Below are 144,179 nucleotides of genomic sequence, written 5' to 3' on the forward strand. Positions count from 1 at the left end.
ACTGTGTCACCCAGAGAGTGCTGTTTGTCATAGTGAAAGCTGTCAAGCACTACCGACCCTACTTCTCCGTATAGCAGTCATTCTGCATATAGCAGTTCACAATGAGCATGCTTCTCTCCAATGACTGCACAACACTAAATAACTCTCAAATCAGGTAGAGAGGTGGAAAAAGATCCTAATTGAGTTTCAGTACACTCTGAAGAACTGAGTTGGACTATGTAACTGGTCTGCCAATCGGCTCAGCTGACAGACCTCTGAGGATTGCCAGCAATGTGAGCTTATTGAGCTGAGAGACAGAAGACAGCCAGGCTTTGCCGAGTAGACTTGAGGAAAGCCAAACAGCCTTGTCAAAATTTGCCAAGACCACACATGAGCTGGTTGCTTATATGAACCAGTAATGTGAGCCACGATGAGAGGAAGGGTCAAGATTCATGAGGAGTTTGTCAAAAAGCGAAGAATGGAGGTACAAATATGACTGGCTGCAATCTTAACACGCCCTACCACCCTCAAAACAATGGTAAAGTCGAGAAAAAATCAGACAACTGGGAGGCTTCTTCCAGTCACTGCTGCTAACCTGAAGCTAAGAAAAGAGGGATACACTGCTCGCTCAACTGATGAGAGCGGATCAACCCACAGCTCACTATATGAAGTGGGAGAAAACCAACTTACTGATGTTCAGGAAAGAGTTGCTCTTGCTGAACCAGTTGCAGTTCTACCCACTGTCTATCGAGACTCAGCCAATACATGAGTACGTGGTCCCAACGCTGAAAAAACTGGAATAAATATATGCAGCTCTCAAGCAGTAACAAGTGGCCATCTAGCAGGAAGATAAATAAGGACCCACACTCTACACCCTGGGAGACTAGGTTTTGTTGCTGAACAAAAAACACGAATGAGAACGCAAAGCTCTATAGAAAGTTTGTTGGACTTCATCAGGTTATTCAAGCTTGCCCCAACTACACTGGTCTGATTAGGCTATTCCAAATTTGTTCGAAGGCGCTCGGAATAGCATCGGCCACGATAGAGCATCACAAAATCGCTAACAGGAGAAGGGCCATAGTTAGGAAACAAGCAAGTCAGGCCAAGATTATGCTGAGGAAGCTTATGCTTCCAAGGACCCATAGCTCAGCAAAGAGCTTAAAGCCCAGTTGAAGGAACTTTGGAGTCAATTGGATAACCAATGAGTTGGTACGTCAGGAGAGCCCGTCAGACCCCTGAAACCAGAGCCAGCAACACCTGTTGTCACTCAGAGCAACCTTTGGCCAGCTTGGAACAATATGAAAATGAGACGTGGTTATTAGCAGTAGCAAAAATATCCGGCGGCCCTTGCATAAGGATGCAAGGGCCAAGGAAAAGTGGCTTTCTCGGAAGCTTAGTAGGTCAAGGGCATTTGCTTTGGGCCATACAACAGGCAAGTAACTTCTTGCAGGGAATGCTGCTATTTATTCACTAAAGACTGTTCTACAGTATATTCTGATGAACCTTTCAACATGGTTCAAACAAGTGAGACTGTATATGCTATTACAGGTATTTTGAGCTTGTTAGAGCCATTAAAGATGTGGGGGAAGAATGCTTGGTGGGTCTGTTAGACTTGTTACAAGATCCAGCTTATGTGTGTAAAAACGTGAACACTTCAGAGTCGAGCAAGGTAATAAGCTCTCTATCGCAGGGGAAGGGATATGTCTTGACCAAGTTGCCTCAACGGACGATTCTGTTTTGGACCAAAAAACTTTTGTCAAGTCACACCAGGTTTGCATTCCGGTTTCAAACAATCTGCCCAAGCCAGCTCAGATTGTTTCTCTTAAGAAAATGCTGAGCAGTCAACCAAGTGAAGAACTTTTGAAATCAACAACCAGTTTGCTTGGGGAAAAGAAGACGAGCAAACTGTGTTCTCGGAGCCTGCCCGATCTCTCACTAGACTGAGTCAGACCGGCTGCTGAAATGATCCTGACGCAAACAATGACCTGTCCAAGGAATATGCGAGTAAAACTGAAAAAGTTGCCTGCCAAGCCAGCCAAGAGAGATATCTTCCAGACAGAGTGTTTTGTCAGTGGAGCTACAGAGTCACAAGTGACCGAGGCGATGCAAAAGCTAGACACTTGTGTGCTATGTGGTGTCACCACCAGCGCCTGAAAGAATCAGTAGCGTGTACTCTAGCACTTTGCCCTATACGTATGTACCTGCCTACGGCAACCCGTCTCTCAAGCCCAAGTGATGTCACACCAGAGGGCACACATGGGTTATGGGTGCAGTTGGACTATCTACTTGGTGAATGAAACCAAGTGCTCTGCTTTTTTGCAGGTGAGAGGATAGCTTGCCGACCTCACAAAAAAGCTCAAAATCTCTACACTGACCCAGCCATCCAAAGCTCTGAGGGGAGTCCTCGGACTCAAAGCCCACTTGGGGATGACGGGTTGTCTTTTCATGGCTGAGCCAACCTGCATTGACCAAGCTGTGAACCAGCAGCCACAAGAAAACAAAATGATGCAGATAGAAGAGCTGACCAGCAGTTCACCTTTTGCCCAGAAGATAAGCCGAGGATACCTCCACACAGACTTGTGCTGCACGACTAGGCCGACTACTAGGATGCCTTACAGCTGACAAGCCTCTTCAACACCGGCAAAAGGAAAGACCTTGCAAACTGTTAGATGACAGCTGCCTCCGACAAAACATGGTTCTTGGTACTGCCAGTCATATATTGTACCAAAGGCTCATGAAAGAAGACTGGATGTTTACTGAGACTGAAGTCTGGCGCCTGCAATATTTCTTACCACTGCATAAGCTCTGGTCTCAGTTGACCTCTTTTCCGATGCCGAGTAGACTGCTCCTAGGACATTTACCTTTTACTGAGGTAGAATAAGGCAAAAGATTGCCGAAGCAGACTGCCTAGCCGACTTAGCGGTGACTGATGCTATGACCAAGCCAAGCCCTGACTTAACAGAATATACGATTGTCGATTAGGTTTCCTGTCGGTCAAAGGTCTACTGGCGAGTCAGACACACTACTGATGAGGTGAGGCCAGAGAAAGATAGAAAAGGAGCAACTGAAACTACAATGAGGAGAGATTCCTGGCAGTCTTTTTCTTACTGTTTATTGTACTGTACGTGCACATTTTGACTTGCTTGTGTAATTGTATATATTGTCAAATGTATACCCCAAAGAACGCCAAATATCTTATTGCCTTGAACTCTGTGATTTTGATTTCTTTGTAGCAGTAAACTGAACACAGCAGTTTCCTTTGCATTAACTTAAAATGCAAATTGCTTGATAAAACGTCAATTGTCAGTCATTACTGTCTGTTACAGGTTTGCTTCACTAAACAATCTGAAAGAATTGGAAGTCAAAGACACCAAATTGGATAGCTGTGATGTTGAAGCTTTAGGAAGACTTACGTCACTCAAAAAGCTTGAGCTGCAAAAATGTGAATTTCAAGGAATCAGGTCGGTTTGTGACCATGAAACAATTGGCACATTTGGTTCATTGGTTCATTGGTTCATTGGTTCAATTGGTTCAATTGGTTCATTTGTTTGAGCACAAGATTTGAAAAAGCATTAGCCTAACTGTTTCTCCGTGGCTCGATAATTTTTTTTGCCAAATACAACAAAATACAATTTTTTTGTTAATTCGAACCACTAAAATTTTTTAATTCTCATCAAATAATTTTAAGTTGTAACTCTGGTTCACAGTTGCATAGTTTGATGCAATGTAATTGTAAGTACAAAATAGGGAATTGTATTGCATATCAGCGGCTAGTTTTAAAATCTGCACATTACAACAGATTTTTTAGCATTACCCACATAAGAAGGATGAAACTAACATAATTATGCATTACAGAAAAACTAGGAATATTTATTGTTTGTTGTCTGTGGTTGATTCAAAAACAAATTTCTTTGTTTGTGCATGCAATAGCATATTCCATATCACTAACCATCTCACATAACTGATTAAAAAAATAATGGACCAATAAGGTCTAATAAGAAGCGTTAGCTATTATAATAACCACAAATTTGATCCCCATTTAACTCCACTAAATTTAGTCGACAATTTGTTATAGATATATATATATATATTTCACATAGATATATGGGTACAGTGCAAGATGCAATACTACAAACTGCGCAACGTGAAACATTCAGGCGTCAGGCTTTCTATAGTTTCTTTCGGGTCCTATTTAAGTTTTTCCTATTTTAGTTTTCCCTGTTTTAGTTTTCGTCGCAGGTCGCAAGACCAACTCAGTAGCCAATCCTTGACTGGCTGGAAGCTCTATTGAGGGCTGTGTCATTAGCAGAGTGAGGGCTCTACACTGGCATGGCTTGCTATTTCTTCTTGCTTTCCCTCTCTTGGCCTGGGCCTGACAGCGGTGACCGCAATATGGCAAACATCTTATTAGGCTATCAGCCAAGATATATAAAAATGCTTAGTTTTTTTATTTTGTGGCCACCTCCTTTCAGATCAAAGATCCCTTCAGTTTATACCAATTGAAGTATGTACATTTCAAATCTGATGAGTGATTCTGAATTTTAAAAAAGAACAAAACTCCCTAGGCATGAGATTTGTTTCATCAATTTGACATAGACCTTGAAATTGTAGATTGACTCATTTATCGGAATCATAATCAGCACCCTCAAAATACCCTGTAAGAAAAGTTTCATCCATCTGAAAGAAGGTGGTCACAAAATTGCAAGATAAATTGGCTTGGCTGATAGCCTATATAATCGCCGTGTTTTACAAGCTGTCATTTACGTGAAACCATATACACTGAAACATGGATAACTCGCCCACGGATAGCTTGAACACATGGTTAATTCGAACGGATTCTTCGGTCTGTTCCCACGTAATAATAAATTGCTATAGATACATGTAACTCGAACTCAACACTGTTAACTCAAACTGTTTTTTTCCCAACGGCTACCGAGACGGTTGTTATCGCTTTGGAAAATCACTTTATTCCAAGCCATAGAGGTAAACCTCAACTTTTCATAATTCATAAGTGTCGTTATTACCACCATCGACACAAAATTTTCGTTCACGACTTTTCGAAAGGTTTGGTAAAATTTGATTTATACCAAACATCCGCTTATATTAGTGATATTATATTAGCGATCGCCCTTCGGAAGCAAGGTAAAGTGAGGTAATATTTGCATAAACTTCAAGAAAAATCGCAAAATTGATCGTGGGTAAAACGCTCAAAAGAAAAAGATGCTTTTTCTTTTGAGCATTTCAACATCGATCAAGTTTTGCCAATCAATCTAAAAAACGTCCTGGCAATAACATAACCTCAAACAACAAACCAATCTAAAGTGATAAAAAAATCTCTATACTTTTTGATAAAAACGTTTTAATCTTTACATTAGAAGCATTTAATTTGAAACAAGCCATTTGTGCTTTTGATTTGTATTTTAGTTTGTATATGTACATGTATCTACTAATAAATAAGTAAATACATGGACTTGTGACAGTGCTCTGATAACTTGAATGCTCTGATAATTCGAACACTTTCGCTCGGTCCCGTGAAGTTCGAGTTATCCGTGTTTGACTGTACATAGTGTGGGGAATTCTACACTCATATTACTTACTTAAGTAAGCACATATAAGCTTACTATTGATATTTATCATTAGCAATTAGTGGTTTTGTGCCTGCTGTGAGGCTGCCATATATTTTGTGACAGCCTATCTGAGAATATTCACTGTCACAGTAGTTACAACTAGACCCTGGTTCAAAGTCACTAAGGTTTAAATCCGATCAGGTGTCTTCAGTTGGGCCCATAATGTAGATTACAATCTGACTAATTCTGCAAGAATATTGTACAAAATGTAATAACAAATAGAGATGTATTAGCAGTCATTGATATTGTGTAACAAAGGCCATTTTCTAACTTGAAAGTTTGAGGCGTTTTCTTGGAAACTTTGAAAGTGACACCATCAGGACAATTAATAACTGTATCTTACCAAGTTTCTTCAAAGCAGTTCTTTGTTTAACTCAGTCTGATACGTCAACTTAAATGAAAAACAGTTAAGAAATAATGCTGAGGTCGATGGCATCGATGTCTCTTTGCATAAAGGAATGTACAAAATATAGGGAAAAAATAGCCTTGCTTGGCAAAAGGGCTAAACTTATTTCCCAAAATTCTGATGAGGCAGTTGATATATGCAGAACCACCCGCTATTTGAATGTCACTTCTAATAAAACTTCATTCTAGGGACGGGTTGAAAAGTACAGAGTCTACGTGTTCAAATAAATGCTTTATGGGAATTTTAAGCGGTAACACATGCGTTCAATCCAATGTTCAATATTTGACTAAGGTAGTCATAAAAAATGAACACAGCTAAACCTAGCTCAAAAGTAAACATTAAATTTAATTTAAATGATGGATGATTCGTTAGTTTTATGTATCACATATCTTATGAATTCGACAATGAGCTTGTTCATTTTGACAAGCAAAGTTTCACTAGGGAGGTTGTTTAAAACATAAACTCAGCTCCCAAACTTAAGCCACTCACAATTTATGAAGTTTGATGTTTTATACGGAAAACGAAAAGTTAGCTCTTTCGCTATCACAAGACATACAAAATACGGTTGGGAAAAGGGTTTGCACGCCGAAAGCGATAAAGTGTGGCTTGAGTAGGTTTCATACAATTACAATTATCTGTGTACTTTTAGCCAATATAAAATATGACTACAGCCCTTCCTTATTTTCTTATTTTATATATTCAGGTCATTTTTTCACAATATTTTATTTGCATTGACCAGTCATGTCAGATGGATTAATAACTACAAATGTTTCAATATTGTTAGATCAGGGAAATTTGGGTAATTTCTATTGACTATTAGGACCAGTAAAAAGTTATTATTTTGTTTTTAGCAGCAATAATTTCGAAGAATTATTGCTGTCGTGGTATTATATATTGTGAGTGTGTCTCGGACACGCTCACGGTTGTAGCAAAAGTGACCAGAAAACTGTCTAAACTCATTCTGTGTCATAATTGTGGGGTCGAAGTGACTAAGAAAGGCGTCGAACTTACTAATGAAAAGCTTCGTGATATGACAAATTATACATAATTTTTTGCAGGTATTAGATTTAGAAAAAATGTTAATTGATCCTGCTAAAAAAATTAATTTATAGCGGAAAAGTTAGAGAAATCGTTAGAAATCTTTATTACAGACCAGGTTGAAATAAAAAGTGAGCAACATCAACATATAAAATAAAGCTATAGGACATACTTGAATCTATCATGCTGAAAGTAATTTTTATTATGCATCTTGTGTAGTTTACAAAAACTTTGAAATTTTGGTAGTTGAGCTGAAAAAACTGAAAAATTACTAAAATTTTTTTAGACATTTCTAAAAAAACTGAAAAGTTACTAAAGTTTTTTTAGACATTTTTCATAGCTATCAAAGCTTTTTTACAACTGTGGACAAGTTCTGGTTGAAAAGCCAACCACTTCTGTGTTGATTTTCCATCGAACAATAGAAAGTCGGCAAAACCGAATTATCAGTTTCTGATTATACATAGTTTTTGTAAAATTAAGTTTTACGTCATCTTTTTGGCACAGCTTCTGCCCCTGCCAAATTTGCATTTACGGTACTCTGTCTCTATTGTAGTTTGGCAACAAAACTCATTTTTGATTTATTTTTGCCATTCAACTGTTCAGTTGTTTCATTCTGGATATACAACGCTCGTTATGATGTGATTATTTGTGTCCATTCAGTGATTGCTCTATGTACACCTGGTTGAATGGTTGATATGTTTAACCAGAAAACAGATACATTGTATTTTCATAGAAATGTTTGCTTCAATATGGAACAGATAATTCTTAATACAGAAGTTGAAGTCAATGAATAATTTGGAAACTTTTGTTACAGAATTGCTTCAATGCCCAGATTGAAAGAGTTGAACCTTTCTCGCAGTAAAATAGATTTCGCTGGTACGGTTGTCCTAGAAAATCTGGATTCCCTGGAGAAACTTGACATGGGCTTTTGCAGCCTTCCCAAATCGCCACTCAGGTAAGTGTGAAATACTATCACAAAAAACTTTTGCAAGACTTTGCCGTGTTTACGAACATTAATGTTGGATTTTCTGATGTAACCTCATTTTATGGTACTGAATGCCTAAATTCAAGACCTGTAAGTAGGAACTTAAGTTGCTGGATAGACAAATAGCCTGTACCACACTGTAACCCATTATATTATAGTAGGAGACTCTCCCAGCGTAACCAACCTATGTCAGCCCATGTGGATTCATTTTGTGATAGACATTTTTAAAAATCAGTTGATTGGTTTGTAAATTTGTGTTAAAACAACTAATTATTGACATCAGTAATTACAATAGATTATATACTAGTCTTTTAGTGTTAAAGTCTGCACTCAGCAGGCATCTGCAAGCTGTAGATGTGGCTAAAAGTTACTCTTTATTTACTCGAAAATTATGTATTCTCAATGGCTATGTGTAAAAGTTTCGCTAACCTGCAAAGTTGTTTGGATGCTAATATCAACTAGTTCTGCAGCACCAAATATAATTTGAAGTCAGAAAATATGGATTGAGTTCAAACAAAACCAACAATCAAAATGCAACTATCGAAGCAATTGATAAAATATTTTGTTAAAAAACAGGCAATTTCTGTTTCTTCATGTGTTATAAGTATTGTTTTTATGCCATTTCCTTTTCATAATATATTTGGACCACATGTTAGATTATTATTGTTTTTTTTTAACTTATAAAATACAGTTATCAATTAACTTAATTAAACGCAACAGCGTTCTTTTTTCAACCCTTTCTCTAAAGTGTTAAAAATTTAGGTGTTATATAGAAGTAATGAACTCATTGGCCACTTTATATAAGCTTTTTCACCATTGAAAAAAATTGAAGTTAGATGGCTTGTACTATTAAAAGTAAACACAAAACTATGTTATCCTAAAAGTTCATGTTAATATGATATGGAATCAAAAAATGCTCTACCTGTTTTGATCTATGTACCCCTGACAAAGTTGTTTGTTCGTTTCTGTTATGGAATAGAGTCACTTGCAGGTTGATGAAGAATATTTCACTCCAGATTTTTAATTACCGTAAAAGCATTATTTAAACGCCATCTCCATATGAACGCTGCCTCTATCATAATGTCACTTCTAATAGAACTTCTAATCCTTAAATCGAATGGCACTACTATTTGACTTATCTGTTCTTTATGAACCACAATAGAAAGTTGTCAAATAAAATGTGTCGACAAATTAGTACTAGAAATTACAAATAGTGTTATAAGGATTGCATAGTTATTTTCAATAATAATAAAAGTACTATTAATGTTTATCAACACCAATTAATTATTTTGTGATTGATGTGGTTGCTACCACAGTTTTTATGACCTGAGAATATTTATTGTCACAATAGTCAAAACTTGTATCTGGTTCGATTTCCCCAAGGTCAAAATTCGATCCATGGTCTTAAGTTTTGTCGATAATGTGGATTACAATCAGACTAAAATACTATAAAGCGTCTGATGAACAATGCATGACACGTAATTGCAGCCATTAGTATTGTATAACAAAGGTCATTTTCTAACTTGAAAGCATTACCTCTTTTCTTTGAAATTTTGAAAGTGACACCATCAAAGTATTTAATAATTGTATCTTACAGTGTTTTACTTAGAGCAGTTCCTTGTTTAACTCCATCTAATTTTTAGACTTGAATGAAAAAAAATCAGAGTGCAAATGCTGAGGTAGACGGCATTAATGTCTCTCCGCATGGAGGAAATTACAAAATATGGACAAGAATAGCATTGCTTTGCCAAAAAAGGCTAAGTTTATTTTCTTAAGATTCTGATAAGCTAATCGATATATACAACGCCCCTAACTATGGTATGGTCATCTCTAATAAAGCTTCACTCTAGAGAAGGGTAGAAAAATACAGATCCTTGGCATTCAAATTGCAGTTTTACAGTAAGTTCAAGCAGGATTACATATGTTTATCTAACAAGCAATTGTTCATTATGATAGTTATATTAAAGAGCATGAGCGCAGCTAAACCCAACCCATTATTAAACATTAAATTTAACTCAGGTGATGGATGTTTTATTATTTTTATGTATCACAAATCTCATAATTCGTCAATGTATGTACATGTACTTGTTTTTGTTCTTGTACTTGAAGTACAGCATATCTGACTAGTGAGTAGCTTATCAATGAGCCTATTGTATCTGTACTTTAACAAATAGAAACAATTACCTGTGTGAGTTGAGCCAATATAAAATATGCCTACAGCCAATCCTGTTTGTATTTATCTTACTTAGGTAGATTATTTCATGGCAACATCTTATCAGCTATGACCAGGTGGCTCAGTTGCATTACAACCACAAAAGTTTTAGTAATATTAAATCTATCAACTCTATGGAATATTATTGGTTAACAGGACTACTAAATGGTTTTTTATGTTATTTTTAGCTGTAATATCTTCGATAAATTTGTTGACTCAGACTTGCTCACAGTTGTGGCGACAACGACCGAAAAAATTTCTGAGCTCATCCTGCAACACAATTGCAGCATTTTTATGGCATCAGTTTTATGATATGACAATTTTACACAGTCTTTTCAAATATTAGATTTTATAAAGCAGGTTTTTATGTGGTGTCAAATAATTGATTTGGTAGTGAAAGAGTTAAGGCAATCTTTAGCAACCTGTAGTCTTGAGCAGCTTGTTGCATTTCATGATAAAAGTCACTGTTAATATGCGACTTGTGCAGTTTTTTAACATGTTGAAGTTTTTCAGTTTAGATGACAAAAGCTGCAAAAATGAACAATAGAAAACCGACGAAACATAATTATTCAGCCATAATAGTACGTAGCTTTTGTAAAATTAAATTTTGCATTATATTTTTGTTTCAGATTCCGTTTCCTGTGAAATCTCCATTTACGCTATCTTGTCTTTATTGCAATTTGGCAATGACACTGAATTTTCTCTGATGTTTGCCGCTTCATTCATTCAGTTTAGTCAATCGCGGTTAAAAACAATCAGTATTGATGGGACTATTGTTTTCAATGAGTGATTATTTATTGTGTTGGTGGTTAGACTGTTGACCTGTAGAACTAAATAACAAAAATGTATTCGTGTAGAAATTTGATTCTGGTAGAAATCTTCGCTTCAATGTACAACAGCTGACAATAAAATTGAAAGCTGGATTTAAAATCATTGGATTATTTTGAACCTTTTGCTACAGACTTGCTTCACTGCCCAGCTTGAAAGAACTGGACCTCTCCCACAGTAAAATGGATTCTGCTGCTCCTGTTGTTCTAGAAAATCTAGATTCCCTGAAAAAACTTGACATGCGGTATTGCAACTTCTCCAAATCGCCACTCAGGTAGGTGTGAAGTAGTATCAGTATATAAATAGTATCACGAAAATCCTTTGCAAGACTTTTGTTTCGTTTATGAATATTACTGTCTGAGTTTCTGATTTTAACATCCTTGAGCAGTTCTCAACGTTTAAATTCAAGACCTGTGGATTAGTTGCTGGATTAATAATTAGCCTGTACTGCACTGTAACCGACTCTATCATAGTAAAATACTTGTCCCAGCGTAACCAACCTATGCTCATGCGGATTCACTTTGTGATTTAACATCATTCTATCCTTTAACAAGATCATTGTCAAATTTATAAGATACGTGATACATAAAACTAATGAATCATCCATCACTTGAATTAAATTTATTGTTTACTTTTTGGCTAGGTTTAGCTGTGTTCATATTTTTATGACTACCTTAGTCAAATATTGCACGTTGCATTGAACGCGTGTATTTCCGCTTAACATTGCCATAAAGCATTTATTTGAACACGTAGACTCTGTATTTTTCAACCCGTCCCTAGAGTGAAGTTTTATTAGAAGTGACGTTCAAATAGCGGGTGGTGCTGCATATATCAGCTACCTCATCCGAATTTTGAGAAACAAATTTAGCTTCTTTGACAATCAAGGCTATTCTCCCTATATTTTGTACATTCCTTTATGCAAAGAGACATTGATGCCATCGACCTCAGCATTATTGCTTAACTGTTTTTCATTTAAGTTGACATATCAGAGTGAGTTAAACAAAGAACTGCTTTGAGGGAACTTCGTAACATACAGTTATTAATCGTCTTGAAGGTGTCCCTTTCAAAGTTTCCAAGAAAACACCTCAAGCTTTCAAGTTCGAAAATGGCCTTTGTTACACAATATCAATGAATGCTATTGATAATGACTGCCATTGATTAATGAATAGCTTATCAATGAGCCTATTGTACCTGTCCTTAAACGAATAGGAACAATTATCCATGTGAGTTGAGCCAATATAAAATACGTCTACAGCCAATCATGTTTGAATTTATTTTACATAGGTAGATAATTTCATGGCAATATCTTATTAGCTATGACCAGACGTGTCAGATGTATTACAGCCACAATAGTTTGAATAATGTTATATTTATGAACTCTATGGAATTTTATTGGTTAACAGGACTGCTTAAAGGTTAATATGTTAGTTTTAGCTTTACAACTTTAATAAATCTTCCAACTCGGACACGCTCAGTGCTCATGGTTGTAACAGATAATATCGAACAAATTTTTTAGGTCATTTTGCAACACAGTTGCAGCATTTTTATGGCATCAACATTATGATATGACAACTTGTACACACATTTTTCCAGCATTAAGTTTTACAGAATAAGTTTTTATCTGCCGCTAAAAGATTTATTTGGTAGTGAAAGAATTAAGGCGACGGTTAAAGACCTGTACTCCTGAGTAACCATTTTTTTCGGTTTGGTCGTCACTGCTACAACATTCCTTTGGTTGTGCTCCTGATTTCTGCATTCTCAATACCTAAATTGTTTAGCTGGAACGGTTTCTTGAAGCTATGTCGCCGTTTCTGCAACTGCTGAACTGCTTTGTCAGCTGTTGCACCAAGGATGCGAGCCCATCGATGATGTGGGTTTGTAATATTGCCATCGTTTTTGCAAGCCCTTTCTTTACGGACTGTGCAGAATAATGCTGACATTCTCCGGACCGCATCTTGAGAAAATCTGTCAACCTAAACCCCATCGGCCAGCGTAAGGGTCAGTCCACGCAATAACTATTTAATGTAATTTATTTTTAGACTCGTGTAAAAAACATACTCACGACCAGTTCAACAAAAAATTATTTTTATGATAAATAAGGTGGTGTTGATATTATCAACAGAACAGCAATAAATACCTAGTCATAACCAGGCAACCAATAAAAATATTAACATTATTAACTGATAACAAAAGAACAAAATGCTCAATTACTGTCAAGTTTACCTTGAAAAAAGATTTTTTCTTTTTTTTGGTCAAGACTTTTTCTTCTTGCATAACCTACGCTTGTACTTCAATGTCTTGTTGATAAATTGGCAATTAAAATACATTTTGATTTATTTTTGTTACTTACACTAATTAATTAATTATTAGTCATTGTATTTTTATGTTACTGCATAACATGTAATGTTGGACCTCTAATTGGTTTGACCATACTACCTAAAGTGTGTATCATTGGACTTTTAATTCATAAAATTAACTTACAGAAGACATTTGTTCGTTTAGAAATGTTTAGATCGGCGTGCTACAATCATTGTATATTCCATGTATATTCCAACTCTAAATGTGTTTAAAAGTTAGTTTTTATTTACACAAAAATTATGTATTTTCAATGGCTATGCGGCAAAGTTCCGCTAGCTTAAAGAATATTTGGATACTAATATCAACTAGTTCAGCGGCGCGAAATATAAATCTAGGTTCAAAGGTATAAAATGAGTTCAAGCGAAACCAACAATCAGACTTCAACTGTCCAAAAAATTGATTAAATATTTTGTTCAAAAGCTGTTTATTTCTGTTTCTTGATGTCATAATTTTTTCTTTCTTTATATATTTGGATCGCTTGTTAGGCTAGTATTATTTTATTCTTTGTAAAATGTGCTTATGAATTACCTTACCACAAAACTTTTATTGCGATGGCGTTCGGGTTTTCAACGCTTTTTCTATAGTGTTAAAAATATAGGCGTTATATAGTGGCAATGAAACTTTTACTAACTTTTATAAGTTTTTCAGCATTGGAAAAACTGAAATTAAATGGCTTGTACTAATAAATGTAAATAAGAAACTATGTTATTGTAAAAGTTCATGATAAAAAAGAAACATTAAAACCATACTCATGACTAGTTTACCAAAATGTCATTTTCCATAATAAATAAAGTTGTGTTATCGATAGAACAACAAACATACTAACTAAGTCGTAACCAGGCATTCATTATAAATAATAACGTAACCAATAAAAAACATTAAAACAAATCTTGTTATCTTGTTAATAAATTGGCAATTAAATTGTTTGAATTTGTTTTTGTTACTCCATTGATTAATATTTGGTCATTGTATTCTTACGTTACTATATAGCATGTAACAGTTGACTTGCAATTGGTTTGATTGTAAAACCTAAATTGTGTATCATAAAACTAAAACTAACTTAAAGAAGACATTGTTTTTTTTTGAAAAATACTTTGATCATCATGCTACAACCAACTTATATTAAAATATAACTGTTTATAGCCATATGTTATAGAATCACGCCACTGTCTACTTTTAAGTGCGCCGTTGTGGTAAAAAAGACTCCGCTAGTTGTGTTGTCATAAAAATTTGGGTTTAATTAAAAATCTTGACATGCCTAGTTACAACTTATTCAAATGATCACTCAGGTAGATGTAAAATTTTAGTCAAAATCCCTCGCTGTAAGATTTAGTTATATTTTAGAATTTCTTTGTACGAATTGCTTATTTAAACTTCCTTCCCCAGCTTTGAGTGTCAAAATTGTAGATATGCAAATAAGAAACCGAGCTGTTATATCAACTGTTGAAGGTACTGTCATTATGTTTATAAATTCCAAACTTGCAACAGCCTGGTTTAGTTCAGCTAAATGTAAAATTTATTGGAAGTTATTTTTCTCTGGCTTTAAATTAGTTTTACACTTTGACCTAATGAGACTTGATAAACTTGAATGGATTAATTTAACACATTCGTGGAATTGGTATGGCATCAGCTTAATGATGTGACAGATTATATACATCCTTTATAATTATTAGATTTTAATATATATGTAATTATGACCAATTAAAAAAATGACTTCGGTAAATAAATAGTTAAAGCAATCATTAAAAACCTCTACTTCTGTTCAGGTTGCTCTAACCCATACTGAAAGTCATTGTTAGCTCTTCTGCTACCGTGAGCGAATGTTTAGGCAATTGTGGTAATAGAAGTAAATACCGCCAGCCGATGACTCCGCTAATCAATGGTGTTACATTTTTTTCATCACAAAACTTACGCAGTAACTAAATCAATCAAATTTGTTCTCCAACAGAACCGCTAATGAAAAGAAATTTTTGTTAAGCAATTTCATTTGTAATATAAGAACGAGAAAACCAGATCGCGGCGTTAGTTCAATGAAAAAAAAGTTTCAGAAATGGTGCGAGAGTGGGAGTCACTAAACAGTTTTGTACTTATCTCGTAGAAAATTTTGTTTGGAATAAGATGCATTTTACAGTAAAACAATATCTGCATTGATTTTCGAGATATTGCATAAACACTAGCGGCATATCGAATTTTTAAAAATCTGTTCGAAATAATTTGGTTAGAATAGCGAATTTAGCGCCATAGTGAAAGAATTAATTTGTGACATGTGAAATTTTTAAAATTTTGAAGCTTTGTCATTTTACATAAAAAAGCTTTGAAAAAGAACAATAGAAAATCAGCAAATGGTAATCTTTAAGTTATAATTATACACAATCTTTGTCAAATTAAATTTCACCTCATATTTTTGTCAGTTTTTTCTCTCTGCAAACTGTGCATTTATGCTACCTTATTTATTGCCCTTTGGCAATAAAACTCATTTTCTTTGATTATTACTACTTTGTTTATTCACTTCAGTCATTCTAGATTTAAAATTCTCTCTATGACATCATTATTGATTTACACTGAGTGATTACTCTATATACACACGGTTAGACAGTTAACTTGTGGAACCAAATAACAGAATATGTTGCCTGCTTGAAGAATTATTTGCTTCAATGTGGAACAAGTAACTTTGAATGCAGAGGTTGAAGTCATTGAATAATTTTTAGACTTTTTGTTACAGATTTGCTTCACCGGTCATCTTAAAAAAGCTGAACGTCTCTCACGATGAATTCAATCCTGCTAGTCTTATTGTCATAGCAGCATTTTATTATGGTAATTATAAAGAGCATGAGCACAGCTAAACCTAGCCCATTATTAAACATTAAATTTAACTCAGTTGATAGATGTGTAATTATTTTTATCTACCACAAAACTCATAATTCCTCAATGTACACATACTTGTTCTTGTTCTTGTACATGAAGTATAGTATATATGATTAGTGAGTACTTAAACAAACAGAAACAATTACCTGTGTGAGTTGAGCCAATATAAAATACGTCTACAGCCGATCCTGCTTGTATTTATCGTATATACTTAGCTAGATTTCTTTCGTGGCGATATTTTATTAGCCATGACCTGGCCTGTCAGGTGAATTACAGCCACAAATGTTTCATTAATGTTAGATCTATTAGCTCAATAGAATATTATTTGTTAACGAGACTGCTAAAGGGTTTTTTTATGTTATTTTTAGCTGTAATATCTTTAATAAATATCTATGCATTATGATATGACAATTTTTACACACTCTTTTCAACTATCAGGTTTTATAGAATACATGTAAGTATGTGCTGTAAAAGAAATAATTTAGGGGCCAAAGTGTTAGGGAAATTTATTAGAAACGTCTACTCTTAAAGGTTGACTTGCAACAACATTCACATTACAGTTATTTTGTATCAAAAGATTCGCCAAGTCTTACTCTGTTGTGTAATAGGTGCCAAATATGTGGAAATGTAATTACAAGCTCTTAAAAGCTCAAAAACAAAAAGCCGCCGTAGACTGGAATCTCTTGATTTCGATGACATATCCACAGATTTTGGTTATTGTCTTGTCACGTGATGTTCTCGCGTGAATTGAATGGCCCATAAAAAGCTCAATATAAAACTTATCGTAGCGATAGTTTATGAAAAACACTTCGGGTTTTACCTAAGACCCCGTATCAGATATAGATGCTCGCTACTTTACAGTTTCAGCTTGGCAATTCCGTCCAACGATTCAACGTATGTGTACATGTCTGAGTTGCGATCATAAAAAATGTCAAATTCTGAATAGTCAAGACCCTGGCTTTTTGAGCCTAACGCTCTATCTGAAGAAGATCCTCAACAGAAGCAAACCTCCCAGCAAGTAAGCACCGCCACTAGCCAGCTCTTATGTGCCAAGCTAGCTAATAGTAATAGTTTTACCTAGAGAGTGCTAGAACGAATATTATTATATACATGATTTTAGTAATGATAATTATCGCTTCATATTGCGAAAAAATAATTACACATTTTTCTCGAATGACAGCATTAACAATTTTAACCTAGTGCTGCACTGCTATACTGTTGGATAACATTGACCTGATGTATTAGCTATGGTTGCCTAGACATAACTGTTCATTTCTTTAGGAGCTAATACCACCGGCTACAGAGTGGTGTATCTGCAAGCGCTGACAAGACATGCCATCTCTTCCTGAATGTTTGGGCTGCCATGATGCTGAGTTTGTGCATCGTCTCCATGACCGCGGGGAGCATGAATGCCTGTGTACGCATCCTGGTGTGGACGAGCTTGTAGCGTCTGCACCCCTTGATTTGGGGTGGAATAATTACCTGCGATATCATAGTGAGTTGGATTTTCATTTAATGCCAACAACACCAAAGCTATGCTAATGTGTCAAGCATTATCTACAATTCTTGTGTTACACATTTAATGCATCGGTTGAACACACATATTCTGAACTCGTGGAACACAAAGAGAACTGTTATATTTGGCTTGTACACTTACTACAGTAGAAAGTGTATTAGTTTTATGATTTTATTATATAAAGATCGAGACTATTTTGATGATCAGCAATTATTGTTTTTCAATAATTGTTTTGGTAGATAATCTATTCCCATTTGGAGAGCCATCGCCAAATGCTCGGAAAAGGTTGTGTGCATACCGCAATCTTGTGTTTTGGTTTATGCCGCAAATCTTGTTTGCAAGTCTGCAAACTCTTCTTCATCATTTTTTGATGGAAAAAGAGCCAGAATCTTAGACACCAAGCAGGCAGGTAAAGGCCGTCGCTCACCGCGACGAATTTGCGGCATAAGCCAAAACACAACCTTGCGGTATGCACACAACCTTTGTAACAACATCCGTTGTAATGGACCTCACTTTCAGGCCGTGGAAAATTATATCGGATTGGCATCGCTTGAAGCCTTCCAGCTCCATGGTATTAGAGCTGGTGGTCTCCGTTGACTGCAAAGTAAAGAAAGTGACGACCAACAATCACTTTCACATTATTTGAATGAATTATTTAGCTAGATCAGAAACTTCATGTTTATGTATTGATAACTACTAAAAAAATTGGGTTTTTGTCAGGCTGTGAAGTAAAAACTGTCAAAGTTTTACCTTGACAAGATGGCTGCTGACTATTAAACCGCAGCTCTGATCCATCATAGTGTAGGCCCTGTATAGTGCGCAATGCCCCGGACTATCGCATCTACCGTCGCCTGCCAAATCTAGCTCCCAGTTGATTGCTGCCGTCAATCCCTCGTTATGCAGGGTGTACTGCTCAGCAATACACTGTAAAATATTGTAAAACTTCATTATACAAGATTAATTTGTATCATTATCATTAATCTAAGAATGTAGAATCCTCTTCCCCCTTTTTGTGCTATATTATGATGAAGAGTCAGAGTTTTAAATTATAATAAATTTCACTTGAAGGATGACACATTTTCATTTCAAGAAAAAAATTGTTTCTAAATGTCGTTATTCAATTAGTGTGCAAAGCTTTTACTCACATTTTCCAAGTTTATGAGTAAATATTAACACTCACACCATGTAAGCATTCTTTTTGTTGGTAGAGGCAAACACTGTGGCTTGGTATCGCGATGTTCAGTAGCGACAGAAAACGGAGGTTCTGCGTAAAGCATCCGCCAGAAAAGAGTGATGCAGCTGCCAGCAGGGGGTTGATGACGTGAGCTCTGTTCAAACTGGCAGTTGTTTCCCAAGCGTTTGATTGGTGACAGGAGGCACATGAAACCTTGAACTCTACCCATCCGCCTTCTCGCACCATTGTGAATGAGCAGGGCAGGGCGCAGGCGTGACAGTGAAATAGTCGCTGGAGTGCTGTCACACTTACCATTAATTTCTCCTCTTTGAATGAGGATTTGGGTCTAAAATCACAACACAATAAAATACTTGCAATAAGATTTGTACAACATCATTTCCTGTTATTATATCATATTTGCTTGATCAGAAAAAAGAATAAATATATAGCCATGCAATCATGACACAGATTTTACAAAACCTTATCAGAATCCATGATATTGTAAACATAAAATGTGAGTAATAACTCTATAAATATTTTTTTATATTTTGACAAGTTTGGTTAAGTTCAGCTCTATCTTACATGTAATTGGAGAGCGTTTTACGCTGGCCAACATAGCGCTCAAACTCTTCCCAGTCTTCAGTGGTTGGCACAAACTCTTCATCTAATACTAATAATAATCATCTAATAATATTAATATGCTATTAACGATGATACCAGAAAATGACAATAACTATTTCATATAACATATTTATAAGTGAGTGGGGTTAAGAAATTTGGCGAAATTAATCGTGAAACAACATTATTTTATCAATTATAGATTAATATATTACGTTTTACAGATAGATATGCAGTATGAATTAGTTTTGTTATTATAATAAAAATAATACACATAATTAAAAAGATGAAATACTAATAATATCATATTACAATTAAATGACATTAATATTGTTATATTAAATATAGATTAATACAGTACTATTAGGAGGATACTAGAAAATAACCCGAGTTACAACTACTAATACAAGTAGTTCATAAAATAAATTACTCACATGCTTTAGTGGTATGTGGAGTATGCAAACAGGTTAGAAAACATGTCGTCTCTGAAATGGCAAAAACAAAGGTAAAAGTAAGCAGGCGAATAAATAAAGTTTGTCACATACAGCTTCACCCAGTTGCTCCATGCCCGTTGAAGGTCTTGTCTTTTTTCAGCTCTTGGCCAAAAAAGGTGCTTCTCAGCTTTGCAGCTGCACAAACACTAGGTGGCGTGTTAGACATTATGACGAATTGAAATTGACAAGTTTAATGTGAGAAAGCGTGTTTGCTATTTGCGATAGATCAAACTTTAACTTAAACTAACATTATCTGATCATGTGACTTACAATTCCCGCCATAAGGCGCGAACAATTTCTACAGCATTTTTCAACCATCATAGCGGACCAAAAGGCTCATCATTTTTATCAGAGGATGATATGTAATCGTTCAAGCAAAGTTTAAAAAATTAAACATAGCATAAAAATGTTTTTATGCTATGTTTTGAGATATCAGTGCTCAAAGTTGCAGCATTACGATGCCGATAAAATAGACGCGTAAGAACAATAGACATGGTTTTTATCGCAAGCGTGAAGTATATTTGTGAAAATAGTTTGACGAATAAGGATGCATAAAAGTGAAAACATTAACCATCTCCCACACATACATCACATTTTAGTCGTTTTGGAAAACGAATCCAAACTAAGGCGGTCTCGTGTCGCTGCGATTTTCTGTTCGTTATCGAACTTTTAAGAGCTTTTAATCACATTCCCACATATTTGGCGCCTACTACACAACAGAGAAAGACATGGCAAATCTTTTGATACCAAATAATTGTAATGTGAATTTTGTTGCAAGTCAAACTTTAAGCAGCTTGTTACACTCCATGCTGAAAGTCACTGCTAATATGTGACCTGTGAAATGATTTAACGTGTTGAAGTTTGTCAGTATAGCTGAAAAGGCTGCAAAAAATAAACAATAAAGAACCAAATAAACATAATTATTCAGCTCTAATTATACATAAGTTTTGTAAAATTAACTTTCACCTTATTTTTTGGCACAGGTTCTTTATCCTGCACAATTTGCATTTGCGGTACGATGTATCTAATATAATCTGGCAAGAAAACTCATTTTTATTTGATTTTTGCTACTTCGTTCACTCAGTTTTGTCAATCCTGATTTGAAAACGATCAGTATGATGAGATTATCGGTTTAAATGAGTGATTATTTATTATGTAGGTGGTTAGATTGTTGACCTGTAGAACAAAGTAACAAAAATGCATTTGTGTAGAAATTTCTTTCTGGTACAAATTTTTGCTTCAACGCGCAACAAGTAAATTTGAAGGCTTGATTTGAAATCATTGGATAACTTATAACCTTTTGTTACAGACTTGCTTCACTGCCTAGTTTGAAAGAGCTGTACCTCTTTCAAAGTAAAATAGATTCAGCTGGTCCTGTTGTCCTAGAAAATCTGAATTCCCTGGAGAAACTTGACATGAGTTATTGCAGCCTTCCCAAATCGCCACTCAGGTGTGTGTGAAATACTTTCACCAAAAATTTTTGCAAGACTTTGTCGTGTTTATGAACATCAATGTCGGATTTTTTGATCTTAACCTCATTTTATGGTACTGAATGCCTAAATTCAATACTTGTGCATGTACATAGGAACTTAAGTTGCTGGATAGACAAATAGTCCGCACTGCACTGTAACCCATTACACCATAGTAGGAGACTCTCCCAGCGTAACCAATTAATGTCAGCCCCTGAGGATTCATTTTGTGATAGACTTTTTAAAAAATCAGTTTATTGGTTTGCAAATTTGTTAAAACAACTAATTATTGACATCAGTAATTACAATAGATTATATACTAGTCTTTTAGTGTTAAAGTCTGCACTCAGCAGGCAACTGCAACGTGAAAGTGGCTGAAAGTTACTCTTTATTTCCTCGAAAATTATGTATTTTCAATGGCTATGTGTCCGAATTTTGCTAACCTGGAAAGTTGTCTGGATACTAATATTAACTAGTTTGTCAGCACCAAATATAATTTGATATCAGAAGATATGGATTGAGTTCAAACAAAATCAACAATCAGAATGCAACTATCGAAGCGATTGATAAGTTATTTTGTTAAAAGACAGGAAGTTTCTGTTTCTTCATGCGTTATTAGTATTGTTTTTATGCCATTTATTTTTCATAATATATTTGGATCACATTTTACGTTATTATTATTTTTAACTTATAAAATACACTGATAAATTAACTTAATTGAACGCCACAGCGTTCTTTTTCAACCCTTTCTCTATGGTGTTAAAATTTTAGATGTTATATAGGAGCAGTAAACTCATTGGCCACTTTCTATAAGCTTTTCAGCATTGGAAAAACAGAAATTCGATGGCTTGTACTACTAAAAGTAAACAAAAACTTATGCTATTCTAAAAGTTCGCGTTAATATAAGATGGAATCAAAACAATGCTCTACCTGTCTAGAGTTACGGACCACTGACAACATTTTTTTGTTCGCTTCTGTTATAAAATGGAGTTACTTGCAGGTTGATGAAGAATATTTCTCTCTAAATTTTTAATTACCATTAAACCTTTATTTGAATGCCATATTCATCTGAACGTTGCTTTTATCATAATGTCACTTCTAATAGAACGCTACTGAGATGAGTAAAAACTACAGTGCCATCCTTAAATCGAATGACACTACTATTTGATTTCTCTGTTTTTTATGAGCCGCTATAGAAAGTGGTCAATTGAAAAGAGTCGACAAATTAGTACATGAAATTACAAACATTGTTATCATGATTGCATAATTATTTTCAATTATAATAAAAGGTCTATTGAAGTCTATCAACACCAATTAATTATTTTGCGTTTGATGTGGTTGCAACCACAGTTTTTTATGACCACATACCTGAAAATAGTTATCGTCAAAATAGTCAAAACTTGACCCTTGTTCGATGTTACCAAGGTCAAAATTTGATCCATGGTCTTAAGTTCGGTCGATAATGTAGATTACAATCAGACTAAAATACTTTAAAGATCTGATGAAGGTGCTACTTCGTTCATTCAGTTTTTTCAACCCTGATTTAAAAACAATCAATATAGATTTGATTATTGTTTTTCAATCAGTGATTATTTATTGTGTGGGTGGTTAAACTGTTGACCTGTAGAACCAAATAACAAAAATGCATTCGTGTAAAAATTTCGTTCTGGTAGAAATTTTTGCTTCAAGGCGCAACAAGTAAATTTGAAGGCTTGATTTGAAATCATTAGATAAGTTTAAACCTTTTGTTACAGAATTGTTTCCCTGCCCAGTTTAAAAGAGCTGAACCTCTATCGCAGTAATATAGATTCTGCTGGTTCAGTTGTCCTAGAAAATCTGGATTCCCTGGAGAAACTTGACATAGGATGTTGCAAATTCTCTCAATTACCACTCAAGTAAGTGTGAAATATCATAAAAAACTTTTGCAAGACTTTGTCGTGTTTATGAACATGTTTATTAGCGTCTGACTTTTTTCTTTCAACCTCCTTGTACGTCTTCTTTAAATGAGAACTTAAGTTGCTTAAAGAATAAATACAGCAGTAAGTACTGCACTGTAACCCATTATATCATATCATGTCACTGGGAGACTCTCCCAGTGTAACAAACCCATTTAATCCAATGCGAATTTACTTGGTGATTAACGTTTAAAATCAGTTTATTGGTTTGTAAATTTATGTTAAAATTACCAATTACCATATACTAGCGTTTTAGGGTTAAAATCTACATGTATGTATGTATAATCATGTATTTATGCGGATGTATAATCTACATCCGCATGTATATTCCAACTCTAAATGTGTTTAAAAGTTATTTTTTATTTACACAAAAATTATGTAATTTCAATGGCTATGCGGCAAAGTTCCGCTAGCCTAAAGAATATTTGGATACTAATATCAACTAGTTCAGCGGCGCGAAATATAAATCGAGGTTCAAAGGTATAAAATGAGTTCAAGCGAAACCAACAATCAGACTTCAACTGTCCCAACAATTGATTAAATATTTTGTTCAAAAGCTGTTTATTTCTGTTTATTGATGTCATAATTTTTTTTTCTTTATATATTTGGAGCGCGTGTTAGGCTACTATTATTTTATTCTTTGTAAAATGTGCTTATGAATTACTTTACCGCAAAACCTTTATTGCCATGGCGTTCGGTTTGTCAACGCTTTTTCTATAGTGTTAAAAATATAGGTGTTTTATAGTGGCAATGAAACTTTTACTAACTTTTATAAGTTTTTCAGCATTGGAAAAACTGAAATTAAATGGCTTGTGCTAATAAATGTAAATAAGAAACTATGTTATTGTAAAAGTTCATAATAGTATAAGATCGAATCAAAACTATGTTCGAGCTGTCTAGCCCGACCACTGCAAAAAGTTGTTTGTTTCTGTAATGAAATGGAGTTACTTTCTCGGTGATTGAGAATATTTCACTCATTATTTCTAATTACATTTACATTACATTACATTAATTTCTAATTATCGTTTATTTGAAGGCCATCTTTATCTGAACGCCACATTTATTTCAATGCCACTTCTAATAAAATGCAACTGCAAAGGATTAAAAATACGATGCCATCCTTAAATTGAATGACACTACTATTTAGACTCGTGTAAAAACATACTCATGACCAGTTTACCAAAAAGTCATTTTCCATAATAAATAAAATTGTGTTATCAATAGAACAACAAACATACTAACTTACTAAGTCGTAACCAGGCATTCATTATAAATAATAACGTAACCAATAGAAAAATATTAAAACAAAATGGTAAATTACTGCCGAGTTTACTTTGAAAACTAGATTGTTCCACAACATTTCTTTATCAGGACTTTTTGTTATTGCATAACCGACGCTTGCACTTTAATATCTTGTTAATAAATTGGCAATTAAAGTGTTTCAATTTGTTTTTGTTACTCCATTGATTAATTTTTGGTCATTGTATTCTTACGTTACTATATAGCATGTAACAGTTGACTTGCAATTGGTTTGATCGTAAAACCTAAACTGTGTATCATAAAACTAAAACTAACTTAAAGAAGACATTGGTTTTTTTGAAAAATACTTTGATCATCATGCTACAACCAACTTAAATTAAAATATAACTGTTTATAGCCATATGTTATAGAATCACGACACTGTCCCCTTTTAAGTGCGCCATTGTGGTAAAGAAGACTCCGCTAGTTTTGTTGTCATTAAAAGATTGCGATCAATTAAAAATCTTGACATGCGTAGTTACAACTTATGCAAATGATCACTCGGGTACATGTAAAATTTTAGTCAAAATCTCTAATAAAATTTCGTAATATTCACAATTTCCATTGCATAGTTTTTTTCTTAAAACTCATTTGCTCAGCTTGGAGTTTCAATATTGTAGATACGTGAATAAGAAACCAGGCTGTTTAATCAAATATAGAAGACACTGCCATTATGTTTATAAAATAAAAACTTGCATCAGTCTCATTTAGTTCCGCTAAACGTAAAAGTTATTTGAAATTATCTCTCTCTGGCATTAAGTTAGTTTTACACTCTGTTTAATAGACCTGATGGCAATTGTTAGACTTGAATAAACAAGCTCAACACATTTCTGGCCTTTTCATAGCATCAACGTTATGATATGAAAACTTAAAAATGCCCATTATACATATTAGATTTTAACATATTGGTCACGATCTCAATAAGTGGGGTTCAGTCGCACGTATTGAATTTGTGTAATGACGATTGCAAGTTGGTAAACTCAATCCCACATGCATATGCTGTGTTTTAAAAATTACATTTATTTAGGCCAATCAAAAATGCTGTTTCAAAATCTGAACTTTGTTTAACAAGTAAAAACCTAAAACAGCTTAAATTATTGTCGCAAAACCATTTCTATGCAAACCGGAAATATTAAAACATGGTGTCGCAAGTCAAACGAGCGTTTTTTCATTGACCCGATTGATATCAAAGAAATAAACGGTACCTTTGAAGAATACTATGGCAATGTAGCTCATACAGAATCATTTGTTGAAGAGGAAAGTTTTGATGTGGATGATGTTCCTTGTTCGATTGATGCCGAAGATAATTATGAAAAGGTAATTGCATGGTTAAAAGAGCAAGAAGCCGTTACAGTTCAGACTGCGTTAGGAAATTTCCTTCACGAAAGTGAACTTCACGCTGGTCATTAAAACATTCGACCTTCCTAACAACTCCCTTTTTTGAAAATGTTCTTGTAAATTGGGTCCAGAAAGCTCCAAGTGTATACTTCAATTTGAGAACAAAGAAATCAGTCTCTGCAGATAAGCTTGCTCTGAACTATCCAGTTCTGAGTTGGATGTTGCTATTTTAGCAAATATGGAATGTGGATTTCATGCTAGTAAGCACACAGTTTTGACAAAAAGAGCTAGTAATCTGATTAGAAAAAAAGCTAGAACTGAGTATAAACACTATAATAAGCCAGTATGCAGACTTATGTTTGCATACATGCACAGTATATGTGTCAACACGCTGGACAAGATCATAAATCAATACTAGTCGGCCCAGTCAATCGTTCTAAGGAAGCTAAATCGCGGAAGCAAAACAAAGATCACATATGAACAGTTCGTATCCTTTCAACGATTCATAAAAAAATTCCAGCAATATCAAAGTTGATAGTGCTACCTGGTAGATTGAACGGAATATCCAGAGAAGCTACAAAAGTGTTGCCTTCACACATGACCAAAAATATGTCTACAGCAAATATTGTGAAGCAAGCGCTAATGCTGAATTTTTAAAAGTCTGCATCTCTAGTTTTAAACGACTGTGGAAGTTGCTGTTCCCTGGAGTACACTGCTGTAAACCGATGTCAGATCTGTGCAGGACTTGTCAGCGGAATAACACCTTTATTTACCAGTAAGTAAGCCATTGTTTGTTACTATAGTCTAAAGTTTGATGTAGCTAAATCTTGAGTTGGCTTTATTCAAAACTTTTTAGTGTGCTTTCATACAATAATTTAATTTTCAGTCTGTGCTATGATTTAATAATCAATTATTAACAACTCAATTTTTGTGGTGTTAAAGGTTTGATATTGTTTACTGTAGAAGTACCTCTAAATCTGATGAGGAAAAAGGAGCAGCCATGAGACAACAGAAAGTTCATCTGGCAGTGGCCTCCCAGGCTAGGTTATATTACATAGATACAATAGTTCAAACTAAATAAAAAATGCATGCACATTTCACTTGATATGGCACAGCAAGTACATTATCCAAAAAATCCATTACAACCAAGACCTGTATACTTTAAGACACCAAGAAAGTATGCAAGATTTCGAGTCACAGATGAATCCCTTCCTCGTCAGACAAACTACTTAGTTAAGGAGGCGATTAGCATAGGCAAAAGGTGAAACATTGTGATGTCCTACCTGCATCACTACTTGGAGACAAACCAGTCTGACAAAGCTAAAAGTTTCCTGATCATACATGCAGATAATTGCTCAGGACAAAATAAAAATAATTACATGCTGATGTACCCGACTTGGAGAGTGGCTAAAGGCTGTATATCAAAGAGTTAAGTTAAATTTTATGATAGCGGGACACACAAAGCTTAGGCCAGATCTCTTTTTTAGAATATTCAAATAAGATACCGGAAAAAGTTTGTTTTGTCGTTAGATGAAATAAAAGACTGTATTGAGCGATCTTCTACTCTTAATTTAGGAGTCCTTGTTGGCTCACAACATGGAGAAGTCGTTGTGCCTATATACAATTGGAGCTCATACCTGCAAACTTACTACAGAAAAATTCCAGGAATCAAAACAACACATCAGTTTGTATTTGATAGTAAACCAGAAAATGTAACAGAAAATTCAGCAATTCAACCATTGGTGCTACTCAGCCCTTCAATATAAAACCATTTGATAACTCCATGCCTGACCAGCTGTCACCACTTGAACTGCCAGTTGATCGACAGCATTACCTGTACAACAATATAAGATAATTTTGTAAGAATCATTCCCGAGACTTAGTTTGCCCCCCGGTGAAAATTCCAAAAACCCTTTCCAACACTTCATATGTGCCTAGTATGGACAAATGTCCATCTAAACGACGGAAAAAATATTAACAGTGAAGTAGCCAAATTCAGCAACATATTTTGCCCTTGAATTTTGACTCTTTATAGATTATTACTAATATGAATAATTAATAATGAAAAAATTTTAATTGAGCCATTAGGATTTAAAATTAACTTTTATTGTATTACCTATGAGGTGAAAGGCGTTTTTACGTTCCATGTTACTAGATTCTTGTGAATAGCAAATCAATTTTTCGCAATCCACAAAATTTGGTTATCAACTTGTAACTAATATTATCTATAGACATTAAATATTTACAACTTTCTAATCTGGATATTCAGATTCAGCATACAACTCTGTCTTAGAATCTATGTATTTGTGTAATTACGGCTAAATTTAGTAGTGGTTGCTATGGTGATTCTAACTGTAAACAACTAGTTACGTGACTCGAAACTTTGGATAAATTTTCTCGAATTTGCCTTTCAATTGTTTTAAAAAGAGGTATGTGCATGCAGACTTTTGACTATAAAATCAGTTCTAATCAACATCGAAACGAAAAAAGTTCTGCAATGAGTTGTGTATTTTTTCCTTTGTTAAGCTGAGCTACTATATAAATTTAGATAATTTTTAACTTAACCCGACTTTTTAGATTATGACCCATATATGTCCTATTGAAATAATAAATTTGGTAGAAAAAGAGTTGAGGCAACCATTGAAAACCTCTAATACTGTGCAGCTTGCGCTAACCCATGCTGAGAGTCATTTTTAACTCTTCTAATAATCAATTTTGTCTCCAACAGAGCAACTAATCGAAAGTTTTTTGCTAAGCAATTCCACTTTTATTATTTTTCAGAATGACAAAACCAGATCGCTATCATTATGGCAAATAAAATTTTGCTTCGTTTTTTCAATGAAAAATAAGCATCGTAGACTTTGCGAGAGTTGGAGTCACTAAACGATTCTGTACTTATCTTGTAATAAATTTTGTTTTGAATAAGATGCAATTTACATTAGAACAATATCCGTTTTGATTTTTAAGATATTTCATAAATACTAGCCGCATATTGAATTTTTAAAGATCTGCTTGAATTAATTTGGTCAGTATAGTGAATTTAGCACAGTTGTGAAAGAGTTAGTATGCAACAAGGGCAATTTTTTAAATGTTGTCATTGTCTTTGTCATTGTACATGAAAGAGGCTGTAAAAATAAACTGTAGAAAACCAACAAATTGTGATCATTAAGCTTTAATTATACAGTCTTTGTAAAATTAAATTCCACCTCATATTTTTGTCACAGTTTCTGCTTTCCGCAAACTCTGCATTTATGTTTCCATGTCTCTATTGCACTTTGGCAATAAAACTCATTTTCATTGATGATTACTACTTTGTTGATTCATTTCAGTCATTCTAGATATAAAATGCTCAATATGAAATGATCATTAATTGATTACTGATTATTGATTTACACTGAATGATTACTCAATATCCCCATGGTTAGGCTGCTGTCCTGTGGAACCAAATAACATAATGCGTTGTAGGATTGTAGAATTATCTCCTTCAATGTGAAAAGAGTAACTTTGAATGTAGATTTGAAGAAATTGTATATTTTTTAGACTTTTTGTTACAGAATTGCCTCACTGCCCAGCTTGAAAAAGCTGAACCTCTTTCGCAGTGAAATGGATCCTGCTAGTCCTGTTGTCATTGAAAGTTTAGATTCATTGGAGAAACTTGACATGGAGTCTTGCAAGTTTAATAAATTACAATTCAGGTAAGACTGAAAAAGTATCAAAAAAACTTATGCAAGACTTTGCCTTCTTGATGAACATTATTGTGTGAGTTTCTTCTATTAACCTCCTTGTACGGTTCAGATTGTTTAAATTTAGGACGTGTAAATAAGAAATTAGGTTGCTGGATAAATATTAAGCCTGCACTGTAATGTTGTAATACTGTAATACTGAACTGTAGCCGACATTATCGTAGTTGTCCACTAAAACAAACTATATGGCCGTGTGGTTTCACTTTTTGATGCACCTTTTTAAAATCGATTTTTCGGTTTATAAATTTGTGTTACAACATCGAATTATTGGCATTAGTAGTTATGATAAACTCTTCACTAATTGTTCAGGCCTAAAATCTGTGCTACGTTCGCATGTGCATAATGTATATGTAGCGGAAAGTTCATTTTCATTTACGCAAAAAAGTATATATTCTCAATGGCTTCGAGTAATTGTTTTGCTTGACTAAAAAGTGTTTGGATGCTAATAATGAACTAGTTCAGCAGTGCAAAAAATTTGATGTCAGAAGATATTGCGATGAAGATTATTGCATTAAAAAACAACAATCAGAATGCAACTGACCAAGTTATCGTCAATATATTTGATTCAAAAATAGTTAATTTTTCTTTGCATGTGTTATGAATATTGCTTTTTTTAAATATATATATTTGGCTCACAGGCTAGGTTATTCTTATTGTATATCTTACAAATTACACCTAAAATTTAACTTAAATATAAATCAGTTTTAATTGCATAAAGAAAGCAGTTTTGGCTCCAAACTATAGCAAAATATATATATGTAGGCAATGAGCTTTTACGCAGTATTATTAAATATACAGTCAAACATGGATAACTCGAACTTCACGGGACCGAGCAAAAGTGTTCGAATTATCAGACCGTTCAAGTTATCAGAGCACTGTCACAAGTCCATATATTTACTTATTTATTAGTAGATACATGTACATATACAAACTATAATATAAATCAAAAGCACAAATGGCTTGTTTCAAATTAAATGCTTCTAATGTAAAGTTTAAAACGTTCTTATCAAAAAGTATAGAGATTTTTCTATCACTTGAGATTGGTTTGTTGTTTGAGGTGATGTTATTGCCAGGACGTTTTTCAGATTGACATTGGCAAAACTTGATCGTTGTTGAAATGCTCAAAAGAAAAGACATTTTTTTCTTTTGGGATTTTACCCACAATCAATTTTGCCGTTTTTCTTGAAGTTTATGCAAAGATTAACTTACTTTACCTGGGATTCTTTAAGAGCAACACTCCGAGGCAGTTCAATTAGAAGTTTTACGAGGTTTTACGGTACATTCTATATCACTCACGCTTTTTTAATAGATACTTATTGAATGTACACACGTATTCTGTGTTTAGGTCAAACGATGAATAGTTTTTTGTAGCTAAGACAACGTATACGTTCAATTACAACAATTTTTAAGAAGTTTTAAACATTCAACATTCTGACGTTGATTCAACACGGAATCAACGTCGGAAAACTATTCATCACGGGCTAGTCGGGTCACGCACTCAAGGATTTTCGCCACGCACATACAAAACAAAAACAACATGCGATTTTTGTTTTGTATGTGCGTGGCGAAAATCCTTGCGCACGTGACCCGGCTAGCCCGTGCTATTCATCGTATAGCAGTATAAATCAAATTTCACCAAACCTTTAGAAAAGTCGTTGACAAAAATATTTTGCCGATGGTGGTAATAACGACGCTTATGAATTACGAAAAGATGAAGTTTACCTCTATGGCTTTGAATAAAGTGATTTTCTAAAGCGATAACAACCGTTTCGGTAGCCGTTGGGCAAAAAAAAACAGTTGGAATTAACAGTGTTGAGTTCGAGTTATCTATAGCAATTTATCATTACGGGGGAACGGACCAAAGAAACCATTCAAATTAACCATGTGTTCGAGCTATCCGTAGACGAGTTATCCATGTTTGACTGTATTTACAAATCAAAATTATGCATACAAATTTAGTATGATGAAGTGTTTTCCCAGTTTTGTTTTCTCTTGCTAAGAAATTTTTTGGATGTGCCACTCACCTTCACAAACCTGGCACTAGAAGCGTTATGGCCATGTTGTTTTTTTGCAACAGCTGACTGAACCAGTTTAATTAGCTGGGCAGCAGAGACACTAGCAAGTTAAAAAAATAATTTTGCAATATTGCCACTCTTTTGACAAGTTCTTTCTTTACGAACCGGACAAAGGTTTATGAGTGTTTTCTAGTCTGCATCTGAACAAAATATGTGTCAGCCTAAACTGCATAGGTCAGCGGAGGGGTCAGTACAATCAGGAACTATCTAATGTAACTTATATTTGGATTCTTGTGAAGACATTGGTTAAAGAACAGTCGCACAAAAAGTCATTTTTCATAATAATTGAGGTGGTGTTGATATTATCAACAAAATTGCAAAACGTAGTAACTAAGTCGCAACTAGTCATTCATTAAAAATCATAATGACCGCTATAAAAACACTAAAACAAAAATGCTAACTTACTGCTGAGTTTATTTGAAATAAATAGATTGTTACACAACGTCTCTTTATCAGGACTTTTCCTCTTGCATAACTTTTGCTTGCACTTTAATATTCTGTTGTTAAATTTGAAACCAAAATATAATTTCAATTATTTTTGTTTCTTCATTGATTAATTATTAATCATTGTACTTTTACATGTACATTACCGTATAACATGTAACAATGGTCTTCCAATTGGTTTGACCATACAGTGTAAAGTGTGTATAATTACAGAATACACCTCGAGATATGATGTTGATCCATTCCAAGGCTGGCATTGTATGGCGAAAAAATTGTATGTCAGGGTATAGAAACCATTCTAATTATACAATGAAAAACAAATGGTAAAAATCATCCAGAATTTTATAAAAGTGCTGTACATATTGAGATTTAGTGACAAAATAGAATGTTAACTTTAGTAACTATAGTTACCTACAGTAGTTGCATTGTATTAAGTTCACCTAGTGATTATAATCTGCAATACTTTAAAATTGTAATCCGTGTATCAAATGCAGATTGTATGGTAAGAAGTTTTTACCGTCAAAAGGTGCGCATAATATAAACTTTGAATTCATTTCAAATAAGTTTCGCTTGCCAAACTCATCCTTAACACTAATTTTTAGTATGTATTTTGAACTATTCTAATGAATTTCAACTTTTTATCACGAAAGTTTATCTATCATAAGTTTCTGTCTTCACTTTCATTATAAAACTTAACGCGTCTGGCTGAAACTTTTTTCAACCAGAATTCAATATTGCCGAGCGATGCAGTTATCGAAAGCGGCCTCTCACACACCTGACCATTTCATGGCTACTGAAAAAAAAATGAAATTTTATATACAGGGCGTACATACCTTTAGAGTAACGTGACTTTAGCTGGTACATGTAGCAATTAAAGCAGAGAGGAGGCAAAAACGTACCAATGATAAGTATGTTGCTGTACACTTGAAGATTAATTTAATACGTTTTGAAATGGAATTTTTAGCAGGCTAAAGAAAGTTGTTTAGACCTGTCCAAATTTTCTTCTGGTTTAATAGAAAAAATGCTGATGCAGTGCAGAAAACTGCTAGCTAGCGCTTGTAGAAGGATCCAGAGAAGATGCCACAGTAGTTTTTCTTTTATGAAATTTTCACAATAATCAAAGTAGCCATACATACAAAGTTTGTACGTATTTATACCCTAGATGACAGGGCGTCAACAAGTTTCAGAAAGTAATGTGAGTGCGTCAACTATCTTGAGTAGCTAGTTATATGAGTGACCTACATACGATGAATTGTATTCATGTAGGAGATAACAAGCCCACTCGCAAAGACATGGTTAAACAAGAAAAAAAACATAAAATCAAAAGGAAATAAATAAAATATGAAAAACATGCCACACAAAAGATAAATAGTGTATATTATACATGCATTGTTTTAATGTACCAGTCCACATCAGTAAATTAAACACTTGAAATATTTCTGCCAATGTGGGATTTTCCGTATCTTCTACTTCCTCGCCCTTACTATATGGTTGCTCCTTTTGAATGTTGATCGCGTGCATGGATTTCTAACTCTTTCAAATCTTTAGTCGTAAGCTCTTTCTTGTTCTTGCTTTAATGGAGTTCTTGTTTTAATAATAATTGCAAATGCTGATTGGTTGCGATCATAATCCTTGCCAATGTTAATAATACAGGTGTCTTCTTATTTACAACATCCAACTTTGCTGACATATAAATCATTTTCCTTCGTTTTGTAACGTTGGTATTGGTCTCAGTTTCCTAACTAACAAATTAAATGTTGATACTTCCAGTTATATACATGTGCTGACTTGAAAGTTTATAGTAAAATATATTATAACGCTACAAATGAATAGTTGCTTTCACTCGTGTAATTTACACACATTTTTCCATGTGGAATGCTGACATGAGAGAAGTCGATCATCGTGTCTCTTCTAAACTTTCTGAAAATGTTTTCGGCAAACTATATTTCGGTGTCTTTGTTATTGCGACGTGCGTTATGACCACACCGCCCGCTAAATTTTAACTCGGGCGAAACATTTATCAAAATCGTATAGTGAAATGAAATTCGTATAGCGAGGTTAGGATATCACAATGTTCGACACCGTAAGGTGAAAAAATCGTATATCAGGGTAATCGTACATGTATCTCGAGGCTGCAGTGTGCTTACAGAACACATTAGTTCTTTTAGAAATATTTGGATCATTGTGCTGCGATCAATTTTATCTTAAAATATAATGGTTTTTCACCGTCTGTGGTGGAATTACAACACTTTCCACCCCTTATGCTTGCCATTGTGGTAAAAAAGACTCTGCTACTTGTATTATCATTAAATATTCGTGTTCAATTAAAAACCTTGACATGCATAGCTACAACTTATTCAATTGATCAAACAGGTAAATACACATACCCTAGGACACTTATATTTCGCTAGTATTTAGTTTCGTGAGTAGCATACAGAGTAAAATTTCACTGGAACTTATTTTCGCTGCTCTGATGAGTGCGAAAATATAGTGATGTGAAAATAAATGCAACGGAACAAACATTAGATTCCTCAGGTCCAGTTCACTGGTACGAAATATTTTTCAATTTGGGACTACCGTACTGTTTGGACTATAAACCGCACCTCTATATAAGCTACATGTGCTTTATTTTCCAAAAACGATAATGAAACAATACATAAACCGCACCTTACTATAGGCCGCAGAACTAAAGACTGTGCTTTTTAACGTGGCAGCAACTTTGCCATTTAAAACAGAACAGTGCAGAACGGCACAGTTTCGTATTATCCGACGATTTTAAACTTAGTGCCTAACGGGACAGTACCGTGAGGCATTGTTTCGTATTTTCTTTCACAGCTAGAAGTGCACTAATTGGAGATTCCCGTTAGTGCGCCCTAGCGGTGAGAGAAAAAGCCACAGAATAAGCCACAGTGATTAGCCGCACCTTTGTAGGCCTACCTATAAAGCCGCATGGCTCAAATCATCAGAAAAAAGTAGCGGCTAATCGTCCGAAAAGTACGGTAGTTTGTATTTCTGAACCGCAGGTAGAAATGCGTAGGTGAGATCAATAATGCAATTTGATCGCTTGCTGCAGTTTGTCTCCTGGACTATCAATGACGTCAAGGTCCTTGCCGCAGTGACTGATGTTGTACCAATATTAGAATTCAAGTATTTATAGCGCACGGTGCCGCGGTGGCCATGGCCCCGGGTTGTTATTGCTTTTGGTTGGTAATAATATTCATCACCACAAAAATTATTATTCAATTTTATGACTTTCCCTACCAGACTGTCATCCTCATCAGTTACAAATTCAATGACTAAACTAATATCATCATCTTCTTCATTTGTCTAGGCTTTTCCAAAAAAAACTTATTATCTTAATTTGTTTTGCCAAGCTGCTCAGTCGGTGTGGGCCTACTAGCTATAATGAGTTTAGCAAAAATTGCCCAGTGAGCCAACCACACACGAAAATTGCCTGCATTTCTAATATGACGATTTTATTGTGAATATCAATGAAAAAAGCCATTTAATTTCGCGTTTTCGCTCGTTCGTTATGATAGTTTAGTCTCGCTCATGAAATTTTCGCGAGAGGCTGTTGCCGCGAAAACGCGAAAGTTAGATGCCGCGAATACATAAGTGCCCTAGGGTAAATATACATATACATGTACATGGCCATAAATTAGTTGAATGACTCTGCTATTTGACTTATCTCATCTTTATGCACTCACAATAAAAAGTGGTTAATGGAAACGTGTCCACAAATCGGTACTAAAAATGAGAAATAGTGTTATAGTGATTACATTGTTATTTCCCGCAATTGTAATCATTCCATTAATGTTTATCAATAACAATTAACTATTGGCCACCCGATGTGGAACAGTCAAATATTTCATGACCACACATCTGAGATTACTCATTGTCGCAGTAGTCACAACTAGACCCTGGTTCAAAGTCGTTAAGGTCTAAATCCTATCCATTGGTTTACGTTTTGTCCATGATGTGGATACAGTCTGACTAAAAAACTTTAAAGCGTCTGATGAACATTGAGAAAACTCTTCAAGAACAGCGTATTACATTTAATAGCAGTCATTGGTATTGTGTAACAAAGGCCATTTGCCCACAACCAAACAAGAGAGAAGCGATTGGTTGGGAGATTTATGATAAATGCACATGTTCACACAACTCCCGAAAATTATTCATCAAGAATAAGACGAACCCTTGTAAAAAAATTTCATCAACAAAGTTAACCATTGTTGTGTAGTGTCGTTAAAGTATAATAATGATACAAAACACATACAAACCTATTTAAATATGTTACCAAGTATTGATAAACCGTCGGCAATATCTTAAAACTTACCCATCTGATCACACAAGATTATACACAAATAGACAGATTTATTTGGACAAAACTCGTTATTAAAACTTGCTAAGCCTCACTTTTGACCCGGAAGACCCGGAATTGAAACGGCGAGCGACAGGGAATAGAACGATTAAGTCGTGCGCATTTCACAAAAAAATGTGCACATTTCACCAGTCTATAGCAATGTCGAACTGCCGAAGGTTTCTGTAATTAACGTAGGAGTACTGAAATCGTTTCATTGTTGCCGATTTCAAAGTATCTGACATTTTAGAAACATTTTAGTACTTTGGTATCTAACTGATGTCCAACGCAGAATAAGTAAAGGAAATGGCGATGTTTTTTTTCTCAAACGATTCTTAAGAGATTATGATATTTAATTATAAGTTTGGATATTCTTTTTGATACTTCTTGATATTTTTAGCTATGACGTTTTGAAATGTAAACTAAATTGAGCATTGATTTTCTATTATTACTGTATTACTATTACTAAGTTTGAATATTATTTTTAATACTTCTTGATATTGTTAGCTATGAAGTTTTTAAATGTAAACAAAATTATTCATTGGTTTTCTATTATTACTGTATTACTATATTAATAATATTAGTTATTCTAATAGTATCCGTGTATTTTACTTCTAATATGGCATTTTTCCTATTGCAGGGAGAAAGATATAAACATATAATCCTTTCTTTTCATTATTGCTGTTTGTCATGACCAAACACTTTTTTAAATATATTTTCTAAAAATCTATATAAATATCACTTCTTGATATTGCAAGCTATGACGTTTTGAGATGTAAAAAAGATTGTGCATTGGTTTTATATTATTACTATACTAATAATACCAGCTGCATTACCCGTCTACAGGAATAGATTCACGCGCAGCATAAGGTTTATTGAGAGTTGTCTTTCATACTGTAAAAAAACTCCAAATATGCAGTTACATCTCCCTCTCTTCATCTCTCCCTCTTTCCTCCCTCTCCCTCTCTCCCCTCTCTCTCTCTCCCTCTTTTTCTCCCTCTCTCTCTCCCCCCTTTCCTCCTCGCTCTCCCTCTCTCTCTCCTTCTCTCCCTCTTTCCCCTCTCTCCGTCTCTCCCCTCTCTCTCCCTCCCTCCCTCTTCCCCCTCTCCCGCTCTCTCCCTCTCTCCGTCTCTCCTCTCTCTCTCCCTCTCTCTTTCTCCCCTCTCTCTCTCCCCCTCTCCTCCTCGTTCTCTCTCTCTCCTTCTCTCCCTCTCTCCGTCTCTCTCCCTCTCTTTCCTCTCTCTCTCCCTCCCTCTTCTCCCTCTTTCTCTCCCTCTCTCTCTCTCCCCCCTCTCCTCCTCGCTCTCCCTCTCTCTCCTTCTCTCCCTCTCTCCATCTCTCCCCTCTCTCTCTCCCTCCCTCTTCCCCCTCTCCCTCTCTCTCCCTCTTTCTCTCCCTCTCTCTCTCCCCCTCTCCTCCTCGCTCTCCCTCTCTCTCCCCTTCTCTCCCTCCCCCCCCTCTCTCTCTCCCCCCTCTCCTCCTTGCTCTCCCTCTCTCTCGCTCCCTTTCTCTCCCTCTCTCTCTCCCTTAGTTCAACGCAACACATGCGGATAGACAACATTTTTGGTTTTTCTGTCGGGCGTATGAAGAAACAGTTTTCGGCGTGTGCCTACTTTTGAGCAGGCGACGTATAGCTGGTCATGGCTGATGCAGGGTGACAGTAAGTCGATAGCAGCTGCTCTCTTTCTTTTCACAATAGCGTATCACAACGCTCGGAGTACTCGTGAAAGTTCTGTAATAGTAAGTTACAGTAGGCCTACTCGTAGCTGGAAAAAAAATTAGTAACTTGGCTGCTGAAAGAGATGAACATGACCCACTATCACGAACAGCGGCAAATCCAACGTTATTAAGTAGTGGAGATGTGGCAATTCATAGACAATACAACATCGTATAAGAAACACTTACCTTTTTGATGTGGAAATTTTAGTAGGTGAGAAATGCGTTTTTCCAGTGGCTCCAAGAAACAAACGTTTACGTGACCTTCTCGGTACACGTTGGCAGTAAATATTAATTGCATGTAAATAACTACTCGTTAATTTATTTTATTTAATGAATAGTACATTTGTATAGCTGTATAGACACCTTTGTATAGGCCGCAGAACTCAGGAAAGGTGCTTTTAAACACGGCAGAAAATTTGCCGTTTAAAAAGCGTGCTAACCGGGAATTTCGGTTAATGCGCTCGAGCAGTGAAAGAAAAACAACAGAATTGCCACACCTTTATATAAGCCGCTTGGCTCAAATCATCAGAGAAAAGTAGCGGCTAATAGTCCATATTACGAAATTACGATAATTAGTACTCATATTAATTCGGTTGGTTTCGTTCGACCGAATGGAAAAAGAAAGACAGCTCTATAATTTATTTACCGTTACTACACATATTACCTAATTCAGTTTGCTTCGTACGACCGAAATTCGTATGACGATAAAAGGAAAGACCGCTCTATAAGGCGGACAATCAATCAGATAGACAACGATTGCCGTTTATATAGTAGATAGAGAACAGTGTTTTTCTAGTGGTTGCAAGAAACAAATGTTCACATGACCTTCCCGGTACACGTTGGCAGTAAATATTAATTAGATGTAATTTACTACTCATTAATTTATTTAAAGAGTAGTAAATTTTATTTAATTCACTACTAATATTTACTACTAATTTAATTTTACTACTTACTCATATTAATTAGGTAAGTTTGCTTTGTACGATCGAATCGAAAAAAAAGACCGCCATATAATTTATTTATACAGCTCATATTTGGAAGTTATCGGTGACTCAATATATGGAGAAGACAACTCATACTATTAGCATATCAGTATTTATCGTCCATCCCTACGATGAATAGCAGGTTATGTATTATAATAGAGGCGTGTACTAACCGGAGATTCCTGTTAATGCGCCCTAGCGGTGAAAAAAACCACAGAATAGACACGCCCTTATATAAAAGTAGCTGCTAATAGTCCGAAAAGTACGGTACTCTATAAAGCGGACGGACAGATACACAGATAGACAGACAACGATTGCCGTTTATATAGTAGATTGGTTATTCCAATAATATCAGTGCATTTTACTTCTAATATTGGCCAATATTGCATTTATCCTATTGCAGGGAGAGATTTGACTGCTAATATTGCATATCTCAACCATCAGTACCTTTTATTTTTTCCAATATCACTTTGGTCGTGGGCTGTATGACAGTGGAATTTCTAGTCTAAATTGAAAGTTTTAGGTATTTTCTTTAGAACTTTGAAAGCGACATCCTAAATACAATTAATAACTATATCTTACTATGTTTTACTCAAAGCATTACTTGTTTAAATCAGTCTGATACTTCAACTTATATGAAAAACAGTTACGCAAAATGCTGAGGTCAATAGCATTAATGTCTCTTTGGATGAAGGCAGTTGAAGTCATTGGATAATTTTAACCTTCTGTTACAGACTTGCTTCACTGCCTAGCTTGAAAGAGCTGAACCTTCGTTTTATTGAAATGGTCTCTGCTGGTCCTGTTGTCATTGAAAGTCTAGATTCACTGGAGAAACTTAATATGGAGTTTGGCAAGTTTGATAAATCCTCACTCAGGTAAGACTGAAATATTATCCCAGAAAAGAATTATGCAAGACTTTGTCTTGCTGATGAACCTTATTGTGTGAGTTTCTGATTTTAACCTCCTTGTACAGTTCTAAATGTTTAAATTAATAACAGGTAAATAGGAAATTAGGTTGCTCTAAAATTAATTAGTTTGTACTGCACTGTAACTGACTTTGTCATATTAAGAGAATTGTCCCACTGTAACAAACCAATGTGAGGCCGTGTGGTTTCACTTGGTGATGCACCTTTTTAAACATTGCACATTTTTAACATGCACATGGTAGAAATGTGCACATCTGTGCACATTTCTAACATGTGCATGTGCACATGTTAATGTAATGCACATGTTAATGTTAATGTAATTCACATGTTAATGTTAATGCACATGTGCGCATGTGTGCACATGTGTAACATGTGCACACATACACATGTTTAAAATGTGCACATGTGTGCAAACATGTGCACACATACACATGTTTAAAATGTGCACATCTGTGCACATGTGTACACACATGTACACATATGTGCCCATGTTATATGTGTGCATCTGTGCACATTTATGCACACATGTGCACATATGTGCACATTTCAAACATGTGCATGTGTGCACATGTTACACATGTGCACACATGCACACCCCATACTCATGCGCTTTACCGAGCCCTACTCTTACACTCTTACTTTTACGCTGCTACATATGCTCATGTTACATTGTGCATATGTGGCATAGAATGGCTATAATAGGTTCATTACATAGTATTTCTGATTGGTGAGTTGCTAATTAATGAGCGTATTGTACATTTACATAAACACATGGAAACAATTAACTTCATGTGTCTAGCCAGTATAATATATGTCTATAGCCCATCCTGATTGTAATTAATCTATTTAGGTAGATTATTTTTTGCAATATCTTATTAGCAATGAACATGCATATCATATGCATTACAGCCATAAATGTTTTATTATTGTTTTATCTATGAACTCTATGAAGTTCAATTGCTTAACATGACTACTAAGAAGTAATTATGTTATTTGTAGCTCTGACAACGTTGATAAGTCTTCCGTCACAGAAATGCTCAAGAATGTAGCAAAAAAAAAAAATTTGTAAGCTTACTCCGCAACACAGCTGCTGAATTTTTATGGCATCAGCTCCATGATATGACAATTTGTACACATTCTTTTCAGATATTAGATTTTCCAAAATAAGTAATTTTGTGCTGCTAAAATAATTTTTGTCTGAAAAATTATCTATTTCTAAATAATTTTTGACGCTACGTCCATATCGAAAATGAGTAAATTAGCTCTTTCGCTACCACAAGCCACACAGTATGACTCGGCTCTCTCAAAATTGTGCCACTCACAATTTGTATGTATAATATTTATAATTCATATATTTTTATATAGAAGACATGTACGTTAGCTGTTTTGCTACCACAAGCCATATAATACGATTCGGCAAAGAGTTTGCACATCGAAAGCGACAATGTGCAACTCCAGTAGGCTTGATACATTTAAAATAATCGGTGTAACTTTAGCCAAAACTAAATATGTCAATAGCCTATCTTCATGTTTGCATTTTATTTGTTTCAGTCATTTCATCGCAATATCTTACTTGCCATGACCAATCATGTTAGATGCATTAAAAGCTACAAGTATTTCACTAATATTCAGTTGATGCATTTTGGGTAATTTGTATTGATAATTAGGACCACTAGGAAATGATTATTACGTTTTTAGCTGTAATAATTTTGCTGATTTCTTCGTCTCGGACACGCTCATGATTGTAACAAAAGTTACCAAAAAATTGTCTACGCTCAATCTGTGTAATAGCTGTGGGGTACACATGACATCAACTTTGAGATATGACAAATTAAACATACCTTTTGCAAGTATTATATTAAAAAAAATGAAATCATGTTCTACTAAAATAGTGAATTTGATAGCGGAAAAGTTAAGGCAATCATTAGAAACCTTCATTTCTGACCAGCTTGACATAACAAGTAGGCAACATATAAAGTGAAGCTATAGGACATATTTAAATCCATGCTAAAAGTAATTTTTAATATGCGCCTTGTGCAGTTTACTAAAATTTTGAAGTTTTGTTAGTTGAGCAGAAAAAAACTTGAAAAATTACTGAAGTTTCTCCAGATTTTCTTCATGGCTATCAAAGTTTTTTCACGGTGGTGAAGGTGTGAAAAACCAACAACCTTTGTGTTGATTTTCTAATTAACAATAAAAATTCAACAAAATATCATTATCAAGTTCTGATTATTTGTACTCTTTGCAAGTTTAACTTCGACCTCATCTTTTTGTCACAGTTTCTGCCCCTGCAATTTCTGCATTTACTGAACTGTGTCTTTATTGTAATTTGACAACAAAACTCATTTTTCTTCAATTTTTGCTGTTCAATTATTTAGTTTTTTATGCTAGATTTACAATGCTCAATATGATGTGATTATTGGTTTCCATGGAGCGATTACTCCATATACACCTGGTTTAATGGTTGGCCTGTAGAACAAAAGAGCAGAATACAGTGTATTCTCCTAGAAATGTTTGCTTCAAGATGCAACAAATACCTTTGAATGCAGAAGTTGAAGTCATTGAATAAGTTATAACCTTTTGTTACAGAGTTGCTTCACTGCCCAGCTTAAAAGAGCTGAACCTCTCTTACAGTAAAAGAGATTCTGCTAGTCCTGTGGTCATCGAAAATCTGGATTCCATTGAAAAAGTGAAAATGCATTTTTGCAACCTCTCGAAATTGCGACTCCGGTAGGTGTAAAGTAGTATCACAAAAACCTTTTTTGGTTTGGAAACATTAAGGCTTTAGTTTCTGCATTTAACCTCTTTTTCCTAAATGTTTAAATTACAGACCTGTAAATAGGAACTTAGATTGCTAGCTAAATAATTGGTCTTTACCACACCGAAACAGATTATATTGTAAAAAGAAACTTGTTCCGCCGTAACAAGGCCATATATATACATATATATATATATATATATATAACATATATATATATATATATACATATATATATATATATATATATATATATATATATATATATATATATATATATATATATATATATATATATATATATATATATATATATATATATGGCCTTGTTACGGTGGAACAAGTTTCTTTTTACAATGTAATCTGTTTCGGTGTGGTAAAGACCAATTATTTAGCTAGCAATCTATATAAATAAATTTGATATAGATAGATTATATATATAGCTTTGATAGCAAACTATATATATATATATATATATATATATATATATATATATATATATATATATATTAATTGGAAAGTCAAATAGTTTACTTATATTTCAGCTACTGTCAGTTTCCTGCTGGCGCATTCTTCAGGCTGTAAGCTTCAACACATATATATATATATATATATATATATGTATATATATATGTATATATATATATTTGGTCATTGGATAATCTATGAGAAGTAGAATCAAAGATACTTACATGTATTACACTGGCCTGATTGACTACTGCTACAGATATTTCTGAATTCCATTATGACTGGCTAATCTACGTTCAATTTTTATTATAACAGTTTGTCTAACAACTACATGTTGTTACGAAGAGTATAATAAATCTTTACATGAAGTAATCTGCTCTGATTGAATTGAATTAGTGATATTATAGCTTCCTATGCCTATTTTTTACAGCTTTGATTCACTGACCAATCTCAAAGAACTGGATATCAGCAGCAATAAATTGGATTCTGATTCGCTTGTCGGTATGTACAAGCTGGTGTCATTAGAAAAACTGGATTTGCATTCTTGTGATCTGACGAAACTTCCATTCAGGTCAGTTTCTATATCAAGTCCGTAGGCTGCCTTGTTAGGGTTTTGCTCTGACGGATGTTTGCTTCCTTATCGGTGAGATTTTTTATGAGAATTTACGCAAGGTTTAGCAAATTTTTCTAAGCTTTTTCATTACACTAAATTTGTACTATGTCATTATATATCATTTCATCTACATAAAACATAAAAACTTTAAAATGGGATATATTGGCACATGATATATTAACAATTTTTGACATATCATTGATATGTGTACTTTGGCTGCGAAATTACTGCATTATAGGTATAAGATAATAATGAACTACTTGTTATGAAGAGTAGAATAAATCTTCACATGAATTATTCTGCTCTGATTGAATAGAATTAGTGATATTATTGCTTCCTATGCCTATTTGTTACAGCTTTGATTCACTGAACAATCTCAAAGAACTGGATATCAGCTCGAATAAACTGGATTCTGATTCGCTTGTCGGTATGGAAAAACTGATGTCATTAGAAAAGCTAGATTTGCATTCTTGCGATCTGACGAAACTGCCATTCAGGTCAGTTTCTATATAAACTCTGTAGAATGACTTGCTAGGGTTTCATGCTGATGAACGTTTGCTTTTTTATTAGTGAGATTTTTTATGAGATTCTATGTAAAGCTCAGTAAATTTTTTCTAAACTTTTTCATTACTCTAATTTTTTAGTATGTCATTATATAATTTCATCTATATAAAACATAAAAAACTTTAAAATGTGATATATTGGCACATGATATATTTACAATTTTTTGACATATCATTGAGATGTGAACTTTTGCTGCAAAATTTCACCAAATAAAGAAGCAAATTGGTTCTACCGTTTTCTAGCTAAAACCTTAAAAATCTGTACCATTTAAAAAAAAAATTTTTTTAGTTGCATCATATTCCTTGAGAACATATTCATCATTGTTTTATTACTAAAATGATCCTGAAAATTATAGTTAATATCATTTAATTTGTCATTTGCATTGCAATCATTTATTACATGCCAACAAATGAGTCATATTAATTTTATCGTGACAACATTCCAGTAATTGTTTCTTTCATCATAGGAAATAGATAAAGATATTTGACGAAAATGCGTCTGAATGCAAGTAAAATTTTTGGCCTAATATAGTATGCAAGAATTAACTTGTTTGGTCTACACTGTTGCTTAGAAACAGCCTTTGGAAACAGTGCCATGTGGGTGCAGAAAATATGTCCATCAAGGTTTCTGACACACCTGACACTGTGCGAGAATACCAGCAATCAGGAGTCTAAGAGTAAAGTTGAAAGAAGTTTGACCCAAATAAAGTTGCATCAACATACATTTGCTGCAGTCAATAAATGTATCGATATTTATTGAATGATATTTAAATTTTATCCTTCAACAACTTGTTAATCAAAAATGTGTAACTTTTTTTGTGATTAGTGAAGTCGATCACTTTAAAACGTTGATAATATGTATTTGATAAAATGTGATAAATAAAGTTACTAACAACCGTTTTTATCCTAAACAAGGAAGTGATACCATGTTTTAAATTAAAAGTACACAATTCTTTATAATAAGATTATATCAATTATATCAAAATTGTATTTTTTATCAAAGTAATATCATCTATCGTTCTATCATCTCATTTCTCTGTCTCTTCAAAGCAATATTAGAAGCGTTAGAAAAAACATTGTAATGCATAAAAGTGGAACCCAGGGCATCAGGTTCTAAAGCAAGCGCAGTACAGTAATACTTCAACTTACGAGTGCTCCAACGTACGAGAAACTTGAGATATGAGTCAGCTTTCAAGCAAGTTTTAGCACTAACATACGAGCCATGTTTGAGATACGAGCACCTGAGTCAGTTGCCAAGTATGCCGGAGGTGTTTTATGAGAACAGCATCGCTCTGTATTTTTCAACTGCTCAGGTTATACTGTTGCACCGTGTTTTTTGTGCACGATTGTGCATGATTTTTTGTGCAGAATTATGTGAATTAAACGTACTGTGCGTATACCAAAAGTTTGCCAGTAAAATGAAAGATAATACAAAGAAAAAGCAAATGATAACAATTGATATTAAACGGAAAAATATTGAAAAATATGCGAAATGTGTATGCGTGATTGAGCTAGCTCGGCAATATGACAGAAATACATTCATAATTATCAAGCAGAAGGATTATATTCAGGGCCTTTAGTTCGCAAAAGGATTAACCATAGTTTCTAAACGGTGCAGCGATCTTCACGACCGCTGATGGCATTGGACAAACAATTGGCCGGTGACAGTGTAACTGAAACGATGCTATGTGAAAAGGCGGGCGCTATCCATCCAAACTGTTTAATAGACATTCAGACAAGCTGGCTAGTGGTCGTGCATTAACCATTTGTGATGACACCTGCGTTCGTCCTAATCGCAACATGTTGCAAGGGCGACAAAGGAAAACATCCTTAGATAGGTTTATCATAAAACGGCCGGCTAGTCGTGAAAGCGAAAAAAAAGGAAAACATTTCTCGCTAACCAGCGAGAAACTTCAAACTATGAACGCCGAAGAAATTTTAATTACGTTTAGTTGAAAATGAAAGTTTGCTTTTAGGTTTGCTTCTAAGTTTGTCTTTTAACACTTTGATAAAATCCAAATTTATCAAAGTCAACTGTTGTAACGAAGGATAACTTATATCTCCCTCCCTGGCAAATGCGAGTGTTACCTGCTATTGTATGTATTGAATTTTACATTTTAATTAATCACATTTCCTTGCATTATTTTTTATTTGTTGCTTTTTGAAAGCATGTAGTACGTAAGGACAATAACCAACATGTTCTTTCTGTTACAATATCTTGTTTTGAGTGTTTTATTTGCTTTTTTTAGAGTATGGAAACCAATCAATATATATTTAATGTTCTATATATAAATAAATTGCACCGACATGCGAGTAAATTGACATACGAGCTCTGTCTCGGAACGCATTAAACTCGTAAGTTGAAGTATGACTGTACCACTACATGTATATCATTGAATCACCTTGCTGCTTCATGAGGAAATTTTACACTTTTACAAATTGTTCATGACAATCTCTCACAGTGCACAGGGCTGACAAGTGTACTAGTTACTAGTGTACTAGTTACATGGTGTCATCTGTGATGATCATCCGTGTTCATACACATACTCATCAAGTTTGAATGACAAGCATCAAGCTGTATCACATTTGTTAATTAAGGTAAAATTGGTGTCTCTAGATTATGAACTATATTTAAACTCTAACAAGAACTGTTTACTTATTTGAAAGGGTTTTGGAATATATATTTTATCTTCATACAGAGAACAACGGTGATAAAAATAAAATATTCTTCCAAAAACATTACCAATGCAACCACAATGACCAAGAAAAGTCTTATTTCAACTTCATATTGGAGTTTGTGTTTATTATATGGTGCAGTTTAGAATTGAATAAACTGTGTGGATATTAAAAATATAGAACATTTTGCAAAATTACAGGTTTAACAATGTGGTCATTCTGACTTTAATAAGATCCAAAACCTGGTGAATTTAATCACAATTTAAATCTTACCCATATGTATAAACAAGTTGAAATAAACTGTATCCTTCTACACTTCTTAAATTATAAACAAAAACATAGAATACTTTTTTTCTTATTGAATAATGTCAGCAATATCGTTGTTCTTTATAATTGTTTGTTACGTATTCGATTTACTTACCAACCTAAGACAGTTGAATTTCAGATAGTTACATGTGTTATTCTGGCCTGATTAACTACTGTTACAGAGATCATGGTTTGCTTTGCTGTTTATTACAGATTTGATTCGCTGACAAATCTAAAAAATCTAGATATCAGCTCGAATAAATTGGATTCTGATTCACTTGTTGGCTTGGAAAAACTGATGTCATTAAAAAAACTGGGCTTGGGTTTTTGTGAATTGACGAAACATCAATTAAGGTCAGTCTCCATCTAAACTCTGTAGAATGACTTGGTAGGATTTCTAAATAATCATAACACGGCAGACTGTTTCTTTGCATTTTTTTGTTTCTTCAACTTTTACCCAAACACAATAACTTATGATTTGCAATATCATTTACCTTCAAAATTTGGGTGGTATTTTTTGTGCCTATATGCAATTGCATATGTTAGTAGGGCCGGTTTCGTATGATACCAGCCCTACTAACATGTATACCAGCCTACATATACATGTATATTGTAGTACTTCGTTCCTAAACCACTATGTGTAAAAGTCTTATTGTTCAGTTGATGTGCAGACACAATAACTGTCAGGAAGTTAAGAACTCACTATGATACATTCCGTCCACAGTACATTATAATGCTACATATTATTGCAAATAATAAACACTAAATATATTAAATTTACTACAGTTATCGTAGGTAAGCATAGTTACTAGGGTCAACATATATAATGAACGATGAGAATATGAGTCGAGAACAAAGTACAACATACAATAGTATTAATCGCTATAGGGTAACAAAAGCCATTTTTCTAACTTGAAAGCTTCATGTCATTTTTTTGAAACTTTGATTGCAACACAATCAAGATAATTAATACAGTGCCCCTTCAAAATACGACTACCCTGATATATGCTTTTTTCACCGTACGTAATGGAACATGATGATTTTTTTCACCTTCTCATACAAATCTTAACTCACCATTTGAATTCAACAGAGGTTTTGCCTGAGTTCAAATTTGGCAGTTGGTGTGCTTATTACCCACAAACAAAGAACAAAGACGCTGACATGCTATTCACAAAAAACTTTCTCACAACGCCTGAATGGGACACGATGACTGATTTCGACAAATTCCACCAATTTTATAAAATCTGTAAAACCATTCACAGTAGTATCATATCCATCGAGCAGATGTTCATCGTCAATTCATGACTCAAAATATACTAGTAAATTATAGGTAATATAATGAAATTTTTTACTTGCATCATAATCATTTATTATCTCTCAATGAATGAGCCTCATCGATTTTTTTGCGATGTCATCAAAATGAAGATTTGTTATTATAACAAAGAAAGTAGATAAATATATTTGAAAATGGTAGAAATGGATGTTAAAAGTCCCGGTCTTTTGCTCTATGAATAAAATTAAACAGATTGGCTTGCGCTGTTGCTTAGAAACCACAATTGCAAACAGAAACTGCCATTGCCAGTTTTGCGGCAACTAGGGTTTTCGACACACATTACGAAATGCCACAAAAGTGGCCGTTGGTGTTCAAAGGGTTAGCTCAACCTGATAATTTAACTTGAATAAAAAATAATTGAGCAAAAATGCTCAAATGATCAAAAATATAGGCAACATTAGCTTTGCTAAACGAGGCTAAATGTATTTTTCAAAAACTTTTATCAGTTAGTGAAAATATTGTGTTGGATTGAGCCACCAACACGTAGTGGCGTACAAAACGTCTTACACTACAACAAATCACTAACCTCGGGTAGCACTGCGTTGGGCCGAGTTACCAACACGCAGCGGCATATGGAATGTCTTATGCTACAGGTAACAAGTCGCCAACTCGGGCAACCTTACGTTAGATTGCATCACCAACACACAGCGGCGTACGAGACGTCTTACGCTATAGGCAACGCAATTGCTCGTCTCTAGACAGGGGTCGACCCCTGGTCGACAGGTCGACAGTCTACAGCAAGGTCGACAGGGTCGACAGCCAGTAGAGGTCGACAGGTCGAATTGTCCTGATATATCGAGCAGCGCTTAGAGGCAAAATGCCGAGATACTTGCGATAAATCAAGTAATTATCCTTATCAGAAAAACTGAAGAGAAAGATGGTTCATGGAACAACATGTATTTCAGAACAAAATAATAAGGCTGATGCCTTCCTTTATATACTATAAGATATGCAAATTAGTGGAACATAAGGCCAGCCCACGAGGTCGTAGCTACTCGGAAAAAGATAAAAATAAAATAGGGCACAACTCCCTATAAAAAAACGTTATTTACGTGGTGGCAAGTCCACCACAATATGCACCACCAACCTTTATAAGAAATTCACCTCTAATAAATCTTCATTTCAGGAGAGGGGTTAGAAAATACAAAACCAAGGAGTTCAAGTGATGGTTTTGCAGTACAGCGCAACCTCAGGCTACGATTACGCTGATATAAATTTTTTTTTACCTTACGAAGCTGTACATGGTAATTTTTTCACCTCACCATTCAAATTTTATTTCACCATATGACTTCAACAAAAGTTTCACCTGAGTTCAAATTTTGCAGTCTGTGTGATTATTATGTATGTCAAAATAACAAAGAGGTTGAAATGCTGTTCACTAAAAGCATTTTCGAGACGTTTAAATGAGACACGATGACCGATTTCCCTCAAATCAGCATTCAGCGTGGGAAATTTTGTGAAAAGTACATGGGTGAGAGCAAATATCAATTTTTTCACATTACAGTCATATTTACCATAAACTTTTATCCAGCATACATATATAAATACAAGTATTTATATTCAATTTTTTAACAATGAAATCTGAGATTGATACAAACGTTACAGGAGGCAGGAAAATATTATTTCCATGGCAAAAAAGTTTGAGATCATAAATAAATACGATAGAGGAACCCATATTTTTAACATTACTAAGGAATATGGTTGCTGCCAATCAATAATTGCAACTATTATAGGAAAAAGAAACTCTTTGAAGCGAGCAAAGCTTCTCAGTGCATGACTATTCTTGCCAGTAAAACGAGTTCAATCCACGATGAGATGGCTAGGTTGCTTCTAATATGGACTAAAAAGAAGGAAATATGTGGTGATACAAGCACGCAGTCAGCATTGTCGCACAAGGCGACAGCCATATTTGATGATCTCGTGGAAGCCCGAGGAAATGGTGAAGGTGAAAAAACATTGCAACCAACCCCTTCAGAGTTCAAGCTTTTCAATGGTTGTTTTAAACAGTTTAAGGAGAGAACTTGAGATTCACTCGATCATAGAAAATAGGTATAGAAAAGCGGCTAGTTCAGAGAAGAAAAAAGCTGACAAAGTATTGAACAAGTTTGAAGAATTAATTTATTTACTTATTTAGAAACTGGCCTTTTTTGGATGAAACTGCCTTGTCACCAAAACATCACCGCCAAATAAAAAAAGCTTTTTGGCCATAAACTAATGAGGGACAGACTTACTCTTGCAGTTTGTGCAAATGCCAGTGGAGACTTGAAAATTGAGCCGCTCCTAGTCAACTACTCAGGAAATCATTGTGCCTTCACGGCACACATTATCACAAAGGATAGGCTTGCGGTATTCCGAAAATCTAATGGCAAGGCCTGGGTTAAATGAGTCATATTTATTAGGTAGATAAATGTCTGCTTTGTTTCTGCTGTCAGGAAGTATTTGGATGAAAACAATCTTTTTGAAATTTCTCATAGTACATGACAACACCCCTGTTCACCCTCTTGGTCTCAAGGACAATATACATGCGGACTTCTTTTATCCAGGTTCTCTAACTGCTTCCGAACACCACCCCTCTTCTCCAGCTTATGGACCAGCAAGTGTTAGCTAATTTATAGAAAAGTTTGCACAAAAAATCTGTTCAGAATATGCTTTGAAATTACTGAAAGCTTTCAACTAACTCTGTGTGAGCTTTTGAAGATACATTTCGGTGTTGTTTAATGCCTGAAGATAATTGAGAAAGTTTGAAATGAGGTTTAGAAGCAAACCTTGAAAGTATTATGGAAAAAGCTGTGACTAGGTGTTGATGCAAACCTAGACGCAAAAGGTTTTGAAGGAGGACATTATAGATGCTACCTCCAAAGATCCTGTTATGGAAATAATTTCACTCGGGATATCCAAAAGGCTTGTTTTCAATGAAACTTATGTCTATAACCTTATTGAGGAGCCTAAGGAAGAACTTGCCACTGACGACTTAAAGAAGTTAGAGGCCCTTCATAGGATCAGCATTCAAGAGGAGCATAGATTTTATATATAAAATACTAGTAAAATAGCACTTTTACTACCATTAGCCATATAATACGTTTCAGCAAAGCATTTGTATGCTTAAAGTGGCATAGTTCGGGCCTAGTAAGCTTCCTAAAATTACAATTATCTGTGTACAATTATTCAATATAGAATATGCTTACAGCCCATCCTGTTGTTATTTTATTTATTTAGGTCATTTTATCACAATATCTTATTAGCAATTGTCGAATCAATCACAGTTAAAATTGTGTCACTCATTTTAGATCTGCGAACTATGAGTAAATTCTTTTTAATATTAGGACTACTAAAAAGTGATTATTTTGTCTTGGCAGTAATAATTTTGATAAATCATTTGCCTCGGAAACACTCACAGCTGTAGTGAAATGACCAAACAACTTAAAAAGCTCAATCTGTGTCATAGTTGTAGGGTTTTTATAGCATCAGATTTGTGATACAACAAATTATAAACACGTTATTCAAGTATCAAATTTTAGAAAATATGTAATTATGTCCTGCTAAAATAATTGATGTGGTAGCAAAAATTTAAGGCAGTTATTAAAAGCTTTATTCCTGACCCACTTGACACAAAAATTGAGCAAGACATGAAGTAAAGCGATAGGACATATTTGACTTCATGCAGAAAAGAATCTTTAATATGCACCTTGTACAGTTTAAAAAAACTTACAAAATTCTGATTCTGTATTGGCTATAATTATAAACATAAATTATTACCTGTTTTCTGGCTCCTGCGGTACTTAACAAAACTTGGACAAAATTTTTGTTTTTAAGTTGAAAATTCTCAACTAAAATTTGTTTTTTTTGTTTTTTTAGTCTGATTTTACAGAAAAATCTTCGGGCAACACTGTCAATAACATAAAGGTCTTAAAGTCTGTTGGTTGTGGTCAACGAATAATAAAATTAAGTTACAACGTAATTGCTGGGAAGTCACCAAAATGCTTTTTTGGCACTCGACCATTGAAAACGCATAAATGCATAAAAAAGGTGAAGTTCTGATTATACCTAGTCTTTGTAAAATTAAGTTTCTGCTCATCTTTTTGTCACGGCTTCTGCCCCCCTGCAAACTCTGCATTTACGATACTGTGTCTCTATTGTAATTTAGCAATAAAATTAATTTTACTTTGGTTTTTTCTGCCTCACTTGTTCCAATTGTTGGCAATTTGGATTTACAATGATCAACAAGATGCGATTATTGGTTTTTATTGAGGTGATTACTCAATATATGCCTAGTTGAACTGTTGACCTGTAAAACAAAGGAACATAATATGTTGTATTCCGTAGAAATGCTTGCTTCAACGTGCAACAAGTAACTTTGAATACAGAAGTTGAAGTCATTGGATAATTTTCAATCCTTTGTTACAGAATTGCCTCTCTGCCTAGCTTGAGAGAGCTGAACCTTGCTTACAGTAAAATGGATTCTGCTAGTGCTGTTGTCCTAGAAGATCTAGATTCACTGGAAAAACTTAACATGGAGTCTTGCAACTTTCTTAATTCACAACTCAGGTAGGACAGAAATAGTATAGGCAAAACAGCTTTTGCTACTCTTTGTCGTGTTATTGAAAATTTTTCTGTGAGTTTATGTTTTAACTTTTTTGCATGTTCCTGAATGTACAAGTTCAATAACTTTCAAAAGGAAATCAGATTGCTTGACGAATAATCCGCCTTTACTGCTCTGTACTGCACTGTAACCGACTGTACCGGATAACCATATGACCTGCATAGCAAACTATTGGCAACCCATGTGCTTTCATTTTGTGATAGACATTTTTAAAATGAGTTTTTTTGTTTAATAATATGTATTACAACAAATAATTATTGACTTCAGTAATGACAATAAACTCCATACCACAGTTGTAGGGTAAAATCTGCATTTAGCAAGAATGTGCAAGCTGTACATTTTACTAAAAGTTTCTCTTTTTTAAAAAGAGAAGTAAAATCTGCAAGGCATGTGTAAGATGTAAATTTGGCCAATTTTTTTTTGAATTTACACAAATAGTCTGTATTTTGAAAGGCTTCACAGAAAAATTTTGCTCAGCTAAAAAAATATTTTTTGAATATATACTTAGATCACAAGTTAGATTATTATTATAAAACATGTTAGTTTCACTTAGAAGTTAACTTACCGTAAAATGTTTTATTGTCATTGAAAAATTTGCTTCAACAGGAAACAAGTAACTTTGACTGCAGGATTTGGAGTCATTTAATAATCTTTTGATTATGTGTTACAGAATTGCTTCACTGCCAAGCTTGAAAGAGCTGAGTTTCACTCACAGTAAAATGGATTCTGCTAGTCCTGTTGTCATCGAAAATCTGGATTCCCTAGAAAAACTTAACATGCGTTATTGCAACCTCCGTAAATCGCCATTCAGGTAGGAGTGCAACTGCATTCGAAGAAATCTTTTGCAACTTGTTGTCATGTTTATGAACATTACTGTATGAACTTTTGCAAGACTTTGTCATGTTGATGAATATTTTTGCATAAGTTTTGGTGTTAAACTTCCTTGTACAATCTTGAATGTTCAAATTCAAGACCTGTGGGTAGGATATTAGGACGCTTCAGAAATGATTCGCTGGGACCACTAAAATGAACCTTAATGCTACATTTGTTTGAACCGTCACATTGAATGGCGGGTCATTTTGATTTTGTTATGGCTCTTTTGCATAATTAAACTTGGCGGCTGATGATGATTGATTACTGAGTCTTCTGTTTATGTTCACAGGTAGATTTTTCAGGTTGTTGTTAGGTTTTGTGTAAGGTTTGTATGAGTTGGCATTTAAAATTACCTCTAAAAGTTGATACGTTTCATGGTAGCTTCTATTAAGTTTGTTAGTTAAGTTAGTCAGCTTAGTTAAGTTGTTTTCATTGAAAATTTTGCAGATATGTTTTAAGCCGTTTTTTATGTTGTAGAGTTTTTTTTAGTGTTTTTAGGTTGTTATGGAATTTTTGCATACAGCTAGGCAGTCGTCTCTGCAAAATCAGTAGTGTTTCTAACGTGTTTAAGTTGTGAGGATAATAAGTGGGTGCTCACTAATTCATATGTCTCTTCTCCTTCAAAACTTCCCATTGTTACGTCAAACATGTTTGCTAAGTCTTTTTTTGTCCAAGCTTTGTGTCCATTTGTTGGGTGCACATCTTTTGTATAGATCATGATGATGTTTACTTGCTTTTAGTCAAGTCACTATGTTTGTAGCAAATTGTAGTGCATTTTTGAGTAGATCTAGTGTGATAGAATAGTGGAAATTGCGGACATCAAAGGAAATGAAGGATTTTTGGCTTTTTTTCATTTTTAGCCACAGACCAATTGATCTATATGCAAATATATATACATGTATATCGACCATTATGTATATATAAATATATATATATATATATATATATATACATTCATGTATATATATAGATATATATGTATATATACCAAGGATATATATATATATATATATATATATATATATATATATATATATATATATATATATATATATATATATATATATATATATATATATATATATATATATATATATATATATACATACATAAATGCAGGGCCACACCTAAGAAGCTGTTAGAAGACATTAACTTGGCACTGGAGTCGATCTCAACTGAATCAATCAGTGAGACTAATGCCTTAATCTACAGTGCAGCAACCGTCATCTTGGATGAGATGGATATTAGGCCACTGCCAACAAGGCTACAAGCCATTCCATCCTGGCAGCTGAGGCTACAAAACAAGATCAAGGACTTGCGCAAGATAGTTTATAGGCTCAGTGAGAGATCTAACTACAGTTTGGAGCGTCAAAAAAGGGAAGCCACAATAAAAGTTCTAGAATCTGCCAAACAGCAGCTAGTACCACTCTCGGCACGACTGAAGCGGTACACCAAAGAGTGGGATAACAAGAGAATGAACAAATTGTTAATCAATAATCTATCTAGAGTGTAATCCAAGTTCAAAGGTGAATGGCCGAGGCCAATGTCTGAGCCTCCCCAATCTAGCACTTCAAAGTTCTGGAAGGATATCTGGGAGAAAGAGACTACTCATAACACCACTGCTAACTGGCTGAAGAGGCTTAAAGAGAGCCATCAACACGTTGTGGCTCAGCAAGGACTCACCATCAGCAAAGAGGACATCAAGTGCAGAGTGCAGCGTATGAAGAATTGGGCAGCACCTGGCCATGACATGATTCAAGCCTTCTGGTTGAAGAAATTAACATCACTTCACACTAGAATGGCTAAGCAGATGGAATGCCTAATAGAACAAGGTGACCTTGTAAACTGCTCTCAGGAATAGTTGCAGACAAACTTGAAGAACACATGAGTCACTATATGACCAGTGCTCAAAAAGGAATTTGGCGCAACACCTGAGGAGCCAAACATCAGTTACTTGTGGATCAGATGGTCTGTCAAGACAGCAGGAAAAGGCAAACCAATCTTGCCATGGCTTGGATTGACTACAAAAAAGCCTATAACTCAATTCCCCATAGTTGGATACTTGAGTGCCTCAGTATGTACCATGTTCACCCTGCTCTTGTGGCATTCATCAAAATGTCAATGACCAAATAGAAGACGGAACTGGAGGCTAATGGCCAAAACCTGGCGAGTGTCAAAATTAAATGAGGCATCTATCAAGGTGACTCCTTATCGCCGCTGCTCTTTTGCATATGCCTAAACCCTATAAGCAATATGCTGGAGAAGACTCACTATGGGTACCAGTTTAAGAGTGGCACCAAGATAAACCACCTCTTTTACGTTGATGACATCAAGCTGTACGCTAACAAAGAAAGGGACATTGATTTGCTAATACAACTCACTCAGGTATACAGCAAGGACATCGAAATGACCTTCGGCATTGAGAAATATGGAAGGCTAATTCTTAAGAAAGGCCATTCTATGCTCACAGATAGCCTAAGAATGCCAACTGGTACCATCAAAAATATAGAAGAAGGGTACAAGTACTTGGGGATTATCCAAAGCAACATCAACCACGAAGCCGAGGTACGTCACAAAGCCATGACCAAATACAAAAAACGCCTTTGGCAGGTCTTATGGAGTCAGCTGAATGCCAGGAGTCAAGTCATGGCAATAAATACCTACGCACTGCAAGTAATAAGATATCCAGCAGGCATAGTAAAGTAGACTGAGGAAGCCATCAAAGAAACGGATATAACAATTCGTAAGCTGCTGACCATGCATGGAGCACTCCACCCAAAATCTGATACTACTAGATTGTATCTTGATATGAAAGATGGCGGTAAGGGACTCAAAAGTGTACAGCAGACAGTGAAAGAAAAGTAGCAAAGCATCAAAGCATATGCAGCCTCCATGGCCATTTCAGATAAGTTACTAGCTGAATTTCAATCGGCTGCTCTTACAACGGACCTATGCCCTGATGATGAAGAAATTGACTGGCACACAAAACCTCTTTATGGTGCTTACCACCAACAAATATCTAAGGTTGGCGATCTTCACCAGACATATATGTGGCTGAACAAAGGAAACCTAATGGCCAATACAGAGTCGCTAATCATGACAGCCCAGGAGCAAGTGCTCCCAACAAGGCAACTCCAAACGAAAATCTATCACACTAGAGACGATCCTAGATGCATACTGTGCAAAGATGCACCTGAGACCATCCAACACATCATCAGTGGATGCAAGCAGCTAGCAGGAAACGCATACACTGAGCGGCATAATCATGTTGCAGGTGTTGTGTATAGAAGTCTATGTGATGAGTATGGCCTTAATAAACCACAACACTGGCTGGAAGCTCCTGGTAAGGTCAATGAAATTGACCGCGCTACGATCCTCTGGGACTTCTACATCTGAACTGACAAGCATGTCCTAGCGAACCAACCAGATAGAGTGGTGGTAGACAAGGAAAACAAGAGGGCTACTATAATAGATATAGCAGTACCCAATGACTACAATATAGCCAGCAAAGAAAAAGAAAAGGTAGAGAAATATCTCCCTCTTGGAGAAGAGATTAAAAATGCTGGAATGTAAGAACAACTGTAATCCCAGTAGTCATTGGGGCACTGGGCGCAATAACCCCAGCACATAAAATGTGGCTTGCCCAAATACCAACAACAATCAACTCATGTGAGTTGCAAAAAAGTGCGCTATTGGGAACAGCTAAGATCTTGAGGCGAGTGCACAAACTCCCAGGTCTCTGGTAGGAGACCCAACTTAGAACAGAATTTATCACCCATACGAGGTATTCGGGGTGAGGAAACAATTTATATATATATATATATATATATATATATATATTTATTTTTTTTTATATATGTACATATACATATACACGTATAAATATCTATAAATTGTCATATGATTCCAAAAACCTCTAAAAGATTTTCCATTAGCATCATATTTGTTGAGCACATGCTCATAATTGTTCTTTATATAAAATAACCTGCAAATTTATTGTAAGTATCATTTAATTCCTTAATTGCATTGCAATCATCTATCGCTGACTAGCAAACAGGTCGTATTAATTTCTTCATGACAACCTTCAGTAAATTGTTCTTTTATCAAAGTAAATAGAATAAGATATTTGATTAAACCAATTTTTAACGGGAGTAGAATTTTCGGTCTAGCGTTGCCTGCAAGAATTAATTTGATCGGTCTATGCTGTTGCTTAGAAACAGCCTTTGGAAACAGGGCCTTTTGGATGCAGGTAAATTGTCCATCAGGTTTTTTGCCATACCCTACCCAATGCAAGAATACTGGCAATCAGGATTCTAAGGATAAAGTTGAAAGAAGTTCAATCGAAATAAAGTTGCATCAACATACTGCACAGTCATGCACAACATACAAGTTGCACAACATACATGCTGCAGTCAATAAATATATCGATATTTATTGAATGATATTTAACCTTTATTTTTCACCAATTCACTAGTCAAAAACTTTGAACTATTTTTTGCGACTAGCTAAGTCCATCACATCTAAAACGTTAATAATATGTATTTAGTATAATGTGATATATTATAAATTCTTATTAACAAAAGTGGTTATCATGAACTAGGAAGCAATATTTTAGTATAGCGTTGTACAATTTTTTAAGTAGAAGCATGTACTTCTCAATAATTGGATTGCATCCTATTTATAATATTTTCTATCATGAGAATATCATCCATAATTCTATCATCTTGTTTATCCATCTATCCAAAGCCATACTAAGAGAGTTAAGAAAAAATATTGCCATAATTAAGAGTGGAGCCAGCAGCATAAGGTTCCATACCAAGTGCGCTACCACTATGTCATTCAGTCACCTTGTTCTTCATGAGAAAAGTTAGCAGGTACTGGTTACTCGTGAATATCTCTTTTATTGCACCATTCTGGCTGGTGTACTAGTTAATGTAATAGTCCATATTTAGATAATAAATGTAAATAATCATTTAAATTTGATTAAACAGAGATTATAATATAGTACACAATATAATACACCTAAATGATAAAATGCTTGTTGTTCGATATATTAAAAACATACTATTCAAAATCAAGTAAGAATAAAAAAACTGCCATGAAGAAAGGAAATAATATTTCTAATTATATTGCCAAAAAATAAAATTAATTAATGTTTTTAAAGGTTGACTTGCAACAAAATTCACATTACAGTTATTTGATATCAAAATATTCACCATGTCTTACTCTGTTGTGTTGTAAGTGCAAAATATGTGGGAATGGGAATACAAGCTTTTAAAAAGCTCAAAAACGAACAGTTAATCGCATGAGACTGCCGTAGTTTGGGTTCTCTTTTCAAAATAGCACAAATGTGCCATAACTGTGTTATACGGTTTCTGTTTACACTTTCATGCAACCTTCTTCGTCGAAATATTTCACAAATATCCTTCACGCATTCGATAAAACCATGTCTATTGTTCTTACGGGTCTGTTTTATCGTCATTTTACTGCTGTCACTTTTAGCAGTGATATCTTATAACTTACAGTAAAAATTTGTTTAATTTTTTAGCCTTAGCTTGAAGGAGTACATGTCATTGTCTGATAATCATGACGAGCCTGTTGGTCATTTGTGATAATTGAAAAGTGCTGCAGAAATTATTTGCGAAGTATTGGGTTACATAATCAGATTACGACTTGCCGATTAGACCAAACCAAAACAAAACTGTAAAGTAGCGAGACTCTATATTTGATACAGGGTCTTCGGTAAAACCCAAAGTGTTTGTCATAAAATAGTGCTACGAAAAGTTTTATATTGAGCTTTTTATTGCCCTTTCAATCTACGAGAGAACATCACGTGACAAGACGATAATCAAATTTCATGACTATGTCAGAGAAATAAAGAGATTCCAATCTACAGCGGCGTTTAGTTTTTGAGCTTTTAGGAGCTTGCAATCACAATTCCACATATTTGGCACCTACAAAACAACAGAGTAAGACATGGTGAATATTCTCATACCAAAATACTGTAATGTGAATTTTGTTGCGAGTCAATCTTTAAGGTTTGTATGTTACTGATGCATTTGTGGATTCAGATTCAATGCGTATAACATAAGTACTTCCTAACCAGCCATGACAGCGCATTAACTGACTTATTAATGTTAGTCTAGCACATACCGAGTATAGTATATTGCAAATATATTTTGAAAGAAATTTTATCACCAACTTGAGTAATTTTTTCGTTGCATATCACTAACGGAATCATAGCTATACGGTAAAGAATACTGACTGTGAGGATAATCCGTGCTCATACATACCCTCATCAGTATTACTATATTAACAAAACTGCAAATACAGTTTATACTGTTGAAACCAGTAAGGAACAATTCAAAAGGATCACTAAAGCAATTATCTGTATATTATATTTTGCCAATAAAATAAGTGAATATTTTTTGTTGAAAAGTTTTTTTTGTTAGTGGACTAATTTTGAGTTAGAGCTGCCAGGCCAAAAATTATAGTTGAATAAGAGCTTGATGTTCCACAAATAAATATTTTGCAACGCCGTTCATGAACAATTATTATTATAAAAATCTGCAGGTAAAATAAGAAGTTTTTTTCTGAATGGCATAGTGAAGTGATTATTATTATACAATAAATGTACTTATCCTTTTACCAATTTCATTTGTAAAAACTACTATTTTTACTAATAACGCAAATTTTGGAAGACCAGCCATGGCAAGTGTTTATTGTAAGTGTAAATGATGGTAAACCTTGTTAATCTTAGAGATGCAAAGTTGAAATTCAACAAAATAGACAAAAGTACAAACTAATACTTAGCTTTAAGTGTACGTTTAGTAAGCTGAACTTATTTGAAGTTAATTCAAAGTTTATGGTATATGTTTGTATGTATGTATGTATGTTTGTATGTACGTTTGTATGTATGTACATACGTACGTGCGTACGTACATGCGCATGTAAGTGCCTACATGCGTACGTGTGTGCGTATGTGCGTGCGTACGTGCTGTACTTATGTGCGTGTGTATGTGCTGTATGTGCGTGCGTACGTACATGCGTACATACGTGTGTGCATGTGTATGTATGTGCGTAAATACGTGCGTATGTATGTGTGTATGTATGCGCGTACATACGTATGTGCATGCATACGTGCATATGTATGTGTGTACGCACGTGCGTACGTATGTACATGCGTATGTACGTGCATACGTACATGCGTACGTATGTACATACGTATGTGCATACATATGTGCGTATGTACATGCGTAGGTGCGTACGTACATGCGTACATACATGTGTGCGTACATACATACGTATGTACATGTATGTACATACATGTATGTACGTACATGTATTTATGTACATGTATGTACATACATACATGTACGTACATACATGTATGTACATACATGTATGTACATACATGTACGTACATATGTACGTACACATCTACGTACACATGTACGTACACATGTACATACACATGTACATACATATGTATGTATATATGTACGTATGTACGTATGTACAAGTTCTTACCTTCAAGACGTATGTACATACATATGTACACACATATGTATGTACGTACTTCTTGAAGGTAAGAACTCCTTACCATACATGCTGCATTTGGTACACACATTATAATCTGGGATTTTATTGCAGATCATAACCACTATATACACTAAATACAATACAGTTACTGTAGGTGACTATAATTACTAATGTTAACATACTGTTTTGTCACTAATACTCCATATGCCCAGTTTTTTTTTAAGTTTTGACGATTTTCCTAGGGGATGTTTGCATTGTATAATTACAATGGAATTTACACACAATTTTGTCACCATTCGGTGCCAAACTTGGAGAGGATCAAAATCGTATCCTGACAGTGCACTGTATTTTGAAGTTCATGTAGTGCCACGTGCGTTCATTCAAAAAAGCGGTATTTCACTAAGGTCACTACCTTAGTGAAATGAAGTGATAGAAAGTATGAATACAGCTAAACCTAGCCCAATAGTAAACATTAACTTTAACTCAGCTGATGGAGGTTTCATTAGTTTGATGAATGATATATCTTGTAATCCGACAATGTACTCATTTAATTCGAAAAGCAGTGTGAAAACAAACTCAACTCACCCAATTATAAAGTTTGATTTTATATATCAAATACTAGTAAGTTAGCACTTTTACTACCACAAGCCATAAAATACAGCTTGGCAAAGCATTTTTATGCCTAGAGCGGGATAGTCCGGCTCTAGTAAGATTTCTACAATTACAATTATCTGTGTAGGTTTAGCCAATATAAAATATGCCTACAGCCCATCCTGATTTTGTTATTTTCCTTTTTGGTCATTTTATTGTAATATCTTATTAGCAATGACTAGTCATGTCAGATTGGTTAAAGCTACAAGTGTTTCACTCATTTTAGCTATGTGAACTATGAGTAAATTCTTTTTAATGTTAGGACTACTAAAAAGTGATTATTTTTTTAGTAGTAATATTTATGATAAATCGTTTGTCTTGGATACGCTGGCAGTTGAAGTGAAAATGACTGAACAACTTACAAAGCTCTATCTGAATCACAGTTGTGGCGTTTTTATAGCATCAGATTTGTGATATGACAAATTATAAATATGTTTTTCAAATATTAAATTTTTGAAAGTATGCAATTATGTCCTGCTAAAATAATTGATTTGGTAGAAAAAATTAGGGCAGTCATTAAAAGCTTTATTTCTGACCAGCTTGCCATAAAAAGCAGTAAAATATGAAGTAAAGCGATAGGAGATACTTGAATCCATGCTAAAAGTAATAGTTAATATGCGCTTTGTGCAGTTTACTACAACTTTGAATTTTTGGTAGTTGTGATGAAAAAGCTCAAAAGTTACTAAAGGTTTTTTAGCTTTTTCATAGCTACCAAAGCTTTTCCATGACTGTGAAGCTGTTGAAAATCTTTCGGTGGAAAAAAATCAACCAATGCCGGGCTAATTTTTTATTGAACAGTAGAAAATCAACCAAGCATAATTATTAAGTTCTAATAATATGTAGTCATCTTTTTGTCACAGTATGTGCTCCCTACAAAATCTGCATTTACTGTAATATGCTTCTTTAGTAATTTGGCAATAAAACTCACTTTTCTTTGATTTTTGCTGCTACACATATTCCGTTTTGGCATTCTGGATTTACAATGCTCAATATGATGTGATGATTGGTTTCCATTAAGTGATTACTCCATATACGCTTAGTTAAACTGTTGAACTGTATAAGCAAAAAAACAGAATACGTTGTATCCTGTAGAAATGTTTTCTTCAACATGCAACATGTAACTTTGAATGTCAAAGTTGAAGTCTTTGGATACTTTTGAACCTTTTGTTGCAGACTTGCTTCACTGCCCAGCTTGAAAGAGCTGAACCTCTCTTACAGTGAAATGGATCCTGCTAGTCCTGTTGTCATAGAAAATCTAGAATCACTAGAGAAACTTGAAATGGATTCTTGCAAGGTCGATAAATCCCCACTCAGGTAAGACTGAAATAGGTTCCCGAAGAAAATTTAATTTATGCTGCTCAATAATTCTATATTTTCTACCTGGATATATATAATGCTCAATGTGATGTAATTATTGGTTTCTATGGTGTGATTGATTACTCCATATACACCTGGTTAAAAGGTTGACCTGTGGAACCAAAGAACATAGGGCATTGCATTTTGTGGAACATCTGCTTCAACATGAACCTTTTAACTCTAAATGTAAAAGTTTAAGGTCATTTGATACTGTTGAACTTTTTGTTACAGAATTGCTTCACTGCCCAGCTTGAAAGAGCTGAATCTCTCTTACAGTAAAATTGATTCTGCTAGTCCTATTGTCATCAAAAATCTGGATTCACTGAAGAGACTTAACATGCGTTCTTGCAACCTCTCTAAATTGCCACTCAGGTAGGAGTGCAACTGCGTTTGAAAAAATCTCTTTCAACTTTTTGTCATGTTTATGAACATTACAGTATGAGTTTTTGCAAGACGTTGTCATGTTGATGAATATTTTTGCATAGGTTTCGGATTTAAATTTCATTGTACATCCCTGAATTTTAAAATTCAAGACCTGTGTGTAGGAGATTAGGTTGCTTCACTAGTAATTGGATGGTACCGCTAAAAGGAACCTGTTTTCTACATTTCTTTGAACATTTGCATTGAATGGCAGGTTGTACCGGATAGTTTTGCGGGTATATTTTCAATCGGTGTTACCATTGATACTCGGTGGCATATATTCAGCTTGTAGTGATAGTTGCTATTTTTGAGTGCTGTTTCGTATGACTCTTTTGCATAATTAAACTTGGCGGCAGATGAACACCGATTGTTGAGTTGTCTGTTTATGTTCATGGGTAAGTTTTTAGTGATTGCCGATGAGTGGTTGCTCAGTTTGTGCACATTTTGGATGCTGTAATTAGGTTTTGTGTAAGGTGTATGAGTTGGTATTTAATTTTAGAGTTACATCTAAGAAGTTGATACATTAAACGTTAGCTTCTATTGTAATTTTATGTTGTTTTCATTAAAAAAATTGCAGATATGTGCTTTGTGGTTTTTATGTTGCGGGATGTGCCTTTGCATATGGCTAGGCCATCGTCTCTCTAAAGTCCAGTGGTGTTTCTGATGTACACATACCAACATACCAACACATACCAACAAATGAGTCGTATTAATTTTTAGTGACAACATACCAGTAAATTGTTCTTTCATCATAATAAGTAGATTAAGATAGTTGATGAAAAGGATTCTAAACGGGGAGCAAAATTTCTGGTCTAATATTGTGTGCAAGAATTGATCTGATTGGTCTACGCTGTTGCTTAGAAATAGCCTTTAGAAACAATGCAATTTAGATGCAGGTAAATTGGCCGTCAGGGTTTCTGACACACCCCATGCAATGCGAGAATACTGGAAATCGAGACTCTAAAAGTAAAGTTGAAAGAAGTTTAATCTAAATAAAATTGCATCAATATACTTTTGGTGCAGTCAATAAATGCCTCAATATTTATTGAATGATTTTCAAGTTCAATATTTTACCAATTCATTGATAAAAAGATTTGTCGCTCTTTTTATGACTAATTAAGTCCATCTCATTTGAAATATTTATAATATGTATTTGATAGAACATGACAAATACAGTTCTATTAACAACAGTTGTTATCCTTAACTAAAATATAATGATGTAATGTGGTGTTGTACCATTTTTAATTAAAAGCAAGCAACTCCTAATAATATGATGATATCTTATCGTTTCTATCATTAGAATATAGTCTATCATTCCATTATCTCATTTATCTGCCTGTCCAAAGCCATGCTGAGAGCATTAAGAAAAATGATTGCCATGCAAGGGAGTGAAAACAGAAGCTTCCGGTTCCAAAGCAAGTGCACTATCATTATGTCACCTTGCCACACATTTAGGTAATAAATTGGAATGGTGAATTAAATTTGATTAAACAGGGATTATAATGTAGTCAACAATATAATAAATTTAGGTTATGAAATGCTTGCTAGTCATTTTAATAAAAACATACTATTCAACATCAAGTAAGAATGAAAAACTATCCTATAAAAAGGAAATAATGATTTTATATTATATATATTTTATATTGCCAAAAATAAAATTAATTAGTTTTTTGCGGTTTGCTTTGCTATTAATGCATTTGTAGATTCCGATTAAATGTGTATAACATAACTTTTCCTAACCGGACATGAAATTAACCTGTTATTGTTAATCAAGCACATAATGAGTAGTATAGTATATAAAAACTATATTTTAAAGAAAAATTTATCTCCAGCTTTAATATTTTTTACATTGCCAATCATTAACGGAAGCGCACTTTACAGTAAAGAATATCAACTGTGACAATCTTCTGTGTTCATATTACATCCTTATATATATTATACCTTCAACAATATTATTATATCTAAATAAGTACTAATGACAGCTTATGCTATTGAAAACAACAGGCGCGCTACAATTGATCTATTTACATAAGTGCAAGCCAGTTTATGTTATTGAAACCAATAGGAAGCAATTCATACAGATAATCACTAAAGCGATTATCTGTATGTTCTCTTTTGCCAATGAATTATGTCAATCCTTTTTTGTTGAAGATGCTGAGTGGAAGAATTTTAATTAATGGCTGCCCGTCTAATAATTATCAGTTGAATAAGAGTTTGATGTTCAACAAAAAATATTTTGCAACGCGGTTTCATGACCATTTATTATTATAAAAACTGCATGTAAAATAAAGAGTTTGTCTGGAGGCATAGTCATGTAATTATTATTATTATTATTATTATTATTATTATTATGTATTAAATGTAATTATTTTTTCCCAGTGTCATTAGTTAAAATTCACATTACCTTTTACTAATGTGAAAAATTCTGAAGACCAGCCTGGACCAGACTGGTGCTTTATTGCAAGTGTTAATACTGGTAAAACTTTTGCTAGTAGACAAAAATGTTTGTGAATTATATTTAATTTATAACAAAAGCTGTTTCATCTAAATTTGGGAACTTTTTAGAATACTTTTTTTATCTTTTGACAGAGAACAACAATGATAAAACAGAAAGCTAGTTCTAGACAATAATTATACTATAATTGAGACCTTGACGGGCAACCCAAAATTATTTAATTTTCTTTTTTAAGCCTATGTTCATTGTACTGAACAATTTAGGACGCAATAAAATGTTGATATTCTGAAAATGAAGAGATTTTTGGTGAAATTATGTTCAAGAATATTTTCATAGATTTTTTAATAGTAGATTCAAAATTCTTGTGATTCTAATAATAAAAATATAACCCGTGCTTATACGCTGCTTGGGTTACATCATTTTTGATTCATGGCTGCTAATACCTTGTACTACATGCTTCTATGACAGACTAACAATCCTTTAATTTCTATGACTAATTTCATAAAAAACTATACTATGGAAAGTACAATACAATAACTTTTAATGAACCACTCCCTTCAAGTTGCCATAAGAAAACTGAGTTCTATTGGCTTCTCTCATGTTTTAAAAAACAAATGAGTCTATGTTATCACCTCGTCCAATTGTAAAGGTGATTGTTAACTTGCATTACTTCTAGAATACTTTAATATTAATCTTAATGGTAAAACTATGGCTAAGTTGAGAGCTGAAACACTAGATTATATTTACTTTGCAAAACTAGTTTTTAACTACATTGAGAATGATTTTGGAAATTCTAAAATCTTTTATCACCTTTGAAATAATAATTATTGTTCTAAATATTGGATCTGGACTTTTGAAGGCTATCTGTTGTATTTAACTGCTGAGTAGTTATGAACAAGCTTGGTACATTTCATGTTACTTGAAATTTCTAATTTACCTTATTTGTGATAAATTCTGATATGCGTGTATGCGGCATTTCTTAAAGGTTGACTTGAAAAAAAATATTGCATTACATTTATTTGGTGTCAAAAGTTTCACCATGTTTTACTCTGCTGCGTTGTAGGTTCAAAATATCTGGAAATGTGATTACAAGCTTTTAAAAACTCAAAAACGAGCAGTTACAAAAAACTGCCGAAGGCTGGAATCTCTTTCAAAACGTACAACATAATATTCCCTTACATCCAATATTGCTGGAGTCCATAATAGCATAATATAACAGCAAGCAGAAGATAGGTTTACATCAATATTGGCCCATAAAAATAAATTTACTCAGCACATTTTCTTCGCAAGGCTAGTATTTAAAAAAAAATTCTCGAAATTGCATTATCGTCAAACTTCTGCACTATAAACTAAACTACAAAATAGCTTTACCACACACTGTGCGTTTTTAATAACATCAGGCCTATAATTATTAAGTTAGTGAAACCGGTTTCATTTAATTTCTCAGCTTTACTTTAGCGGTATTTATGCAGTTGCATTTAGATTCATCATGTACCATATATTTTCAGGCACAACAAACTCTTGTGCATAATGCTTGCTATTGATTTTCCAATTTGGTACAAATTGGAAAATCAAATTGCTTGCTTTCAAAATTGGTACAAAAAGGTGTCAGTTTTTTCCTATAATTGGTCTAGCCTTTATTTGGACTGTACCATCAGGAAGAAATATTGTATTTAAAGGTTGACTTCCAACAAAATTCACATTACAGTTATTTGGTATCAAAAGATTCACCATGTCTTACTATGTTGTGTTGTAGGTATGTTGTTACAAGCTCCTCAAAGCTCAAAAACGAAAAGCCGCCATAGATTGGAATCTCTATATTTTTTTGACACATTCATTACAGTTTGGTTATCGTCTTGTCACGTGATGTTCTCACGTGAATTGACAGGCCAATAAAAAGCTCAATATAAAATTTATTGTAGCACTAGTTTATGACAAACACTTCGGATTTTACTGAAAACCACTGTATCAAATATAGATGCTCGCTGCTTTACTGTTTTATTTCGGCTTGGACTAATCGTCAACTCGTAATCTGATCATGTGACCCAATAAATCGAAAACAATTTTTGCAGCACTTTTTGATTATCGCAGGTAACCAACAGGCTCGTCATGATTATCAGACAATGATATGTACTCATTTGAGGTAAGGTTGAAAAGTTTAACGATTTTTTACGGTAAGTTATAAGATATCAGTGCTAAAAGTGACAGCATTACAATGATGATAAAACAGACGCGTAAGAACAATAGACATGGTTTTATTGACTGCGTGAAGTATATTTGTGAAAATATTTTGACGAATGAGGTTGCATGAAAGTGTAAACAGAAACCATCCTGTAACAACTACGCCCCATTTGAGCCGTTTTGGAAAGCGAATCCAAACTACGGGGGTTTCATGTGGCTGTGATTAACTGTTTGTTCTTTAGCTTTTAAGAGCTTGTAATCACATTCCCACATATTTTGCACCTACAACACAACAGAGTAAGACATGGCGAATCTTTTCATATCAAATAACTATAATGTGAATTTTAATGCAAGTCAACCTTTAAGTGTACATTGCAGAATATATCAAGAATATGTAAGTATAAGGGTCAATGAACCCTGTACAAGTCTCCTTGATCATGATTTCTGTTGCAACGATAAAACAATTCTGAACAAAAGATAATTTATTAGATAGAGTAATGCTCCATTTTAATGATCAATAAGTCATTTACAATTTTCGGGTTTTCCCAACTCCAAGCTTCCTACTTCATGTACATCTAATCATCATTGTTACATTACATGCCATAAAACTCTGAACATTAAAATTGTTAATAAAATCCCCAAACTTCAACAAACAAGCATTTCCATGGTTGAGAACTTTATGCTGTATCGTATAAACGGTGATTTCCTGCTACATGGTATTTCCTCAGTCATCAGTAGTGGAGACAAATTTCTAAAAGACATATGACAAAGGTCCAACGCATGATTAGCTGTTGCTGTTTTCAATTTAAGATATTTTTAAGATTTGAGTCAAAGCATACTTGAATATGTGATGAACAGTACTGTTTGGGTGATGAGATGTAAGAAGCAATTTCATATGGCAGCTGTATTAATAAATAGCTTGTGACTGTAAAATGCATTTTTAATCATATGGTTTGCTTGCTCTTCGATCTATAATATTTCAATTTTAAAACTATGTTGGGAGGCACCTTGAGTTTTTATTTGTGTGAAACAGATTGTTTATCTTATAGTAAAACCTGCTCTTTGATGTCTCAATCCAAAAGCATAGTATACTAATATTAATAAATAATTAATTGACCAAAGTGAAGCTAACTAAAACAAATGCAGACATTCCTACCATTTAGCACAAAACAAAAATGACTTTTCTCATAATAAATTTTCTTTCAAGTAAGTATCGTTACAACTAAAGAAAACATTCGCATTACAGCACCAGATTAAATTTCCATAATAATTTACAATATTGACTAACTTTTGATACATTTTTAAAGAAATAAAACTCTGTTATATCAGGATTCATTAACAATTTCTACTTGTTTGTTATGAACTATCTGACTTCATAGCTTATTGAGTAACTTGAATAAAGTACTTCTTCTAGGCGATGAAATCAGGTAATTGTGTTACGATCAGCTCATAGTTAGCTCATAAATCTAAAATGAATATAAAATAATAAAACAGCTCACAACTGCTGACCTTCGGTGTAAGAATAACATAACAACGGCATAGTAAGTCATGTTTAAACTAAGACAAGCATGACTTACTGACAGTTTTAGAAACTTCTAAAAGTGCTATAATCAGCAGATTTACTTTTATTTTTGTGACTGAAAATTTAAATGGTAGATATTGCCATATTTGATAAATATTTCATATTATGTTCCAGATTTGATTCACTGACCAATATATGAGAGTTGAACATCAGTTGCAATAAACTATATCCTTCTACACTTTACACACTGACAAGTTGGTGTCACCCAAAATTAAAAACAAACATAGAATACTTTCTTCTTATTGAATAATGCCAGGAATATTGTGTTTATTTATTACTGTTTATTGCGGACTCGATTCATTTACCAATCTAAGAGAGTTGAATGGCAGATAGTTACATGTATTACTCTGTCCTGATTGACTACTGTTACTGTTACATATGTTATAGTTACATATGACTGTTTGTTTTAGCTTTGATTCACTGACCAACCTGAAAAAACTGGATATCAGCTCGAACAAACTGGATTCCGATTCAATTATTGGTATGGAAAAGCTGGTGTCATTAGAGGAGCTCAGCTTGGGTTCTTGTGACCTGAAGAAACTCCCATTTAGGTCAGTATCTATATACAGTCATACTTCGACTTACAAGCTTAATGCGGTCCGAGACTGAGCTCGTATGTTAATTTACTCGCATGTTGGTGCAATTTATTTATATATAGAACCATTAAATATACATTGATTGGTTTCCGTACTCTAAAAAATGTAAATAAAACACTCAAAACAAGATATTGTAACAGAAAGAACATGTTGGTTATTGTCCTAATTTACCAAATGCTTTTTATAAACAACAATTAAAAATAATGCAAGGAAGTGTGATAAATTAAAATGTAAAATTAAATACATAAAATAGCAGCTAACGCTAGAATTTGCCAGAGAGGGAGATATAAGTTATCCTTCATTACAACAGTTGACTTTGATAAATTTGGATTTTATCAATGTTTTAAAAGACAAAAGTAGAAGCAAACCTAAAAGCAAACTTTCATTTTTAACTTAACGTAATTAAAATTTATTCGGCGTTTGTAGTTTGAAGTTTCTCGCTGGTTAGCTAATTTTTCCTTTGTTTCGCTTTCACGACTAGCCGGCCGTTTTAAAATAATCCTATCTAAAGACTTTTGCCTTTGTCGCCCTTTCAACGTGTTGCGATTAGGACAAAAGCAGGTGTCGTCACAAAAGGTTAATGCACGACCACTAGCCAACTTGTCCGAATGTCTATTTTTATAGTTTTGCTAGATAGCATCGGCCTTTTGATATATGTAGCATCGTTTCAGTTACACTGTCACCTGCCAATTGTTTATCCAATGCCTGAGCAGTCTCTGCATCAGCGGTCGTGAAGATCGCTGCACCATTTGGAAACTATGGCCAGTCCTTTTGCGAACTAAATGCCCTGAATATAATCCTTCGATTTGATAATTGTTGATGTGTTTCTGTCATATTGCTGAGCTAGCTCAATCATGCATACACATTTTGCATATTTTTCAATAATTTTCTATTTAATATCAACTGTTATCATTCGCTTTTTCTTTGCATTATCTTTCATTTTACTGGTAAACTTTCGGTCAACGCAGAGTACTTTTAATTCACATAATTCTGCACTGAAAATCGCACAAAAAACTTAGTACAAAAGTATAACCTGAGCAGTTAAAAAATACAGAGCGATGCTGTTCTCATAAAACACCTCCGGCATATTTGGCAACTGACTCAGGTGCTCGTATCTCAAACATGGCTCGTATGTTAGTGCTAAAACTTGTTTGAAAACTGGCTCGTATCTCAAGTTTCTCGTACGTTGGAGCACTCATAAGTTGAAGTATTACTGTACACTTAATCGGTCAACCTAGCAACGTTTTATGCTGATTATTTGAGCTTTGAGCTTATTTGAGTTTAATAAACATAAAATACAATTAGCAGAAAACTAAAGTTAACTATTTGTGGGCTATTTTTATATTACCCTAAAGATAATAGTTTGAATACAGTTCATTATATTATTACTTGATAAAATAATTTCTGATGCTCTGGTATCACAATAGATGTATATTGTAGATAGTGGTGAGTTTTTAGCATTGATAATTTGTGTTCTTGTAGATGTGGTTGCGTCAACTTTGAGTTGATTTAAAATGAAGTGTTTTTTGTTCATCAGTTGATACATGTACGTTTTTTGTTGTGTTAGACGATCTCATTGTCAAGATATTTGAAGATTAATATCGAAAAAACTTAATCGCGGTAAAAACAATTGGGCCAAAAAAAGCCCAGACTTGCCCAAAATGATGTAACACGTGATACAACTTGTCTCTATATCTTATATTCACATCGGCTATTGCGATGAAAGTCTAGTCCTACGCGACTCTACTGGCAAATATTTTATTTTGTATTTGCTCATGTTGGCTAGAATAAAATTTTAAATCCAGCTACAGATACATTATTACGAATGTCTTGAATAAGGTCAATTAAAAATTTGTCACATTAGCTTCCTCTAAATGCTGTGTAAACATCTGAGTACCAACTATAAATTCTATTGGTCTACGTTAATTAGGTCATCAAGTTAACTTATTTCATTGCGGCCTTTGTATCAGCGGAGTTCTCAGTACCTACCAACACCAGAAACTAATTACATGTATAGATAAAATAAGCAAGCCGACCGTATCTTTGAAAATAATATGTTTTAATATATGGTGAAACTAGTTGCCTTTCTTAAAAAGTCATGTATAGTCAACGTTATCTAGTCATTATTAGTATCAAATTGTAGAAAAATATTATTGGTCACATTAGATTAGTTGATGCGAGTACTAAACCAATGGTTTTATGAGTTAGTGAAAATAGTGTTACCGTGTTAAAATTATTGAGTTACCAAAATAGTGAACGTAACATGCCAATTTTTACAAAATCAATTAAACCACCAATTCTGGCAAAGGGTTAATAAAGCCGTTGTTACACCTGATTGGCAGTTTGTGAAATCATCTGTTTTTACTTAGCAGCGTAAAAATTGTTGATCATTTAATATTTGTTCCTTTGGAATTGAGTCGAGCTATGCAAAAGTGCCTGTCAATACAGCTCTGAGTACAATTCATAGATCCATCTTTCAAACAAGATTTCAGCACAGGTGGCAACGGGACTATTATGCATTCAATATGTTCTGCAAATCATGTTTTGCATCATCTTCAACAATATTGTTTTAGTATATAACTTTTACAAGACCAAATAATTTCATCTCAGTATAAAGATTTTATTAAAAACATTCATCCAAAAAGTTGTAGCCACTCATATTGTTTCAGCTCATATAATACGACAAATTGATCTACTGCAGCAAAATCAAACAAAACATATCATGGTTTGTGCAGCACACATTCATGTCCCTCTTGTCTGTGTATGAAAGTTTCCACACTGCCACAAATCCTCCACACTGGTGTAGCCACATAAACATTCTGTAATCAATAGCAGAAATTTAAAAAGTATATGTCATTCATAAATATGTTGTTCTTACGTTTATCTACTGAAAGCTTTCAAATTGGGAGTTAGATAGATAGCAAGAGTTATTTTAAAAAAAGAATCAATGTTTAACAAAAACATAATTACGCCAAGCAAACAATTCAAAGCTTTGTTTTTGAGAGTTAAAAATTGGCATTAATCAATTAAATATCTTCATTTTCTACAAGTGAAAAGTGAGCATAAATTTAATTCATAAGTCTAATTTACTAGCAAAAACTGCTAAAAAATTTCGAAGCAAATATTACAGCTTTGTGAAATCATAAAAAAACTATGAAACGATGGTTCGTGATAGCAAAAATCTATAATTTTATTAATTAGTAAATGCGTTTTTGAGTCCTAAAATCATTACCTTTGGTATATGTAACAGCTGTTCATCAATCTAAGCCATTATACTGCTAGATGCTGTAGATTAATTTAGAAGCCGTTAATTTCACAATCAACTTCATATCAAGCACCCGTTCAAAGGAAGTGACATTATAGTCTCAAACAAGCCAATAGAATCTGAATGCAAACACAATAGTAAGTACCTATATAGAAAACCCAAAGCCAAAGATAAATTTATCTCCATTCTCTTATCTTCCTCTGCAACACAACGCTGCTGACGCCTGTCATCTCTAACCATACGCTGTCTGCCTTAAACTTTAACCACCTGATGTTTTGAAAAAAATCTTTGCAAGAATCAGAGGCATTGTTACAATTTGGTTATTCATCAATAAAACGTGTCAATCCAGTAATTCATTAAATGAACAGTCAGTCAGTGAATATCGATGTTGATGTACTACTTTAGTGATTGAGCAAAATTCTTAACTTCATTATCACAGACAACGCGTTTTACTAGTGATAACATTTATTATGACCTACGTCAAAAACTTGTGCTGATCATTAGCTAAAGAAGATATCTTATATCTATTGCTTGTGAACTTTATTCACATGTATCACTCGCTACGTAACAAATGAAGCACCTGCTCAAATCTGAGCTTTTTAAAATATGACCTCATTCAAACGCATTTATCTCTGGACAGGGTTAGTCTACAAAAACAAAAATGACATCAAATTGTAACTGGCATTTTAGCCTTTTAGTGGTTTTAATTTCATGTTATGTACCTTTTTGGCGCAATCACATCTTTAAGTCACAAAAAGTGAAATTTAATAAGTAATCAGTCATTGAGAACATTATTTTTAAAATCAATCATACTACATTTACCAATAAATCAATGCGTAATATTAAGTTTCAAACAAGTAAAAGCTTTCTAAAACTCAACACTTTCTAATTTTAAATCATTCAATAAACTTCACATGATTTGATTATAATCAGGAATGCATTGAAGTCAACATAAACAATTAATAAATATTCAATGCTTTTCTAAACTTTGTTACACAAATATCTGTATTACTCACAAACTATTTATCTTTTTCTAACATTCACTTGAGCCAAAATAGTCAATTTGAGAAAATTTAATTTCTTGTGTCAGCCTATGGTTGTGTGGGCCTTTAGCGTGCATCCAGGTAAACATGCCTAAATTGTTAAAGTTAGCTATTTCAATTACAGTTCTTTTGAATTTTATAACAATAATTTTGCGATGTATTTTTTACCTTTGGTTTAAATGAGTTTATGCATGTAGCTCGAATTTACTGAATACGCTTCATTAAAAGTTTTACTACACTCTGCTGCTGTTATATGTGTTGCGATCACAAAAACCATTGTTAAGTCGCATATCACAAAGCTGAGTTATCCGACTTTGAAGTTGCACCAAATGAATTTATAATATCGGTAACGATTTTTGTAACATGTGCATCTAGACCAATCAAAGAGTGATCTTTCTGAATCTGAAGTCAGTTTAGCCAATACGAGTCTTTAACTCTAAAAAAACCTTAAAACCGTTGCTAAGCTAAACAGGAAGTACTGAAAAATGGCGTCCAATAAATATAATCATTTTTTTTGGCCGATTTTAAAAATAACTCTGACATTTTGGACACTTATAATGAGTACTTTGGTATTCTAACTAGTGTCAAAAGCAGTAAAAAGAAAAATGGATTGCAATGATCCTTTCCTAACGATTCTTAAAAGATTATTACAATAATTATTCATGAGAATAATTATTCGATTTTGTAGGATTATTATCAGATTTAATTACAAGAATAATTATTCGAATTTTCTAGATCAAAGTATGTAGTGACCGATGGTGTGCAATATGATACTGTTGTTATTTTTTTAAAGATTTTGTTGATGATTTGGATGTGCCCGATATCGCAGTACTGCCAAGCCGTTTTAATATCTGCAAAATTAAGTAATACATTTTCTTATAAATATACAGCTATTTCTATGACAACCATCTAAAATATGTTTAGATTTTAAAATTCAGCATAATTTTTTGGAAATAATCACAAAAATATAGATGAATATCACAACTTCTTACTATTGGTTGCTATGAGGTTTTGGAATGTAAACAAAATTGTGCATTGGTTTTCGTTTCTCAAACTTTAACACCAGTTTTCTCGGAACTATGTTTTCGCACTAGTGGTAAACGCGCATTCAGTTTATTGACCACAAAATCTGCTGTAATTAAGCTAGAATCGAAATATTTCTGCAAAATAACTGTGAGAATTTTCTCCTTCTGCTAATGTAGATAACTTTAAATCTTACAATCCTGACTTAACCATGGTTTCTTTGATCATGACCCATATGATTGACAGTAAGATTTTTCATAGATGCCTAATAAAAACCTTAGCAACATAGTGTTCCCAAGGTGTTCCTCTCACCTAAACATTTCTTCTTGGCTACATGGCTATTTATCAGCCTCTGATTTTTTGAAGCAGATTTTTGCAACAGATGAAAGACATAAAAAATCATTTTTACTAAATGCTCTGCTAATGAATATAGATACTACTTAAAATAAAAATAAAATTTAATGCGTTCAGCAACAACATTTTGTATCAGATTAGCATCACGCATCTATTTTCAGTAGAGTTGATGTCAATGAAAAATTATTACATTCTCAGGCTACAACAACAATATTCTAATATAATGTTCTTAGATGTAAAGTCTCGCATATATGGTTATATAGGTTAATTTATTGTTATACAAGTAAGTTGCTGCAGCTCTCTGTTACAGAATCTCATCATTGATCATGCTGAGAATCTTAAAACTATGGAGTAATCCTCTAGACCCTGATACTCTTGATGAAATAGTCAAGCTTGAGTCACTGGAGGAACTTAACTTGGATCACTGCAAGCTGACTAAATTACCAAGCAGGTTAGTCTAAAAACTTTTTTCATTGATATACATATTTAGTAAAAGTGTTTGGTTGCCTATTCATTAAAATCAATTTATAAAACCAAATCATTGCCAGTTCTGCATCCACAACGATTCTGTTTTTTTGATAAAGAATATTTTTTCATTGATGAACTAACAACTATAGTAGACATTGGACTGCTATCGGCCAAAATAGTTTTTGCATCATATTTCCAGAGTGTTTCGTTAGGATTCCCAATTGCTTTATAGATTTAACTTTAAATTAAAAGTAGTCAAAGCTTTGTTTATGTGTCGTTTTTCAATTTTCAAACAAGCATGTCTATGTTGGCAGAATGGACTAAGTTTTACATTCGTAAAATTAAATGTAACTGTCTAACAATTTATTTGCCTAAATTAATTGGGTGCCAAAATTGTTCAATTGTGGTTATGAAATCAAATATTTCTCAAGTTGTTGTCTATAACAGTATTTCGGTCATTCAAAAGACTCATTTTCAATAAGGAATAGCTTTGTTGAACTGGTTGCTGCTTGTGGCAAGAAGCAGGTATGAACTTGTTGATACCCATGGCTGTCAATTAATTACTTTTATTAACTGGTACAGACAGCTTCACAATTATTAAAATGATGCCGAAGCTTTCTCGTTTTAATCATAGCTAGGTAGCGTGAAGGTTCTTTTCTAATTAATGCTTCACAGCTTTATACTTATTAAATAAACATGTAAACACCATTATTTTTCATGTTTGTTTAAATTTGATGAGTCATTGTGACTGAAATACCTTTGAAACTTTGTACATTTTAGCCACTAGAATTTCCACTGTCATACAGCCCACAACCAAAGTGATATTGGAAAAAGGAAAGGGTACTGATGGTTGATAAATGCAATATTAGCAGTCAAATGGCACTGCAGTGCAATAGGATAACTGCAATGGTAGTTGTAATGTACTGGGTGTGGGTGTTATTATATACAACAAACAGCAATAATGAAAGGGAAATATTATATGTTTATATCTCTCTCCCTGCAATAAAAAAAATGCAATATTGGCCAATATGAGAAGTAAAATGCACAGATATTAATAGAATAACCAATATTATTAACATAGTAATAACATAAAACCAATGCACAATTTTGTTTACATTTCAAAACGTCATAACGAACAATATCAAAAGGTGATATTTATATAGATTTTTAGAAAATCTAGTTAAAAAAGTGTTTGGTCATAACAAACAGCAATAATGAAAGGAAAAGTATATATGTTTATATCTCTCCCCTGCAATAGGAAAAATGTAATATTAGAAGTAAACTGCACTGATATTATTAGAATAACCAATATTATTAATGTAGTAATACAGTAATAATAGAAAACCAATGCACAATTTTGTTCACATTTAAAACCGTCATAGCTAACAATATCAAGAAGTATCAAAAAGAATATCCAAACTTAGTAATAGTAATACAGTAATAATAGAAAACCAATGTACTATTTTGTTCACATTTCAAAACATCATAACGAACAATATCAAAAGGTGATTATTATATAGATTTTTAGAAAATTTAGTTAAAAAAGTGTTTGGTCATGACAAACAGCAATAATGAAAGGAAAAGATTATATGTTTATATCTCTCCCCTGCAATAAGAAAAATGTAATATTAGAAGTAAAATGCACTGATATTATTAGAATAACAAATATTATTAATGTAGTAATACAGTAATAATAGAAAACCAATGCACAATTTTGTTCACATTTAAAACCGTCATAGCTAACTATATCAAGAAGTATCAAAAACAATATCCAAACTTATAATTAAATATCTTAATAATCTCATAAGAATCGTTAGAAAAAAATATCATCGTAATTTTTTTTACTTACACTGCGTTGTACATCAGTTAGAGTACCAAAGTACTCAAATGTGTCTAAAATGTCAGTTACTTTGAAATCAGCAAAAATGAAACGATTTCTGTACTCCTACGTTAATTACAGAAACCTTCGGCAATTCGACAATGCAATAGACTGGTGAAATATGCACGTTACTTTTTCGGGAAATGCGCACGACTTAATCGTTCTATTCTCTGTTGCTGGGCGTTTTAATTTTCGGTTTTAACTTTAATAAAAGTGAGGCTTAGCATGTTTTAATAACGATTTTCGTCCAAATAAATCTGTCTATTTGTGTATAATCCGATCAGATGGGTAAGTTTTAAGATAATATCGACGGTTTACAAACACTTGGTAACATATTTAAATAGGCTTATATGGGTTTTGTATCATTATTATACTTTAATGACTCTACAAAATGATGGTTAAATTTGATGATGAAATTTTGAGACAAGGGCTCGTCTCATTGTTGATGAATAATTTTCGGGAGTTGTGTGCACATGTGCACTTATCATAAATCTCCCAACCAATTGTTTCACTCGTGTTTGGTCGTGGGACAATAATAAAATTCCTAAACTTCAACAAAAGTGCATTGCAACGTTTAAGACCTGTATTCCTTCTCATATAAAAACTGATTTTTACTGTATGTTATTTCATCCGTTGTTGTAGTGACGACAAATATTCCAATAAAATACGACAGATGTTAAATGAATATTGTTTGTTAATGATTTGAGTTAAGACCTGAGTCATACTTAAATTTGTCATAAACAGTAATAAGTAAAGTAATACAAGGTAAGAAACAATCTAAAATGTTTCATAATATCAAAAAAATAAGTTTTGAGACTGCACCTAAGTTTTTATTTGTTTGAAACAATAAATTGTTTGTAGTATTGCTCAGTAACACCTGCTCTTTAATGTCTCAAATCACCAGCAAAATATATTCATGATGATAAAGTAAATAAGTGAGTAGATAATAAGTTTATACATGGATGGCAGTGAACAGTTAATTGGGTCAAGTTAAGCTAACTGAAAACAGATGCAGACATTCCTGCCAATTGTTACAAAACACAAAGGACTGTTCACATAATAAACTTTCTATGTTCCCAGTCAAGTAAGTATTGTGATTGTTACAAATAATTAGCACATTTAAAATATAGCACCAGAATGAATTTCCATAAAAATTTACAATATTGCTAACTATAAAAGTGAGGCAGTGAAACTTTGTTATATCAGCTTTCCTTAACAGTTTTTACTGGTTTTTATTAATCAACTGACTTCATATCTGGTTGATTATCATTAATAGAGTAATTTTTCTAGTTGATGAAATCCGGTAATTGTGTTATGCTTTAGTTAGGCCTAGCAAATAATTAGTTAAATTAAGATGGAAACATGCATTTTGCATTTTGTTTTTTGTATTTTACCTAACACTTTAATTATACTGTTTCAGAAAGATAATAGATAACACGCAATTTAAAATCGGAATTTACTACAGTCAGCAACAGCATTCTGTAACTGATTAGCATCACTCATCTGTTTGATGAGTGTTAATATCAATGATAGATTGTTACATTATCAGGCTACACCAAGCATATTTCTGTCATTCTGCTCTTAGATGTAAACCTTCCCATATACAGGTACTAGCTGTGCCACACAGCGTTGCTGTGTAATAGAAGAGTGTTTGGACAGAAAATTGATTTTCATTTAACATATTTCAACATTTGCCATTCTAACTTTCAAACTACATATCATGAAACAAGTTTTTTTGTCTTATAAACAATGAGAAGTAGTGAGGGTTTTGCTATTAGGCAGTTTAATAATGTGAGCGAACAGCTTCTCGTGACGTTATGCTATGACCCGCGTCATATGTAAAGCAGTTAGGTATTGCTCTGATATAACGCCTTATATTAGCAAGCTACCGATTTTACTTCCATAGTCCAGTGGGCTAAGCGTAAGACTTGTGAACGGCTTGGTCCGAGATTGAATCCTCTTCGGAACGGAATATTAAAATCAAGATTTTAAGATCTATCGTTGGATTTCTGATGAACACACAACAAACTTTAAGAAATATATATATAGATTGGTATTTGGGTTGATTTATTTATGGCAATAATAGGTTGATGTGGGTTTTTGTTACAGACTTTCATCATTGACCAAGCTGAGAGACTTAAGCTTACAAGGGAATCCTTTACATCCTGATACTCTCGATGAAATAGTCAAGCTTGAGTCACTGGAGCGTTTCAACTTGGAATGCTGCCGGCTGACTAAATTACCAAGCAGGTTTGCCTAAAACTTTGCATTGATATACACATTTAACAAAAAGTGGTTGGTTGCCTATTTATTTAAATATGTCATGAAGCAAAATCCGTATCAGTTCTCAATTCACAATAACTATGCTATTTATAGCAAAAAAGATTTTCATTGATCAACTAACTACTGTGGTAGAAATTGGGTTGTTTGTAGCTAAAAACTTTTGCCTTGTATTGCCAGAGAGTAATGTATCACTATGAATGCAAAGTGCTTTGTAGATTTAGCTTTAAGTTTGAGGTAGCCAATACTTTGTTGATGCATTGTTTTGAACTTTGAAGCAAGCATGTCTATGTTGGCAGCATGAACTCTATTTCACTTTTTAAAAAATAGTTTTGTGTAAGTTCTTACAAGTCAAAAATCTTCTAGTGCTTAAGTTATTCAATGTATTTATGAAACCAAATTTTTATCATGTTTTCATCTACAATGTACATCAATAATACTGCCATTCAAAAGATTCATTAGTCTTGTTTCAAGGATCAGCTATGAATTTGTTTAAACAAATATTTGCTCTACGTTTTTAGGGAGCTATTTTCTGCTTTGAATACAAATAGTTTTACCGGAATAGTAAAATTTTAGTATGAAGTAATATCACAATAATTTGTCGGCTATAATTAAAATCTTTGCTCATTCACATTCTATCAAAATAGTGTATGCTGTAACATCAAGTAATATGTGTTGTTGGATTGGGTTGTATCACATTATTTATTCTGATGTCATTATATAAAATACATTGAAACCAAAAACCAAAAGTTTAAAAAATACATTTATTGTAAAACGTATTTAAATGTTACTAATATTTAAACACAACATTTGCCAGAGCGCCACTATGAAAGAAGGGTTAAAAAATACATTGCCAACCTTCAATCAAACACCACCACTAATTGATCATCACTTTGACATTCATTACATTTAGTCTTTATGAACCCGTGATAGAAAGCCATCAGTAGAAAACTTTCCACAAATGGTACTAATAATGACTGTTGAATCATTGACAGTGAATTCTTTTGTCATTGCTGAAGCGTTGCAATGGTTTTAATGGCGGTGTACATGAGAAGATTGATTGTCAAAATCATCAGAACTACACTTTGATTCACACTCACCGATGTCTAGATCAAATTCAAATTAATCTATGATGTGGTGTACAGTCTGATCTGAAAAGTTGAAGGGTTTTGGTCAACGATAAGAATACTTTTTTAGAAACTTTGCTGGATGTGATTTCAGCTATTTCTTTTGTGTATCGAAGTTCTTTTTCCAATTCCAAAGCATTACGCTCTTTTTTAATTTTTTTGCTACCGTAAGCCGATGTATCGGCTTATCTATAAGGTTTCAATTTTATTTTCATTACGAAACCCACATTAGCTAGACCAATCAAATTTTGTCTCCATTTAGCAGCCTTGTTTCCAATCACATTCAACTAGAAAAAATCGTTATGGTTCAACCATTCCAAGTCTAAATATTTTTCAAAACAAACCAGATCGTTATCGTCTAAGTAATAAAAACGCACCACGTTCATTTAACGCGAATAAAGCATCAGACATCTAAATTTGCAATCCAATTTAAAAGGTTGAAGCGTTATGGTACATGATGAAAATACTTTTCGAGAACATCACATGACATATTTTTAGTTATTGCTATAGCATATCGATGTCTGTTTTAATCTTTGCAAAGCTTCATGGCTTTTTTTTAAATGTTGAACTGACACCTTTGAAATAATAACTAACTGTATCCGTTTATTCTTTACTCAAAGTAGTTCATTTTTAACTTGGTCAAATATTTTCGCACAAATGGAAAGCTATTGAGCAAAAATTCTGAACCCAATGGCCTTGATGACCCTTTGTCTGAGTGATAGTGCAAAATATAAGTAGGCCTAAATAGCATCTGTTCACTCTCTTGAGCGTTAAACCTAACTTTTGAAAAATCTGACAAGCTAGGTAAAAATTAAGGCGTATTTCATACATTGAACGTCACATCTAATACAACGTCATGATAGGGGAAGGGTTGAAAGTACATAGGGGTAAACTCATAAACTCAGTTTTATAAATCTTTATTTAAACCCATAGGGTTCAACACTATGGGTTCAATTAAAGATTTATAAAACTTTATGAAATCAACTTGCATTAAAGGAAAGTGAAGCATTTTAAGTGATTTAAAAAATAAAGAAGTAAATCTTTTCACTTTTTAGCAATGCAATACAGAAAAAATTGTATGGTTTGCTGTGGATTTCCATGAATAAAATATTTTATTTAAAATATCCAGTATTATCAAATCTTCTGTTATTTTAACAGATCTTGGTAATACTCTAGAATACCATGTTGAGCAAATCATAGCAGCTCAGTAGAAATTTAAATTTGTGAGAGAGAGTTGTTATTTAAATTTGTGAGAGACAAATGATTTGTTTACCTGCATATATCAAGCTAATCTTGACACATAAACTGATCTTTTAAAACCAGTTGTTCCACAGTATTTACTCAGTGCTGATAACTTTGTATTTAAGACTCACTTTGGTTTTGAGACTAAAAACTATTCATAATAGCGCATTACATTGCACCGATACATTTATGGATAGCCTCATTCTAAATTGTCTTAACCTCTACAAAGAACTGTTTTTGTTTGCTGTTTGTTATTAGTCAGTAAGTTCCAATGCTTATTCAAGAAATTACCTACCATCAACAAAACCTGAGCTTTTAGTTAAGTGTATTTGCATTAGCTAATTTTTACTATGACTTTTAGGTAGCTGATTGAAGCACTTATCATCTATATTTGCTACTATAATAGACATGTATGTCGGTCTGTTCAAAACTAAGTTAGAGGTTAAGATAAGAATTTTATTTCTGCCAGGTTCGAATTTATGAAATTCATCTTACTTTCTTACCCATGCTAATCACCACCTTTGAGGCATTTCTGAATAACTGTGCTTGGTCTCAGTGCTTTATTGAGACACCTGATCATCTCTCACAATTCACTAGACTGCCAAAGTGCTGAAGTTGATAGTTTCTGCAAAGCTTTTGGTAAAGTGAAAGGTTTGCTAATGTTGTCAGAAAATATTTCTGCAGTTTGGACTACTTGAGTACAGTTCTTGTCATAATGTTCTTGTCGTAATATTTACTTTTTATTACATAAAACCCTGAGTGATTCTTTTTTCAAATGATTTGTCGCACTGCTTTTCACTGCCTGTAAGCTTACAGTAAAGCATATCATGGATTGAACCTAAAATTTGCAAAATATTTTTCACAAAGAATGTGCTTTAATCAGACGCAGCTTGTAGCTATAATCTCCCTAAAAGGACAATTCACATCTAAAAATTATATCTTTTCTACCATCACATCCCAGCTCCTGTTTTATTGAAATATTCATACATGCAATAGAAATTGTGCATAGTTCATTTTTTTTCTATTTTTGATACAAACTACTTATGCTTGGTTGTTCAGCATTTAAAAAGAAATTATGTGATTGACAAAAACTGTCTCAACACCTAAATATAAATGGCTTATCTTGAGAACAACGCGAATGGTGGCTACAAAAACAACTATATTGACTAGATATAACTCCTAGTCATCTACTTCAAACTCTTTGTTTTATCAAATAATGGTTCATACAAGCCACATTTATGGTCGGCAAAAAATTTTTTTTACCTGCGTAGTCTGCTTCAAATTCAAAATGATCATACCAATTTTGTGTATTTTATTTGATGGTCTTTCTCACTCATTTTTTGTGGACCTAATCGTTTTAAACTTTGATGGGTCTGTGGTTTGCAAAACGTACGAGTTCCCAGAAAATATTCATCAAAGGTTTTTTGTAAAACATTTTGCAGTTTACTACCTAATCTGTTCATATGCCAGTGTTACTTGTCACTTGTTACTTGATAAAAAAGTTTGTGATGGTGCTAAAAAGAACATCTTGCTAGCATTTATACTGTTGAATTCAATAAAAGTTATGCATATATATTCTTACAAATAAATTTAAAATCTAGATTACCTAAAATTTTAATTTTTTAACCTTTAGCATTAGATAAAGCAATTTTCTGGTTAGGTAATGCTTTATTTGATTGACAGTAAACAAACAAAGTTAAAATTCAATTTGAAAACCAACAATTTCCCTAAAGGGTAAAAACATTAGTCTTGATTGACACACCCAATCAATAAATAATATACTGATCGTAAGCATGCTAGTTTGACTCATCGTAAGTCTTCTGGTATCCAGTTCTACAGGTTAAATCAGCTCATAGAATTTGCTAGAAGGGTTGAGCTAAATAGACTAGGGAAAATGAACATAAAACAACTCCTGCAGTAAGTGTAAATGAAACATCTATTTGTAGTTTTGAGAAGCTGAGAAATCTGAATTGTCTGTTTCTGTTTGGAAACAACTTTGAAGAATATCCATCAGTGTTCAGGACCTTGCCGGAAGGTGTCATTGACATCGATAACTTTGGCCTTTCAAAACCGACCATCTCCATAGGTATTACTTCAAGCTACTCTATTAAACGAAGTTTTTACATGTTGTAAATGCACTACATCATTACTGTGCAGTAGACAGTAAATTTGAGTATATTACATAATTCTAATGCATGGTAGGCATTCACGGATCATGCAGCTGTGCTCCAAATGTAATTTTTACACTGTTATCTACCATGCATTTACTTCCATGATACGGAGTTTTCTTCTCATATAAATCTTTTACCTAACAATTGGAGACATTTATTTCATTATGGAACTAATTTCATCTTTAAAGAAATTTTAGGTTTATCTTTATAAAGTTTTTACAAGTTGAACAAAAAACTTTTCATTGCCAGCAAATCACGAGCTTTAGTAGCTAATCTTTTAAAATCAAATTTTTCCAACACGTTATCATCACGGGATGCACTATTTATGTTTTACTGCTACTAGACAGTTTTTGGTTTTAAAAACATTCAAAAGATTAGAAAAATATAAAATGGCACGAGCTATTGTAACAGCTAATCATTACTAATAAATGATTATTTATTAATTTATTTGTAGTTTCAGCTGTCTGAATCAATTCTAAAAGAATTCGAAAAAACATAGTCCATTGCACAGGAATCATGTCCCTAGTATTCAGATCTCCACGCAAGCTGACTACCATCTAATCCACTTGTCCAATTTTTCACTTCTGACAATACTTGCGCATTGATCATTTCAGAACGCTAGTGATAATGTAAGATCAAAGTCGATGCGTGTGATTGCAATCGGTAGTCAATATGTTAAACCGATATTTATGACATCACCTTCACTTGCTTTTGATACTTGCAACACCGAGTTCAAATCATTTTAGCACAATAATTTTCAAGCAGTATATGCCTTCATAAACAAAATCAATTTGGAATTAAATTACAATATTTGTGAGTTTTCATCTACACTGTGGCTTTAGAAACAAATTCCGACTGTAAACTATTTTGAAACCAATGTTTAGCTAATGGCTATATTTGCTCTGCTGCTTTAGAAATGTATTTTGTAGTTTAGCAATTGCAAAGCTTTTTTTACAATACAATGTCTTTGGTCAGCAGTTATACGAGCTCAGCAGACATTTGAAAGTGTGTCTCGTTTGCATCCTTCAACAGTCCAGACCTTTAATAATTCGTATAGAGCTGTTGTATTTTTCCAAATATTTTCACAGATGCATCCTTCTTGACTGACATGGCCTTTAGTTTTGGTATGGTTGTACTTTATATGAAATTGGGAAATATTGCACTTTATTAATCAAAAAACCTATTTGAGTTTGATTTGAGAGTTAAAAGAAAACTATGTTGAAATGTTTAATTTGATGATAAAAGCATTACTGGTTGGAAAACAAAAATTGTAGGTTCGACATCGGTTTGTCACTCCTGCTGTTTTCAACTTACAAACTAAACTTGAAAAAACCCACCTTTAATCCTGAGAAGCAATTTATTCTATTAAATTTATTTCCAGATTAAATGGCCTAACGCCAATTTAGCTTTTGCACATCACATGTATAGGTAGAATAATGGTTCCTAAAATTACATTAGAAAAATGTCATAATATGTGTTTATCAGTTGACAGAGATTTCATAGGCAACTATTATTGGAGCCTTTGAATTGAGTTTTAAGGAGAAAAAAAGTCATGCATAACTTTTACTAGCATAATTATAAAAGTGTGCGCATGAAAGTGCACATGAAAGTGTCCAATGAGCACACAAAATTGGCAAAAAACTAATAGTACAGAAAAGCAAAATGTCTTTGTATATTCACTAATAATAAACTGGTTGTTTAGTTTAAATTTAATGCTGAATGTGAATAATCATAGAGAACAATTATTCTTTTAATGTTTATTACTACTTTGATCATGAGAGTGCAATATATTAAAAAAATTTCAATTTTATTGTATTATTCAACCATGTTTAATTTTAGCTGGGTGTCACTAGTATACATATTTAAGAGCCTAATAAGCTTCAATGAATGCATAAAACCTCGTTTGTTTTACAATACAAAGCCAAATGCTTTGGAGCTTTACAGTGGCCCTGGTTTGCAACCCAAATTGATAAACCTAGTTATATATACAAACTCACAATTGTAAAAACAAGATGCAATATACTGGTATTATGGTAGCATGCATAACCGTAGATCTGATTACATTGACAATGGTACACTGACAGGCACTTGTTAGCTAATATAAGTTCAACAATGTATGTATGTAGTCTAAAATTATAACTTATGGCAGATTAGAATGTCCTCGGTTTGCAAACCGAATTGATAAAGCGAGTTATATTTGCAAACTCGATTTTTTAAATATAACTCAGTTTATCAACTCTGGTTGCAAACCCGGGACACTCTAGTTTGCCATAAATTCTAGTTTTACAGTACATACATACATACAAACATACATAGTTTAATTTCTATTAGTTAACGGGTGCCTGTCAGTGTACCATTGTTAAAATAACAAGATCTACAGTTATGCTACCGTAACACCAGTATATTGCACCTTATTTTTACAAACTCGAGTTTGTAAATATAACTCAGATTATGCAAACCCGGGGCACTCTAATCTGCCATAAAATTTTGTTAGCTACATGTCAGCGAATAAACAATGCATAATCATAATTTATATTTGTATAAATCTCAGTGTCTTTTTTTCTTCCATTGTATGTCCATTTACAACAAGTATGCACTTTTTTAGCATAAAAATTCATAACTCTTGCATACCCTAGGACACTTATATTTCGCTAGTATTTAGTTTCGTGAGTAGCTCACAGAGTACAATTTCGAAGCAACTTAATTTCGCAGCTCTGATGAGTGCGAAAATATAGTGATGTAAAAATAAATGCAGTGGAACAAACCTAATTATATTCCTCAGGTTCGGTTCACCGATAAAAAAATTTCAATTTGCGACTAGTTTGTAATTGTGAACCGCAGGTAGAATGGTGTGGGCAAGGTCGATAATGCAATTTGATTGCTTATTGCCATTTGTTTATTGGACTATCAACAGGCCAGTTTTCACTGGGGCAGCTGGCCGGCTGAGCCGCCCCAACTTTTTGGGAATTTTTTACGGTAAGTACAGTCCAACTCGAAAAACTCGCCCTCAAATATAATGTAACATTTCATCTCAAACGCAAGTTCGACTCAAACGGATTTGTTTGGTCAGTTCCAACGCAATGATAAATTCCTTCAGATAACTCGACCCCAACATCCTTTATTCGAAAAGTAATTTGCCCAACGGCCATGTACGCGGTTTTTATCGCTGTAGAATGTCACTTCATTCCAAGCCATAGAGACAAACATCAACTTCTAGTAGTTCTTAGGCATCATTATTATCATCATCAGAGGCAAAATATTTTTGTTAACGACTTTTATAAAGGTTTGCAAAAGATTAAGTTTTATCAATCACCCGCTTGGCCATGTCCCATCGAAAGCGTAAAAGCCTCCGAATGAACTTAAATAAAATCCGCAAAATTGATCTTTGTTAAAACGCTCAAAAGGAAAAGATGTTTTTTTTCTGAGCGTATTAACTGCGGTCAAGTTTTGCCTATTTTAATTTAAAAACGTCTCGTCAGTCACATCACTTAAAACAAAACAAATCTAAAAAAATTACAAGTTATTGAAGAGGTGTCAGTGGTGAATCCAAACCTTTTCAGAGCCATGCTGCTTGTGTAGTACTGCGAGTGTCAGTGCATGTGTCTTATTTTCTTTCAACACACGGTGCTCACTGCATTGATTGATGTCCCCAGCAAACGATAACGCTAACTATTACATGTGCATTGACATCAAATTCCTATCATTATAAATCATTCATAATGGGAAAATAATCCTAAATAATTGCAAAATAATAACGTAATAAATTTTGACAGTCAAATTATTTTGTCGGTTTATATTTTAACGATGCTATAGTGGTCGTTAAAAACGTTAAAAGAAATGTCGTTATAAAATTCAATTATACAGTATCAATGAACAAAGCTATTTAGTTTCGCTTTTTCGCGCGTTTGTTATGATAGTTTAGTTTCGCACATGAAACTTCAGCGAGAGGATGACACCGCGAAATGGTGAAAGTTAGATGCCGCGAATACATAAGTGTCCTAGGGTAAGCTTGATTGACATGCTAAGCAAGACTATTGAAATCAGTAGAGAGCTGTAGTAGGCACTGAAACAAGCACAGTATGAAATACACAAATATATAATTAGTACACAAAAATAAATGCAGTACACAGAAATAAAAAGCAGCTTTATTTAAAACTAAGATGGTAAACAAATGTTGATTTTCTTTTCTATTTTCTATTTTCTGCTTTTCATTTCTAACTTTTCTATTACCTGTGCAAAATTGGGCCATTTGCTAGTTTTATATTAAAAAGGAGAGGCTGCTACCGATTTGTAAAAATTCACAACAATAAAAAATCTAAGAAAATTAGACCAATTTAAAAAAAACATTATTCATAATTAAGTCACCAAATGAAACCAAAACTTTTGTTGATCAGCAAACAATACCAAATAGTAGATCAGTGGTTGAAGATGTGCAAAATTGCATCCTAGCAAAATTGCTAGCAGTTCCTTATTAACTGTTTGTTTTTATTTTTCCTGACAAGGTTATTACTTGCGCTGTTTTAATTTTGATATTTCACAGGCCAAAGTTTCTGTTTTGCCTAATTTTAATTTTGTTTAAAAAACTTTGCAAGTATTTTTTATAGATTGCGGTGTAACAAACTAATTTTAGATATCAATGGCAATAGAGCAATAATTTACTAGTGTTAGTGTTATTGCAATTGCTAATTGAAACTAAACAGTTTTATGGGAAATATTCTCTAGTTATTCATTGACTACTTCTGTTGGAAAGCTTACTTACAGTTTTAATCTTTGGAAAACCGACTCATTTTACTTTGTGCTGCTTATAGTTGCTATCTTTCCTTATAATTACTTTTGCCGTTACTGATTGTCGTTTGAGATTTGTCAGAGCCAACGAGTTATCACTATTCACACTTTGCCTGTCATACATTGAACATGTAGTTTTGTGCATATGATTATGTAATATCAAAGAAGCACAAGTTAAATATGGAAAACAAAAACTTATTCAGTTCTGCTGGTCATCTGCAATAAAAAATATTATATAATTTGCTGCTTTATACACCAAATCAAAGTTAATTAAAATGTTTACTCTTATGAAGTTTGTGCTCAATATCATATACAATTTATAAATATTCCATGGATTTATCATTTTCTATCTATCCATTTCATAATATTTTATTCTGCACAATGCTATATGGCTAGCAAAAATGCAAGCAGATTTAGCGAGTGAGACATTTTGTTAATAATATGGTAGCTTCTAAATCTCAAAGACTCTGCAAATAATTTGTCAAGAATCTGCCGGTTTCAAACTATATTTGCAACATCACCCAGTAACCCTTAAACGAGAAATATTGTATTTGTTTCGAAATAATGATAGTCATGCTGATGTTCATTTTAAATCACATGGTTTTCACTATGCCAATTATTTTAAGGAAAGGCGTACATATTTGCCTATCTAAACAGCCTTCGCAATGCGTCGAATCACTGCACAGTTGCCAAAGAGTTATGCCATATGTCTTAAATTTATAAAACAAAGTGATCAGCCCTTAGTAATCAAGACAGATCATATTTTCAAAATATTTCATGTGAATTCACATTGCGCACCGAATATTACTGTTATCATAAACGATACTGACATAGAACGATACTGTTAAAGGTTGCCTTGCAATAAAATTCACGTTACAGTTATTTGGTATCAAAATATTTACCATGTCTTACTCTGTTGTGTTGTAGGTGCCAAATGTGTGGCAATGTGATTAAAAGCTCTTAAAAGCTCAAAAACGAAAAGCCGCCATAGATTGGAATATCTTTATTTCGATGAAGTAGCCATGAAATTTGGTTATTGTCTTGTCACGCGATGTTCTCACATGAATTGAAAGGCCAATAAAAAGCTCAATATAAAACTTATCGTAGCACTAGTTTACGACAAACACTTTGGGTTTTACCGAAGACCCCATATCAAATATAGATGCTCGCTACTTTACAGTTTTGATTCGGCATTATTCAATCGTCAAGTCGTAATCTGATCATGTGACCCAATACTTCGCAAATAATTTTTGCAGCACTTTTCGATTATCACAGATGAACAACAGGCTCGTCATGATTATCAGACAATGATATGTACTCCTTCGAGCTAAGGTTAAAAGGTTTAACGATTTTTTACGGTAAGTTATAAGATATCAGTGCTAGAAGTGACAGCATTACGGTGCCGATAAAACGGATGTGTAAGAACAATAGACATGGTTTTATTGAATGCATGAAGTATATTTGTAAAAATATTTTGACAAATAAGGTTGCATGAAAGTGTAAACAGAAACCATTTCTCACAACTACGTCACATTTAAGCCGTTTTGGAAGGAGAATTCATACTACCGCGGTCTCGTGTGGCTGTGATTAACTGTTCGTTTTGAGCTTTTAAGAGCTTGTAATCACATTTCCACATATTTTGCACCTACAACACAACAGAGCAAGACATGGTGAATCTTTTGATACCAAATAACTGTAATGTGAATTTTATTGCAAGTCAACATTAAAAGGTTTCACATGGAAACATTTTATTTAGCATTCAAATATTTTTTTTCATAGATTTAATTGTAATAAACTAATTTTAGATATCTATAGCGAGAGTGCAATAATTTACTTATGGCGCTATTGTTATTGTGACAGCTAACTTGAACTAAATAGTTTTTTATGAGAATTATTCTATAGCTGGCCATTGACTACTTTTGTTGTAACGCTTACCTACAGTTTAATGTTCGGAAAACCCATCTCGTTTTTATTGCGTTGCTCATAGTTGCTTATTTTTCTTAGTAATTTCTCTAAAGAAGTCTTAGAGCATTGGTAACTTTTGGTGCTGTTTAAGATGTGTCTGAGCCAACGTGTTATTAGTTCTCAATATTTGCCTGTCATACATTGAGCGGGTAGTGTCCTGCTTATGATTATGTTATACTGAAGAACCACGAGATAAATATGTGGAGAACAAAGAACCTTATTCAGTATCGCAATCAGTAAAATTCAGTACTGGTCATGTGCAATGACAAGATTATAATATTTTCCACTTGTACACTAAATTAAAGACAAATAACATGGTTACTTTAATAAAATTTGCGCTCAATAGCTTATATGATTTATAAATTTCCATGAAGTTATTATTTTCTGTCTACTCCGTTCTATAATATTCTATTTAGTGCAAGGCTTTACGGTTAGCTAAAATGCAAGCAGATTCAACGAGTAAAACATGTTGGTAATAATAATAAGGTAGCTTTTAAATCTCACAGACACTGCCAATAATTTGTCAAGAATCTACCCAGGTGCGAGGTTTCAAACTTTATTTGCAACATCACCCAGTAAACCTCAAACAAGGAATATTATATTTGTTTTGCATTAATGATAGTCATACTCATGTTCATTTTAGATCACATGGTTTCCACTATGCCCATCTTGTTAATGAAATAATTACATATTTGCCTATATAAACAGCTTTTATAACAAAACAAATCGCTGCACAAATCGCTGCTTAAGAGTTATCCCATGCAACTTAAATAGAAAAAAAGATGGTTAACAGTTAACAATCAAGACAAGTCATATTTTCAAAATAATTCATCTAAATTGATGTTCCCCACAAAGATTACTGTTAACCTCAACTATACTGACATAGTACAATATTGTCAAAGATTTCACGTTGAAAAATTATATTTAAAATTTAATTAAATATTTAATGATTTTAATATTTACCGTCTATTTCGTTTTATTTTTAAAAACTTCAAGATGAGTTAAAGGCCAAAAAGACATAGCAAGTGGGATGTATTGAAAGTCATAGGTTGCATTCTGTTTCACAGATCCTGCAGATAATCTGGCAAATACCTACTTACTTGTCTTTTACCTGTACGCAGAATATATTATATTTGTATTGCATTAGTGTTGTTGTCATGTGTATGTGTGCCAATTATAGGCTCAATGATTTTTATCATGCTTTTATGTGAAAGAAAATAAATATGTAATAATACACCTATTAATATATCTACAAGAATTGGTGAAAGCCATCTTGTCACAATAGCTACAAGATGCTTGATCCCTGTGTGTAAACTGGTAATAATTGGTAAATTGTTCAAACTAATTGGTGCACTATCATTCACAGTTGCAATCAAAAACTTTCCCATCTAATTGGGGAAATCTTTTCACACATTCACTTTAAGATGGTTGACAAATAGGTGTGTACTTACAATAATTGATCAATTTTTTAAGCTCATGGTTCAAATATAATAGACACTTGCTTTGATATTTGTGGTGGCAAATTAAATAGATTTTACCACATTCCAGATGCTTTAAAATGATTAGTGACTGTAAGTGACCTTATAAGAATTTTCAATGTAATATGCACATGTCACAATAGTTCTGTCCTCACATTTAGACATCTTGTCAAAATGTTTTTGACATGGCTTAAAACTGCACATTCTCATATAATAATTGGTTAATGTGACCATATACAAATGTTTACAATGGCATAAACATGTCTGAGATACTTGGCTGTCAAACTAAAGTAATCTTACAGCAACGGTTTTTAGATTGTTCATGACTTTGAGTTCACACATAATAATCGGTCAATGTCCCTAGATTAATAGTTAAAATATCATACACACCTGTGAGAATAATTTTACCATCAATTTGAGGACATATTGGTGCAATGATGTTGAAATTGTCTATGACTGACTGTGTTATTTTGTTATAATTGGTCAATGTGCTGAGAAAACTGCTTAAGAAGCATATTCATTGTGGTTGATATTTTGGCATTAAATTTGGAACATCTTGCAGCAATGGTATAAAGAATGATCATGACCATGATCTCAAATGAAATAATTTGTCAATTTTCCCAAATTGTTGGTTAAAATATCATGCACCGCATTACAACAGCTTTGAGATTGTATAAGACTATGATTTTTTCCTATAATAATTGGTTAATATCCAAAACTAATGGGTTAAATGTCATACAAACTTGTGATAATATTTCTACACGCAAAATGGGGATATCTTATCACAATGGTGTTTCTAATAAGTGGTTAAATTAATGGTTACAAACTCACTAATTAAATTGCCAAACACTCTTTTGGGTTCACAATGACCTATAGATGGTTGATGGCTAAAAGTGCAGACTCCTTATTTGACTAACATTGAAAGAATATATGATTGTGTCTACAATTATAGTAATTGGTCAATAGTACCTAAATAATGGATATACTTGCATACTTATACAAACCATTTTTTTTATGTTTATATCATACATCAGGAAAATCGTATGACAACAGATTTGAGACTTTCTGACAGTTTACAGTTCCAATAACTGGCCAATTACTACAAAAAACATTGACTGTAGTACCATGCATAATTTTGACGACTGGAGCGCCTTCAAATTGAACAAAGCTTATTCCATTGGTACGGATATAGTTCTATTCAGTGTGCGCGGTGATTATGACTAGTTAATGTTCCCAAGCTAATGGTTAAAATATTTTACATATTTATAACTGCACTAATAAATTAAGTCAATCTTGTTATGAAAAAACATTGGAATAGATTACAACTGAATGTATGGTTGTTGCGAAATGGGCAACTACATTAGATATATTTTTAAGAAAATGTAATAGATGGCAAATTCTGTAGTACGGGTAGCACATTTTATTAAAAGAAATATTTTGTTATGAGGAAGATTATTTTCAAGATTACATGGTGTATATTGGAGATACCAATGTTTCATTTCCAAAGCTTGATTCTAATATGTCTCCATCTATGTTTGGCTTTTCAAGCATGGCTCGAAAACAAAGGAATCCCCAAACTTAAAAGTTCAATCGAAAGTGGTAATCATTGTGTGCAGCCAAACAGAAAAGTTAAACTAAGATGAACTATACTCAAATTTATTTGGCTTCTTTAAAAGATTCCTCGCAATTGCATGACTGGTTCATTTTACTTTTGCTTACAAAAGTTAACTTATGTTTTTCAATGCAAGTTTTTTGTTGACTGCCCTTGGTTGTGATAAAAATGACATAAGGAAAAATGCTTAATTGATTATAGCAATTAAGTATGCTGCCTTTTCAGGACTTAGGAGTTAGATGAAAGCTAGGTTAAAATTTGTATTTTGATGATAATCATGGTAAATGTTGAAAAGTCAGAAATCTAGATAAGTGATTAGCCTGCAACCTTGGCTGTTTGCCATTCATAAACTTAATTTGAACAGATCACGGTTAACTCTGTGAAGCAATTGGTTCCATTGAATTTATTACCAAACATGAAAGTCTAAGGTCGATTTAACTTTTACGCATCATACATGTGTAGAATTCGTACTCTACGGAGGTTTAATGAAAAACTATTAAACTTCTAAGATGACATTCAAGAAAAAATGTAGTCATGCATAATTTTTACAAGCACATTTATGAAAGTGTGGATAAAGTATCACATACTGACAACTCCAAAATAGTTGAAAAAAAAAATAAAACAGAGTTGTCTTCTCAACTCAAAAGTTCCAGTGTAATAGATAAAAAATTTATACATGTGTTTTAGCTAAATCCCAAAAGTTAGTGTTAAAATCTCATGAGCCATATTTGGAAAACGAATGAAGTGACAGCTCTGAAAGTCTGTGCCTTAGTAAACCCAAATGAGTGTGTGTGCGTGCGTGGGTTTGTGTGCGTGCATGCGTGCGTGTGTGTCAGGTGTGTGTCAGGTGTGTGTGTGTGTCAGGTGTGTGTGTCAGGTGTGTGTGTCAGGTGTGTGTGTGTCAGGTGTGTGTGTGTGTCAGGTGTGTGAGTCAGGTGTGTGTGTGTGTGTGCGTGCGTGCGAACTTGTAAATGCATGCAATTGGGGACTCACACCAAAATTTAACAGACAAATTGGGGACGTTCGGAAATTGGGGACGTCCCCAATCTTTTAAACCCTTTTTTCTTATAAAAAACTAAAAAATAAATAGTTTATTCCAACTCCCGTCAAAATCTGAGCACTGTCCCCAATTGCCTGCATTTGTACGAGAACATCTGTGAGTGTGGGTGTGTGAAAAAATATGTAAGTCCCCATAAAGTTTGCTAAATTCTCACACACATTTGACCTGTTTCCATTTGTTAGTAGGCAAATATTTGCGGAGTTTTCTTCTCATAGAAACTTTTTACCTAACAATTGGGGACATTATATCTTATTGGGGAGCTAATTTCTATCTTGTAAAAACTCACAATATTTGCGAGTTTCTACAAGAATGAAATTACAAGGGATGAAAACTCACAATATTTGTGATTGAAAAGTCACAATATTTGTGAGTTTTTATCTAAAATGTAGCTTCGGAAGCAAATTGAGCGTTTACACTATTTTTGAACTTATGTTTAGCTAAAGGCTATATTTGCTCTTCTGCATTACAAATGGATTTTGTAGTTTAGCATTTGCAAAGTTTTTTTTACAATATAATGTATTTGGTCAGCAGTTATACACGCTCAGCAGACATTTGAAAGTGTGTCTCGTTTGCTTCCTTCAATAGTTCAGGCCTTTAGTAATCCTTGAGAGCTCTTGTACTTTTTCAAATATTCTCACATATGCATCCTTCTTTACCTACTAGCTTTTTTTTAGTATGGTTGTAGTTTATACGCGATTAAAAAAATTGTGCTTTATTATTCAAAAGATTTGTTTAAATTCATTACGTACATTTCTTACATAAGTTATAGCTGCATAAAATCTCAGGTTAATTTCACATAGTCTTAAGCATAAGATCTCTGTACATGTACTTTATTGACTTCAAATCTTGATCCATTGTATGTCTTTGCAAGAACTTTACTACATCATCCTTCCTTGATATTTTTAGACTGAATAAAATATTAAAATAAAACATGTAGCCTCCAATGCTTTCTCTAACACTGCAAAGTTAACTTGAATGTCTGATAATTTTGGTTCAAAACATTTAAAACAAACATTATTAAACCAATTTCAAGTGTCTCTGCAAATTTCTAATCTGAGATCTGTATATTGCTAGAATTCAATCAAATCTTCTGTTTTTTCTTTCTCAGACCAATGGTCCATCATTGAACTTTTTTACTATGTAGTATTCTTTCATCAGCTCCACTAAAAAACTTTCGTTACTACTAAAATATCAGAGTCAATTACAAATATTGACAAGGTAGTATATCTTTAGAGAATGAAATAGCTAGATGGAAAATTCTGCCATACATTTATCGCTCCTCATTGAAAATACTTATAGTTGTTTTAGAAAATATATATATTTCATCAAGTTTATATTGAGTATGTTGACAATACCAATCTTTTTATCTAAAGCTTGATTGTAATTTAACTCCTATGTCCCTACGCTTGTTTTTCATGTATGGCTTGAAAACAATGGAATTATACAAGTTTCAAGTTTAATCAATTGCGGTTATCAGTGTGTAAAACTAAGCAGCAGTGTCAACATTTAATGAATATATTTAATTCTTTTTGGCTTTTGGATTTTTGAAAAAGTGCTTGTCATCACCTCACTTGTTCTTTTTACTTTTGTTTATAATAGTTAACTCATGCTGACGCAATGTAAATATGTTGATGACTGGCATTGCTAGCAGTATAAAACAAGATACGGCAACAAAATTAATTCAGTAACGTAATTAAATTTGTTGTCTGTTTATGCCAATCGCTAATGGCCTAACGCTGAGTTATCCTCTGTACATCATACATGTGTAGAATTAATAGTTCCTAAAAGTAAATTAAAAAAGTGTCATAATATGTATATTTATTACTCAACAAAGATTTCATAGACAACTATAGAACTTTTGAACTGAGTTTGAAGTAGAAATGAAGTCATGCATAACTTTTAATAGCATAATTATGAAAGTGTGCACATGAGATTGCACATGAAATTGTCCACCGAGCACATGAAATTGGCAAAAAATTAAGTATACAAAAAAGCAAAGTGTTTTTGCATACTCGCAAACAATAAAAATATTTTTTGGGGTGTTAAATGGGTGTGAAACACTGAACGCAAATAATCGTCAACATGAATGATTTTTTTAATGTTTATTACTACTTGGTTCATGGGAATGCAACAGATTAAAATTTTTTTAATTTTATTGTAGTATTCATCATATATAATTTTAGCTGGATTTCAGTAGTGTATATATGTAAGAGCCTAATACGGTTCAATGAATGCATGAAACTTTGTTTGTTATACGATACAAAGCCAAATGCGCTTAGCTAACGTCTCAGCAAATAAGCAATGCATACTGAAAATCTATATATAAATATCAGTGTCTTTTTGTCTTTTATTGTATGTTCATTTATAACAAGTTTGCATTGTTTTAACATAACAATGCATAACTTACATGACTCTCGCATAAGCTTGATTGATATGATAAGCAAGAATATTGCAATCAGTAGAGAGCTGTAGTAAGACTGAAACAGGCACAGTATAAATTACACAAATATATAAACAGTACACAGAAATAAATGCAGTACGCAGAAATAAAAAAAACACCTTCATCTGAAACCGTCATTTTTGTTACCCGTGTAAAATCAGGCAATCTGCTTGTTTTATATAAAGCAAGAGAGGCTGCTACCTATTTGTAAAAATTCACAACAATAAAAAATCTAAAGAAGTTAGACCAATATAAAAAAAAACATTTTTTATAATTAAAACACAAAATGAAACCAAAACTTCTGTTGATCACCAAAAAATACCAAATAGTAGATCCCTGGTCAAAGATTTTCAAAATCACACTGGCAAAACTGCTAGCAATTTCTTGTTAACTGTTTTTTTAATTATTCTTGACAAAGTTATTACTTGCGCTGTTTTAATTAAAAAAGTTCACAGGTAAACGTTTGTTTTTTTGCTATTTTTAATTTTGTTCAAAAAACTTTGCAATTATTTTTTATAGATTGCATTGTAACAAACTAATTTTAGATATCAATAGCGATAGGGCAATAATTTAATTATGGTGCTATTGTTATTGTGATTCCTAATTTGAAGTAAACAGTTTTATGAGAATTATTCTATAGCTGGCCATTGACTATTTCAGTTGGAAAGCTTACCTACAGTTTTAATGTTTGGAAAACCGACTCATTTTACTTTTTGTTGGTCATAGTTGCTTGTTTTTTTTACTAGTTACTTTAAAAAACTCTCACAGCATTGGTAAAATTTTCGTGCTATCTGAGATTTTTTTGAGCCAACGTGTTATCGTTTCTCAACCTTTGCCTGCCATACATTTAGCCTGTAGTGTCTTGCTTATGATTATGTAACATTGCAGAACCACAAGTTAAATATAGAGAACAAAGAAACTTATTCAATACTGCTGGTCATCTGTAATAACAAGATTATAACATTGGATGCTTTACACACCAAATCAAAGACAAATAAGATGTTTACTTCCATAAAATTTGTGCTCAATAGCATATACAATTTACCAATATTCAATGAGTTATATTATTTTCCATTTACTCCATTCTATAATATTCTATTGGCACAAGGCTTTATTGTTAATTAAAAACCAAGCAGATGCAGTGAGTGAGACATGTTTTTAATAAAATAGTAGCTTGTACATTTCACAGACACTGCAAATAATTTGTCAATAATTTACCTAGGCGCGAGATTTTGAACTTTATTTGCAATATCACCCAGTTAGCCTCAAACAGAACAAATTGTATTTGTTTTGTATTAATGATACTCGTGCTCACGTTCATTTTAAATCACATTGTTTTTACTATGCCAATCTTTTTAAGAAAATGCGTACTTGTTTGCCAATATAAATAGCTTTCAAAATGCATCAAATTACTGCTCAGGCACCAAAGAGTAACGTTATATGTTTTAAATGGAGAAAATAAAGTGAACCACCTGTAATAATCAAGCCGGATCATATTTTAAAAATATTACATCTAAATTGACGTTGCACACAAAGATCACTGTTATCATAAACTATACAGACGTATATCAATGCTGTCAAATATTTCACATGGAAACATCCTATTTGACATTCGCAAGAATTTTTTATAGATTGCTTTGTAGCAAACTAATTTTAGATATCAATAGTGCAATTATTTACTTATTGTTCTATTGTTATTGTGATTGCTAATTTGAACTAATCAGTTTTATGAGAATTATTTTATAACTGGTCATTGACAACTTCGGTTGTAAATTTTATCTACAGTTTCGATGTTTGAAAAACCCATCTAATTGTACTTTGTGTTACTGATAGTTGCTCTTTTTTCCATAATTACTTTGAAAAAGTCTCACGGCATTAGTAAAATTTTGATGCTGTTTGCGATTTATCTGACCCAACATGATATCGCTTCTCAATCTTTGCCTGTCATACCTTGAGCCTGTAGTGACTGCTTATGATTATGTAATATTGAAAAAGCAGGAGTTAAATCTGGAGAACAAATAAACTTATTCAGTACTGCTGGTCATATACCATAACAAGATTATAACATTTGATGCTTTATACACCAATCAAAGACAAATCAAATGTTTACTCTCATAAAGTTTGCTGTTGGTAGCATATACAATTTACAAATATTCGATGAATTTAGTATTTTCTGTCTACTTTGCTCTACAGTATTCTATTCTGCGCAAAGCTTTATGGTTAGCTAAAATGCAAGCAGACTCAGCAAGTGAGACATGTTGTAAATGCTATGGTGGTTTCAAAATCCCCAGACACTGCAAATAGTTTTTAAGAATCTACCCAGGTGCCAGGTTTTAAACTTTATTTGCAACATCACCTAGCTAGCCTCAAACAGGAAATATTACATTTGTTTTGGATTAATGATAGTCATGCTCACGTTCATTTCAAATCACATGATTTTCACTAAGCCCATTTTTTTAAGGAAATGCGTACATATTTGCCTATCTAAACAGCTTTCGCAGTGCATCAAATCACTGCATAGTTTCCAAAGAGTTATCATATGCATCTTAAATAGAAAAAATAAAATGAACAAAAGTTAACAATCAAGACAAATCATATTTTTTTAAATATTTCATCTAAACTGATGTTGTTCCCATAGACTACTATTATCATACGCTATACTGACATGGGGCAATATTGTCAAATGATTTATTTGATAACATTATGAAAAACAAAACGTAATATGGAACACAAATTAATTCTTTAATTGGACTATCGAACTTACAAAGAGTTGAACAGTTATATTTTAAAACAAATATGAAGGGTATTTCTTATGAAACCTTTTTCAATTTTTCAAGAGAAATTTAGAATTTTGACAATTTATATGCAATTTAACCATGAGCAACTTATACCAGAAGAGAATTATGATAGACAATAGAATTATATCACCCCAACTATGGAAGGTTGGAAGTCATGTATTTACTGATTTGCTTTAGTTTTTAATTAAAATTGCAATTGGAAAAATCTTTTAAACCCAAAATGCATGATTCTCATAGTTGATTGTTGGAATATCACACTCACAAAGTTTTTTTCTTTTGCATCACATTAGATAGTTTGGTTGATGTACCGGCTTGCACAGCAAGAACTCTAATATTGAGTGATTATTGCAAAGTTGTTTTCTAGTGCCGTTGTTTTTCTAATAATTTTTGTTTAACATCCGTTGTTTTGGTATACTTTCAGTGTTGGTAAAGAATCTCCTGAACCAAGTAAATATTATTACTTTCCACTTATTTTCTGCTAAACATTAAGCAGCAAGGGTCCAGGTAATCGTGATGCAACATCAAACAGCAACAAGATCTATTAATAGAACAAAGGAAATTATGCAATACGGTTACTTGCAGGCAAAAATAAGATTATATGGTTTGTGACTTTTACACAGTCTCTCATCCAGAGAAGTATTTTTTTCTTTTAAGATATGCTCTTCATAACACACTACATTGAAAAATATTTAACGGTTTTAATTACAATGCTAATTTTATATGAAGCAAGAGAGGCTGACAATTGCTTATAAAATTCACAATAATAAAAAGTCTGCTGGAATGATACCAATTTGTAAAAATATTTCTGATAATTTAGACACAAAGTTAAACAAAAACTTGTGTTGATCACCAATAATTACCAACTGGTAGATCCCTTGTTGAAAACTCGCAAAAGCACACTTGCAAAATTGCCTGAAGATCCTTGTCAACTGTTTTTTATTACTGCTGACAAAGTTATTACTTTTGGTCTTTTACTCAAGGAAGGTCATGAGCCAAAATTCCTGTTTTGTCAATTTGTAATTTTGTTTGAAAAACTGTGCAAGTCTTTTTAGAAATTGCATTGTAACAAAATAATTCTAGATATCAATAGCAATAGTGCAATAACCTACTTATTGTTCTATTGTGATTGCTAATTTGAACTAAACATTTTTTTTAGAATTATTTTATAGCTGGCCATTGACTACCTTTGTTGGAAAGCTTACCTATAGTTTTAAAGATTGGAAAACTCATCTCACTTTACTTTGCGTAGCTCATACATGTATATAGCCACCCCTTTTTATTAATAATTGCTTTGAAAAAGTTTCACAGCATTGATAAACTTTCTGCGCTGTTTGAGAGTTTTCGGAGCCAACATGTTTATGACTGTTGAAACTTTGCCTGTCATACATTGAACATGTCTTGTTCTGCTTATGATTATGTAATATTGAAGAAGGATCAATTAAACTTAGGGAACAAAGAGACTTATTCAATACTGCAATCAGTAAAATTCAGCACTGCTCATGCGCAATGACAAGATTATAACATTTTCTGCTTGTACACTAAATCAAAGACAAATAAGATCCTAAACTCTTATAAAGTTTGTGCTCAATAGCATATACACTTTAAAAATATTAAATGAACTTATCATTTTCTGTCTACGCAGTTCTATAATATTCTATTTTGTGCGCGGCTTTATGGTTAGCTAAAAACCAAGCAGATTCAGTGAGTGAGACATGTTGTTAATGAAATGGTAGCTTGTAAATCTCACAGACACTGCAAATAATTTGTCAAAAATCTACCTAGGCACAAGATTTTAAACTTAATTTGCAACATCAGATAGTCATGCTCACTTTTATTTTATATCGCATGGTTTCTACTATGCCCATTTTTTTAAAGACATGCGTACATATTTGTCAATCTAAACAGCTTTCACAATCCATCAACTTACTGCACAGTTGCCAAAGAGTTATGCCATGCGTTTTGAATCGAAAAAATAAAGTGAACAACAGTTAGATATAGACGAATCACCTTTTCAAAATATTTCATATTATTGGATGTTGTTCACATAGATGATTATTATCATAAACAATACTGACTTAGTAAAATATTGCCGAAGGTTTCACGCTGAAATGTTATACTTAAAATTTTATTAAATACTTAAATAATTTGATAGTTACTGTCTATTTTTATTTTTAAAAACTTCAATATGAACCATAAGCCAAACAGGCATAGCAAGTGAAATGAGTTTGAAAGGTTGTATTCTGTTTCACAGATTCTGAAGATAATCTGGCAAATACCTACTTAGCGGACAGCAAATCACCTTTACTTGCAATATTTTCTTTTTGCTGTACACAAATTATATTATATTTGTATTGCATTAGTGTTGTTGTCTTGTGTATGTGTACCAATTATAGGCTCAATAGTTTCTATCATGAAAATATTTGAAAGAAAATAAATATATTTTAATACACCTAATAATTTTTGTACAAGAATTGGTAAAAATCCCAAACTAATAGGTTAAATGTCATACACACCCATGATAATAATTCCAAAACCGAAATGAGGATATATTATCACAATGCTATTTCTATTATTTGGTTAAATTAATGTTTGCAAAATTAATCGTTGAAATAACAAACACACCTCCGATTTCTCAATGTTCAATGAATTTTTTATGAATGAAAGTATACTTAATTAATTCATTAATATTCTAAAAGTAATGGTTGTATTTTAATGAACGGTTTTGATAATATTCGTAGTTATTGAAACAGCATTGAGAAATTTTATGACTGTATGTACAGTTATGATATTTGCTTTATGTTTTCAAACCAATGGCCATACAAGCAAATGTTCATGCACTGATATTTTTACCATCAATTTGGGAACATCTTATTACAAATGTTTTGAGATTGGTGGCGACTAATTGTGCTCTTATAATCATTGTCTAATGTTCCAAACTAATGGTTGTAATATAATAAGTATTTGTTGGGGTATTCATCTTTCCAAATTAGAGATATTTTATTCTTTGTCATCAACTGTAACAACAAACTGAAGGAAACTTTTTATAACATCCTTGATATGAATTAATACTATGTATGCACCAGTAAATTTTGACCATTATTTCAAACCAATGGTTAAAAGATCATGCAAACTCGTGGTTATATTTGAACCCTCAAATTAGCAACAACATATCACAATGGCGTTGAGATGCTATATCACTCAAACTGCTTTTGTAATAATTGCTCAATATCTCCGAGCAAATGGTTAAAAAATCATACAAGCTTTGTGGAGATAATGAAGCGAGCATTAGGGACATTTTATTACAGATACTTTGAGCTATTGTATGACTGTGAGCGGAGTTGCATATTGGCCAACTTCCCAGAATAGTTACATAATTATAAACACTGGTGATGGTATTTTAGCATCTATTTGGGAACATCTTTTCACAATAGCTATGAGATGCTTGATCACTGCGTGTAGATTGGTAATAATTGGTCAATGTTTCAAACTAATGGAAGCAATATCATTCACAGTTGTAATAATAGTTTTGCCACAAAATTGGTGAAATCTTCTCACACATTCGCTTTAAGATGGTTGATGAATAAGTGTGCACTTACAATTATAGATCAATTTTTTCAAGCTAATGGTTCAAATATAACTAAAACTTGCTGTGATATTTGTGCCATTAAGTTAGAGAGATTTTACCACAGCCCAGATGCTTTGAAATGATTAGTGACTGTAAGTGAACTTACAAAAATTTGTAAAGTCATATGCACATGTGATAATAGTTCTGTGATCAAATTGAGACATCTTGGCATGATGAATTTACATGGCTTAAAACTGCACATTCTTTTATCATAATTGGTTAATGCGACCATACAAATGTTTAAAATAGCGTAAACATGTCTGAGATATTTGGCTGTCAAATAACGGCCATCTTTCAGAAACGGTTTTTAGATTGTTCATGACTGTGAGTTCACACATAATAATTGTTCTATGTCCCCAAATTAACGGTTAAAATATCATACACACCTGTGAGAATAATTTTACCATCAAATTGGGGACATATCGTTGCAATGGTGTTGACATTGTCTATGACTGACTGTGTTCTTCTGTTGTAATTGGTCAATATGCTCAGAAAACTTCTTAAAAAGCATATTCATTGGAGTTGATATTTTGGCATTAAATTTGGAACATCTTGCAGCAATGGTATTAGGAATGATGATGACTGTGATATTAAATAAAATAATCAGCCAGTGTCCCCAACTCAATGGTAAAAATATCACACACCTGCGATAATTTTTCTACAACCAATATGGGGATATCTTTTTACGATAATATTTCTACTAATTTGTTAAACTAATGGTTACAAACTTGCTGATTAAAATACCAAACATTCCCTTGTGTTCATATTGCCCTCTAAATAGTTGATGGTGAAAAGTACAGACTCCCTATTAGACTAGCATTGAGCGAATTTATGATATCGTGTGCACTTGTAATAGTTTGTCAATTGTACCTAAATAACGAATATACTTGTATACTAATACAAACACACTTTTCTTTTATGTTTACATCATACATCAGAAAAATTGTATGACAACATATTTGAGACTATTTTTGACGGTTTGCAGTTCCAATAACTGGCCAATTACTTCAAAAACATTGACTGTAGTATCGTACATAATTTGGATGACATCACTCCTTCAAATTGAACAAAGTGTATTTCAATAGTACCGAGATAGCTCAAATCAGTGTGTGCAGTGATAGTATTTATTTAACACTCCCAAGCTAATGGTTAAATTATTTTGCATACTTTTGCAAAATCTGCATATGCATACATCTGCACTAAAAATTGAGTCAATCTTGTTATTAAACATTTGAATAGATTACAATTAAATGTATGGTTTTTGCAAAGATGGGCAACTCAATATATTTTTAAGAAAATGTAATAGAAGGCAAATTTTTGGTATGGATAACACGTTTTATTAAGCATAATGATATTTTTATAAGGTAAAAGTTATTGGGCTTACATAAGGCATCTTGGAGATACCAATGCTTCATTTCCAAAGCTTGATTCTAATATGTCTCCGCCTATGCTTGGCTTTTCATGCATGGCTTACAAACAAAGGAATTGCGCAAAAATTTAAATTAAAAGTGGTAATCATCGTGTGCAACCAAACAGAAAGGTACGACTAAAATTAACTTTATCCAAATTTATTTGGCTTCCTGATTTAAAAAAAATTACTCACATTTGCTTGCCTGGTTATTTTTACTTTTGTTTAAAAAAGTTAACTCATGATCGTGCAATGTAAATTTTCTGATGGCTGCTCTTGGTAGTGATAAAATGAGATGTAGCAAAATACTTTATCGATTATAGTAATTAAATTTGTTGCCTATTCAGGGCTTAAGAGTTCTATGAAAACTATGTTAAAATGTTTACCTTGAACATACTCACGTTAAATGTTGAAAAGTCTTAAATCTAGATAGACATCAGCCTGCAACCCAGGCCTGGCTGTTTGCAATTCAAAACCTTAACTGGAACAGATCACCGTAAATTCTGTGAAGAAATTGATTACACTGAATTTATCACTAAACATAAAAGTCTAAGATCGATTCAACCTTTGCGCACCATACTTGAGTAGAATTAGTACTTTAAATAGGTTTAATAAAGAACTATTAAACTTCTAAGTTGATATTTGGGGAAAAATTAAGTGATGGATAACTTTTACAAGCACATTTACGAAAGTGTGGCAAAAGTATCACATACCAGCAACTCCAAAATGGTTGAAAAAAACAAAAATAAGCCAGAGTTATCTTCTCTAGGCAAAAGTCCCTGTTTATTAGATAAAAGATTCATACATGTGTGTGAGGTGATGTCCCCAAAGTTAGTGTTAAATTCTCATGAGCTATAACTGAAAAACGGATAAGATGACAGCTCCAAAAATAAGTGCATTTGTAAACCCAACAAAAAATGTTTTAATATGTTATTTTTTAAAGCTCTTAATGATAGATGAAAATTGTCCTCAAAGTGATGGTAAAAATATCGCGTCCCCAATTGCGTGCGTTTACAAGACTGTGTGTGTGTGTGTCAGGTGTGTGTGTGTGTGTGCGTGCGTGCGTGCGTGCGTGCGTGTGTGTCAGGTGTGTGTGTCAGGTATGTGTCAGGTGTGTGTCAGGTGTATGTGTGTGTCAGGTATGTGGGTCAGGTGTGTGGGTCAGGTGTGTGGTCATGTGTGTGGGTCCGGTGTGTGGGTCAGGTGGTTGGTCAGGTGTGTTTGTCAGGTGTGTAGATAAAGATATGATGTGCAATATTTTATTAAATTAAAACACATAGGCTCTTTTTACACTTTATTACCATTAAATAGTACTAATAGCTTTCCTCAACATTTAATATTTATTAAAATATTAATATTAAGTAGAATAACAAAAAGAATTTTGATTTCCAACAAAATCAGTTTTCAAACAACTTTGAGAAATGGATTATGATCTAAAACCCAAAGAAGAGCTGATTGTATTTAACAAAACTGCATTGATTCACACAAGCTTTAGGCAATGACTTGGTACCCTTTTGGTTTTTGATGATTCTGGTTCAGGCAATTTTTTAGAAGATTACAGTTTGGAGTATCATTTGCCAAAAAGCCTTTCCAATAAAACAGGTCTGGCTATGTACAGTGTAATGTGAAATGTGCACTAGAAACACTCAACCAGAATTCAATGCTGCGCACTGCGGTTAATACTGCTAATCCACCAATCCATAAGCTTTTTACGTCGTCAATCCGTTTGCACAGGCTCTCATTTGCGAAAAGGCCACCATATTTGTAGAAAACAATCAACATTCTCTTATTTAATGGTATTTTTCGGTTGCTGTTGGTATGTTATAATAAAAAATTGCAACCAAAAGCATCGTTCGCAAAAATTAATTGCAGAAGCTTCGTGTTTTTAACGATAATAGTTGTCTACAAAGATGGCGGACAACCGGCTGAGGGTAGGTAAAGTGTAATGTAAAATTTGCACTAGAAGCACTTAACCAAAATGTAATGTTGCACACCGTAGGTGTGCAACGTTGGGTTCTGGTTAAGTACCCAATTCTGGTTCAAATCCTGCTTACTCTGTTTTATACAATATTTTATTGCGCGCATAGTATGTATTGCGCAATTATTAAAGTACACAAATCTCTTCACTAACCGTAATTCTTCATTGATGAGTTATCACCGAGTATAGGTCCCAACCCAAACCTTGAAAGCTAATGTTGAATTGTGTGCAGAAGCCACACCCACTGCGTTCTATTGGTTCACCACACTTAATTTAAACATTTAGCCTAGTCAAACATCTCCACTTGTCATCACATGCACGAGCTTATTGCTGTCTTAGTTTGTGCACCAAGGAAAAGCAATTCAATAGATAAATGTAATCAGATGCTAGAGTTGTCACAGAACCGTGACTACAAATAATTACCTCATTATGCCAGTACAAGTACTAGGTGTTTAATTACGACTTATTTTTGAAAAAATTACTTCGGGCATTTGCGCATTTCAAAACGCACCTTATCCCTGAACACACCGAGGAGTTATCAAATATGATTTCAGACTGCATGTATAAGCAACACCCAAACGTTTTAAACAAAGCATTATCTTTTTAGATATGATTTATATACATGCATTTATGGAATTAACAAAAACAGAAATGATTTACAGAAGCTCTGCATCATATAATTCTAATTATTTGGAGCTTCATTAATCAACTCTCAATTTTCCTACATTTTTATATCAACATTCTGGTGAAATTTGGTAAAATAATATAGGATGAGGGTATATTAACAAAATATACCTGTTTAAAAAGCAAAACCAAAATATCGCTTAGCGCATTATCGGTTTAGAGGCTAATTATTACGAGTTTACACAAGGAATTGAACACTATGTAGCCGCGAATATGTCTTTAAATAAATTCTGAGCAAAAAAAATTTTAATCGATATAGCATGGTAAATATCGGGTTTACACACAAACTGCACTGACAAAGAACACAGATCATACAGAAGGTGGCTAATCATGTACTGAAATATATTTACAAGAAGAACCTAGATAGAATAAAATAAAAATAATAGCAGTACATATCATTGATAGATTATATATTTATATATGTGGATATATTTATATAGATGCATAAGTCAGTATTTATAACTGTGCATCTGTACATGTTTATATATATTTACATACATGTACTAACATAAGCATGTGTCTATATATAAATTTACCTGACCAATGTTGGACATTTAGACCATATATATATATATACATGTATTTATTTATTTCTTGTTAAAAGTATTAAGTTTTTTACTAATGGGTAAATAGCACAGGTTTAGCTTGGTACAGCGCAACTGGTAGAGTGCAAATTAACATTTTGACAACAAAACTCGAGTATTATTAAAGATTTATGTCTTTGGTTATTTTTGCCCAACCTATACACAAAAATTGGTAGTGTTTGAAGTGCTGTCGCTTCTGTGGAGATAATCAATTTCAAAACATTATTTGTTTGGTGTGATTACAATAAAGCATATTTATTATTTTCTAGAAATTACTCTATACATATTCTGACTGCACATTTGCAAAAAAAGTGTTAGCCTATCACTTTTCTCCCTTCCTGTGTCTAAGGTAGATTATTAGAAGTTTAACTGAAAACACCAAAAATATTATACTATAATCAATATTCTATTGTACTGTAAAATATGCTGTGAACTTTATTCTGATTGAAAGGATGTTACGAAAGTTCCCAAGGAAAACACTGACTTTATGCATCTCTATTTCTAGAGTATCCTTCCAGCGAAGCTAGGTCTTTTTTGCCCAGACCTCTCAAACGTCACAGACTTCCCAGTCCTCCCAGATGTCCCAGTCCTCCTAGTCCTCTCAGATGTCTCAGTCCGAGTCTCTCCTGGACAAAGAGCTCTTCTACTATATGTACTAGTACACATGGTATGTGTATATGTTTATTTTATGTTCATGTATATTTATATATAGTACATGTACTAGTATACATTATATTGGGATGGAATGTTTGAGTCATACTGGGCCAAACTCGGTCAAGGTTGAGGGCATTAATATCAACATAAATCGACAAGTCAATATATCGCCCAGCGATAGTATTTTAGTAAACTTCCAACTTTTACCAAAGATTCTATCATTTATTCATTTGCAAATCGTTTTTATTATAACGAGCACCGGATATACTGAAAACGAATACAGATAATGCGCCCTGGCTAGTTCAGCGAAGTATATATTTTAATAACGTACATAATCACTACACAAATTGCGTAACTTCAAGTTTGAGAGGAAATGTTGTTGATTTTGTTGGAGGAAATAAATTAGCTCTAAAAAAGAAGACGAAGAAGCATTGCGTTGCATATATTTAGGTCTCAAAATATTTCTTAAAAGATGCACATGTATATATATGTATATACATCTCGAAGTTTGCGTGCGTACTCGTGTATTTGTGAGACTGAATGTGATTGTCCAGATAAAGCTAATATTTTAGCATTGCGACCCCGTATTACAATGTCTATGTTAAGAAATATTTTGGGAACGCAATATTGATTTGGTCAAGTCGATGGTCTCTGATTGTCGCGCATGTGTTGACTCTTAAAGTGGCAATTGACCAATTGTTCTTTTATGTGAGGGTATGCCTTCAGCAGCATGCCTTTAGCAAACCAATTTCAAGTAAATAAGTGCCAACCCAGCTAGTGCATTTTGCAATACATGCCATAAAATGATAAAATATGACCTCTTCTTTAAATTTAATGTGGTGAATGTATGTATGGGAAATATAAGCCAAAATGTCGCCTCAGGTTTTTTCCATCAAAGAAAAGCGTTTCAACAAATAAAGTCAAATGCTGAAATTGTCACTGAACAGTTACTATAACCAATAATATTTGTTATGCCAGTACAAGTACTTAATATTTCCTAATATGTTATTGTTGAAAATTTACATTTAAAATATGCACAATTCAAAAGGTACGGTGTAAACATATATATATATATATATATAAATAAATATATATATATGCACATACGCGTGTGTGTTTGTGTGTGTGCGGGTGCGTGTGTGCGCGCGTGAACTTGTAAATGCATGCAATTGGGGACTCACATCAGAATTTAACAGACAAATTCGGGACGTTCGGAAATTGGGGACGTCCCCAATCTTTTAAACCCTTTTTTCTTATAAAAAACTAAAAAATATATAGTTTAATCCAACTCCCGACAAAATCGGAGCACTGTCCTCAAATGCCTGCATTTGTATGAGAACATCTGTGAGTGTGGGTGTGTGAAAAAATATGTAAGTCCCCAAAAAGTTTGCTAAATTCTCACACACATTTGACCTGTTTCCATTTGTTAGTAGGCAAAGATTTTCGGAGTTTTCTTCTCATAGAAACTTTTAACCTAACAATTGAGGACATTATAACTTATTGGGGAGCTAATTTCTATCTTGTAAATACTCACAATATTTGCGAGTTTCTACAAGAATGAAATTACAAGAGATGAAAACTCACAATATTTGTGAGTGAAAAGTCACAATATTTGTGAGTTTTTATCTAAAATGTAGCTTCGGAGGCAAATTGAGCGTTTACACTATTTTTGAACTTATGTTTAGCTAAAGGCTATATTTGCTCTTCTGCATTACAAATGTATTTTGTAGTTTAGCATTTGCAAAGTTTTTTTACAATATAATGTATTTGGTCAGCAGTTATACACGCTCAGCAGACCTTTGAAAGTGTGTCTCGTTTGCTTCCTTCAATAGTTCAGGCCTTTAATAATCCTTGAGAGCTCTTGTACTTTTTTCAAATATTCTCACATATGCATTCTTCTTTACTTACTAGCTTTTTTTTAGTATGGTTGTAGTTTATATGCAATTAAAAAAATTGTGCTTTATTATTCAAAAGACTTGTTTGAATTCATTACGTACATTTCTTACATAAGTTATAGCTGCATAAAATCTCAGGTTAATTTCACATAGTCTAAAGCATAAGATCTCTGTACATGTACTTTATTGACCTCAAATCTTGATCCATTGTATGTCTTTGCAAGAACTTTACTACATCATCCTTCCTTGATATTTTTAGACTGAATAAAATATTAAAATAAAACATGTAGCCTCCAATGCTTTCTCTAACTCGTTTACATTTTTCCTATATCTATGAATAATAATGGTCAAAATTCTGATTGTAAATATATTTTAAAAGTTAACTTGAATGTCTGATAATTTTGGTTCAAAACATTTAAAACAAACATTATTAAACCAATTTCAAGTGTCTCTGCAAATTTGTAATCTGAGATCTGTATATTGTTAGAATTCAATCAAATCTTCTGTTTTTTTCTTTCTCAGACCAATTGTCCATCATGGAACTTTTTTACTGTGTAGTATTCTTTCATCAGCTCCACTAAAAAACTTTTGTTACTACTAAAAGGTCAGAGTCAATTACAAATATTGACAAGGTAGTATATCTTTAGAGAATGAAATAGCTAGATGGAAAATTCTGCCATACATTTATCGCTCCTCATTGAAAATACTTATAGTTGTTTTAGAAAATATATATATTTCATCAAGTTTATATTGAGTATGTTGACAATACCCATCTTTTTATCTAAAGCTTGATTGTAAATTAACTCCTATGTCCCTATGCTTGCTTTTCATGTATGGCTTGAAAACAATGGAATTATACAAGTTTCAAGTTTAATCAATTGCGGTTATCAATGTGTAAAACTAAGCAGCAGTGTCAACATTTAATGAATATATTTAATTCTTTTTGGCTTTTGGATTTTTTAAAAAGTGCTTGTCATCACCTCACTTGTTCTTTTGACTTTTGTTTATAATAGTTAACTCATGCTGACGCAATGTAAATATATTGATGACTGGCATTGCTAGCAGTATAAAACAAGATACTGCAACAAAATTAATTCAGTAACGTAATTAAATTTGTTGTCTGTTTATGCCAATCGTTAATGGCTTAACGCTGAGTTATCCTTTGTACATCATACATGTGTAGAATTAATAGTTCCTAAAAGTAAATTAAAAAAGTGTCATAATATGTATATTTATTACTCAACAAAGATTTCATAGACAACTATAGAACTTTTGAACTGAGTTTGAAGTAGAAATGAAGTCATGCATAACTTTTAATAGCATAATTATGAAAGTGTGCACATGAGATTGTAGTATTCATCATATATAATTTTAGCTGGATTTCAGTAGTGTATATATGTAAGAGCCTAATACGGTTCAATGAATGCATGAAACTTTGTTTGTTATACGATACAAAGCCAAATGCGCTTAGCTAACGTCTCAGCAAATAAGCAATGCGTACTGCAAATCTATATGTAAATATCAGTGCCTTTTTGTCTTTTATTGTATGTTCATTTATAACAAGTATGCATTGTTTTAACATAACAATGCATAACTTACTTGACTCTCGCATAAGCTTGATTGCTATGATAATCAAGAATATTGCAAACAGTAGAGAGCTGTAGTAGGACTGAAACAGGCACAGTATAAATTACACAAATATATAAACAGTACACAGAAATAAATGCAGTACGCAGAAATAAAAAAAAAACACCTTCATTTGAAACCGTCATTTTTATTACTGGTGCAAAATCGGCAATCTGCTTGTTTTATATAAAGCAAGAGAGGCTGCTACCTATTTGTAGAAATTCACAACAATAAAAAATCTAAAGAGGTTAGACCAATATAAAAAAACATTTTTATAATTAAAACACAAAATGAAACCAAAACTTCTGTTGACCACAAAAATATCCAATTAGTAGATCCCTGGTCAGAGATTTTCAAAATCACACTGGCAAAACTGCTAGCAATTTCTTGTTAACTGTTTTTTTAATTATTCTTGACAAAGTTATTGCTTGCGCTGTTTTAATTAAAAAAATTCATTGGTAAACATTTGTTTTTTTGCTATTTTTAATTTTGTTCAAAAAACTTTGCAATTATTTTTCATAGATTGCATTGTAACAAACTAATTTTAGATATCATTAGAGATAGGGCAATAATTTAATTATGGTGCTATTGTTATTGTGATTCCTAATTTGAAATAAACAGTTTTATGAGAATTATTTTATAGCTGGCCATTGACTACTTCTGTTGGAAAGCTTACCTAAAGTTTTAATGTTTGGAAAACCAACTCATTTAACTTTTTGTTGGTCATAGTTGCTTGTTTTTTTTTAATAGTTACTTTAAAAAACTATCATAGCATTGGTAAAATTTTCGTGCTATCTGAGATTTGTTCGAGCCAACGTGTTATCGCTTCTCAACCTTTGCCTGTCATACATTTAGCCTGTAGTGTCTTGCTTATGATTATGTAACATCAAGTTAGGACGATGTTAGTAAGTTAGTAAGTTAGGACAATAACCAACATGTTCTTTCTGTTACAATATCTTGTTTTGAGTGTTTTATTTGCATTTTTTAGACTATGGAAACCAATCAATTTATATTTAATTGTTCTATATATAAAAAAATTCCACCAACATGCGAGTAAATTGACATACGAGCTCAGTCTCGGAACGCTCGTTTGTCAAAGTATGATTGTACTTATTCTGACTGAAAATTTGTAAAAGCTGTTAAACTATCACTTTTCTTCTTTCCTGTTTCTAGAGGCCGATTATTCGAAGTTTAACCAAAGATACAAAAAATATTTTATTATGATCAATATTCTATTATGCTCTAAAATTTGTTGTGAAATATATTCTGATTAAAAACAGCTTATGAAAGTTTTCATGGAAAACACTGACTTTATGCATCTCTATTTTAGAGTATCCTCCCAGCAAAGTTTGGTCTTCTCCCATTCTTCCCAGTTCTTCCAGTCCTCCCCAGTTGATACATTGCCTGAGAAAGAGCCAAACGGTTGCAGAAGGTCGCTAAATGATATACAAAATATAGAAACAAAATTCTATATATTTACAGCTAAAAGACTATATAAAAGTGTTATATTGTATTCATATTTATTTAGAAACGCATGTGTATATGTATATATATATAAAAATATGTATATATATATAGGTATGTGTATATATATATATATAAATATGTATATATATATATAGGTATGTGTATATATATATATATATATATATATATATATATATATATACATTGTATATATATCTACATATACATATAGGAACAAGACTCCACCTCAAGCCTCCTTCAGAAAAAAATTTCTGCTGCCTTTAAAGTGGCATAGCCCCAGGAATAGTACAGTATCTTCTGCCTAAAAAATGGCAGCACAGCTCCTACTAGAAGAAATTTATGCTGCCTTCAAGGGGGCAGTAGGAATAGCCAAGAAAGAGGGCTGTAACTTCTACTTGAAAGACGGCAGCACAAAACTCATATGACGCAAAAGACGAGAAACAGTATAACTGCCATAGAAATAGCAGAAGCCTAATCATGAATCCCTCGCCAACCAGATAGCTAACCAAAGAGCAAGGGGCGCCTACCCAGACCCTGAAGCGAGTGTTGCTGACGCTAAGATGTCAAAAGCCGGCACGACAATTCAAGACTCCCCAATACATGTACATGGGAACAGGAGAAATCCAATATTGTTTTGCTCGCTTGCAGATGTAGCCGACCTCAATCTCTAGACGGAGAGAGCAATCTTGCTACAACTTTGAAAATTATTGAGCAAACAGGCCAAGGACTGTGGACGAGCCGAGAAGCCAGAGACCGTGTTCAACAACCTTCGGGCTAGGTTTGAACTGTATGCTCGGCGGGCATTGCGCTACCTCAGCTCTTTTTAATGAAGCGAGAAAATGTCTCTCCAGGAGCATGCCATGAAAGAGAAAAGGCTGGTACGCATTGTGTACAGAGACTTCTAAATCCCCACAGAAACAACATGACATTAGACGCGTTCTGTAGCTCAATGGTTGACCTTGCTTTTTAGCAACACTTGATAGTGGTGCCCACACTCACGCTAGCAGAAGCGGTGCAAGCCGGGAATGACTACATCCAGAAACAAAAGAAAGAGCACCAGCCTGCCGACTCTTTTTTTCAAACCGTGGAAGAGGGACCTCCTAGCCAAGTGAACTCGGCTAGATTTGAGGTTATTGGCAAGCTTGATCCAATCTCTTATGGAAAGAGCACAACCAGTGCATCACCCGACAAGAGCTGCTAACGGTCGTCAAGGCTGTAACACATTTCTTGTCCTGTCTGAACAGCCTGGAACTCTTCCTTTGAGTCCGCCAACTTCCTACACTTCGAGAGAAAACAAATAGGTCCTGATCCTCACAGACCACTTCACCCGGTGGCAAGACGCACTGGCACTGCCCGACGCTGCAGCACTGGTGGTAGCAAAGACTCTCGACAAGCAATATTCTGCTAATTGAAGCTGCCAGAACAGATCCTTGCGGACCAGAGTGCGTAGTTCAAAAGTCAACTCATGGCCGAACTGTGCCACATCTAGAATGTGGAGAAGTCTCACGCCACCCATACCACCCACAGACAAACGAAATAGTAGAAAAAGTAATCATGGACTAGGAGACTCGTTAAAGGCATTATTTCTAGCTCACTGACAGGAAAAATGGGACGTGCTGCCTCTTTAGCTTGTGAGAGCCTACTGAGGCATCTTCTATTCTGCAACCGGAGAGACAGCAAACATGCTGATGCTGGGACTGAAACTAAGATTGCCAGACCAGCTGAAAAATTTTCACTCACTGACCGAGTTCTTTCCAGCTTACCAGCATATACTAGACGTACAAAGGCCACTGGAAATAGTGAATGAAGCCTTTCGACAGAGCCAGACGGATATACAGCGAGATAACAGGGAGGAATCCCTGCTATGTGCACACTGGCGATTCATTGGCTTGATCATAAGCCATACACCATACCGGTGTATGGCTTGCGATCAAGTGCAGGTGGCTTGGTGAGACCCCAAATTGCAGGTGAAGTTCATGGAACCGTACTAGGTCCTAAAGGCCTAGAACAAGGGTCGGCAACGTTTTCCACTCAAAGAGCCATTTGGACTCGTTTTCTACAGGAAAGAACACAGTTGGAGCCGCAAACCCATTTACATATTTCAAATTAAAAAAATAAATAAATACTACATGTCACTTTTTGGTTTAGCTTTTAATGTTTTTATACGATGCTTATATCACAAAACGTAAAGTTGTGGCATGTATAATGATTTAATTGCTAATAAAACAAAATTACACTTTTGCAAAGAACAATAAAATAACTTCGATGGTTTTATTGGCGCATCAACTGTTATGAAGTATACTACCTGTCTTAGTGTTGTGATTTGTCAGTAGTGTTGTTGAAGATATTGCAGACCTAAGTGGCTGGCCAGGCTCACTAGATTGTTTAATTAACCCAATTTGTTGACATATAGTATCAGGAGGTATCTCGTAGCGATCTGACTTTCCGGGCGAATCCGCTAGTACGTTTTTCGGTACTTTTATTTTACAGTCACGTGACGATCATGTGATGAGGTACTAATAATACAACATAATGTAAATAATGACGCTTAGCGAGCGACTATGTTTGATTCATCACCATGCTTACCATTTTTAAAATTATATTACAGAATCTAGTGATAAAGTTTCTATATTTTTTATGAATTACTTGGCACATGGTAACAAAAAAGAAAATTCCAAAGTCAGAGGGAGCCAAAGTGAAGGGATGAAAGAGCCGCATGTCGCTCCGGACCTGCAGGTTGCTGACCCCTGGCATAGAACAACCACACATACATGGTGGAGAGGCAGGGCCAATTGTCAGTACAAAGCGAGGCAAAACTGAAGCCTTACCACGCTTGCCCAAAAAGGTTAGGAAAGACCCCAGCTACCTTAGAGCCAAAAAGGGGCGGCAGCATGAAAGGAGCCAAATCAGGTGGACCAGTAAAAAAAATGGTAGAAAAGCTTAAAGAACCCCTGCCAATGCTGCAGCCCACCGACAGGGAGCAGCTGATCATGGAAGCCGCAAGAAGTCATGAGCAGAAGACAACTCTTACAAAAGGTCTGGCTTAGCTGGGTAAAGAAAATAAATCCAGAGCCAAGCTTGGCAGATGATCTCGCCATTCCCAAGAAGGCTCTGGCAAAAGCAGTGACATTTTCAGCCAAACCCGAATAGGCTCCAACTAAAACAGCCCCATCGCAACTAGTTTGGCATAACCTTCAGCTGTCCCTAGTAACTAAGAGGCCGGATCGGCACGAAGATGGAATATGTTACTCAATAGAATCGTCGCAAGGCAGTCTGGAGATCGACAAGGAAAACCACAAAATGGCTCTCACATTCGCTACCAAGGCCTTCTTATTAAAGCACTCGCTCATTCCGGACAATATCAGTTTGTTAGAAAACATCGACAACGCCTGCGAAACTTCTGTGAAAAAGTTACTGACTTCGGTAACACAAAGCTTGGAAGAAGCTGAGGAAGCACTGCGTAAATCATAGTCTGCGTATGAAGTAGCGCACAAAGAAGTTAGAACACCCCACACTGTGGCACCTGCCAGCATGAGGCTGTGCCCCAGCTGACTCTCCCCCAGTCTGTTTGATTGAACAACTTAGTCACCAATAGAGAGGAGTGTGTGATAAAACGTTTGCCCCATATTTGGCCAGACTCGCGCTGATCCGAGTCAAGCAGAGCTGAGTCTAACCAAGTGCAACAAAGAGGTGGGCCTCGAACTATAAAATGAGCAAACCACACAATTGGAGAGTATAGCTTTTCTGCGCCTGCTTCATTGCTCGTTGCATGCTTTTGACTGTAACTACTTATGAACAAAGCAGAAATACATGTATTTGTTTTTTGCACGGAGTCTTGTGTTGGTGGAGTAGCAAAGGCAGGTCACAAACCTTTACAATATATACACTCTCTGAATGCCCGACATTGCTACAAGATATTTTTATATAAAAACATGTAGTTTTATACAAATTATATTATCATATATGTTCTATATACATTTATGGTTTCTATTTTTATAAAATGGGAGTCACTTTGACCTATACATATATATGTATATATATCTATATATATATATATATATAAATATATATATAAATATATATACAGTCAAACATGGATAACTCGAACTTCAAGGGACCGAGCAAAATTGTTCAAATTATCAGCGAGTTCAAGTTATCAGAGCACTGTCACAAGTCCATATATTTACTTATTTATTAGTAGATACATGTACATGTACAAACTAAAATATAAATCAAAAGCACAAATGGCTTGTTTCAAATTAAATGCTTCTAATGTAAAGTTTAAAACGTTTGCATGAAAAAGTATAGAGATTTTTCTATCACTTGAGATTGGTTTGTTGTTTGAGGTGATGTTATTGCCAGGACGTTTTTCAGATTGGCATTGGCAAAACTTGATCGTTGTTGAAATGCTCAAAAGAAAAAACACTTTTTTCTTTTGGGGTTTTACCCACGATCAATTTTGCCGTTTTTTCTTGAAGTTTATGCAGATTACCTTACTTTACCTGGGATTTGTTAAGAGCAACACTCCGAGGCAGTTCAATTAGAAGTTTTACGAGGTTTTACGGTACATTCTATATCACTTACGCTTTTTTAATAGATACTTATTGAATGTACACACGTATTCTGTGTTTAGGTCAAATGATGAATAGTTTTTTTGTAGCTCAGACAACGTATACGTTTAATTACAAGAATTTTTAAGACGATTTAAACATTCAACATTCTGACGTTGATTCAACACGGAATCAACGTCGGAAAACTATTCATCACGGGCTGGCTGGGTTACGCCACGCTCTCAAGGATTTTCGCGACGCACATACAAAACAAAAACAACATGCGATTTTTGTTTTGTATGTGCATGGCGAAAATCATTGCACCCGTGACCCGGCTAGCCCGTGCTATTCATCATATCGCAGTATAAATCAAATTTCACCAAACTTTTTGAAAAGTCATTGACAAAAATATTTTGCTGATGGTGGTAATAACGACGCTTATGAATTACGAAAAGATGAAGTTTACCTCTATGGCTTTAAATAAAGTGATTTTCTAAAGCGATAACAACCGTTTCGGTAGCTGTTGGGCAAAAAAACAGTTCGAATTAACAGTGTTCAGTTCAAGTTATCTATTGCAATTTATCATTACGTGGGAACGGACCAAAGGAAATGTTCGAATTAACCATGTGTTCGAGCTATCCGTGGACGAGTTATCCATGTTTGACTGTATATATATATATATATATAAGGAAACTCTAAACAAAAATCTCTCACACTAGAGACGATCCTAGATGCAGACTGTGCAAAGATGCACTTGAGACCATCCAACACATCATCAGTGGATGCAAGCGGCTAACTGGAAAAGCATACACTGAGCGGCATAATCATGTCGCAGGTGTTGTGTATAGAAGACTGTGTGACGAGTATGGCCTTAATAAACCACAACACTGGTGGGAAGCTCCTGGTAAGGTCAATGAAATGACCGCGCTAAGACCCTCAGGGACTTCTACATCCGGACTGACAACAATGTCCTAGCAAACCAACCAGATATGGTGGTGGTGGACAAGGAGAACAAGAGAGCTAGTATAATAGATATGGCAGTACCCAATGACTGCAATATAGCCAGCAAAATAAGAAAAGGTAGAGAAATATCTCCCTCTTGGAGAAGATATTGAAAAATGCTGGAATGTAAAAACAACTGTAATCCCAGTAGTCATTGGGGCACTGGGCGCAATAACACCGGCGCATAAAATGAGGCTTGCCCAAATACCAACAGCAATTAACTCTGGTGAGTTTCAGACAAGTGCGCTATTGGGAACAGCTAAGATCTTGAGGCGAGTGCTCAAACCTCCAGGTCTCTGGTAGGAGACCCGAGTTAACACTTTCAAGGCTACCTGGCTATTACATAACACATCTCAGTCAGCTAGGCGCTTTGCTCTACTTTGCATTACCAGCACAAACATCCTTTTTTGCTTTTACTACTATGTTCTATATATCATTTGAAAGCCAAAAGCCTCCTCTTTCCATTGGTACCAAAAGTTATACCTTTGATACAGAAGTCTAATGCACACAGTCTGTATAACTCAATTTCCAATTTGAACATGAAACAAGTGCGTATTTTATATGCTAGCTTTATTATATACTTATTATACTACTACTAGTTACTCTATTTATCAATTATGTACTTATTATATTTACTACTAGTCGCTCTATTTATCAGTTATATTATATTTACTACTAGTTACTTTATTTATCAATTATAAACTTATTATATTACTACTAGTTACTCTATTTATCAATTATATACTAATTATATTTACTACTAGTTACTCTATTTATTAATTATATACTTATTATATTACTACTAGCTACTCTATTTATCAATTATGTACTTATTATATTATTACTAGCTACTCTATTTATCAATAATATACTTATTATAGTACTACTAGTCACTCTATTTATCGTATTATTATATTATTCTATTTTCTCTATGTAATCTGTACAGGGATTTTGTTTGTTATGACGACTAAAACAAAGTTCTAACACATAAATGCAAACTAAAAACACTTACCTCCATCACTGTCATTATCTGACTCGACTTCATTCCCACTATCATTGATAACTTCCTTAAAAAAAAACGTCCTCCATAGATCTACGCGATGTTTTTCGAGCAGTGGCCATTTTGAAATAAAAACGGGCGTTACTTTACTGAAATTTCCAGAGCGCAGTATGATTGTAAAATCGCGGTACTGAAAGGAAACAGCTACAGGACCGATACTAAAGGCTTCTAGTTGATGATTGGGCCAATTATGATCTCTTAGGAAAGCCGTTTTGTAAGAAAGCAATCATGTGACTCGATCGCAAGTATATTCGTCGCTAGGCAACTACGACGAAACGGTTCAGACGAGTGTTCTCGTCACTAGCCTTCTAAGTGTTAAAGCACACATTACCACCCATACGGGGTATCCGGAGGAGTAAGCAATTTTTTTTTGTATATATGTTTAAATTAATGTAGTTGCCTGCATATAAACATATATATAAATATATATATATATATGTATATATATATGTATATATATAAATATATATATATATATAGACATATCTATAATATGTTTATATATAGGTAGTTGCATATATATAAACGTATATTTATAAATATATATATATATATATATATTTATATATATATGTTTATATATACGCAACTACCGAATTGGCAATTTACCAGAGGTATTTTCATTTGAGGGCGATGCATTACTCCTTCAGCAAATGGATGTACATTAATTGAGTCCCAAATCAGCAAGTGAATTTTGTAATACATTAGTAAAAAAGAGTAAAGGTTGATCCCAGGCTTATATTTAATGTTTTGAATGTATTTTTGAAATTACTAAGAAAAATGCTGCCTCAGTTTTTGCATTAATCAAAACCATCACTGTGACTAACTACCTCAATTTTCCATTATAAGTACTGGACAATGTTCTGCATCTTGGAACCGCAAAAAGTACTTGTAGCATTTGTGCATTTGCAAAATACTTTAGCACTGAGCGTAGTGAGGAGCTTACAGATATAATACTAGATTGTATATAAACTGCACTCTAGACTTTTGAACATAACATGAGGTTCACAGGTACTGTCTATACACAAGGATATATTGTAATTAACAAAGTTGAACAATTGACAGAAGCTGTAAATTATAAATTAGTAAATATTAAGAGTTTAATTAAACAAATATCAGTTTTTGTGTATTGTGCTACCAATTTTTCAGTGAAAGTAATTCTTTTTTTAACAAATCTAACGTTTCACTTTGCAAACTTTTGGTTTTTAAAGGCTATTTGTTAGCAGTTTAACCAAAGGATTGAATTCCTTTATAGGCTCAAATATGTCTTCAGCTGTATTCTGAGCAAAAACATGTTAATAACCATAAGATGGTAACAACTGACTCCATATTTCTAGAGGAACCGTCCTGGGAAATTTTGCCACCAAGGTCTAAAGGTTCCAGACTCAAACCTTCCGAACCTCCTAAACTTTGGGAAGCTTTGCCCGCAAAGGCACATGCTCCTGGGGAAGGCGAGTAACCATGTACAGAAAAATATGTACAAGAAGACAAATGATAAGATAGAAATAGAAGAAATATATATATAGATACATATATAGACATATTCTTAACATAGACATTAGTCTTAAATATGCCTTTACTATATAAACCTAAATATGGCTTTACAATATAGTCTTAAATATGCCTTCACTATATACTCCCAAATATGCTTTTACTAGATATGCTTCAAAATAAATACAATAGTTAAATATGCTTCAAAAATGTGCCTATACTATATAGCCCTAAATCTGCCTTTACTAAATAGTCTTAAATATGCCTTTTGCTATATAGTCTTAGTTATGCATCTACTAAATAGTCCTAAATATACTTTTACTATATAGTCCTAAGTATGCCTTTATTATATACTCCTAAATAGGTCTTTACTATATAGTCTTAATTGTGTCTTTACTATATAGTCCTAAATATGCTTTTATTATAAAGTCTTAAATATGCTTTTACTATATAGTCTTAATTATGCTTTTACTATATATTCCTAAATATGCCTTTACTATATAGTACTAACTATGCCTGTACTCTGTAGTCTTAAATATGCCTTCACTATATAGTCTTAAATATGTCTTTATTATACTGTCTTTGATATGCTTTTACTATATATTCCTAAATATGCCTTTCTTATATACTCCTAAATATGCCTTTACTATATAGTTTTAATTATGCCTTTACTATAAAGGTTTAAATATGCCTTTACTTTAGAGTCCTAAGTAATCCTCTAATATATCTCAAATATATCTTTACTATATAGTCCTAAATAAGCCTTTGCTATATAGTTCTAAATATGCCTTTTGCTATATAGTCTTAGTTATGCATCTACTAAATAGTCCTAAATATACTTTTAATGTATAGTCCTAAATATGCCTTTATTATATAGTCCTAAATATGCCTGTACTATATAGTCCTAAAGATGATTTAAATATGTCGTCCTAAATATGCTTTTAATATTTAGTCCTAAATATGCCTTTAATTTATAGTCCCAAATATGCCTTTACTATATAGTCTTAAATATGCATTTACTATATAGTCTTAAGTTTGTCATTACTAGATAATCCTAAATATGCCTTTACTATATACTCCTAAATATGATTTTACTATATAGTCTAAAATATGCCTTCACTGAATAGTCCTAAAGATACCTTTACTATATAGTCTTAATTATGCCTTTACTAGTTAGTCTTCAATATGCCTTTACTATATAGTCTTAAATATGCCTTTACTATAAAGTCCTAAATGTGCTTTTACTATATAGTACTAAATATCTTTGTATTATGAAGTCGTAAATGTGCCTTTACTATATAGTCCTAAATATGCCTTCAAAATATACTATTATGTATGTGTTTACTATAGAGTGTTATATATAGCTTTGCTATATAGTCTTAAATATACATTTACTATATAGTCCTAAATATGCCTTTACTATATACTCCTAAATATGCCTTTACTATATAGTCCTAATAAAGCTTTCAATATATAGTCTTCATTATGCCTTTACTATATAGTCCTAAATATGCATCTGCTAAATTGTCTTAAATATACATTTACTATATAGTCCTAAATATACCTTTCCTCTATACTCCTAAATATGCCTTTACTATATTGTCCTAAAGATACCTTTACTATAAAGTATTTAATATACCTTTTCTCTATACTCCTAAATATGCCTTTACTATATTGTCCTAAAGATACCTTTACTATAAAGTCTTTAATATGCATTTACTATATAGTCCTAAATATGCATTTACTAGATAGTCTTCAAAATGCTTTTACTATATAGTCTTAAATATGTTTTTACTATATAGTCTTAAATATGCCTTTACTATATAGTTCTAAATATGCTTTTACTATATAGTCTTTAAAATGCCTTTACTATATAGTCTTAAATATGCTTTTACTATACATTCTTAAATATGCCTTTATTAAATAGTACGAAATATGCCAGTATTCTGTAGTCTTAAATATGGCTTCACTATATAGTCCTAAGTATGCCTTTATTATACTGTCTTGAATATGCTTTTACTATATCTTCCTAAATATGTCTTTATTATATACTCCTAAATATACCTTTACTATATGGTTTTAAATATGCCTGTACTATATAGTCCTAAATATGCCTTTACTATATAGTTATAATTTTGCCTTTACTATATAGTCTTCAATATGCTTTTACTACATAGTCCTAAATATACCTTTACTCTATACTCCTAAATATGCCTTTACTGTATAGTCCTGAGTATGCCTTTATTATATACTCCTAAATATACCTTTAGTCTATACTCCTAAATATGCCTTTACTATATAGTCCTAAATGTGCCTTTACTATATAGTCCTTAATAGGCTTTTACTGTATAGTCTTAAAAATTCCACTAACTATATAGTCCTAAACATGCTTTTACTATATAGTCCTAAATATGCCTTTACTATATAGTCCTAAAGTCGCTTTTAATATATAGTCCTAAATATGCCTTAAATATATAGTCTTGAATATGCCTTTACGCTATAGTCCTAAATATGCCTTTGCTATATAGTCCTAGATATGCCTTTATTATATAGTCTTAAATATGCCTTTACTATAATACTCCTAAATATGCCTTTACTATATAGTCTTACATATATGCCTTTACTATATATTCCTAAATATGCATTTACTATATAGTGCTAAATATGCCTTTACTATATAGTTTTAAATATGCCTCTAATAAATAGTCTTGAATATGCCTTTACTATATAGTCCTAAATATGTCTTTACTATATAGTCCTAAATCTGCTTTTACTATATAGTCCTAAATATGCCTTTGCTATATAGTCCTAGATATGCCTTTACTATATAGTATTAAATATGCTTTTACTATGAAGTCCTAAATATGCCTTTACTATATCCTGAGCGAAAATATTAAAAAAAGCCCGAGTTCTAAGGTAATCTCAAATATGTCTTCAGTTACTTTCTAACCAATTTTTATAAACATAAAACGGCAAACGTTCGCTTTATTCACCTTTATTTATGGAGCAACATTCCAGCAAATCTGTATTATTTGTATTAGAAAATCTATATTTCTAATATTTTTTTTATGTCTGTTAGAAATTTATACTCAAAATATACATATATAAATATTTATATTCATATATTAACCTAAATACATGCAAATTGGTATTTATATGCATAGTCAGGTTTTTAAATTGGTGTTTTACGAATTTCAAGAAAACCTAAATAATAAATAATTTTTGCGCCTTTTATTAACAATGCAGATTATGGACTTGATAAGCAGAAAGTTCCAATTATTATAATTGTTCTCCCTGTAATAATTAGTCCTGTGATATGTTATTTGTTTGTATATGGCATTTTGTCCTTTCTTTATATAGTAGAGCAGGAGGGCATCAAAAATCTGTCAAAAATGTGCTTTACTCATTTTGAAGGTGGGCTGTGTAATAAGAATGGCATCTAGATCAGAATTTTGAGCTGGTATTAAATATCTAGTTTCTACACCTCTCAGATTGTTCATTTTTGAGCAATATAATTAATATATTATTTTAATTAATTAAACGGCTGTAGTGTTTTATGTGCTTCTTCCAACAAGGTGATAATAAAATAGGCATATAAATATTAAATAATTAGCAATAGCCTAAGTTCGAATCAATTCCTACATCACTAAAATATTAATTATTCAAATATAAGAATAATATTATAGTTGTATTATATAATATTATGTGTTCTCAGTTTGATTGGTTGGTACTGTGGCACCTTTAAAGTTTGTCCTTGTTGTTCCGCAACTCCTATATCATTACAGATCTGCAAAACAAAATGAAAAGTTTTTTTTTAAAATTTAGACCATGTGTATATAATATTTTAGTATACATATATTCATCATTAATGCTTATTAGGTTGAACCGTATACTTTATTATGCAAGTGAAATCGCAACTAGTCCGTCTTCCATATGGTATAACACATATGTACTCTAATCAAACATGAAGCACACCTCTGGTTACAATACCACTCAAATACTAACCTTCTAATTTAAAGTCATCTGAGTCTTCTGCATCACTACTTTCTTCTCCATCCTCTTTATTTCTATTGCTACAGCATGTGCATCTGCACATATCCGCACATTTGCATTCTGTATTGTTGCTCTGACAGCGACGAGACTGGCACCCGGTTTTGCATCGACAAAACATGTTATGAGCACATCAGGAGGCGCTGGTTTTTGTTGTCATCCATCTAGCTTTAAGCTCTCCACCTTCCATAAACCATCGATGTTGCTGGGGGGATGGGCATTGATTATGATTTGCTTGGCTCTCTTCCATATTGCGGCTTGATAGGCAGCCCTAAGTATATGGAGATTTAACTCATCTAGTTTGGGTGGTAAGTTTGATTGTGATGTGTGAGACGGTCAGCAGAAGATCATTATCGGTGCTTTATTGATGGAATTTGTTTCTTCACCATAAAATCTGCATATGAATGTCTTAATAGATTCTCTTATTGCACCATCTACTTCAAAATCTGTTCCTACTGATTTCTGTGTGTTACAGAATTCAGGATTGTTTTTTAGCAGCTTGAATAAAGTTATCTTCCCTTTGGAATAGAATGCGCTTACACTGTCGCATCCATGTAGAGCATGGAGCCCGAGTAGTGCTTTCCATCGTTCGGATGTGAGGACAGTAGACAGACAGCCTATGGCTACATATCTCAACCGCTCCTTACCACAGCAGTAAATGAGTTTCTGTGATAGCAGCTCATCCGCTGGAGATAGACAGCTTAGGAAAACATCTGTGTCTTGGCATTTGACTAGAACTTTTGAGCTGAGTTTGTCTTCCATTATTTTTGCGATATGTGATAACATGCTTGTATCTGCCTCTTCATGGTCTGATGCCAAACTATCTATTTGGCTTACAGCAATTGATCCATTAAGGTTATAGCTGATCATGTGGTATTCTTGATAAAAAGCTGTTACAAGATCTAGTTTCTGTTCCACAGTTGATTTGCTCCATATATCCTTCAAAGATTTCACTAGGGCAGTCTTGTTTGAGCCATCTGCTAAAAGTTCGGACCACTTTGGCACTGATTAGTTCAGACTAAACACAGCAACCTTCTGCCTTCCTTTCACACTTCTACGACTTCTCTCGCCTCCATTAATGCTGATGTCAGGGTATGTGTTACAAACAAAATTCACATGTCATGTGTAAAATACCCCTTCTTCATAAGAGCCTCATACACCTTGCTATGCAATACTTTCAGATTAGTCATCTCAGCATAGTACAGCGTGCCAAATCTAGCGTACAATGGTCATATTTAGTGTGGTCATATGCAAAAACCAAGGACTGATCGTACATGTAATTTATCCAGATCCATTCATGTCCTAATTGTGGGCTATAACACATCATGTAAACTGCAAAGTGTTAGTTTTGCTGCTCCAAAAAATGCAGACAAAAAATAAAATATTTTCTTTTTCTCCCACCAAAGTACCATCACCATGGAGTAATCATCATGAATTTGTAAATTTATAAATATCTAGTCTCACCTCTTCTGATGTATCACATTTTTTCTGTACCTTCTCATGTCTTTTCTCAGCTCTTTCCATAACAAGTTTGTTACAATACTTTGAATAACAAGCATAATGACATAACAAGTCTGAACTCTCATCAAAGCTCTCAATGCTTAGCACTTTTTGAGCAATTTCACAAGGAATGCTCTTTTCTTCAAATATCAACATCTGCTTGAATAATGTTTGGCTGTCGCATATTGAAGTTTAGTCACTCTGACTAGGGTTTCATTCACAGACTGATCAAGACAGTGAAACAAGCAGTCTTGCTGCATTCTTGGCACGGATTAAAAAATGCTGAGAGTTGACTCACCAAATCTCAAATAAAAACATTTATTAATTTTCGAGATTATAAAATAGTTTTCTTTGTCTCATATGTAAGGTTTTCCAAGCAAACTTGGAGTTGCCCCTCCCATTTTAAAAGTGCCTTTTAGCACAAAAAGGTGCAAACGCACAGGTGTAGAAACATTATAATTGAATTCAGCTTAAATTTCTGACTATGAAACATCTTTGTATGAATAGCCCACCCTCTGAAGGAAATGGCTGAAAGAGGTTTATGTTCCTGCTCTACTAATAGTAAATTGGCTAGTTTTGTGACATTTGAGTTGTCTATAATTGCTGACCTATATTTTACTATGAGTTTTTTTGGAATTCATCCATGTTTGAGAATATGTAACAGTATATGGACATGTATTGTTATTTTGGAGTTTCTTTAACTATCTCAGTTTTTTAAGGTTTGTCTAAAAATTGTTTGTAAGTCAAGTTTGATAGTTGTTCAAGTTTAATTTTGCTTTCTTCCTAAATCACTATTCATAAACTGTATCGACTTTTTTGGATTTTTGTTGCCTTAGAACAAAGGTATGAAGAAGAAGTATCTGCTAATCCAACTGATGAAGAGGTGAAGACTTAGTGCTGCCTCTTCTGAAGTCACAGAACTTATTCATGCTGCCCACTCATATCACATCATGTTAACAAACAATCAGATAAAGCCTTTAATAATCTAACGGTAGACATCTAGCATCTTCAGTGTAGTTGTTTGAGGGTGAAATACGGTGATTAGTCAAACTTTATCGTGTTATTCAATAACTCATATTTCATTGTTGTTTAGAACTACTGTTATTCAAACATGCTTTTTGTGGTTTGCTTCAATCATGTTAAATGTGTGTGATAATTTTGAGGGATATCATATGTTGAACATTTTCTTACTTCTTTAGAAATTATACGCATTAATCAAAATTCATCAATTTGTTTACAGTCTGTGTTTACATGAAGAACGGGTTTGCTATCTGATCAAACAGGCAATTCACTTTAACAAACATAAAATAGGTTCTCAACATCATAAATTGAACACATTCAATCATTACAAAGTGGTGAATGAACATATCTTAGATATAGCAGCAATTTACTGATTACGTATCAAAAGTTGGAATTGTTTTAAATGGTGAGAGAATGATGCTGGAAGGTTTTTGCAGCTTTTCTAAGTAAAGGAGTGAAGCAACAATGAAACTTGTTGATACACATCATGAGTCTGCATATGCGCAAAACTTATTTCTGAAAGATTTTTGAGTTGTAGTAAATTGTATAGTATAATGTGTGAAAGATTTTATGTGCTTGAAGTAAACAAAACACCAAAAAATAAACGATCAGACAAAGAGAGCATATGGAAGCAAAAGTTCATGCTTCAGAATTTGATATGAAATGTAGTTAACAATAAGAAAAACCTTATTTTTGAGTCAAGTATTTCATACCAAGTAGAGATCATAAATAGGAACAACTCACATACTTGCTTGTATACAGTTATAACTAATATCAAGTACCAACTGACATATCATTGCTAAAATAATTGCATGTTAGTTTTTTGTCAAAAAAATGGATACCATAATGTGAAAATACTCACGGTAGGTTTTCCAATATAAGCCTCCCTCGCACAAAAGCCGACCCCAAAAGAAACAACTTTAAAATGGCAAACTTATGGAAAAAAGTTTGCATACAAGCATGCTATAACAACTGTAATGGAATTTACCACCTCTCACGACACGATATTGCATAAGAAAATAACTCATTGCGTACCACTAGCCGTGTAGCGCAGATCGGCACAGCGTAAGAGCAAGAAATGCTTGGTACGGCTTCCGTAGGATTTGTACAATTTGTATAACCTAACAACGGAAATCCTACAGTTGGTACATTGTTAATGAAATCAATTTCTTTGCAGTAACCTAATGGACATCGCTAATAAAAAGGACAAGCCTATAGTCATCTGCTGTATATCATTTCAAACTATATTATATTCCTATAATTACAGTCGCCGATATTAACTACTACTCAATTAAAAATTTCTCCCAAGTGAAAACATGCTACTAAAAGGTTGTGGTAGTTTTTCTGAGTGAAAAGATGAAGCAACAATGAAACTTGTGGATATATATATCGCGTCTTTGCATATGTGCAGAAACCAATTTGTAAAATTTCTTTGACTTGTGGTAATATAAATAGTTTAATGGGTAAAAGTTTTCTACTGGTTTAAGTAAACAAACTAGCAAAGATATTGCAAACAGAAGCGAAAATCTATGTTGCAAAATTAGATATGAAATGCAGTTTACAATAGAAAAAACCTTAATTCCAATCGAGTATTTTATATCAAGTAAAAATCATAGGTATAAACAACTCACAGTTATTATTGTTTACATGCATAATCAGTTCAAAGTACCGTATGACTGCTGATAATCAACGGCATGCTAATTTTTATGAAGCAACTGTAATACCAAAATGTGACAACACTGTAGATTCTTGAATATAAGTCTCGCTCGCATATGAGCTGACCCTAAAAAGCGACATTAAAATGACAATTTATATGAAAAAAGGCTGTCAATGAAAACTGTACCAAGCTGTACCCACCTATTATGACAAGCTATTGAATAAGAGAATAACTTGTGACATCACAAACTGTGTAGTGCGAATCCACATAGCGTATGAGCATATCTGATAGCTGCTTGGTACAACATTTGTAGGCTTTGTACAAGTTGTTTGTGATAGGTGAGTAGTTGCTTAACTAGCCTCTCACCACAATAAGTACACAAAGAGAACAATCATCTGAAGACCTCAACGGGAGAACGATCAATGTGACATTTTCTGAAAATACTAGATTTATCTTTTCTTAAATAGTTCTGGCCACAACATTTAGTTTCTGTGACAAAGTTTCAGCAAAATAATCAAGGTCCAGATATATTCCTGCTTAAAATAAACTAGCTCTTTGCAAAAATGATCAATGTCAAAGGGCTACACAGCCACCACGATCATCTTTCAGTCATGTGATTAATTTCAGCAAATAGCAACGCATACTTGTTTGGGGATTTCCAACTTATAACAATCGTTTGTTGTTTCTATTCAAATGTTAAAACTATTTAGTATTATTATGGCTTTTGTAAGTACCTTTAAAATTATAAAACAGAAAATTAAATATGCTGATTATGTCAGATTTGTCTATAAAATTACCCTAAAGCAATGAAGCATTTTCGAATTTCTCTTTGAGAATTTCCAACCTGAAAACGAACGTTTATTTTGTGTAAGTCTTTGTAAGTGCCGCCTGTGTTAGAAATTAGATACATGTAATTACGTATGTTTATGATATTATTGCAAATTCAGATGTTTGTGATTACACAGACAATTCAAGTAGCAGCACTGACCTCAATTGTGATGAAATTAATAGTTGTGTAAGAATAAAGAACATTGTTGAGTCACACTTTAGCTTTGTGGCGATCATAGCTTCACATAGCTTTAACAACGCACAAAGTGTAGATACATTGAATTTTTTTATAACACTATTTGTTAACAAGTCTACAAAAATAAAGTATATTACAACTATGTTCTACATAGAGGTTCAAAATTAAACAGATTTGTATACATATCATGAAGCATAATCCGCAAATTTCGGTAAAATGGCTGGCAGTAGGATGATAGCTGAACTCGTACAAGGTTGGCAGTCAAAGGGTTAATAACTTGATACAATGGACAGAGGCAGTGCGAGTGAATGGAAATATCTGAAGAGTACCAATAAGCAAAAGAAGAATTGTGTGAAAAAGTGTGTAGTGTAATGCAAAACAAAATATTGCAGTTTTTCTAAGACACAGTAAAAAAAGTTGTTGTTGTAGTATTGTGACATGTTATTTTTTTGGTTTAAAATTTGGATGGTAGAAGCACCATACTCTACTGAAATATAGCATTTAAAGTTAGAATATTATAACATTGTAACATTATTACCTAATAAAACATAAGGCATAACGAGTTGTCATTGATTTCCAAAGTAAATCGATAAATGTCTGTGTAGTGGTTTAAAGAATAGAGAAAGCATAATATTATTATGCTTTATTAGTTATCTTGAGGTGTTGACTGATGTTCTAAAAAAAGAATCAAGGAGATTGACCCCCTAGATGCTGAGATATAGACAGCCAAACACAGGTCTACCTAATAAAGAATCAGAGGAAAACCCTTCGAAAATCACGAAAACTGTGACGTTTAAAATCGACTTAATGGTCATGTGCCAGAGTTGCGCACCCTTACCGCCGTTATGTATAATGATTGTTTTGGCTACGAGATGTGAAACGCTTCTCGCGATAGTAAATAATTTACATACTAGCTCTGGTTTCTCAGGAAAATCATCCAAACATTGTGTGGTAAAGGCATTTGCCTACAACCCCTCGCCATGATTTTTTAAAGCAGAAGAGCAGATTTTGACTATTGTGCTTCAAATTTTATCTCGATACCCACGGATATGCTCCGAAGATCATCTGTTCAACGAACGGCGCGTGTATAGTCTATATGCGATATCCGCGATTGCAGTTTGTTTAGAATAAGAAATAGGAATGGGACTTTTTGTTCCTTCATCATTTTTCTACTGTGTATCTACTGCAGCATTCAGTTGATTTTCATGATTATCGTCACTATTAACAGACTGGAAGTTCACTACAGCCATAATCTTAAAAAGACTAACTTGACCGTGCTGCTCTTGCCATAAGAAAAAAAAACGATAATTTTTGCTTTGATTTTTCTATTGATCTATTATCTTATCTATGATTATTTTTTATGATTTATATAATATTCATAATGCATATTATACAAAATAATAATATAACTGCGTATAGAATAAATGATGTAACTAATATAATTTGTAGAAAATTCCAAATGATAATCGAGATTGATGATTGATTCTATTTATTAGCTATAGCTATAGTTAAAAAATCTGAACAACGCTAAAGATGAGTCTGAATAGGGAAGCTAAGTAGGAGAACAACAAAACTGAGCTGAACTAGCAAGATAGCGAAATGTTGCGAAATAATAGATGCGTGTAATTATTTTATGCTAAAACTAATCTACACGTCAGAGGGACTGGTTCGGAATTCTAGGAGCGATGATTGTTAGGCCCAATTGGATTGTTCTATACTTCCAGGGATTAAACCAATTAAAACGCCGTGATTGTTATAGGAGAGCGCATTAGTTGGCTTAATTGACCAATGGCACACAAGTCGATTTCATACGTCATATATTGGTGATTACCAAAACACTTTTGTTTTTTGGTAGACCTGTGTTTGGCTGGCTATATCTCAGCTTCTGGTTGGTCAATCTCCTTGATTCTTTTTTTAGAACATCAGTCAACACCTCAAAATGAATAATAAAGCATAATAATATTATGCTTTCTCTATTCTTTAACCTAGGTCATGTTGTGCCACCCCAAATTATGTCTACCGCTTTTTTGTTGATCACATTCCTAGGTAACATCTTTATTGACCAATAAGAAACAGGTTTCTATGATCTAAGTTGTAATTCTTTCTAAAAGAAGTTGGTAAATTTAAAAATGGCTATATCTCAATTTTGAACAATTCTGACATCGATCGTTCTTCCGTTGAGGTCTTCAATTGTTTGTGTTGTGTCAAGGAAAAGCATTTTTACAGTTCACACTGAGTTTTTTGTCAGTAAGAAAAAACTTCACCTTTTATTGCAATTTCTTTCTCACAATGGCTAGCCATGATGAACCTTCTACAGTTATTGAGGTTTTACTAATTGAAAATGAATGTATTTCTCATGATAGTTTACTGAGCAATGGTAGGAGTGACGGTGATTATTTATTTTTAGCAACAGTATTGATTCTGTAAGCAATAATAGTAGTTTATCTCATCTGATTCAGAACAGTCTCAACTTGTGGTAGCATAAAAGTAGCAAAGAGGCAGAAATATTAATTTTCACAGTCTACCCACTGCATGACTAGCATGAATGAGTTGTTGTTGTTGGGTTTAATTAAGTGTAGTGTAATTTCATTTGAGAGCCATCAAAATAAGGAGGGTGTAAGCCAAACCCCTCAGCTTAGTATGTTGTTGTGTTTTGCACACAGCCTATAAACTGGAAACTACCCCACCTTTATTTTAGAGCATGATTTGTTTTTTTTGTAGTATTCTATTGAAAAAAAACAATAGCAAAAAAATAGAAAATTTACTATTAATGGGAACCTAAATGCCCAGTAAGCTAGTCAGGCTGCCGAGCTTTGCATATCATTTTGTGAATAAATTTAGATACAAAAAAACACAACAACAATTCAACTGAATTCAGCAGGTGTTACTTGAGACTTTATTTGGAATAATTCAAATTGCCAGTTTGTTGAAGGTTAGTTGACAAAGAGTTCCATACACTTATAGAATGTCTCGTTCATGAATCGATACTGTGGAAAGTAGCAAAAATGGTAGAGTCATCATGGAATTGCCTTTGTTGTGTGGGACTAGTAGAGTAGTGTTTTTAAGAGATTGGAAGGCTTAAAGAGAAATATGAAATTTTTGAAGCATAAAATTAATGAATTTTATCACTTTAAATTAATAATACAAAACAAGTCATCTTAAATTTATTTTTAAATGTACTTCATAATACTCCAAGAGCAAGCTGCTTGTTTGTTAGTTGCATAATGCAGTGATTGGTTAGTGAAATTTGCAGTGATTGTGCACGCGTGAACGTAAACTGAGTAACAGGTCATTGGTGACGTCATTTGTGTTAAAAAAACCGACAGAACAGCTACACCTACCGATAATTCAATGCTTAAAATTAACTCAGAAATAGGCAGAAATAAGCGCTTTCTACAATTTAACATTGCTAATTTTAAGCTAAATTAAAATATGTTCTAAAAAATATCTCTATGGAATGTATTTTGTAATAAATACGAATATTATGTATACAGTAAAACTGTGTGTCAAAGTATGCAACAAAAAACGATGTCAAAGTCTATTCAATTTTCATAATTGTTCTAACAAAGAAAAACTTAAAAATTTGCTAAAATTCTAAGAAAAAAAACACCAAAATTCACTTATTAAAACTGTTTTACTATTAATTGAAACATAAAAACACAATTATCTAATACAATTTCACATTTGTAAAAATTACAGAGAAAGTACAGATACTGTTGGTCAGATGCAGAGAATTATGTAGCTCATATGCTTTAAACAAGTTTCTATGTTTAATTTTTTGTCTATTAAAAAGTTTTGTTGGTAGAGTCATCTACAAGTGCTACAGTATCTTAGAACTTGTTATGTGTCCGTCAATCATTCAAAGACAGTAGCTTGGTTAGTGATTCAACTTCACAAAATTTGCTTAAGATCATGATGCTTTAAAATACAGCATATAATATTGTTCACTAAAGTACAAAAACATTTAAACGATTTCTGTACCGTCCTAAAATCTCTCACATAATTCTATTACTCATATAGAGTCATTTTCCAACTTTAAACAAACTCTAAAACCGGTCTAGTCAAATTAAAAAAGAAAATTATTTACATCCAACCGTGGCTGCATGCAACTTTAAAATTGCATCTAGTTAATCTTGTGGTGCTTGAGTTATTAAAGGTTGACTTGCAGCAAAATTCACATTACAGCTATTTGGTATCAAAAGATTCACCATGTCTTACTTTGTTGTGTTGTAGGTGCTACATATGTGGAACGTGATTCTGAGCCCTTAAAAGCTCAACAACCAAAAGCCGCCGTAGATTGGAATATTTTTATTTCTCTGACGTAGTCATGAAATTGGGCTTTCGTCTTGTCTTGTGATGTTCTCCCATGAATTGGAAGGGCAATAAAAAGCTCAATATAAAATTTAACGTATCACTAGTTTATGACAAACACTTCAGGGTTTACCGAAGACCCCGTATCATATATAGATGCTCGCTACTTTACAGTTTTGTTTCGGTTTGGTCTAATTGGCAAGTCGTAATCTGATCATGTGACCCAATAATTTCTGCAGCGCTTTTCGATTATTGCAATTGACCAACAGCCTCGTCATGATTATCAGACAATGATATGTACTCCTTTAGGCTAAGGCTAAAAAATTAAACGAATTATTACGGTAAGTTATGAGATATCACTGCTAAAAGTGATAGCATTAAAATGACGATAAAATAGACGCCTGAGAACAATAGACATGGTTTTATTGAATGCGTGAAGTGAATTTGTAACACATTTCAACAAATAAGGTTGTATGAAAGTGTAAACAGAAACCATCTAACACGGCTATGTGACATTTGAGCCGTTTTGGAAAGAGAATTCAAACTATGGCGGTCTCGTGTGGCTGCGATTAACTGTTCATTTTTGAGCTTTTAAGAGCTTGTAATCACATTTCCACATATGTGGCACCTACAACACAACAGAGTAAGACTTGGTGAATTTTTTGATACCAAATAACTGTAAAGTAAAATTTGTTGCAAGTCAACCTTTAAGGTTAACCACTGTAATGACATTATGCCACTTTTTAAAAATTCGATAACTATCAAAACCTTCTACATGTAATGTTTTATTTTTGATTAAAATTTGTCAATGCATACCACATATATTGACTGAAATATAAGTTTCAAAGATTTTTATGAGCTTGGTCGACGTTAAACTTTGAGCATTTATTTGCACCTGATTTCCTAAACAATGTTATGTGATGAAGATTTGTCTTTTATCATACATAACTCGATTTTAATCGTAATGGTCTGTTTGTCAGTCAATTCAATTCAATGATTACAAAAAAAACTACAGATTCATTTGCTTTTTACTAGCTCAAGGTTTGCTAAATATTTTTGTGGTACGGCAATTCAGAGGTTAAAAAGTTGTATATCTAGAAAAATAAGTGTCTCTTACTTTTCGTGTTAATCTTATTGGTGGTAATGTCTGATAAAACTAATTAATGCAAGTTATATTTTTATTGAAATGCAACTAGATGTTGTTTTATTTAAAAAAAAACATTATTGCTCGCATCGGCCACAACCTCGCATCGGCTACAATGCAATCAGGTTTTAAAAACTTTAAAACAGCTTATAATGAAAATCTTAGAATTTGAAAGGCCCGAAACACGTTTTTGCGGCAATATCATTTTTTTCAGTTAGCTCGCGATGGCAAAAAACAGTTAACAATTTAATAGTTTCTATACTATTTGACTTAGATAGTTATCAAATAAAACAACTACATGTAATATTGTGTTAGGTCGCTACTCTAAAAATTTTTATTAGTTGGCAACCATATAAACAATGTTCAGAAAAATATGATTGAATATTCATGAAAATATGAATGGTCTTTGATGTTTCAAAGCACAAACCTAATACCTTTGTTTTAATAAATATTCCATCGTCTAAAGTCAAACTCAATTTAAATAGATATGGAGTTTTCAAGAATTTAGCACAATACAGCAGTGACACAAGACTCGACACAAAACATCTTTTTAAGTTTTCAGCCAAGTTTTGAAGTTATGAGTATGACCGATAAACACATTCAGCCTTTAGCCCTACAATGAAGTTGTACACTTTTTTGAATCTTTTTAAATTTTGACACAGTTTCGTGGTAAATAAATTGGCAATGGATCAGTTTTTATATGACTTTTAGCTAGTTATTTAATTAGGAATCAACTGACTTCATGTCCTATTAGGTAACATCACTAAAGTTTTTGGTCTAGTTCACAAAATGATGTATTAGCGTGTTTGTCTTTTCTTAAGCTGGCAATATATTAGCAATGTTGTGGTTACCTATTATAGTTATTTTACAGATTAGAGTCACCCCTCTGTCTGAAAAAATTGGATGTTAGTGGAGATAAACTGAATTGTGATTCTGTTGATGGAATTAATTAGCTGATTTCACTAGAAAAGCTCAACTTGATATAATGCGACTTGTACAAACATACAATTGAGTCAGTTTGCATATAAACTGACTGCAATTTCTTGACATGGTTTCACCCTGCTGGAAGTTTGTTTTGAGTAAATATAGTGAACGGTTGCATAAATACTTTTCCGTGAATTTTATTTATGATTAGTATTCTTATTAGTGGTAGTACATACATATTTTTGAGCCTTTTAACATACATGAATATGATTTTTTGTCAGTTTAAGCACAAATTAGGCTAATTAATTAAATACTCACTAATCAGAAACATTTGAACAAAGCCTAATAAAGCCAATGAAAGACAGACTGCGTGACTCAGTGTACACACCGACTTTGTTCTCAAAAAAGTAGAAGCGACAGCTTTGCACAATTCAACATGGCTTAATTCTGATCTGGATTAAATAACCAACTCTGTAATTTGGTTATGACTTAAAAAAAACAATGGATTAAAAATAGAACACTACATTAAAAAAGTAAGCATGCAATCATGTGGGAGAAACAATAATACTTTGCTTCATTTTACCAAATTTTCATTATCTACTTCACAGAAAAAGCTGAAATTTACTTAAAAGACTCTGTTAGTATTTAACACATACATGTACAATGTAGATACATTTTCATCAAGTAAACCTCAAAGTTGTAATGGCTATTGTTAGGGCAGCTGCATGTTTATGGTTTGACGGAGATACGTCTGTAGCAAGCTCATATGATGCTCCATTTGTATGGAAAAATTTGCATGTATGTGAAAGTGTTTTGTTGCAAGACTCAACAACAAGCACTACACTGTCAAATAATTTTCTCTGCCTTTATCATAACTTTGGAAAATAGTGTGCTTTAATAAAAACTAGGTCAAAATACCAACTTTTTGTTTTTGTTATAATCATAATGCATTACATGTCAACAAAGACTTTAGTAAATGCTTAAAAAGGTTTCGAAATTTGAGCATATGCTTCAATGACTTTGGCACACGTCGAGTCAAGCAGGCACACATTTTGTTAGGCGCATGTTAGGCACACATTTTGTTATGCGCATGCCCGCTTAGGCACCCATCTAGTTATACCCGAACCCAGTCAAGCTTAACCATTGTTGAATAATTACACTTCACTACTCCAACCTCCAAGTTTCTGCTATTTTGTAATTATTGAATCACAATTTGGAGATAATATTTAACATGTATTAAAGTTTTTTGAAGTATTAATATATACATCGCATGTATACTACAATATTCCTTTTTAATACTGCTCTAGGACAGCATTAAACCTTTGACCACAAAAATGATAAACGAAACCACTAAAATGTAGTCATTGAACATTGCCGCAATTGAGACTTCATGCTTGAATTTGGCTGCATGGTTTTTACCTGTTGCTGATGATGAGAAAAAATTAAATTTTCCTTAAAATGTCAACATTTTTGTACAGTTAAGCACCGGCTAAAACAGTTTGTCTAAATGAATAATTGTCTGTTTCTATTTTTGATTCAATATTTTTTAGCACAAATTATCAATTGCTGAAAGTCAATTGAATCATTTTTTTATTAACATAAACTTGGTCATAGCCATTGGAAATCTAAATGTAGTCATTCTTAAACATGTAAAAAGGGTTTTTGAAGACCTAATTATAGTGTATGTATAAGGTTACGAAAAGTAAAGCACTTTTGTGTTTCAACAATTTATATAATTAGCTCACAGTAAAATAAAGCCTTTTTTCTAATAGGTGATTTGAGTTCTATTCTACATCTATAGTGGTGAAGCAAAACTTAAATATATTTACTATTGTCTTAGACAGTTGCGCCTTGTGCATTTATTAGTTCATATCCTGAAACATATTTGACAGACTCAAAAACTATTGATTAAAGCTTGGTAAACATAATTGTTTTACATTCAATTTATTGGTATTCTATTAGTAGTTAGTTGAAAAATAAATTCTAGTTGTGTGCAAGAGTTTTTTAGCTGATTTTGTTATAGGTTAGAAAATTTAATTGTTTGTGATGAAAGTAAAAACAGGAAATCACTTCGCATTTTGAATCAAAGTGTGCTGTTATTTATTGAAGTGGTTTAAACACAAGTATTATTTTCTTAAACATATTTAAAACTAAGCCACTTAATATCCACTATTGTTCAAATTGTGCCACTTACATAATGTTTTACAAAAGTAACTCAACTCTGATGCTTATCTGTTGATTAGAACTTGTTTTTTTCACAAATGGGGCAAATATATAGCATAGTAATAGCAGCCGTTTTAAATTTATCATCAGCCCAAGTTTTTTACCCTGACTTAAGTATATTAGCAATATTGTGGTTATCTTCACTATAACTCTTTGTTACAAACTTGATTCACTTTTCAATATAAAAAAATTCAAAGAAAAAGTAAAAGAACTGGAATTTAATTCTTGCAAAAATATTTACTTATTCAGGAAAAACCTTGTGCATCTTTGTCATGCAAGTGCCAAGTATTACTGGTACTTTGCCAACAAACATTATGCTTTTTAGCTAAAGCTTTATACAAGCTAATATTATATATTACTGTCTCATGATAGCTATTAATAATGCTTGTAGCTTTTTACAAAGCTTTTCTATGACCAAACATATAAATACTTGGGTTTTCTGTTATCAAATCAGTTGTCTCTGAAGTGTGCAATAAACCATTTCTCTAATTTAATACTCTATCTAATTGCTTCTGTGCAGAAACATAACAGAAGCTAATTGGCGACAAGGATTTCTCTTTTGAACAGTTACAAAGAGTTTTGTTCAGATTTTATCATTGATAAAATCGATACAAAGAGTTCTAGTTTATTACAAGAGTAACTGTTCAAAATTGCACCACTACAATGGCAGAAGTAGCAGACCTGATCAAGCTAATGCAGAAGCAGCAGGAGGACCAGAGACAGCAGCAAGAGGAGCAGAGAAAGCAGCAAGAAGAGCATAGACAACAGCAGCATGAGGAGTTCAAGCAGCAACAAGAGGAATACAGACGTCAGCAAGATGAAAGAATGGAGGAGAATAAGAAACTGATGGAGCTACTACTACAAAACCTACAACGGAAACAAGAAACAGCTGCAACCGCGGTTCCAGCCTTCCCAGGTTTTGACCCAACAGCAGAGCTACTAACAGATTACATAGACAGATTCAACACATTCATTGCAGCAAATTCTATACATCAAGCCAAGATTGCTGGCACTTTTCTCACCAACCAACAGCCTACACTCTACAAGCAGCTTAGTAATATGGCAGCTCAGCTTTCAACACCCAAGCAGATCAACGACCTCAACATGGATGAAATACTGGAATTTCTCAAAGACCAGTATGACCCTAAGCGCTTCATTGTTAGAGAGCGTTACAAGTATTGGAGTGACATGCAGAGGAAACCTGGAGAAACTATTCAAGAGTTAGCTGCCAGAATTCGTCAGGATGCAACTACATGTGCCTTCATAGACATTACAGATCCATTAGATGAGGCTCTCAGAACAAGATTTATCTGCTCTGTAAACAATGAAGCAGTTCTCAAATCTCTCTTCAAGGTCAAGGACAATGAACTCAACTTCAACAAAGCTATACAGGTAGCACAGGAAACAGAAGAAGCAGCTAAAGTTGCCAAAGAGACAGTTTATGGAAACTCGTCTAAAGTCAACAAGGTTGCTCAACAGAAATCAAGATACAAACCAATCCAGAAAAAACAACTCTACACCTGACAAGCAGAATGAAGGAAAGCTATGCTACAGATGTGACCAAACTAACCATACAGCGGATGACTGCAGATTCAAAGCAGCCACCTGCAACTTTTGTTCTAAACAAGGTCACATAGAAAGAGCATGCAAGAAAAAGAAATCATCTGCAGCAGAAAAACCAGTAAAGATGATAGAATGCACATCAACCAAGATGGTGAAACTTGCTGAAAACATCAAACTGGAGGGAGACAACTTCACACTTGAACTGGACACTGGAGCATGTGACAACTTCATCTGTAAATCAATATGGGAGAAGCTAGGAAAGCCAAACCTAAAACCTACTACAGTTAACTACAAATCAGCCTCAGGACATCTCATAGAGACGCTTGGCAGATGTGAGCTAACTG

General features: G+C 33.4%; 1 protein-coding gene across 1 annotated transcript; it reads left to right on the top strand.

The window, feature by feature from the left end:
• The first annotated feature begins 20,592 nt into the window (after positions 1 to 20,592).
• On the top strand, positions 20,593 to 116,268 carry LOC137398022 (uncharacterized). The gene is made up of 23 exons (XM_068084121.1): positions 20,593 to 20,615; positions 21,410 to 21,550; positions 23,324 to 23,464; positions 27,125 to 27,205; positions 29,716 to 29,856; positions 40,220 to 40,360; positions 43,001 to 43,141; positions 44,068 to 44,208; positions 44,607 to 44,747; positions 49,827 to 49,904; positions 50,862 to 51,073; positions 51,561 to 51,727; positions 51,944 to 52,107; positions 53,533 to 53,673; positions 54,399 to 54,539; positions 63,968 to 64,108; positions 64,382 to 64,522; positions 71,199 to 71,339; positions 77,380 to 77,520; positions 81,526 to 81,666; positions 86,012 to 86,151; positions 111,159 to 111,320; positions 116,159 to 116,268. The coding sequence occupies exons 1-23, from the start codon at positions 20,593 to 20,595 to the stop codon at positions 116,266 to 116,268; spliced, it is 3,111 nt and encodes a 1,036-aa protein (XP_067940222.1).
• Positions 116,269 to 144,179: the final 27,911 nt, after the last annotated feature.

Source organism: Watersipora subatra, chromosome 6, assembly GCF_963576615.1.
Source record: "Watersipora subatra chromosome 6, tzWatSuba1.1, whole genome shotgun sequence".
In the NCBI taxonomy this organism is placed as follows: Eukaryota; Metazoa; Bryozoa; class Gymnolaemata; order Cheilostomatida; family Watersiporidae; genus Watersipora; species Watersipora subatra.

What these genes read in the sequence shown, in the direction of transcription:
- LOC137398022 (XM_068084121.1), top strand. Translation starts at nt 20,593, where the DNA reads ATGGTTTTTATCGCAAGCGTGAA. An exon ending in TTCTCTCAATTACCACTCAA is followed by an intron (nt 23,465 to 27,124) that starts GTAAGTGTGAAA and finishes TGTTTACTGTAG; the next exon opens with AAGTACCTCTAAATCTGATG. An exon ending in CTGACTAAATTACCAAGCAG is followed by an intron (nt 81,667 to 86,011) that starts GTTTGCCTAAAA and finishes ATCTATTTGTAG; the next exon opens with TTTTGAGAAGCTGAGAAATC.